At 49.6% G+C, this 122661-nt stretch overlaps 9 protein-coding genes, 1 non-coding gene and 2 pseudogenes across 21 annotated transcripts; 6 read left to right on the forward strand and 6 right to left on the reverse strand.

Annotated features, from left to right (window-relative positions):
• Positions 1-5920: 5920 nt before the first annotated feature.
• On the forward strand, positions 5921-17659 carry GLOD5 (glyoxalase domain containing 5). 2 transcript variants are annotated; one of them, XM_055337801.1, is made up of 4 exons: positions 5921-6037; positions 9774-9911; positions 16110-16265; positions 17150-17327. In XM_055337801.1, exons 1-4 carry the CDS (start codon positions 5975-5977, stop codon positions 17240-17242), a joined length of 450 nt encoding a protein of 149 aa, XP_055193776.1. In that variant the 5' UTR covers positions 5921-5974; the 3' UTR covers positions 17243-17327. The 2 variants fall into 2 exon arrangements, with proteins under 2 accessions (XP_055193776.1, XP_055193775.1); XM_055337800.1 differs by lacking the exon at positions 17150-17327 and adding an exon at positions 17336-17659 and having other exon boundaries at positions 5929-6037.
• Positions 17660-21576: 3917 nt separating this feature from the next.
• Positions 21577-28074, reverse strand: LOC129517904 (mammalian ependymin-related protein 1-like; annotated as a pseudogene).
• A 484-nt stretch (positions 28075-28558) lies between these two features.
• On the forward strand, positions 28559-36959 carry GATA1 (GATA binding protein 1). Of its 2 annotated transcripts, none has more exons than XM_055337797.1 (6): positions 28559-28751; positions 33621-33854; positions 34362-34739; positions 34861-35006; positions 35593-35718; positions 36444-36959. In XM_055337797.1, the coding sequence occupies exons 2-6, from the start codon at positions 33638-33640 to the stop codon at positions 36813-36815; spliced, it is 1239 nt and encodes a 412-aa protein (XP_055193772.1). In that variant the 5' UTR covers positions 28559-28751; positions 33621-33637; the 3' UTR covers positions 36816-36959. The 2 variants fall into 2 exon arrangements, with proteins under 2 accessions (XP_055193772.1, XP_055193774.1); XM_055337799.1 differs by lacking the exon at positions 28559-28751 and adding an exon at positions 30026-30119.
• Positions 36960-43302: 6343 nt separating this feature from the next.
• Positions 43303-63264, forward strand: HDAC6 (histone deacetylase 6). 4 transcript variants are annotated; one of them, XM_055338536.1, is made up of 29 exons: positions 43303-43433; positions 44518-44640; positions 44721-44849; positions 44986-45074; positions 46365-46449; positions 46546-46586; positions 47270-47381; positions 47513-47610; positions 48775-48879; positions 49005-49073; positions 55072-55198; positions 55305-55370; positions 55463-55522; positions 55622-55711; positions 56057-56163; positions 56261-56328; positions 56559-56724; positions 56832-56960; positions 57043-57211; positions 57496-57629; positions 58199-58267; positions 58356-58548; positions 59770-59919; positions 61206-61380; positions 61490-61947; positions 62029-62148; positions 62283-62429; positions 62525-62653; positions 62860-63264. In XM_055338536.1, the coding sequence occupies exons 2-29, from the start codon at positions 44548-44550 to the stop codon at positions 62926-62928; spliced, it is 3447 nt and encodes a 1148-aa protein (XP_055194511.1). In that variant the 5' UTR covers positions 43303-43433; positions 44518-44547; the 3' UTR covers positions 62929-63264. The 4 variants fall into 4 exon arrangements, with proteins under 4 accessions (XP_055194511.1, XP_055194509.1, XP_055194510.1 ...); XM_055338534.1 differs by lacking the exon at positions 43303-43433 and adding an exon at positions 43696-43794; XM_055338535.1 differs by lacking the exon at positions 43303-43433 and adding an exon at positions 43696-43794 and having other exon boundaries at positions 47270-47366.
• On the reverse strand, positions 48454-48565 carry LOC129518965 (U6 spliceosomal RNA). The gene has a single exon (XR_008666297.1). It is a non-coding gene; the product is annotated as a U6 spliceosomal RNA (small nuclear RNA).
• A 3947-nt stretch (positions 63265-67211) lies between the features above and the next one.
• ERAS (ES cell expressed Ras) lies at positions 67212-68055 on the forward strand. Its single transcript, XM_055338928.1, has one exon. The coding sequence runs from the start codon at positions 67237-67239 to the stop codon at positions 67936-67938; it is 702 nt and encodes a 233-aa protein (XP_055194903.1). The 5' UTR covers positions 67212-67236; the 3' UTR covers positions 67939-68055.
• A 1175-nt stretch (positions 68056-69230) lies between these two features.
• Positions 69231-74752, reverse strand: PCSK1N (proprotein convertase subtilisin/kexin type 1 inhibitor). Its single transcript, XM_055338556.1, has 3 exons — positions 74563-74752; positions 69953-70425; positions 69231-69601 (listed from the first exon to the last, which is right to left on the reverse strand). The coding sequence occupies exons 1-3, from the start codon at positions 74674-74676 to the stop codon at positions 69406-69408; spliced, it is 783 nt and encodes a 260-aa protein (XP_055194531.1). The 5' UTR covers positions 74677-74752; the 3' UTR covers positions 69231-69405.
• LOC129517905 (vesicle-associated membrane protein-associated protein A-like) lies at positions 74675-93789 on the forward strand (annotated as a pseudogene).
• A 1941-nt stretch (positions 93790-95730) lies between these two features.
• TIMM17B (translocase of inner mitochondrial membrane 17B) lies at positions 95731-99694 on the reverse strand. Of its 2 annotated transcripts, none has more exons than XM_055338753.1 (6): positions 99603-99694; positions 98636-98735; positions 97563-97626; positions 96401-96529; positions 96203-96313; positions 95731-96107 (listed from the first exon to the last, which is right to left on the reverse strand). In XM_055338753.1, exons 1-6 carry the CDS (start codon positions 99626-99628, stop codon positions 96019-96021), a joined length of 519 nt encoding a protein of 172 aa, XP_055194728.1. In that variant the 5' UTR covers positions 99629-99694; the 3' UTR covers positions 95731-96018. The 2 variants fall into 2 exon arrangements, with proteins under 2 accessions (XP_055194728.1, XP_055194729.1); XM_055338754.1 differs by lacking the exon at positions 99603-99694 and adding an exon at positions 99397-99563.
• A 108-nt stretch (positions 99695-99802) lies between these two features.
• PQBP1 (polyglutamine binding protein 1) lies at positions 99803-103619 on the forward strand. Of its 4 annotated transcripts, none has more exons than XM_055338752.1 (8): positions 99803-99959; positions 100226-100263; positions 100377-100461; positions 101933-102044; positions 102309-102421; positions 102629-102913; positions 103142-103205; positions 103401-103619. In XM_055338752.1, the coding sequence occupies exons 3-8, from the start codon at positions 100395-100397 to the stop codon at positions 103555-103557; spliced, it is 798 nt and encodes a 265-aa protein (XP_055194727.1). In that variant the 5' UTR covers positions 99803-99959; positions 100226-100263; positions 100377-100394; the 3' UTR covers positions 103558-103619. The 4 variants fall into 4 exon arrangements, with proteins under 4 accessions (XP_055194727.1, XP_055194726.1, XP_055194725.1 ...); XM_055338751.1 differs by having other exon boundaries at positions 100226-100259; XM_055338750.1 differs by having other exon boundaries at positions 100377-102044.
• A 58-nt stretch (positions 103620-103677) lies between these two features.
• SLC35A2 (solute carrier family 35 member A2) lies at positions 103678-114591 on the reverse strand. 3 transcript variants are annotated; one of them, XM_055339162.1, is made up of 5 exons: positions 114114-114590; positions 112506-112688; positions 107192-107343; positions 105366-106114; positions 103678-103985 (listed from the first exon to the last, which is right to left on the reverse strand). In XM_055339162.1, the coding sequence occupies exons 1-5, from the start codon at positions 114319-114321 to the stop codon at positions 103958-103960; spliced, it is 1320 nt and encodes a 439-aa protein (XP_055195137.1). In that variant the 5' UTR covers positions 114322-114590; the 3' UTR covers positions 103678-103957. The 3 variants fall into 3 exon arrangements, with proteins under 3 accessions (XP_055195137.1, XP_055195138.1, XP_055195139.1); XM_055339163.1 differs by having other exon boundaries at positions 114231-114589; XM_055339164.1 differs by lacking the exon at positions 103678-103985 and having other exon boundaries at positions 104151-105524; positions 114231-114591.
• Positions 114592-115808: 1217 nt separating this feature from the next.
• PIM2 (Pim-2 proto-oncogene, serine/threonine kinase) lies at positions 115809-121202 on the reverse strand. The gene is made up of 6 exons (XM_055337707.1): positions 120968-121202; positions 120724-120833; positions 119952-120002; positions 117646-118018; positions 117024-117200; positions 115809-116927 (listed from the first exon to the last, which is right to left on the reverse strand). Exons 1-6 carry the CDS (start codon positions 121026-121028, stop codon positions 116764-116766), a joined length of 936 nt encoding a protein of 311 aa, XP_055193682.1. The 5' UTR covers positions 121029-121202; the 3' UTR covers positions 115809-116763.
• Between the last annotated feature and the right edge of the window lie 1459 nt (positions 121203-122661).

The following is a 122661-nucleotide window of genomic DNA, read 5'->3' on the forward strand; positions in this document are numbered from 1 at the left end:
TCTTCCTTCAAGTCCTCACAAACTCTGGGTCTGGTGGAAAGGCAGGTGTTCGCTTTGGGGTAGAATATACTCTCAAACAAATGCTGTCCCAGTACATCGCATGGGCCTATGCTTGTAGGAACATCAAATGACCCTGAAAGTGGCCATGATTTGGGAAGCCCTACCTGCTGCCCACTGGTTCCTCTGGGACTTGTCCTGGGAGAGGTACTTGGGCCAGTGGTGAGCAGGAAGGGAGCATGTGAGGTTTCAGTCCCTCCATTCTAAGGAGGAAAAGAATTCTGCTGTTGGAGCTGTTTAGTGAAGCCAAAGTTATCTTTAATCCATCCGTGGAAAGGAGTAGCTGAATTATACCAACTCTTGATGCACCCTGAGACCCAGTATTAAAGCCTGGCCCAGCCACAGAGCACCAGAACCTCGTTCACCCGTAGATCTCTGAAGAACGGGGCTCCACATCCAGCCCCCACCCAGGCAATGGAGCCAGTGTCTGGCTTGGAAGTACAGATGCCCGCCCAGCCCCCTCCCCCTGGCCAGAGCTCTGCCTACCATAAAGGAAAGATGAATGGGCGCCTGGGTGGTTCAGTGGTCAAGCATCTGCCTTTGGCTCAGTCGTGATCCTGGGATCCTGGGATGGAGTCCTTCATTGGGCTCCCTGCAGGGAGCCTGCTTCTCCCTCTGCCTATGTGTCTGCCTCCCTCTCTGTGTCTCTCATGAATAAAGAAAATCTAAAAAAAAAAAAAAAAAGGCAGGACGAACAGCTCCTGGAAGCCAGGAAGCCCTCTTGGAGGAAGGGTCCACCCCATCCCCCTCCATGAGCTCCTCAGCTTTCAGAGCTCATTCCCACAGAGGATTCAATCCACGCAGCAACACTGTGTATTTGGGGATTCTGAAATGACAAACGAACCCCACAATGTCAGTGGTTTCACATAGGAATAATCATTTATTTCTTGCTCCCCTCACAGATGAATGTGGCTGTTCCTGGTGGATAGGTGTGCTCCAGTGTGGCAGCTGAGGACCTCAGGCTCTTTGTAGTGTGACTTTACTCTCTGCTGGGGCTCTAGCCCTCCAAAAGATGGACAAAGAGCAAATGGAGAAATCATCATTGCAGACCTCCCAAGCAACAGATTGCAGATGTTTTTCTTTGGGCATCCCCACTACTCCCGAAAAGCGTCAGTCTGTGCAGTCCAGTGCTCGCCTCGGCAGCACGTACACTAAAGGTGAGGCCCACATTTTAGAGCCTGTTCTGTGCTTGGCTCCGGGGTGTTAAAAGACAAACTGGGGGACGCCTGGGTGGCTCAGTGGTTGAGCGTCTGTTTTCGGCTCAGGTCCTGGGATCGAGTTCTACATCAGGCTCTCTGCAGAGAGCCTGCTTCTCTTTCTGCCTGTCTCTGCTTCTCTCTGTGTGTCTCTTATGAACAAATAAAATATTTTTTAAAAAGATAAATAGGCACATTTAAATCTTCAGGAGTTTGTTGGAGCTTAAGTCAATCGGACTGGGGAGTGCCAAACTGGAAGTGGTTAGGAGAACTTCCAACAGGAGCTGGGGACAGTCTTCCATGGGGCAGGCGGGAGCAAAGGGACGAGATTATTTGATCGGCTATGATTGAAACAGTTGCCTCACCTGGGAAAGCCCAGTTGGCTGTTTGTGATGGTTGTTCTTAAATTTTGGTGTCTTGGATGCAAGTGTATTGCTCTGGCTTAGGTTTCCATTCACTAACTGAGGCTACTAAGGCATCAGAGTCACCCCAGCCTAATGGCCTCCTTGTTGAATTACTTTTAGCAGGGAGTATTGGAATTTTCCCCTCTTATTCAGGGCCACCAGATGCACACCTCTGGCCTCATTCCCTCCTCATTCTGTGTGACAGCATGAATGGACACACCCCTGTGTGTGATGCCAGAAGCGTTCCCAGCCCTGTGCGTAACTTCAGGAGTGTCCAAAACCCAATCTGAGTGACCACAATTGTGTCCACATACCAGTATGTGTAACCTTGGGAGTGCCACTCCCCCAAGGCGTGTGACACCAACAGTGTCCACACCCTAACCTATGATAGTAAGTGTTCAAAGCCTTATGTGAGTGACCCCAGAGGTGTGTGACCAGCGTTTGTGACCCCATGACAGTCTGCTCTCCTTTCTATGTGACCCCATTAGTGTCCAAATACCCATTTGTGTGATGCCAGGGATGTCCACACCCAGTCTATGTGACCCAAAAGAATTTGCATCCTGGTTTGTTTGAGTCCAGGGCCACCCGCACCGCAGTCTGTGACTTCAGCAGTGTCCACTCCCAAGTCTATACCAGGGAGTGTCCCTCAATGTCTGTATGTGACCACAGGAGTGTCTATATCTATTTCTGAACTGAGAGGGGCCAATACATCATTTGTTTGATCAAAGAACTGTCCCCACCTCCGTCACTACGATCCTAGAAGTGTCTACTCCTCAGTCTGTATAACACCATAGATGTTCACCCCCTAATCTGCGTGACACAAGGGGAAACCCAATCCACAATGTGTGTGATTTCAGGAGTCTCCATGCCCCAGTGTGGTTAATGGCAAGAGTGTCCCAAACTCCTTCTGGGTGACCCCAGAGATTTCCACTCTCCAATGTATGTAATAGACATCTTGGAGTGTTCACAACTCTGAGTGACCCTATGTCTGTCCACACTCCAGCATGAGTGGACTCCAGGAATGTCCAAACCCCCATCTTTGTGACTCCATGTCTGTCCCCACCCACTGATTCTTGCCTCATAGCTGTCTACACCTTAGATTGTCTGAGCCCAGGAGTGCCCATATCCCTGAGTGACCCCCAAAGCTCCCCAATCCAACCTGCTATCTGACCCCTGGGATGTCCACACCCTGATATGTGTGACCCTGTGAATGTCTACTAGCCAGTCTGGGTGACTCCAGAATGTCTCCTCCTTAGCACGCGTGACTCCAGAAGTGTCACACACAAATCATTTTGACCCTAGGACCGTCCACATCTGTTTGTTTGACTATGTAGTGTCAACACACTGGTTGATCTGACTCCAGAAATGTCTCTGTGTGACCCCAAGAGTGTGTAGTCTCCAGTGTGTGCAATTCAAGGAGTATCCACTCCCTAGTGTGTGTGACTTCTGGATTGCCCAGACCCCCATCTGAGTAACCTAAGGCTGTCCACCCCCAGTTTATATACTACCTCATGTGGTGGCCACACCCCTGTCCATGTAGCCCTGGGAGTATTCACACCCCACTCTGTGTGACCCCAGGTTTAGTCACACCCAAAGGGTGTCCACAAAACAGTCTCACTATAGTATATTCCAAGACAGTACTGGATTCTTCAGTGCTGCTGCACCTGTGCATGTTCTGTGGGTGTGACCTGTGAGGGGCTGTTCACGCCTCATTCAGTGGACCATTGTCCCTAGCTCCCACCCACACCATTAAGTGGCCTCTTCTTCTTTTTTATTTATTTTTATTTATTTTTTAAAGATTTTATTTATTTATTCATGAGAGACACAGAGAGAGAGAGGCAGAGACACGGGCAGAGGGAGAAGCAGGCCCCATGCAGGGAGCCTGATGTGGGACTCGATCCCAGGACTCCAGGATCACACCCTGGGCCAAAGGCAGGCTCTAAACCGCTGTGCCACCCAGGGATCCCCTTCTTTTTTTTTTTTAAGATTTTATTTATTTATTCATGGCAGACATAGGCAGAGGGAGAAGCAGGCTCCCCGCAATGAGCCTGATGCGGGACTCAATCCCAGGACCCCGGGATCATACCCTGAGCCGAAGGCAGATGCTTAACCACTAGCCATCCAGGTGCCCCTAAGTGACCTCTTCTAATCCTATTTCCCCTCACCCTCTCCAGATGACCATTGAATTCCCTTATCCTCCTCCCCAGCCACACACACGTATGTCTACATCCCCAAACAGACCGTCCCAGCCCCAGACCTTGAACAAAGGCCAGAGCAGTCAGCCTCCTGCCACAGACCCCACCCCGCAGAGTGGTGGAGAGGGAGCCAATAAAGGCACTGCTGATGGGAATAAAGCCTTCCAGGATCTTGTGAAACATCTACAGAAATCAACTTTTTAACACCCTCTAGCATGTCAGCTCCACGTGGGCAAGGACTTTTGTCCGTCCAGTTCTTTGATGCCGCTCCAGTATTTAGAACAGCACTTGGTGCACAGAACACGCTCCTTCGGTTTGATGACTGAATGAACCCTCTGACCCAGCAATTCCACTTCTAACTCCATCTAGCACATACACACCTTCTCAGGGCCGTGTGCACAGGCTGGTAGGAGCAAACAATTGGGATCGACCTTGTAAATCTCCACATATGGCCAATGACGACTGCAGAGGGAAATGAATGCTGGGGGTTTGTGTTCTACCACAGAGCACACACGAGGCTGCACAGGTGGCAGGATGAGTGGGACCGTGTGTGCCTGTGGAAGCAGGGTGCCTTCCACAGGGACAGAATGTTAACAAGGAAGAGCAGGTAGGAGCTGGTTACCGTGGTTGTGTGTATGTGTGTGTGTGTGTGTGTGTGTGTGTGTGTGTGTGTGTGTGTGTAAACACCAGAAACTGACCTCAGTGGTAATGTTTGGAGCATGGAGGTGGGGATGACCCCGTAGTCCATATACTTAATGTACTGTTGAAACCTTTTATACAAACCTATATTCATGTATTATAAGGAAAAATCATATGCTAAAATCAATACGCATAGCACAAGAGAACTTGTGTGTGTGTTGGGGTGGGGTATCTGGGGTGTGCGGAGGAATAAGAATCTCAAACTCACATGCCCCTGGGGCTAGACCAGTAACCCCCAAGGGAAAGAGAACTCAGTGCAGGGTAAGGCAAGCAGCATTGGGACTAGTGAATGTTCCCTGACTCCCAGCAGTGGAGGGAGAGGGCTTGGTAAGTGATGGGGCAAACCTCAAAGCTCACACCCCAAAAGAATTCAGAAACATTGCACCCTGGGACACAGAACACTTAATAGCTTAAGAGATCTTGCCTCAGAAACAGACCCATAAGTCAGTGGTCATACCTAACTCAGACAACTTCTAACTTCACACCCTGGATACAAACTCTGAATCTCAAATGTATCAGAGATCTCAAACCCCAGGGACACAAGCTTAAACAGACCAGAGGCCTCACACCCTAGAATAAAGACTCCCCCCACCACACTTAGGATGGGTGAATTTTCTGCTATTACAAAGTAATCCCTTACACGTACACCGTGTAATGGGCTGAATGCTTGTGTTCCCCCCAAATTCATGTTTAAGTCCCAGCCCCCAAAGTGATGGTGTTAGGAGGTGAAGCCTTTGTGTGTGTGTGGGGGGGTGTTGATTAGGATTTAGATGATGTTATGAGGGTGGGGTGCTCATGATGGGATTAGTGCCCTTCCAAGAGGGGACCAGAGAGCCTGCTCTTTCTCTCCACTGTGTGAAGACACAGAGAGAAGGGGGACATCCTCAAGTCAGGAAGAGAGACCTGACCAGCACATGACCCTGCTGGCACTCAAAGCCAGCACATGACCCTGCTGGCATCTCAAACTTCCAGCATCCAGAACTGCGAGAAGATTAATTTCAGGCCACCCAGTTTGTGATACTTTGTTATGGCAGCCTGAGCCAACGTCAGACCTCAAGCTTTTACTTTCAAAGCCTTGATTTTTTTTTAAGATTTTATTTATTTATTCATGACAGACACAGAGAGAGAGAGGCAGGGACACAGGCAGAGGGAGAAGCAGGCTCCCCGTGGGGAGCTTGATGTGGGACTTAATCCCAGGACCTGGAGACCATGACCTGAGCTGAAGGCCGAAACCCAACCACTGAGCCACCCAGGTGCCCCTTAAGTCCCTGAGTTTTATTTCAGAATACTTGTACTTGCACCGCCTACCCCTGTCACCACCAGCATTCCTCAGCCCATGGCCCTCCCATTCCTGACCCTTGATCTCCAGGCGCTGAGCCAGAGGGTTATCTGGAGGCTTCAGGGGAAGGACACCTAGCCTGCCATGCTGCACCATCTGCCCTCCAGGCTGGCAGCCAGGATGTGGGGCGGAACTTGCCAGAAGCAGGTGAGTGGGGTGGTCCCAGGGCCCGGGGGGGGGCACAGGTATTCACACCAAGGCTGGGGATGCCCCAGCCCAGGCCCGGTAACCAGCTTCTCTTCTTTGTGGGCTGTCCTAGGGTGCTGACACCCATTTCCCCGTCCTCCTGTCTCTTCTGCTTTCAAAGACAAGCAGAGGGCAGCAGAGGGACACAGAAAGGCCCTGTTCTAATGTGGCCAGACAGCAACATGTCTTCAAGAATGGACCTGGGCTGAGGGCTGACCACTCTGCTCCCTTAGGGTGGCTCCAGGGAGCCAGTTGGGTGGGAGTGTCCTGATGGGGCAGTGTGGAGAGGGGCCAGGAAACCTGGTACTGACCTTGAGGTTGGCCAGAAGAATTCCAGGGGCCCCTGGCACCCTGAAGGAGACCTTGAAGACGATTCTGTAGAAAAATAGGAGGCAGGAGGGAGGGCAGGGTGTTCCAGGCACCCTACTATATAGAGATAGCTACTGTGAGGAATAAACTATACTTCCTGTCATGCTTAGAACAGGGCTTGGCACAGAGTAAGACTTATATGACTACTATGTCCTGATGATCCTTTTATAAACCACCTCCCTAAACTCACCTTAACAACCTGGAACTATCTGGCCCTGGCTTTCCCCATGTACTCATACCTCACTCACTCTTGGATTCTAAACCACACTAGCCTTTCTTCTGGTTCTTTAAGACTCATCCTTGAATTTGTGAGGCTGAAGCTCCTTGTCTGCAAAATGGTATCTGGGGAGTGAGTCTGAGCTGGTAGGGCATTGAAAAGTGAGAGGAGGGGCACCTGGATGGCTCAGTGATTGAGCATCTGCCTTTGGCTCAGGTCATGACCCCAGGGTCCTGGGATCAAGTCCCACATCGGGCTCCCCCCAGGGAACCTGCTTCTCCCTTTGCCTATGTCTCTGCCTCTCTCTGTGTGTCTCTCATGAATAAATAAACAAAATCTTTAAAAAAAAAAAAAAAGAAAAATGGGAGAAATGGGTTGAGTTGATTTCCAATAATACTATCAAAATTGGAGGAGGGTGTGTGTGTGGCTAAAGTGGCATGTAGGGGGAAATCTATAGTTCTAAATGCATAGATCAGGAAAGTTGAAAACCAGTGACCTGAGCTTCCATATCAAGAAGCTGGAAAAGGAACAGCAAATTGAACCTTTAGAAAGTGAAAGGAAGGGATCCCTGGGTGGCTTAGCGGTTGAGGGTCTGCCTTTGGCTCAGGGCATGATCCTGGAGACCCAGGATCGAATCCCACATCGGGCTCTCTGCAGGGAGCCTGCTTCTCCCTCTGCCTGTGTCTCTGCCTCTCTCTGTGTGTCTCTCATGAATAAATAAAATCTTTAAAAAATATATTAGTAATTTCTGTTTTCTCTCAGGCAATTTTTAAAAAGATTTTATTTATTTATTCATAGGGAGGCAGAGAGAGAGAGAGAGAGAGTCAGAGACACAGGCAGAGGGAGAAGCAGGCTCCATGCAGGGAGCCTGACATGGGACTCGATCCAGGGTCTCCAGGATCACACCCTGGGCTGCCCGCGGCACTGAACCGCTGCGCCACCGGCGCTACCCTTTTCTCAGGCAATTAAGGGAAAAATACAAAATACCAATATCAGGAATGAAAAGGGGTGCTATTACAGATCCTACAGACATTAAAAGGTTTTTAACATTAAACTTTATTTTCAATGGAGCCCAACGTACAACTTTCTTTTTAATGGAGTCCAAAGGTCAGTCAATTTCTCATTCTATTGCTTGTGTGTCCCTTTGGATCCTCTGTATCCATGAGGACAGCAGAGCTCAGCAACTTTACTATGCTTCCTCCACTCAGGAGAATAGAACACAGTATTTTTTTTTAAGCTGGGGCTCAGTGAAATCGGTTTAAAATGTAATGGTTTGAAAGGAATTGAAGACAGTGGAACAGAATGAATCAAATAGCATAGGGTGGAATGGAATAGTCAGACTTTGTGCTAGGCACTGGGCCCTAACTGTTGTAGATATCCACTAATTGAGCAAATATTATTGAATATCTACTAGCTGTTTGGGACACAGTGTGGAACAGAGAGAAATCTCCGCCCTAATGTAGCTTATCTTCTAGTCAGAGAGAGAGAGAGAGAGAGAGAGAGAGAGAGAGAGATCAGAATATGCATAAGGCCCTGAGGCCAAAGATACAAAGATTGCCCTTATGAGGAACAGGCAAAGAACAATGTAGCTTGAAATGGATGAGGCTGTAGAGACTAGGAACCACAGTAGGGAGTCTGAAATTTAACAAGATGATCATGACAACATCATCATCATCACCGTTAGCTCTTTTTTTTTTTCCATTTATTTATTCACGAGAGACACAGAGAGGCAGACATAGAAGAAGAAGGAAAAGCAGGCTCCCTGAGGGGAGCCAGATGCAGGACTCAATCCCAGGATGCCGGGATCACAACCTGAGCCAAAGGTAGATGCTCAACCACTGAGCCACCTGAGCCACCCAGGTGCCCCCATCACCGTTAACTCTTATAGCACTTGCTACATGCCAGGCATTGTTCTAAGCCCTTAAAAATCCAACTCTTTTTTTTAAATGTTCACAATAATCTTATATGTATAGGGACACCTGGGTGGCTCAGCAGTTGAGCGTCTGCCTTTGGCTCAGGGCGTGATCCCAGGGTCTGGGATTGAGTACCACATCGGGCTCCTTGTGGGGAGCCTGCTTCTACCTCTGCCTATGTTTCTGCCCCTCTCTGTGTGTGTCTCTTGTGAATAAATAAATAAAATCTTTTAAAAATCTTATATGTATAAAATCATGCACATTTTATGGAAGGGGAAACCACGGCACAGAGAGATTAATTAAACATCAGTCTGGCACCCAAAATCTGTTCTTTTATTTTTTTAAAGATTTTATTTTTTTTATTCATGAGAGACACAGGGAGAGAGAGGCAGAGACAGGCAGAGGGAGAAGCAGGCTCCATGCAGAGAGCCTGAAGTGGGACTGGAGCCTGAACTGGGACTCAATCCCAGGTCTCCAGGATCACACCCTGGGCCGAAGGTGGCGCTAAACCGCTGAGCCACCCGGGCTGCCCTGTTCTTTTAACTGCTATACTCTGCTATAGTGCCAGACCACAGACACTTTATAATCCTGTAGCAGATGTAAAGTAAATATATAAATTACTAAAGAATGCAAATCAAGAGAAAGAGCAGGTGGGAAGTGTGCAGATGGCAGGAAGTAAGAAGCAGGGAGGTATGCCCTCCCACTGGGTGTCAAGGTGGATCTGGAAACACATATGCAAAGAAATATTTATTCCGTCTGAGATGCTCCTTTCCTGTCCTAGCATAGCTAAGGAGTGAGAAAAAATGGGGACTGGGTTAAACCGGCCAACGGAGGGCTTGTACTCATAGGGTTAGGCCTCCTCTGGGTCTTATCATTCCTGGCAAAAGAGAAGAATTCCAGCTTGGGAACAAAAAGAGAGGGTTTGGTCTTGGTCTCCACTTCCCTTAACTTCATCTCTATCCCTCTACAAGGGGAAAGAGAACAAGAAAACAGAAAAGAGTGGTCATGGCAGACTCTTGAGAATCCACACAAGGGTGATAAGACTCTACACAAGTTTCCTCCCAGGACTTTCCCCTGGAAATGGAGTGGGGAGGAAATATACTACTTGTGGAGAGAGGAGAGGTGAAGAGAAGGAAACAGGAAACATGGGTGTGACCAGTGGCAATGTGATCTTTTTTGAATTTCTTTTTTTTTTAAGTCATGGAAGAACAGCAGTCAGACTCTTTCATCATGTCTTATCAGTAGACTTGACCACATCGTGATGACAGTAAAGAGTATCAAAGACACCACCATGTTTTATTCCAAGATCCTGGGCATGGAAGTCACAACTTTCAAGGTAATTGCTTTCCCAAGTACTAACTGTAAGTGAAGTAGAATTTGGTTATAATACTTTTAACCCCCCTCCCCTAAAAAAACCCACAGGAAATCTGTGAGAAAAATTTAAAGCATCCATGTAGGAGATTCCAAACTCTCAAGAGTGGAACTTCCAGAGAAAGAATAGAGAAAAGGGAGGGGAGGAAATTGCCATAAAAGTAATGCAAAATAACTTCCCAGTCTTTATACAGAAAGCACATTGACACTTAGATATGTTCTTATGGAATTACAGAACATCAAACTGGAAATGAATATCCTACGACTTTTCAAAAAGAGAGAGAGAGGCTTTTTCTTTAAAAAGAAAGATTTCTTCTAATCACCTGGATTAATAGTTTCGCTGGACATATAATTTTCCCCTTAGAATCTTGAAATTGTTCTATTGTCTTCTGGTCTCTGATGTGACTCTTGGGCAATCTGGTATCTGCATATTTCTTTTCCCTTTGTAGTTGAACTACTTTTCTTTTTTTTAAAAGTAGGCTCCATGCCCAACATGGGGCTCAAACTCATGACCCTGAAATCAAGGGTGGCATACTCTGCTGACTGAGCTTTTTCTTTTTTTTAAAATTTTTTTTAAGATTTTGTTTATTTATTCATAGACACACAGAGAGAGGCAGAGACACAGGCAGAGGGAGAGGGAGAAGCAGGCTCCATGCAGGGAGCCTGATGTAGGACTGGATTCTGGGTCTCCAGGATCACACCCCAGGCTGCAGGCGGCGCCAAACCGCAGCGCCACCTGGGCTGCCCGAGCTTTTTCTATTTATTTATTTATTTATTTATTTATTTATTTATTTATTTATTTATTTAATTTATTTTATTTATTTATTTTTTAAATATTTTAATTTATTTATGATAGTCACACACACACACACACACACACAGCGAGAGAGAGAGAGAGAGAGAGGCAGAGACACAGGCAGAGGGAGAAGCAGGCTCCATGCACCGGGAGCCCGATGTGGGATTCGATCCCCCGTCTCCAGGATCGCGCCCTGGGCCAAAGGCAGGCAGGCGCTAAACCGCTGCGCTACCCAGGGATCCCAGGAAATATGTCTTAAATTGAAAAAGTGCATGGGAGGTGGTGCCTGGGTGGCTCAGATGGTTAAGTGTGTGCCTTTGTTGGGTCATGATCCTCTGGGTTCTGGGATCCAGCCTGCCATCAGGCTCCATGCTCGGCACGGAGTCTGCTTCTCCCCCTGCCCCTACACCTGCCCCTGCTCATGTGAACTCTCTCTGTATCTCTGTTTCAAGTGAATAAATAAAATCTTAAAAAAGGGGGCCCATGGAATGGCAAACAGGGTAAACATTTAAAATTAACAGTGTGCCTGGATGGCTCAGTTGGTAGAGCATGCAACTCTTGATCTTGGAGTCGTGAGTTCAAGCCCTATGTTGGGTGTAGAGATTACTCAAAAATAAAATCCTTAAAAAATTAAATAAAACTAACATGGAATGCTATGCATAAAAGTAGAATTGTGCACCATCAGACCGGATGTATACACAGCATGACTGGACAGGTCTTTTTAAAAAAATATTTCATTTATTTACCCAGGTCTTTTTTAAAAAATATTTTATTTATTTACCCATAAGAGACACACAGAGAGAGGCAGAGACATAGGCAGAGGGAGAAGCAGGCCCCCTGCGGGGAGCCTGATGCAAGACTCAATCCCAGGACCCCGGGATCATGCACTGAGCTGAAGGCAGATGCTCAACCACTGAGCCACACAGGTGCCCCGACTGGACAGGTCTTAAAAAGATCACGCTGAGTGAATGATGAAGAAACAGAATCAGATCTACAGCATGGTACCATTTATAACACACACACATAAAATAATATAGTTTTTACAATATCCTATGAAAACCATGGGATGAACATCAAACACATTACAGTAGTTGCCTAGGGTGGGGACAGGAATGGAGAACGGAGATAAAATGAATAAATGCATAAATAAAACTAGAAAGGGGCCCTGCATGGGCCAGGGGTGGTAATGAGGCATGTGATGCCTGAATTCCCAGTACTTGGGCACATCCAAGTGAAATGTCAGCATATCTCAGATCCAAAAAAAAGTCTTAAAAACTACAGGAGTGGAGAGGGGATGTATCATCTAGGAAAGAATGAAAAATAGATTAACATCGGACTTTTTTTTTGAAGATTTATTTATTTATTCATGAGAGGCACAGACTGAGAGAGAGAGGCAGAGACACAGGCAGAGGGAGAAGCAGGCTCTTCACAGGGAGCCCGATGCAGGACTCAATCCGGGATCCCGGGATCATGACCTGAGGCGAAGGCAGGAGCCCAACAGCTGAGCCACCCGGGCGTCCCTAACATCGGACTTAATAGCAACACCAGCTTCAGGAAGACAACAAAGAAACATATTTAAAAGGCTGTGGGAGGGCAGCCTGGGTGGCTCAGTGGTTTAGCGCTGCCTTCAGCCCAGGGCGATCCTGGAGACCTGGAATAGAGTCCCAAGTCAGCCTCCCTGCATGGAGCCTGCTTCTCCCTCTGCCTCTCTCTCTGTGTCTCTCATAAATAAATAAAATATTTTAAAAGTATAAAATAAAAGGCTCTGGGAGGGGTGCCTGGGTGGCTCATTAGGTGCAGCATCCCCTTTTGGCTCAGGTCATGATCTTGGCCTGGTATCCAGCCTGTGTTGGACTCTCTGCTCAGCAGGGAGTCTGGTTCTCCCTCTCCAGCTTCCCCTGCTTGTGTGCACACTCTCTCTGTGTGTCAAATAAAGAAAATATATATTTTTTAAAAAGGCCGTGGGGGGAAAAAAAAGGCTGGGGGAAAATAACCTACAACCTTGAATTCTATGCTCAGCCAAACTGTAACTCATATGATATAAGATAATTTTCTGAAAAATGGATGTGGTATCCACCATGGTGATAGAAAAGAAAGAAATAGGAACATGATAAAAGAAATGGTAGAGGTGGAGAGGGAGGTGACATGAAGAGGACAGGAGGGCCAATGAGATACTAGCTGTCTGTAGTTCATCTATCAAAACATAAAGATGCAAGTGGGGTTTTAAAAAGTTATAAAGCAAAATAAATAAATAAATAAATAAGTTATAAAGCAACTAAAAGAGGAACTACAAATTATGATAGAATTCTATTAGGAGGGGTAGTAATGTAGATGGCTAACGTAGATGGGCTAAATTCTTACTTATCAGAGCAGGGAGAGGAGTGAAAATGTCTAAAGCTGCCCATTATCAGTCAGGTACTATCTGGAGTCACATAGGAGAAAACTCAACTAACAGTGGATTAAAGAAGATCGAGTTTTTTCTTTCATTTAACAACCTCTGTAGAAAGTTGAGGATGAAGCCTTGGCTGGGAAGAAGGAAATGAATGGGCGAGAAGCGCCAGCTCAGGGGGAGCAGGAGGTTCCCAGAAGCTCCACCCACAACCTTTGTGACATCTCCCTGTCCAGTCCATCTTAATGGCCGCCCCCAGCAAGGAATGCTGGGAAATGTAGGCTTTTTTAAAGGTGGGCAATTGACCCCTTTGAAATTGGGTTGTTTATAAGAAAAAAATGAGAGTTTGTTTCTTTGCTGTTGAGTTTCATAAGTTCTTTATAGATCTTGGATACTAGCCCTTTATCTGATAGGTCACTTGCAAATATCTTCTCCCATTCTGTAGGTTGTCTTTGAGTGTTGTTGACTGTTTCACTTGCTGTGCAGAAGCTTTTGATCTTGATCAAGTCCCAATAGTTCATTTTTGCTTGTTTCCCTTGCCTTCTTAGATGTATCTTGCAAGAAGTTGCTGTGGCCAAGTTCAAAAAGGGTGTTGCCTGTGTTCTCCCCTAGGATTTTGATGGATTGTCTCTCATTTAGAACTTTCAACCATTTTGAGTTTATCTTTGTGTCTGGTGTAAGAGAATGGTCTGGTTTCATTCTTCTGCACGTGGCTGTCCAATTTTCCCGGCACCATTTATTGAAGAGACTGTCCTTTTTCCAGTGGATAGTCTTTCCTGCTTTGTCAAATATTAGTTGGCCATAGGGTTGAGGGGCCATTTCTGGGTTCTCTATTCTGTTCCATTGATCTATGTGTCCGTTTTTGTGCCAGTGCCACACTGTCTTGATGACCACAGCTTTGTAGTACAACCTGAAATCTGGCATTGTGATGCCCCCAGCTATGGTTTTCTTTTTCAATATTCCCCTGGCTATTCGGGGTCTTTTCTGATTCCACACAAATCTTAAGATGATTTGTTCCAACTCTCTGAAGAAAGTCCATGGTATTTTCATAGGGATGCACTGAATGTGTAAATTGCCCTGGGTAGCATAGACATTTTCACAATATTAATTCTGCCAATCCATGAGCATGGAATATTTTTCCATCTCTTTGTGTCTTCCTCAATTTCTTTCAGAAGTGTTCTGTAGTTTTTAGGGTATAGATCCTTTACCTCTTTGGTTAGGTTTATTCCTAGGTATCTTATGCTTTTGGGTGCAATTGTAAATGGCATTGATTCCTTAATTTCTTTCTTCAGTCTCATTGTTAAGTGTATAGAAATGCCACTGATTTCTGGGCATTGATCTTGCATCTTGCCACATTGCCGAATTGCTGTATGAGTTTTAGCAATCTTGGGGTGGAGTCTTTTGGGTTTTCTTTTTTTTTTCTTTTGGGTTTTCTATGTACAGTATCATGTAATCTGCAAAGAGAGAGAGTTTGACTTCTTCGCCAATTTGAATGCCTTTTATTTCTTTTTGTTGCCTGATTGCTGAGGCTAGGACTTCTAGTACTATGTTGAATAGCAGTGGTGAGAGTGGACATCCCTGTCGTGTTCCTGATCTTAGGGGAAAGGCTCCCAGTGTTTCCCCATTGAGAATGATATTTGCAGTGGGCTTTACGTAGATGGCTTTTAAGATGTTGAGGAACGTTCCCTCTATCCCTACACTCTGAAGAGTAACAAGACAGGAAACAACAAATGTTGGAAAGGATGTAGAGAAAGGGGAACTCTCTTGCACTGTTGGTGGGATTGTGAACTGGTACAGCCACTCTGGTAAACTGTGTGGAGGTTCCTAGAAGAGTTAAAAATAGAGCTGCCCTACAACCCAGCAATTGCACTGCTGGGGATTTACCCCAAAGATACAGATGCAGTGAAAAACTGAAACACCTGCACCCCAGTGTTTATAGCAGCAATGTCCACAATAGCCAAACTGTGGAAGGAGCCTCAAGTGTCCATCGAAAGATGAATGGATAAAGCAGCTGTGGTCTATGTATACAATGGAATATTCCTCAGCCATTAGAAATGACAAATACCCACCATTTGCTTCGACGTGGATAGAACTGGAGGGGATTATGCTGAGTGAAGTAAGTCAATCGGAGAAAGACAAACATTATATAGTCTCATTCATTTGGGGAATATAAAAAATAATGAAAGGGAATAAAGGGGAAAGGAGAGAAAATGAGTGGGAATTATCAGAGAGGGTGACAGAACATGAGAGACTCCTAACTCTGGGAAACGAACAAGGAGTGGTGGAGGGGGAGGTGGGCAGGGTGATGGGGTGACTGGGTGACTGGCACTGAGTAGGGCACTTGATGGGATGAGCATTGGGTGGTATACTATATGTTAGCAAACTGAACGCCAATAAAAAAATATACCAAAAAAAGAAAGAAAAAAAGGAGAGATGTATATTATATTGTATACTAAGTAAATGTATATTAAGACAAATTGTTGTCTCTGCCATGGGCAGTATTTACATATCATTTGATGATAATGCAAATAATTTCCAGAAGAAATACATACATACACACACACACACACACACACACACACACACTGAAAGCAGTTGCCTTTAGGGAATGAGATGGCGGTGAAGCAAGGGGCTGTTGCTTTTAATTTTTTTTTAATTTTTTTAAAGATTTTATTTATTTATTCATGAGAGACACACACAGAGAGAGAGAGAGAGAGAGAGAGGCAGAGACACAGGCAGAGGGAGAAGCAGGCTCCATGCAGGAAGCCCGATGTGGGACTTGATCCAGGGTCCCCAGGATCACACCCTGGACCAAAGGCAGGTGCTAAACTGCTGAGCCACCCAGGGATCCCCGGGGCTGTTGCTTTTAATTAAAAGCCTCATTGGACCTTGTTTTAACCTTGCTGGGGTAGGGAGGGGGCTTTGCTTCACACTCATCTTGGGGGTTTAGTCCTCTATTGTTCTTCCTCCCCACATAGGGTGACCGGAAAGCATTGTGTTTTGGAGATCAGAAATTGAACCTCCACGAGGTGGGAAAGGAATTTGAACCCAAAGCTGCTCACCCAGTTCCTGGCTCCCTGGATATATGTCTGATCACAGAAGTACCTTTGGAGGAAATGGTCCAGCACCTCAAGGTAAGTTGGACAACATTTTTTCTGAGAAAGCTGCCGCTGATATGGCAAAAACAGAAGCAAGACTCAGGCAGGTCTTCCTCAAACTTCAGGTCTAACAGGTTTTGTCACTTCTAGAGAATGCCTGTACACAACTGTTTGCTCATTATTTCTGCTGACATCACTGTTTTAGGTAAACAAATCTATTTTAAAAGGAAAGAGCACATCATTCTTGTAAAAAAAAAAAAACCTAAATTCTTCTTACAGAAACGCATTTCTGTAAAAAGCATAAGTTCGACTGAGTATGTGAAACGCCCATTATATCTTGACACAAGGGAAGTTAACTTGTAAAAACAAATAGCTATAAAAACACCAGTCATTTAGATTCTACCCACTTCCTTTCTCTGAACGCTCTGGGCCTGACATTACAAAGGGAGATTTGGCAAATGGCTGAGGAGGTGCCCAGGACTTGTTGGCATCTACCAGAGGCTTTCTTCTTGGTATAACTAGGAGGATTGAAAGTCCTGGCTGGATTGGTCAGAGGATTATGCGACTGTTGTTCTTGGAGTTGTGAGTTCAAGTCCCACATTGGGTGTAGAGATTACTTAACAAGAGAAAAAAAAAAGGATTGAAATAGGATTGAAGAGGGAATATTAACTTGGCATCCCTCTAAAACCTAAAATGATTTCACGTAAAGGAAGCACTGCTTCTCCATCTGGGGAACACAGATTGGGTTTTGCCTATAATCTTTCTTTGGAAAGTATCAGCGAAAAAGGTTAGTTCGGAAGTAAAGTGGGGAAAGCAGAGGAGTTAAGAATATGGACTTTGGTCCAGACTACCTGGGTTTGAATCCTGGCTCTACCACTTACTAGATAATACTAGGTATCATTATCATTTCCACTCTACAGATGAGGAAACTGAGGCAGTTTGGTACAGTGGCGAGGCCCAGGCAGCTGATCTGTGGCTGGAGCAGAGTGAGAGGGAAGAATGGCCAGAGATGAAGTCAGGAAGAGTTCAGGGGCCTTCTCAGGATTCAATTTTGGTCTTATACATGGACTGTGATGAATGACTTTTGTCTTCTCCTCCTATTTCAGGCTTGTGAGGTCCCTATTGAGGAGGGTCCAGTCCCCAGAACAGGGGCCAAAGGACCTATTATGTCCATATATTTCCGAGACCCTGACAGAAACCTCATTGAGGTGTCCAACTATATCCCCTCATAATTGAGGCTGGCCCTTCTCTGTTCTGTTCCCCGCCATGTCTCCCTCTCCCTTCCTTCCTGCAAACTCTCACCCAAGCCCAGAGATCTCTAAGGACTGATGACTTCGGCACTTCACTCTTCCTACTGGGGTGGAACTGAGTTGGGTTTGGAACCAAAACTACCTGTCTGAATATCCTCCAAGTTTCCCCTAATAAATAATGCCTCAATTAACATGAGCTCTTTGTTATTACCATCTTGGTGTTATGTATGGATGTGTTCACCTAGGATGTGAGATCTCTGAACTGTTTGGGGGTTGGTGACCAGGGAACATCTCTGAAGACCAAATCCAGAGTCATCCCCTTGGGATTCAGGGCCCTGAAAGATTTCTCCTTGTTACTGAGCCCATAAATTTTTCATCTTCCTGGAATTCACCTCAACCCTTCCAAGTGCTGCCCGCTGTGTCCTCTACCCCAGATGCCTCACTGAGCCTCCAGACCTCTGTGAGTCCCACAGAGCCTTCAAGGACCACTCCAGATGATACTGCCTCTTCCTGGAGTGCCTTATCTTATCACACCTCCAGGGTTTGCAGTACCTTCTGCCTTTGGATTTGGTGGGTCCAGACTCATCTTTTTTTTTTTTTTGTAAAGATTTTATTTATCTATTCATGAGAGACACACAGAGAGGCAGAGACACAGGCAGAGGGAGAAGCAGGTTTCCTCCAAGGAGCCTGATGTGGGACTCGATCCCAGATCCCGGGATCACGCCCTGAGCCGAAGGCAGATGCTCAACTGCTGAGCCACCCAGGCATCCCAGACTCATCTTGAGGCTCAGCTCCTGACAGAGTAGATAGGACAGGGACAAATCTTACCTGTTTCTGTCCTCCCTTTCCCCAACACCATCCATTCAATCAGCTAGTGAACATATATTGAGCACCTACTGTGTGCTTGACCCTGTTCCAGACATGGGGGAGACCATGTTGAACAGAAGAAATAAGCCTATCTATGTTTTGGGAGCTGCCATTCTAGCGGGAGAGACAGAGAATAAATAAAATTAAGGAAAACATGAAGTATGTTAGAGGATGAGAAATGCTTTGGAGAAAAAGAAAACATGGGAAAGAGGGAATGCAGGTAAAATTTGACAGGGCAGTTTCTGGTGTATAACGGGGTGGTCAAGGGAATCTTCACTGAGGAACCATTTGAGCATATATCTGAGGAGAGGAGGGAGTTGCACCACCGACAGCTGGAGGAAGAGCAGAACAGGCAGAGAACAACCTGTGCAAAGGCCCTGAAGCAGGGATGGGTTGGGTATGTGAGGAACAGCGAGGAGCAGTAAGGAGGGCGGAGCAGCAAGAGGTGAAGTAAGACGGCAAGTGGGGGACAGATCACCTAGGGTCTTGCGGGCCTGGGAGAGAACTCTGGCTTTTACTCTGAGTAAAAGAGGAGCCACGGAAGGAAGGGTCAGTTGTGAACAGAGAAGGGCCATGATCTGACTTAGGATTTAACGGGCTCCCTCTGGCTGCTATGAGGAAAACAGGCAGTAGGGGAGAAGGCAGGAGCAGGGGGCCCTCGAGGTTCAGGCCAGTGATGCTGGTGCTGGCAGTGGAGATGATAAAAAGTGGTTAGATTGTGGAGATATTCCGAAGACAGACTGGACACGTCCACCAAGAGAGAAAATGTTGGGGTGCCTGGGTGGCTCAGTGGTTGAGCATTGGTCTTTGGCTCAGGTTGTGATCCTGGGGTCCTGGGATTGAGTCCTCCATCAGGCTTCCCACAGGGAGCCTGCTTCTTCCTCTGCCTATGTCTCTGCCTCTCTCTCTAAATAAAATCTTTAAAAGAGAGAGAGAGGGAGAGAGAGAGAGAGAAGGTCAACCAGAGAAGAGGTCTGAGGACATTCAGAGTTCAAAAACAAGGATGAACCAGGAAACGAGGCAGGCAGAGAGGAAAGGGAAGAGTAGGGCTTCCTGAATGAATGAATGATGGATGAAGGAGACTGACAGTCTCCTGGGGTGAGCAAGCCCCTAGTCTTGTGGACTCTGGTCTCAAAATACTCCCCAGCTGGTGGCTCAGCCAGACCCTATGAGTGAACCCCCATAAAGCCCCAATAATGCTGGGAAGAGAAGATGTGTAAGGATGTGAGTTTCAGCTGTGAAAGGCTCTGCCAAAAGCTCTAGCAGGTTTCCTGCCTATTTTATTTTTTTTATTATTTGCTTAGCTTCACAATTAAATGTTTATTAAAATAATATAAACTATGGGTAATACAGATTGTTTTCAGTGTGATATAGATACCACACATTTCTCCTAGTAATAGATGATAGATAGCCAGATGAAGCACAGTAGTACAAGAATCTACAATAACAAATTTTATTACTAGGCATCTTCCATAAAGTCAGCAAACCCAATCCACTCACCAACGAGGAAACTAATGACCAGAGATGCCTACATTCTCTACTCTAGAAATGTATAGGGCACTGACCATTGGCCAGGCACTTACTTGGCACTGGGCATATAAAAGTAAACAGAACGTGGTACCTGTACTCCAGGAGCCTGTAGCCAGGCTAGTGGGCGAAAGCGTCCAGTAAAGCAGGAAATTAATATACAGTTTAATAAGTATCATGAGAACAGCATGCTGAAGCTCCAGGGTGTACCCAATCCAGGCTTGGGAGCAGCTCTTCGAAGGTCACGTGTGAGACCTAACCTGGGAAGGATGAGCAAGAGTCACAGAGATAGGGGCACCTGGATGGCTCAGTGGTTGAGTGCCTGCCTTTGGCTCAGGCTGTGATCCCAGGGTCCTGGGATCGAATCCTGCATCAGGCTCTCTACAGGGAGCCTGCTTCTCCCTCTGTCTCTCTCTGTGTCTCTCATGAATTAATAAATAAAATCTTAAAAAAAGGAAAAAAGTCAAAGAGACAAAGAGCTTATGAAACATGGCTGGTGAAGGCCCAGGTGAGTGACAGCACAGTACACTTGGTTAATCAAAGGAGTTCAAGGACAAAGGAATTCCAGTCCTGGATTCTGGAGACAACAGTCTCCTGACAACTAGTTCGAGGCTATTTTTAGAATATTATCTGTCTTTCGGGTTTCCTGACCAATATGTGAGGATTCATAGGTATCAATACTCTGGCATAGAAGAAAAGGAAGCATACATGGCTCATGCTTAGAGACACTAAGAATTTCTTTTTGATGGCTGAGTAGTATTCCTATATGTGTATCTATATATCATATCTTCTTTTTTTAAAAAAAAAGGTTTTATTTATTCATTATAGACATAGAGAGAGAGAGAGAGGCAGAGACACAGGCAGAGGGAGAAGCAGGCTCCATGCAAGGAGCCTGATGCGGGACTTGATCCCAGGACTCCAGGATCGTGCCCTGGGCCAAAGGCATGGGCCAAACCGCTGAGCCACCGAGGGATCCCCTATCATATCTTCTTTATCCATTCATTAAGACATTAAGATTTTCAAACCCTTTTGTTTGAAACATCTCCTTGAGGAATGATTACATTATAGTCATTTGTTTTCTCTCAAAATTTACATCAATTAGGGCATGCCATAAGTCTGGAAGGGACTTTAAGGAATCACTTTGTCAGTGGCCAGGGGAACAGGAGGCAGGGCCGGGGGACCAGTGCAGGCAAAAAGGAGACACTACCTGTAGAGAACTTAAAAATTAATAGTAAAACTAAAAAAAAAAAATTTAATAGTAAAACTGACTAAAATTGTTCTGCATATTATTATCACCACGTGGCAGCAATCCAGCAACTGTCTGTAATGCCAGCAATGAAACCCTCCTCCCTGCCAAGGCAAGCTGCTCCTGCTGACCCTCACCTCATCTATACCTCTGAACTTAGATAATATCTCCACAGGCAGAAGGCCCCGCACCCACATGAGCTACATATGAACATCTGAAATTGCCATCTCAGCCATCTCTTCCATTCCTATTACCACACGTTCTCCATTCCATTCCATTCCATTCCATTCCCTTGTGCAAACATGGCTTGTGTACTCAAAATCATGTATACAAAAAACCCCACATCAATGTTTCTCTTCCAACAATTATAATATTTCTCTTCAATGAAGTTTCTTGTTTTTCAAGTCTCGAGTCCCTTTTGAGCTGGGGATGATGTCCAATGCTGCCACCTCTACATTCAGGGACAGTTCTCGCTCATTCTCCCTGGCTGGGCCAACTGGCAGGTGCTTGGTGGGGTAAACACCCAGGGGTCTCTAATGCCCAGCTATATACTGAAAAACTGCACAGACAATATCATACTGTAACTTTTGGTGAAGGTTTCTGGGCAGGATAATAATCTTCGACTGTATAAATGCCAATCCAGGGCAGCCCGGGTGGCTCAGCAGTTTAGCGCCACCTTCGGTCCGGGGCGTGATCCTGGAGACCCGAGATGGAGTCCCACGTCGGGCTCCCTGTGTGGAGCCTGCTTCTCCCTCTCCGTGTCTCTGCCCCCCCCCCCATGTGTCTCTCATGAGTAAATAAATAAAATCTTAAAAAAATAAATAAATAGATGTCAATCCAGGTTTCATATGATCTAGCTGGATTTCTTTCAGGCCACTCCTGGACAGTGATCTACTCCTGGGACCCCCTATGGAGTACTAGTCCTCAAAGGTGGCATTCTGAGGAATGTCTAGAAGGCCCAGGGGTCAGTCAGGGTGACCTTGGACCACTGCTTGGTGCCTTGTTCAATCTGAAACATCATTTCATCCTTATAGAACAAAATATATTCAAATAATCTTTTGCAGGGGATCATCACCTTTCACTCCTTCAGTACCAATATGTGCTGCTTGAGCCTGTCATAGGAGAGCAGGGCATGGCTGTTGCACCTACTGCTCTGTGGGTACAGAAACTGGTCAGCCTCTCACTCCTGTGGCACCTGGCAAAGGCACAGGATCCTGGGGCATCCCTGGTCCCTGCCCTCAGGGCTGCTGCCCCCAGGCCACAGAGGCCACCCAGCAGCCAGGCACCCAGGGCCCCCTGGGCCACGCTTCCTGTCTATTTTGGAAAGACAGTTTGCCTTGGACACAGAGTCATATGCCTGGAGATAGATGACTTATGAAAGGAAGGAGGAATGGGATGCCTGGGTGGCTCAGTGGTTGAGCATCTGCCTTTGGCTCAGGGCATAATTCCAGGGTCCCAGGATCGAGTCCCAAATCAAGCTTCCTGCATGGAGCCTGCTTCTCCCTCTGCCTTTGTCTCTGCTTCTCTCTCTTTCTGTGTCTCTCATGAATAAAATCTTTAAAAAAAAAAAGGAAGGAGGAAGGAAGTAGAGAAGAGAGAGAGAAGGAGGGAGGGGGGAAGAGGGAAGGGGGGAAGGAGGAAGGGAATGGAAGGGGAGAGGAGGAAGGGAGAGAGGGAGAAGGAGAGAGGGATAGGAGGGAGGGAGAGTTGGCAGCAGATGGGAAAACGAATAAATGGGTAGATAGGTGGGTGGATGGATAGATGGGTGAGCAGGTGAATTGATGGACTGATATCCTCTGGCCCTGGAGAAACTCTTTGGCATGTGTGTGCACAGAGAGAGGAGTATGCGTTTGTAAACTGCAGGTTTGCTGTAATATAGAAAACACTGGAAGTGACCCACATGTCCTTCAGGAGATGAATTGTTAAACAAACCATGGTATGTCCATTCCATGGAATACCACTCAGCCATAAAAGGGAATAAATCTACAAGGCCAACACTAACCTAATACCAAAATTAGACAGAAACATACCAAGAAAACTACAGACCAATATCTCTTATGAACATAGATGCAAAAATCATCAACAAAATACTAGTAAATAGAATTCAGCAATATATAAGAAGGATCATACACCACGACCAAGTGTGATTTATCCCAAGAATGCAAGATTTGTTCAACATAAGAAAATCAATGTAATATACCATATTAATAAAGGACAAAAACCACATGACCTTCTCAACAGATGCTGCAGAAAAAGCACTTGGCGAAACTCAATACCTTTTCATGATAAAAACACTTGACAAACTAGAAACAGATGAGAACTTCCCAATATGATAAAGTACATCTACAAAAAACTTATAACTAATATCATACTTAATGATGAAAGACTAAAAACTTTCTCCTGGAGATCAGGAACAAGATAAGGATGTCTCCTATCACCACTTCTATTCGACAATGTACTAGAGGTTCTAGCCAGGACAATTAGGTAAGAAAAAGAAAGAAAAAGCATCCACATTGGAAAAAAGAAGTAGAGGGATCCCTGGGTGGCGCAGCGGTTTGGCGCCTGCCTTTGGCCCAGAGCGCGATCCTGGAGACCCGGGATCAAATCCCACATCGGGCTCCCGGTGCATGGAGCCTGCTTCTCCCTCTGCCTATGTCTCTGCCTCTCTCTCTTTCTCTCTCTGTGACTATCATAAATAAATAAAAATTTAAAAAAAGAAAAAAAAAAGAAAAAAGAAGTAGAACTATCTGTATTTGCAGATGACATGATCTTATACAGAGAAAATCTTTTTTTAAGTATTTTATTTATTCATGAGAGACACACAGGGAGAGAAAAATAGAGACATAGGCAGAGGGAGAAGCAGGCTCCTTGCAGGGAGCCCGATATGGGACTCGATCTCAGATCCCGGGATCACACCATGAGACAAAGGCAGTCGCTCAACCGCTGAGCCACCCAGGTGTCCCTTACAGAGAAAATCTTAAGGGACCCACAACAAAACCATTACATACATAAGAGGTTTATATATATATATATATATCATCCAGGGGCCCCAACATCACATATTCTAATCATGGACTGAAGACTTCATGGTGTTAAGATGACAATATCCTGGGATCCCTGGGTGGCGCAGCGGTTTGGCGCCTGCCTTTGACCCAGGGCGCGATCCTGGAGACCCGGGATCGAATCCCACGTTGGGCTCCCGGTGCATGGAGCCTGCTTCTCCCTCTGCCTGTGTCTCTGCCCCTCTCTCTCTCTCTCTGTGTGTGTGTGTGACTATCATAAATAAATTTAAAAAAAAATAAAAAAAAGATGGCAATATCCTCAAACTAATCCACAGGTTTAACGCAATCCCTATCAGAATCCCAGCCTGCTTTGCAGAAATTGACAAACTGATCCTAAAATTCATATGAAAATGCTAGGGACCTAGAATGGCCACAACAATCTTGAAAAAGCAGAAAGTTGGAGAACTTATACTTTCTGATTTAAAAACATACTGCACGGCTATAGTAATCAAGCTGGGTGGTACTGGCATAGAAATAGATCTATAGATCAATGGAATAGAAGTGAGAGTCTAGAAATAAACTCAGACATTTATGGGCAACTGATTTTTGGCAAGCATGACTAGATAATTGAATAGGGGAAAGAACAGTATTTTCAACAAATGGTGCTGGGACAATTGGATATCCACATGCAAAAGAATGAAGCTGGATCCTTACTTCATACCATATACCAAAAGTAACTAAAAAACAAAAACAAAAAAAAAAACAAAAAACCCCACCAAACAAAACAGGGGCATCTGAGTGGTCAGTGGTTGAGCATCTGCCTTTGGCTCAGGTTGTGATCCCAGGGTCCTGGGATTGAGTCCCACAGCAGGCTCCCTGAAGGAGCCTTCCTCTGCCCTTGTCTCTACCTCTCTCTCTCTCTGTGTCTCTCATGAATAAATGAATAAAATATTTTTTAAAAAAATCAAAGACATGAATGTAAGAACTAAAACTATAAAACTTCTGGAAGAAAACATAGGCATAAATATTAATGACTTTAGATTAGGCAATGGTTTCTTAGATGGCAAGTAACTCATAAGCAATCAAAGAAAAAACAAATTGCACTTCATAAAAGCTAGAAGTTTTTGTGCTTCAAGGGACACAGGAAAGTGAAAGGACAACCGAAAAATAGAAGCACATATTTGCAAATCACATTATCTGAGAAAGGACTAAAACCCAGAATATGTAAATAACTCATAGGGACACTTGGGTGGCTTGGCGGTTAAAGTGCCTGCCTTTGGCTTAGGGCATGATCCTGGAGTCCTGGGATCAAGTCCTGCATCGGGCTCCCTGCATGGAGCCCGCTTCTCTCTCTGCCTATGTCTCTGCCTCTCTCTGTGTGTGTCTCTCATGAATAAATAAAATATTTAAAAAAAGAATTTGAAAATGATGATAGTTGTACAACATCATGAATACACTAACCACTGAAACATCCACTTAAAAGGGTGAATTTTGCAGTATGTGAATTCTACCTCAATAGAAAAAGAATTAACTATCAATACATACAACAACGTGGGTGAATGTCACAAACATTATGCCAAGCAGAAGAAACAAAAGCTATATGAGTCCATTTATATGAAGTTCAAAAACAAGCCGAAAACCTCCGGTATCATATGCTGTTTATGGATAACATAGATCTGTAGTAATGGAATGAAAACAGTCACGAAGAAGACAAATACCAAACTCAAGGCAGTGGAAGGAGAGCGCAAAATGGAATTTGTACAAGAACTTCAGCTGGATCTCTAATACCATATTTCTTTTATTTTTTTTATTTTTTTTATTTATCCATGATAGTCACACACACACACACACAGAGAGAGAGAGAGAGAGAGAGAGAGAGAGGCAGAGACACGGGCAGAGGGAGAAGCAGGCTCCATGTACCTAATACCATATTTCTTTTAAAAGTATCTGAAGCAGGGATCCCTGGGTGGCACAGCGGTTTGGCGCCTGCCTTTGGCCCAGGGCACGATCCTGGAGACCCGGGATCGAGTCCCGCGTCGGGCTCCCGGTGCATGGAGCCTGCTTCTCCCTCTGCCCGTGTCTCTGTCTCTCTCTCTCTCTGTGTGACTATCATAAATAAATAAAAGCTTAAAAAAATCCTCTTTAAAAAAAAGTATCTGAAGCAAATAGGCAAAATATTAACATGTAACAAAGATGAATGTTGTTACATTATCTTTCATACTTTTCTCTTAAAAAAATAAAAATAAAACAACTCGGTTCTAAGACAAACGTTTGAGTCCTTAGCCAGGCTCTGGTTGATGCTTCCTCTCTGCAGGATTGACACCAAGGAGAGTTAGGCTCGGCCCCTGGCCTGGTGGACTCCAGTCTGGAAGAGGCACAAATAGCCCACATGCCATGGGCTTGGACAAAGCTCTAGAACCTCAGAAGATGCCAGGAAGAGGGGAACCAGTTAGGGAAGCCTTCCAGGGAGAGAGGATGTTGGTGCTGAGCCTCAAATGGAGGCCTGACAGAGGGGACACTTGGCCCGGACACCCCACCCCCACCCCCACCCTTTGGGTCTCTCCCAAAGCCTGGCCTGGCCCTGCAGATTCCCTTATCTGCCCACTCCCAGCTGCCTCCCTGCTGGCTGAACTGTCGCCGCAGACTTCTGGGCCTGTGCCCCCTCCACAGAGATGGGGGAGGGAATGGGGTGAGCCTGGCCTCAGACTCAGAGCCTCAAGGTTTCTGGCTCTTGATGGAGCCAGGGCTCTAAGGTCCCCATCCTCCACCCCTTACTTCCCTTCCTAAGCCCTTTCTCTGCTCCAATTATGAAGAAATAGACTGAGTCCAGTGGCCGAATTCTTGTTTGAGACATGCCTCCAGCCTGACCTTCCTGAGGATGACAGATTTCCCTAACTTGCTCCCAATATTGTAACTGCCGTTTCTAATTTAAAAATAACAACAAAGAGAGTTATTATTACAGAGCTCATCATCTATGGTGTGCCGGGGAGGAACTGTATCGAGTGGCCTCTCAATAACATTCACTTTGGGTTCTAAAATGGTACCCATTATCCAGGCAAAGAAACTGAGGCTCAGAGGGTGGCCTGCCCAGGAATCATGTGGCCAATCAGGGTCAGAGCTGAGACAAGAGCACAGGCCCTGGGAGGAACATCTTCATTTCCCTGAGTCCACTCCCAGTCTGGAAGATGCGGGCAATTATACGCACTCACACCACAAGGACCTGGTGAGATAGGATAAAATTAGCCGAGGAGAGCCCTTAGCACAGTGCCTGGGGTGGCTCGACAAACACTGCTGCTGTTGTTATTACTATATTAGTGCTAAAGTATTTGTACCAGAATTAGCATTAGTATGGTTGTGGATAGAATGAAAATAATAATTATTAGATTTAGAATTAATATCAGTATTATTATCACTATTAAGATTAGTATTGATAGGGTGCCTGGGTGGCTCAGTTGGTTGAGTGTCTGCCTTCGGCTCACGTCATGATCCCAGGGTCCTGGGATTGGGTCCCATATCGGGCTCCCTGCTCAGTGGGGAACCTGCTTCTCCCTCTCCCTCTGTCTGCTGCTCCCTCTGTTTGTGTATGCATGCTTTCTAATAAATAAGTAAAACCTTTTTGAAAAGATTAGTATAAAAAAGATTAGTATCGATATTAGAATTAGGATTGTTAATTAAAATTGGTATCAGAGTCACATATTATTAGCATTATTACTGGAATTAGTAGTGCTAGTAAAAAAGGGTCAAGGACTAATCCTTGTATACATGAGGTACTCTATAAATAAGAGTACTTAACATTTATTGAGATTTCAGATTCAAGTGAGTTAAAATCACTTAACGGATTAAATCTCATTTAGCTGTCCCAATCACTCTATGGAGTAGCTGCTATTATTACCCCATCTCTACAGATGAGGAACTGAGGTCCAAAGAGGCTGCTAACTTACCCAAGGCCACATGGCCCCTTGGTGGTTAGGGCAGTCTATAAATGAGGGCAGGTTGGCTCTAGAGTGGAAGTCCTGAAAACCTTACCACCTAACTCATAGGGGTCCTCATCCTCCTTGTTTATGAAGGCTCAGCATGGGACACCTGGGTGGCTCAGCCGCTGAGCATCTGCCTTTGGCCCATTGCGTGATCCTGGGATCCGGGATCGAATCCCACATTGGGCTCCTTGCAGGGAGCCTGCTTCTCCCTCTGTCTGTGTCTCTGCCCCTCTCTCTCTCTCATGAATAAATTAATAAAGTCTTAAAAAAAATAAAGGCTCAGCATACCTCTCATTTTGCTTCTGAGGACAATGAGGCCCATGGAGGCAAGATGAGGACAGCAAGCTCCTACTGGGGCAGCCAGTGGGGGAGCAGGACCCACTGACCCAGGGCTCCATCATTGCCCCATGCCCTGGGAAGGTCTCAATCTCCCCGTCTGTAGAATGGGTGGTCAGGAGAGTGCTCTGTCCTGTGGCATCCTGGAGTCACCAGTGTGTGGTCTTACCCTCTCTACAGGGACCCAAGTTGGACACCTAGTGTCTGTATGTGCGTCCATTGATTTTACATGGAGAAAGTGCTCAGAGCAGCCCTGGCCTGGTTCTGTGTCAGCATGAAACACAGGCTGTCGTTTCTGGTGCTACTATTTGGGAGAGGTAAGGCAAGACAGAAAGGTGGGGACTGAGGAGCAAAAGTTCTGGAGGGCCCTCTCAGTAGGTTGAGGGCAGAGCCACAGATCCTATGAGTCCACATCACCCCACACGGCCCTGTCCCACCCACCCCAGCAACACCAGCCCAGAGCAGACCCCAGGCTGACATCTGGGGTCTTGTGGACTTCCTCTCAGACTCCGTCTCCCTCTACATCATCATCTTTGTCTCCCTTCTGGGGTTCTCCACTTGTGTCCTTGGCCTCCATCAATGTCAGGCTGTATCTTTCACCTGCTATGGCTCTCATTCTCTTTGCCCCTCTCTCTATGGATCTTTAACTGTTGCTGGCTCTCTTGGCATCTCTCCCTCCTTCCTGTGCCTTCTCTCTGCCTCCCTCCAGCTGTCTCACTTTTTCTCCCTAAGTCTCTCCATTCCCATCTCTCTGTCTCTTGCTCTCTTGCCTCTCTTCCTTCTCTAGCCCTGCAGTTCTTCCCTTCCCCCACTCTATCCCACTCTTCAGGGACCCACAGAGCCACCAACCCTGGGTCGCACCTGTTTCCCGCCTCCAAAGCAGCATGGTGGCAACAAGTTGAAGCCGCTGTCCCTGGGTGCCCCCCCAGCCCCGCCCCCCATCCCAAGACAGCCTGTTACCGCGGAGCCAACAGCCACAGTCTCCTCCATCTGATAAGACTTATCTGCTGCCCCAGGGCAGGCCGGAGCTGGCGTAAGCCCCAGTGGGGCACTGAGTAAGTGTGCCCCTGCCTCCCGCCAGCCCTGGTCTGGCCCAGCCTTCAGGCTGGGCCTGGGTCATCAAGATGTCCCATGGGCCCTGGTTCTAATCCCACTGAACCTCTGTGAGCCTCATTCTTCTCGCCTGCAAAATGGGTATAGTCACACCCCTCCTCTCCCTGGGGCCAGAAAGATTCATATAAGTAAGGGCCCAAGCCCAAATCTGACCCAGCACACAGTAGGGACTCTGGAAACACACGCTGAAAAGCCTTGCGGAGTCATAAAACCCTATCTGCTAGTTTCATTTTGTCTTGGCTTTGGCCCATTTTGTTTGGCTGGACACTGAAGTCTATGGGAGCCCAAGGTGAACAGGGTCTGAGAATCCATGGGGTGGGCAGGTGGGGCAGAGGGAGGCTCCCACTGCCCAAGAGGTGCCCCACCAGCAGGGAGCCCGCCCCCTCCCCTGGTCTGCCCCACCCACTGGGGCACCAGCCACTCCCTGGGGAGGAGGGAGGAGGGAGAGGGGAGGGAGGGAGGGAAGGAGAAAGGGAACCTCAAAGGCCAAGGCCAGCCAGGACACCCCCTGGGATCACACTGAACTCGCCACATCCCCAAAGCGGCCGAACCCTCTGCGCCAACAAGCCCAGGTCAGTCTCAGACCCCCAGAGCCCCCAGCAAGGCAAACCCCAGGCCTGCTGTCCCTTACCTCAAAGCTACTCCTCCAGCCTGCTCCAGGATCCCCAGCCTGCCGCTGGTCCCCGAAGTGTCTACCACCCCCAATACCCTTCACAGTTCCTCCAAACTACCTGTCTTTCCAACCTTCATCCCTACCCTGAAACTGCCCCCCAAGCCCAGCCTCTTTTCTGCCCTAACTCCCACCCTCTCTAAGATATCTATTCCTGGTGCCTTAACTCTGCTTCCTTTGCCCCATCTCTGCCCCCTACAACATGCCTCTCTCCCCCAAATCCTATCTCTGCCCCAAATCTGCTTTTCACTCACCTGGAGTTGTTTCTGAGTTTGCCCCCAAAGCTCACTTTGCTCCCCAAGCCCTTGCCTGCTCCCCATTATGGTTTCTGCTCCAAATTCTCTGGTCCCCTAAACCCCAGCTTCATCCCCTTATCCCCATCTGTGCCTCTTAAGCCTCATATTTTTCCCTGTGACTTCTCTCTGATCCCCTCCAAACCACTTCTCTCCCCGCAGCCCCTTGCCTGCACACCAAAATGTCTGTCACTCTAAACACCAAGTCTCCTACACCAAGTCTTGTCTGCCACATGAATCCTCATGCCTACCTTCCCTAAACCCCATCTCAGCCCCCAAATATGTCTCTGGTCCCCAGATCTCCTCTGGTCCCAAATCTTTCTCCATTCCAATTCCATCTCAGTTCTCAAACTCCTCCTCTGCTCTCATAACTTATCTCTATCAGATACATTCCTGCCTGTCCAAACCCAGCTCTGACCCCTAAACTCCATCTCTACTCCAGCGAAACCCATGGAACCTCCAAACTTTTCCATGATCCTCTGAATTCATCTCTGACTCCCTGAACTACATTCCCAACTTCTCAACTTTCTGGCTCTCAAACTTCACCTCACATCCCCAATCTTGTTTCTGCTTTTCCAGCCTATTTCTGATCCCTAAATGTGACCTTTCAAATGTCTCTGCTCCTCAAATACCATTATCTGCTTTCCCCAAACTAGAGCTATGCCCCCAACCTCTCCCTGAGTCCCCCACCCCTCTATCTGACCTCAAATTCCACATCAAAGCCTCCTGAGACTCATCTGCCCCCAGACCCTATCTCTGTTCCCTCCAGTCCAATGAGACCCTCCCTTGAGGGCTGGGACAGGGATGTTACCTGGGGTGAGGGGCTGGGCCGAGGGAGAGTTGAGGGTGCCAGCCTGCTGCTTGCTGCCCGTTGGGGCAGCACTTACTCTAGTGGGGCAGCTGATAAGGAGCTTTCATATCCCCCAGCTTCGAGATAAACTTTATCTCTGTCCGGAGAGTGATAACTGGGGGTGGGGGGGCTGGGCCCCTGCCATAGGACGGGTGGGCAGCCCTGGACCCACCAAGGTGCTAGGTGCAGGGATGTGGGGCCATGGGACTAGAGGGAGACCATGGGGAACAGGGGTGAGGTGAGGTGAGGATGAGGGGGGATAAAGGTACAATGGTGATGGAGACAGAAAGAACAAGAGACAGGCAGACAGAGAAGGAAGGGAGAGAGGAGGGGGGGAGGGGCAGAGAGCATGGGAGGGAGGGAGAGAAGGAGGGAGAAAAAGCTAGGGACAGACATGAAGAAAAAGAAAGGAGAAACAGAGGGAGACAGCGTGAAAGTGAAGGAGACCCAGGAACAGAAGGCAAGATCTTCACAGATAGAATTGTGGAGAGGCACAGAGGAAACAGCTGGAAACTGAGGAAGCGGGAAGACACCCACTCTGGGAACAGTCACTGGAGACCCCGGGGCCCAGAGATTGGTGGTGGACAGAGCTGCCGGCTCATCTCTTCCCCAGCACAACCCCCAACCCTGAGCCGACAGTGCTCACAGTGGGTCATGTAGGCTGGGGCTGTGAAGATGGCCTTCTACTCTGTCACTTCACCTCAAGGACAGGGAAACTGAGGCCTTCAGATTCATAGGGCAAGTCAGGGGCAGGAGTAGGTTTTTCTGGCTATCCCCACTCCCAGGCTATGTGAAGTGAGGTATGGGAGAGGACGTGGGACTAGTAAGGCAGACTAGAAATAAAGCCAGAGGGCAGGAAAAGAGTGAAAGTCAGAGAGAAGATAAGCAGAAAGAGATTGAGTGGGAGAGATGTAGAGACATTCAGAGACATGACTGGAGAGGGAAGGGAGAAGAGAAACAGAAAAAGACACAAGACATAGAGATAAAGATGGAGAGAGACAATCAGAGATAGAAACGTGGCAAAAAAAAAAAAAGAGAAAGGGGGTGGAATCAGGCATTCACAAAAGCAGAGAAAGAGAGAGGGTAAGACATAGAAAGAAGGGCAGAAATATCGAGGGCCGGGCTGGAGAAGAAAGTGTGTGAGGAGAGTAAGCCTTAGTGACACAGATACACACACAAGGAGGGACGGAGACAAAGGGGCAGAGACCAAGCCGCCATCTCACAGGTCTTAGCTGGGCCCCTGTAACCACCTCCTATCTGGCAGCTGGGGAAACTGAGGCCTGCGGATGGTTGGAAGTGAAGGAACCTGAAAGCAGAACTATGGTAGACCTCCCCAGGGCAGAGGGTATGGGTAGAGGGAACACCTCAGACCTGTCCCCCTCTTCAGAGGAAGCCAGTGGCCTTGGGGTGATTTCAAAAGTTGGGCGGGGATGGCAGAGATAAGCCGCGAGGGGTAATGACCCCCCCATCGAGCAGGGAGGAACTGAGGGGGCCCTCTGTCTGCAGACCCAACGGAGGTGGGGGGAGGGAGGAGTCAAGCCGGAAACCATGGTTTTCTGAGAAAGTTAGAAGATGCAACAGATAGGAATGAAGTTGGGGAGCACAGGAGGGTGAACCCCAAGGTCCCAGGGTTGACAAGTGGTTCCAGGGACTCTGGCTCTGCACCCCAGCCCAGCCCACCCAAACTCCTATTGGGGGAAAAGAGGCGGAGGACAGGAGAAAATGAGAAGAAAGAGATGAGTAGAAAGGGAGGGAGAGGAGGAAGATGAAGGAAAAGGAGGGGAGGAAGGGGACAGTCAGGAAGGAAAGAGAAAATGAGGAGGGGAGGAGATGCAGAAAGGGGAAAGGAGGATGAGTGGCTGAGAGAGGGGCAACAAATGAAGATAGAGAAGGGGAGGAGGGCCAGGGAGATAGAATAAAAGGTATGAGGGAAAGAGGGGAGAGGGAAGAAGAGAGGAGAGAGAAGGGAAGTGATGAGAGGAGGAAAAAGAAGAGGTGGAAGGAGGGAGAGAGAAGAAAGGAGGCAGAAGAGAAGAGGGAATGGAAGAGAGGGAGGGGAAGAAAGACAAGTGGGGTAGGAAGGGGAGGAGAAGGGGCAGTAGGAAGGAGGGGATGATGGAGGGGAGGACAGGAAAGATGGGGCGGAGGAAAAGAAGGCTATGAAGACAGGGAATGGAGCAGGGGAGGGAGAAAGGAGGGAGGAGGGGCGGTGTGGAAAGGGGAGAAGTTTGGAGTCTGAGGACCCCTCCCGTCCTCACAGGTCATACCTGAGGCTCCATGGAGTTCCCTGGCCTAGGGGCCCTGGGGACCTCGGAGCCCCTGCCCCAGTTTGTGGACCCGGCCTTGGTATCGTCACCACCGGAGTCGGGGGTCTTCTTCCCCTCTGGGCCAGAGGGCTTGGATGCAGCAGCCTCCTCCACAGCCCCCAGCACGGCCACGGCAGCAGCGGCTCTGGCCTACTACAGGGATGCCGAAGCCTACAGGCACTCCCCAGGTAACTCCTTTGGATGGCTGTCTTAGCACTGGCTCCGTGCTGTCTGGGCTGCCCTGGGGACCCTCAACTAGGGCAGAATCCCACTAAGAGTTCATCTTAAAAAAGGCCAGAAACCTTCAGATGACTGAGCTAGCCACTTGCCCCAGTTAAGCCCAGACCTGGGAATGCCCAATGCTCCTCCAATCTGTCTTGGGGTGACCAGACTGGAAAGCAGCGTTGAAAGTAGGCAGTGGTGGTCCTAACTGTCAAGTGATCCATAGGGCTCCGAATCCCAACGGTCACCCTCAAAGCCCCTTTGGAAACCGGCAGAGGTTCTGTAGTTGCCAAAGTGACAAGTGGGGCTCAGAATCCTGGAGTTACCCAGTGGCCAGCAGCTGTTCTGGTCACCTATGGGAAGACTAAAAACTTGGCTGCTCTGTCAGAACTGACCGGGCACCGCTGCACCCCAAAAGCAGGATAGCTTTATACTGATCCCTCCTTCTTTCCCATACCCACCCTCCATAATAGTCTTTCAGGTATACCCACTGCTCAACTGCATGGAGGGGATCCCAGGGGGCTCACCGTACACTGGCTGGACCTACGGCAAGACAGGGCTCTACCCTGCCTCGACTGTGTGCCCCACCCGCGAGGACTCCCCTCCCCAGGCCCCAGAAGACCCAGATGGGAAAGGCGGCAGCAGCTTCCTGGAGACCTTAAAGACAGAGCGGCTAAGTCCAGATCTCTTGACGCTGGGGCCTGCACTGCCTTCATCAATCCCTGTCCCCAGCAGTGCCTACGGGGGTCCTGACTTTTCCAGTACCTTCTTTTCTCCCACCGGGAGCCCCCTCAATCCAGCGGCCTATTCCTCCTCCAAGCTTCGTGGAACACTGCCCTTGCCCCCCTGCGGTGAGGTCCCCAAAAAGGGACAGGGAGGTTGAGGTATGTGTGTGTGTGTGTGGAGGGGGGGTGTCCAAGGCAGAATTGGGCTCAGCCTGGGCTCCCCCGTCCCCTCTGTCCACCCCATCAGAGGCCAGGGAATGTGTAAACTGCGGAGCAACAGCCACTCCACTGTGGCGGCGGGACAGGACGGGCCACTACCTATGCAATGCCTGTGGCCTCTATCACAAGATGAACGGGCAGAACAGGCCCCTCATCCGGCCCAAGAAGCGCCTGGTAAGACCCCAGGCCTGCCTCCCCTTACCCAGGACCTGCTGTTCTTGAACTGTGCAAGGATCCCTATCCTCACTCAGGCTCTTGCTCTTCGAGAACCCATGTCCCACCCCGCCCATCCCTTCCCCACCCATGCGGGAACCCAGCTGTGCACAGGAATGCCTATCCTCAACCTACCTTCATAAGTTACACGCAGGAACCCCATCCTCTCCCTGCACAGCAGGGTTTCCTCCTTGGCTTCACACGGGACTCACCTCAGGACACTTGGAACCACAGGCGCCTGGGTCCTCCTTTAGATGTGATTTCATTGATCTAGGGTGTCGCCTGGGCAGCAGGATTGTTCTCAACTCCCTGAGCGATTCCCACGTATGGCCAAAGTTGGGAATCACTGATGGAGTCTCACCCCCAATACCAAAATCCGCTAACCTGGCCAGGAGGCCTTGTCCTTGCCCTAAAGAGAACCCACAGTCATCGTCCTATAAGAACATCTGTTCTTACTCTACAGGGGAAGCCCTGCCTTCAACCTGACACTGACCCCTTGGGTTCTCCACCTCCTAGTAGGCTGACCCTCACATTCTCTCTCCCCCAGATTGTCAGCAAACGGGCAGGTACCCAGTGCACCAACTGCCAGACAACCACCACGACACTGTGGCGGAGAAATGCCAGCGGGGACCCTGTGTGTAATGCCTGTGGCCTCTACTACAAGCTACACCAGGTTTGCCCTGCCCTGTTCCTCTGGAGCCTCCCTCCTCCCTCCTCTCCTTCTGTCATCCCACTTCCCTCCTCCCTTGCTCCTGTTCCACTTCCACCTTTGCTTCCCTCCATTGCCCTCCCTCATCTCTCCTTTTCCCCTTCTGTCTACTCCTTTTCTGCCCCTTCCTTCCTTCTCTAGTCCCCTCCTCCTCCATCTTCCTTCCTCCCTCCTCCATTCATCTCCTCACACCCTTCCACTCCCTACTGCCCCTCCTCCCTCTGGCTCCTTCCTCCTCTCTAGCCATCAGCTAACTTCCATCCTCCTGCCCTAAACCAGAGGCAGCTCTCAGAGGCTTTCCCAACCCCAGGGCCTCATAACCTTGGAATTCCATAGGACAATCCCCGCACCGTACCAGGGTCATGCCCCCTAGTCCCTGAACCGATTCTTTGGGCTTGAAGATGGGGGATGGAGGTGGCTTCCCTAGTCAAGACACAGAGGCTGGGACGCCTGGGTGGCTCAGCAGCTGAGCATCTGCCTTTGGCTCAGGGCATGATCCTGGGGTCCAGGATTGAGTCCCCCATCGGGCTCCTTGTGGGGGGCCTGCTTTTCCCTCTGCCTATGCCTCTGCCTCTCTGTGTGTGTGTCTCTCATGAAGAAATAAATTAAATATTTCCAAAAAAAAAAAAAAAAAGACAGAGAGGCAAAGATGTGGAGTTGGGAAACACTCACAGCCTCCCTTTTGGCAGGTGAACCGGCCACTGACCATGCGGAAGGATGGTATACAGACTCGAAACCGCAAGGCATCTGGAAAAGGGAAAAAGAAACGAGGGTCAAGTCTGGGAGGTACAGGAGGAGCTGAAGGACCGGCTGGTGGCTTCATGGTGGTGGCTGGGAGCAGCGGGAGTGGGAATTGTGGCGAGGTGGCCTCAAGCTTGACATTGGGCCCGCCCAGTACTGCCCATCTCTATCAAGGCCTGGGCCCCGTGGTGCTGTCGGGGCCTGTTAGCCACCTCATGCCTTTCCCAGGACCCCTCTTGGGGTCCCCCGCCAGCTCCTTTCCCACAGGTCCTGTTCCTCCCACCACCACCACCACTGTGGTGGCTCCACTCAGCTCCTGAGGGCACAGAGCATGGCCTCGGGGCAGGAGGGTGGGGTCCCTCTCCTATGTAGCCAGCAGTCTGTACCACCCAACCCTCTGGGCCCCAGCGATCCCTTGGCCTGGACCTTCAAAGCTTTTTGTAAAATAAAACCACCAAAGTCCTGAAAGCAGAGGCATAAGTCTGTGTGAGACTGAATAAAGAGTGATAGTAGGCAGGATGTCAGAGTCTTTGATGACAGTGTATGGCTGCAATGTGTGGCCATGGGGAGCTGAGGCAGCATGTGTAACACTTCGTGATTGTGGCTTATGACGTGCCACTGTAAATGGTGTACATGAAACTACGTGTGACAGCTCCTGGGTTGTCTGAGACAGCATGTGTAGCCCCACATCACAGTGTGAGATCCAGTGTGTGACTGAGGGGGGTGAGGCTTTGCAAGATAGTATGTGTGACACCAGGCGACAGCAAGAGCCAGGGCATAGGTGATGGCGTTAGAGAATGTGGAAGTGTGTGTGCATAATGGCATGTGCGGAAGAATGTGTGGTGCTGTGTTGGTGTGACTGTGCACCATTTTGGGGTGATCTCTGAGAAAACGTGATGGCCTGTGTGGTGGGCACAGAAGCACTTTTGGCATGTGGATCCAACACTTTTGGCATGTGGAATAAAGCCTGTGTGTGGTGGTGTGTGGAGGCAGAACAGGGTGACCGCAGAGGTCTACACAGCAGTATTTCTATGCGAGTCTCTGTGTAAGTGCAGATCACATGGCATGTGCCATGTCACAGTGTCTATGAGTGGCTGATGACATGGGTAGCCCTACATGTACTCCCTCGTGGAAGGATCAACATATATAGTTTTGGTTGGTATAAATGAGGGTCCCTCTTCCAGAGGACAAAAGACATGTGCAAGACAGGAAATGGGAGGAAGAGGTAGGGGCCAGAATGGTAGCCATCACGAGAGTCAGAAGGCCAGCGCAGGACCATGGGGTTGCCTCTGGGCTTTCCCTGTCAGTCACCTCTTATCTCTCTCAGCCCAGATCGGCATGCAGCTCTGTGGGAAATGGTAGAGAAGGAGAGGGGAAGATGAGGAGAACAGAATAGCTTCTGGGGGTGATATTTAGATCCTGGAGGTGGTGGGAGCTCTCCGGAGTGCCACTCCTCTCGCCAATGCATCTAGTCACCTGGGCCAACTGCAGCCCTGCAGAGTGGAATGTGTTCTTCCAAAATGGAAAACCCTGACATAGGAGCCTGTGCTGAGTCAGGTGACATCCAAGCCAGAGGGATTGAGTGGCTTTCCTGAGACCACACAGCTGGTGACATGGGGCCGAGCCAGGCTCTGTGGCTTAGCCTCCATACTACCCACACTCCTGACAGCAAGCAGTACCATTTGCTGAGTGCTTGCTGTGGGTCAAGGAATGGCTAGGAAGCATCAGTTGCTTTAGCTCTGTGAACACCTGAAAAAAAACCCTCCAAGGAAAAGAAAATATACTCATTTTCCATTTTCATTTTATTAATGAAAAAGTAAGGTTCAGAACCAGCATAACTTGCCCTGACCACACTGAGTTTAAGGAGTGCATTTTGGATGCCACTTCCCCCCACGTGAGTCTTGCTCACACTTAACTTGGCTGCTTCTCTCTGTCTGTCTCTCTGTGCCTCTTGTCTCTCATCACTCACTCCTCAATCCACTCAAATCTGAATTTGCTTTTAGGCAGCTTCTCTTCATGGCTTTCCCCTAGGGCCCCAGAGATAAGGACTGCAGGCCTGCATATCCTGAACAGAGTAGGGGTAAGCAGATGTCCTCAGGACAGTACTCCTTCAGCTACCCACCATGCTACCCTGCTGCAGAATCACAGCAGTCTATGCTCATTACAGGGATTGTCCAGAACTGCCCTGGCCTTGCAAAAACCTCTTGCCTGCCTGGCCACCCCACAGAAACCCAGCAGCTCTCTCACTCTGTAGGAGCCCCTATCCACATCTTGAACAGAAACCTCTCTCAGAATCTGTGCTGGATATGTGCCTGGCCCCACCTTGTTCAGGAGCCCCAGCCCTCACTTCCTAGAAAAATGGCTAGCCTGACACTCTAAGGGAACCCTTTCTCTAACTAGCAACAGGAAACCCATCCTGACCCTAGACAGGAATATCAGCTTTACCTTGCATAGGAGGAAGCCCTGTCCTACCATGGCACAGGAACCTCTGACTTAGCCAAATTAGGCATCTCTGAGCTCACACTATAAGGAAACCCTTGTACCAATCCTTTAGAGACACCTTTTCACTAGTCTCAATCTCTCTACAAAAATCCTACCTTGACCTTGGACAGGACATCTCTGTCTTCACACTGTACTGGAGCCCAGCCCTCCAGATAGCATTTTTAGACACACTTCAGGGGCACCTAGTGGCTCAGTGGTTGAATGTCTGCCTTTGGCTCAGGTCGTGATCCCAGAGTCCTGGGATTGAGTCCCGCATGGGGGTCCCCATGGGGAGCCTGCTTCTCCCTCTGCCGATGTCTCTGCCTCTCTCTCTCTGTGTCTCTCATGAATAAATAAAATCTTCAAAAAAATAGAAACACTCCAACCACAATAAAAATCTAGTTCTGAACCACCGATCTGGCTCTCGGTAGAAACTCCATCCTCAACCTCTTGGGGAACTCCAATTGAATATAGCTCTTGCCTCCACTGTTGACAATGACCTCTGATGTCACTGTGCACAATCCCTGACCTCACACACACCCTAACCTGTAGAGTCCATAAGAACCCATGATCCAACTCTTCTTTAAAAAGATTTGAGAGAGGGATCCCTGGGTGGCGCAGCGGTTTAGCGCCTGCCTTTGGCCCAGGGCGTGATCCTGGAGACCCGGGATCGAGTCCTGTGTCGGGCTCCCGGTGCATGGAGCCTGCTTCTCCCTCTGCCTGTGTCTCTGCCTCTCTCTCTCACTGTGTGCCTATCATAAATAAATAAAAAAAATTAAAAAAAATAAAAAGATTTGAGAGAGAGAGAGAGAAAGAGCAAGCATGTGAGGGCATGGTGTGGGGAGGGGCAGAGGGAAAGGGAGAGAGAGAATCTTAAGCAATTCCACGATGAGCACAGAGCCCAACCCAGGGCTTGATCCCAGGATCCTGAGATCATGACCTGAGTCGAAACCAAGAGTCAGACTCAACCAACTGCACCAGCCAGGTGCCCACCCCCCACTACAATCCAACTCTCAACAGGAACCTGAGTCTTTTTTTTTAATTTTTATTTATTTATGATAGTCAGAGAGAGAGAGAGAGAGAGAGAGAGAGACATAGGCAGAGGGAGAAGCAGGTTCCATGCACCGGGAGCCCGACGTGGGATTCGATCCCGGGTCTCCAGGATCGCGCCCTGGGCCAAAGGCAGGCGCTAAACCACTGTGCCACCCAGGGATCCCTGGAACCTGAGTCTTAAACTTACAATGCTTTCTTTTTTAAATAAAAGGAAGAAGAGGGATCCCTGGGTGGCTCGGCGGTTGAGCGCCTGCCTTCAGCCCAGGGTGTAATCCTGGGGACCAGGGATCGAGTCCCATATCGGGCTCCCTGCATGGGGCCTGCTTCTCCCTCTGCCTGTGTCTCTGCTTCTCTCTCTCTGTGTGTGTCTCTCATGAATAAATAAAATCTTTTTAAAAAAAGGAAGAAGAAAATAAAACCCCTTCCTGACCCTGTGGCAGGGATGCCTGTCCTGACCCTCTACTTTAAGCCTAGATCTCACCTTACACAGGTACCTATGGCCTCATCTGGCACAGGATCCCTTTCCTAGGCACTGTACAAGGCTTCCTATCTTTACCATGCATTAGCTCCATAGCCTTTACCCTCTATAGGAAGCCTTGCCTACAACTGTACTACAACTCTCTGTAGAAAACATTTTCCTCTCAACAGAAATCCTTAACTCATGGGAATCTCTGGCCTGATCCTTTATAGGAACTCCTAACCTTGCTTTCTGGAAACACTCAACTCTGAATAGGTAGCCCTGGTGTGACTCTGACAGCCCTGGCTCTGGCCTTGTCCTGGAAACTCCACCTGCACCCTATACAGGAACCACTATCCTGCCTGTGGCTAGTGGCTGCCACATTGGACAGAAAAGTTCTGTGGGGTCTACAGAATCCTGTAGCAGGCACTGCTATAGGCTCTTCAAACCTGTCTTTCTGAGCTCACTTTCCCAATCTCTTTTACAATGAGATACAGACATGTGACAGAGTTCTGACCAATGGAGTATGGGCAAAGTGATGTTATACACCACTTTCAGGCCCAGCCCATAAAAATCTCTCACAGAATCCCTCACTCTCTCTTTTCCCATCTACCAGCTGAACAGTGAGAACTCCAAGGATTCAGAGGAGAGCAGAGACACAAAATGGAAGTTGCCTAGGCCCCTGAGTGATCAGTAATAAATATTCACATAGACTTATATGAGCAAGAAATAAACATTTATTCATTAATCCCCAATTCTGGGTTTGTTACAGCAGCTAGCATATTTTAGACCAATTAATAACAATTTCTTCATTGAATCTAGACACAAACACCTGTTCCTACTGTCTACATTAATACAGCTCTGAACCTGTATAGAAACACATGCGCTAACCCTGAACTGGACCACCTGATCTCTTTGTAGGAAACTCATAAGGCAGTATAAGAAGCCCCATCCTAAACTTGTATGGAACCCCTAGTCTGGAGCTCTCCAGAAACAACTGTCTTGTCCTGTATAGAAATCCCTGCTTGGGGGTAGCCCTGGTGGCCCAGCATTTTGGCGCCGCCTTCAGCCCAGGGTGTGATCCTGGGGACCCGGGATGGAGTCCCGCATTGGGCTCCCCACGGAGCCTGCTTCTCCCTCTACTTGTGTCTCTGCCTCTCTTTCTCGGTGTCTGTCATGAATAAATAAATAAATAAAATCTTAAAAAAAAGAAATCCCTGCTTGGTTCAGGAGAGGAACAAAACTATAGAAACTACAGGAATCCCTGTAATTGTTCTGTCCAGGAACACTAGTTAACCCAGTAGAACACCAGAAGTGACCTGACCCTGTCCATGAATTCCTGTCTTCACACAAAAGGAATACCTCTCTGCAGGAAGCATGGAAACTCTGCACTCATCCTGTAAAAAGAATCCCAGCCAGATAAAGGAAACCAAAGACTGAGAGTCTATAGCAGGATCAAAAAGCTATAGCCTGGGATCCCTGGGTGGCGCAGCAGTTTGGCGCCTGCCTTTGGCCCGGGGCGCGATCCTGGGGACCTGGGATCGAATCCCACGTCGGGCTCCCGGTGCATGGAGCCTGCTTCTCCCTCTGCCTGTGTCTCTGCCTCTCTGTCTCTCTCTGTGTGACTATCATGAATAAATAAATAAAATCTTTAAAAAAAAAGCTATAGCCTTTAGGCCAAAGCCAGACTTCAACCAGTCTCATTTTTAAAGGAAAAGAAAGAATATGCCACAGAGACCATTATGTGGCCTGCAATGCCTAAAATATTTACTATCTGGCTCTTTACAGAAAAGTTCACTGACCTCTGCTCTTCAGGAATCTGTCTTGTGACTATACAGAAAAATGGGCCGTGGGTCTTACCGGGTGCTCCCTACTCTACTGTTCTGAGGGCACTACAACCCCAGAATGTTCCTCAGTGTGTATCATGTTTTCTTTGGTGCATGTGGAGGTTTAAGGGTCTTAGGACTTGATCCTCTTCCACTGGGACAAAAAATAAAAAAAAAACCATGTTCTGGTAGCAAAAGAGTGAAAGAGAAGGGTGGAACTGGGGTTTTCTAAAGGGTCATAGGGCCAGGCTACTGGGTGGTGGGGCTGTCAATCTATTTGTTAGTCAGCATGCTGAACCCCAGACCGCTTATCTCTTCAGCCCCAGCCTACAGCCCGGTAGGAAATGGTGAAGAATGAGAGAGGGAGATTAGGAGGACAAACCGGCCTCCTGCGGGGCTGATATTTAGACATCTAGACAACGGGTGTGAGGGAGTTGGAGGGGCACACGGGTGCAACTCCCCCTATTTCCCAGGCACACGCTTTCACTACAGCTTGGGGGCAGAGGTTACCCAATGGAGAGGGCTGGAGGGAGAACTGCCGTCCAAGAAAAACTCTCCATGAGTCGATTCAAGCCCCGGGCATTATTATCACAATTTGCCAGATGAAGAAACCGAAGCACATAGATGTTCAGCAACTTGCTAAGGGTCACATGGCTAAGTCGTGTAACCTCAGTTTCCTTATCTCCAAAGCAGCCTTAATAATAGGAACTACCTCACAGAATTGTGGCTTACGACAGTGCCTGTCACATTATTACTTGCTATCATCACGACTGCACTCAGTAAACTTCCTTCCATCCTACCAACCATATTCCCAGCAGAATAGCAGCAGCTAACATTTAGTGAGTGCTTCCCGTGGGCCACCTTAGTGAATATTAACTCGGAAAAGCCTCACAGCATTTAACATCGTCACCACTCCCATTCTGGCCACCACCAGCCACCCTCCAATATCCACCGCGCTCCGGAGCCCTGCCGCCGGCCCGCCCGCGCTACGTCATCACAGCGCGCCGCGCAGGAAGTCACCGGGAGAAAAGAAACCGCCCGTTCCTAATTCCCTCGCTTGCTTGTTTGCTCTCTTGAGTCATCGTACAGGACAACTGGCGCGGGTCCGGAGGACTCCTAAGGTGACCGGACAAGGATCGAGAGACAGCGGCCACGGGAGCCAGGACGGCAGCGGCGGTGGTTGGGGGAGGGGCGGGCTAGAGCCTGAGCGCCACCTCGAACCGCCGGCGCACGCTTCACGCAGGCGCAGCACAGCCAGCGTTGCGCGCTGACGCACCCACGGCGTTTGTGAGCTCGCGGGAAGTATGGCCCGCCTAAAGGGCGCGGCCCTGAGCACCGACGCACAGTGTAGGCGGATCGGGGCGGGCAGTTAGAGAGACCGGCCCAATGGAAAAGAGGGCCTCAAGCACCCGCCGTCCCGCAGGTCGCCAGGAATTTGGCGGCGGGAGCCCTGGGCGGAGTTTGAAAAAAGGGCTGCGCTCAGTGAGTGGAGCCGAAGGGATTGGTCGGCGACGGCTGTGGGGTCGGGAAGGGGGAGGGGACTGGTGGGAGGCGGCCTGAAACTGGCTGAAGGGATTTGGTGGAGCTTGAGGGTAGGGTTTGAGCAGGGGGTGGGATCTGGTGGAAGGAAAGGGGCAGTTCCCCGAGGAGCGAGGCTCGTTGAAACGTTAGGGGCGGGATCTGGCCAAGTGGAAGGTGTCGGTCCAGCCTGATAAGGGGTGGAGCTAAGTGGATCGTTAAGGGTGGAGTCGGGGCCGGAGCGGGGTCTGGGTCTGGCTGAGTGAAAGGGTGGGTGATTATTCTGGGAGATTAGCTGGAGGGGGCAGATTTGTGAAGGGGTGGGGTCTTGGCGAGGCTTGGAGGAATGAAAGAGTCTGGGAATGTGATTTGGGGGAGCGGAAAGGGCGGTGATTAGCTGGAAAGGGCCGGCGCTAGGACGGACTGAGCCTGGGGGCTTATTGCTCCGCGAAAGGGCAAGACTTTTAAAGGGGAAAGAATAGTGTTAAGGGGGTGGAGCCTACTGGGATGGGCGGGACCAGGTGGAATGGACACCCCAGTGGAAGGAGAAGGCCTTGAAAGGGGTGGAGTTTAGAAGGCGGTGGGGAGTAGGATACCAGAAGGGATGGAGACTGTATAGGGGGCGGGGTCTGGGAGGCCCTCAGGGCACTCCAGCCTGTTCGTAGTCACCGCCGCCCCACCCCCCAGAGCCGCGTCAGGGGTGAAGTCTCCCCGACCATGACCTCCACCGGCCAGGATTCCACCACAACCAGGCAGCGAAGGAGTAGGCATAACCCCCATTCGCCCCCCCACGACTCCAGCGTCACCTCGGTGAGGCCCCAAACCTGCCTGATGGGGGGGAGGAGCAGTAGGCCTTGCCCTGGAATCTGACCCTTCTCTCTGTTTGGCAGAAGCGAGGTGTTAAGAAGGGTGCCTTACGCCACTCCAGCCCTAGTCTAGCAGAGGTAAAGAAGAAAGGCAGAATGAAGAAGCTCAGCCAAGCAGCAGAGCAAGACCTAATCGTGGGCCTGCAAGGGCTGGTGAGAGTGGCCTGGGCTCAATGGATTTAGCTTCCTGTGATAATCAGAATCCTGTGGTTCTCCCTCCTGGACAGTGTGTGTTCCTTCTGACTCGGGCCCAAAGTGGATCGGTTTCTCCCCTTTTTTCTCCCTGCAGGATCTGAACCTTGAGGCCAAGACACTTTGTGGCACTGGCTTGGTGTTTGATGAGCAACTAAATGAATTCCACTGCCTCTGGGATGACAGGTGAGGCTGGCTCCTCCAGACGGTACCCTAACCACAAAAATAAATGCCCTTAGAGCCCATTAGCAAGAACGAAGCCATTCTTATGCTAGCCTGGAGACTGGCAGCAGATGATTTCAAGTGGGGAGGCTTAGGCTTGAAAAGATTCTTTTCATTTGGCCAACACCTCCTGAGTATGCACTGTGTTCCAGGAGTTGGTGATACAGACATGTCAGACCAGACAGACAGGGCCCCTTCTCTAGGAGCTGTTAGTTGAGTAGGAGAGCAAATCATTAAACAGCCAACAGCAGTGTGAAGTATTTAACAAAGGATAACCCCAGACCAGGGGATTCAAGAGTGTTTGATAGAGGACCTTAGACTAACATTCCGGGGTTCGCAGAAGGCTTCCTTGAAGAAAGGATATTTCATGCAGAAATGCAAGAATTTATACCTCCCATTTGCTCACACATGTTGTAATTCTTTTGGCTCTGTGTTGGAAATGTATTCAGTACCTGACCTCTCCTTACCACCTCCACTGCCACCACCACCATTACTTACCTAGACTTGGCCGAGGCCTTCTCCTTGGCTGCCTGCTTTCACCCTCACCCTGCTGTCTGTTCTCCACATGGCAGCCAAAGAAAACCAAAATACGTATGAGATGATGTTGTCTCTCTCTTTTTAATTACTTTTTAACTGAAGTATAGTTGACATACTGCATTACATTAGTTAGAGTCCTGTTCTCTTTTTTAGAATCCTTCAAGGGTATATACCATTGCCCTCAAGGTAAAGTCCAGATTCTTCATTCTGGCCTATAACGTACCACGTGATCTGGCTCCACACCACTTCAGTGACCTCATCAGCCAGTCACTCGCAGCTTCATTTCACCCACACTGGTCCCCCTGCTGTTCCTCCAGCATCGCCAGGCACTCTGTCAGCTCGGGTCTTTACCCTGGCTGGCCCCCTCTTCCAGAAACTCATTTCCACCTTCTCCTTGCCCAGTTAACATTCCCATCTCAAGGAGACTTGCTCCAAGAGGTCTTTGTCTGCTCCCCTTCCCCCACACCTGCTGTTGGAGGCCTTCCTAGTCTATATAATTGTTTGCTCATTTATCACACTTATGTGTGTATGTCCCCTCTCCCAACAGAAGACTCATGATGGCAAAAGATTTCATTCTCGAATACATGTCTGCCATCTCCTGAGGAGCTAGGGATGCCGTGGTAGACAAAACAAACAGAACCCCTGCCTCCGGGAAGATTGCATTTTAGAGGGGGAAGAGAGAGTCTGTGTGTGTAACTGTATGTCTTGTCAACCCAGCTTTCCTGAGGGCCCTGAGCGGCTCCATGCCATCAAGGAACAACTGATCCAGGATGGCCTCCTGGACCGCTGTGTGTACTTCCAGGTGAGTCCCTCAGCTGACACCCTGGGTGGTGGGCAGGAGCTGGCAGAGCCTGGGTGCGGCCAATGCCTTAGCCCTTTATTCCTTGTGTCTCTCCAGGCTCGGTTTGCTGAAAAGGAGGAGCTGATGTTGGTTCACAGGTGAAGGCTTCAGGGCCTTGTAGCGGTGGGGAGGAGGCCACCCTGGGCCAAACAGGGCAGGCCTCATTCTCTGGAAAGGAATGTCCTAGGCCTTGTGGCCTTGGGCAAGTTGCTGAGTCTCTGAATCTGAGCATCCTCGCCTATCACACGGGAACTTGTAAACAGAAGTTCCCCAGGAGGCTCCGAGATGTGTTGAGTGCTTAGAGTGGTGTCTGCCATGTCATCAGCCCACAATAGGCTGTTGGTATTACAACCTAGTGTGTAAACAGAGGATGGACATGTGGAGAGTGATTGGAGGTTCCTCCATGGGCTGCAGGAACCCAGAGTGAGGGCCCTGGTGTGATGTGATTCAAGGAGAGCTAGCTTGGCAGAGGGGCTGTCTGAGCTGAGAAAGAGCAAGTCAGATGAAGAGGAAAGCTGAGGGAAGGGAGGTACAGACAGCTACAACAGTGTGGCCAATGGCCTGGGGGTAGGATTTATTCTGGCTAGAGCAGAGAGCAAGGGATATTACTGGAAATGAGGCTGGCTGGGGAAGAATCAGGAAACATGTCCTGTATCCCAGCTGATCCCTCAGATTGACAGTTGAGGGGGCCTGTCTTGACCAGGGCTCAGAAGGGACAGCCCTGACTCAGGCCCAGGAGGGAGGCAAATCCTTGAATCTCATCTCCTGTCTGTGTCCCCAGCCTAGAATACATTGATCTGATGGAGACGACCCAGTACATGAATGAGGGAGAGCTCCGCATCCTAGCTGACACCTATGACTCAGTTTATCTGCATCCGGTATGGATAAGAACTGTAAGAGCAGAGGGTGGTGGCAATCCTAGGGTTTCCCATCCCCATGCCCACCACATCCTGGGGAGGAGTAGTGGAGTGGACAGGGCTGCTCTCTTCCTTACTCCCTGTCTGGATCCCCACTGTCTCTTCAGAACTCCTATACTTGCGCCTGCCTGGCCTCAGGCTCTGTCCTTAGGCTGGTGGATGCAGTCCTGAGGAACGAGATCCGGAATGGCATGGCCATTGTCAGGTAGGACCCACCGGCATTTGGCCTTTTTATATTTTAAAAAATTCCTTCTCTCGAATGTAAAATGTATTGGTATGGGTGGTATATTCATATGGTTCAAGAGTCAAAAGATACAAGAGGGGATACCATAATATCTCCTACCCTCATCCCTCAGAGACCTGCTTTCTCTCCTGGAGGTAGCCATTGTAACCAATGACTCATGTGTGCACCAAGAAACATTCTGTGTTTATTCGTGGAGTAAATGCCATATTTTATCAATGCTGAAATCTGTATTTTACCATCTTGAAAACCAGACTCATCTTGCAAACAGTGGCGTCTTAGAATTCATTTAGCAGTGTTTTCTGTTTTGTTGTTGGCATGTGAAATCACTGTACATCTTCACATTGTTGGCATCCCAAAATTGATGAAATGCAGAAGATACAGCCTTTCTCCTCCCCCTTTTTTTAGCCACAAAAGGTGGTAGCACTCAACATGCTCCCTTCCGTACCATGCATTTTTCACTTCTATGTCTTGGAAAGCTTTTCTCGAACAGTGCATGCCTTAGATCTGCGTAGAATGCCACCGTGCAAATGCACAGGAAGTTAACCAGCCCCCTAGAAATGGGCATTTTGGTTCTCCCCAGTCATTTGCTGTTTCCAAAACATGTCACAGCAAATACCATTATCCATTTAGAAACATTGTTATTTCACCCTTTATATTTTGTGGGCTGTGGGCTAAGTCCCAGGGAACAGAATGGCTGTGAGGGTGTGTGCACGGATCACTTTTATTTTACTTATTTTAAAATTTTTAATTCCAGTATAGTTAACATGCAGTGTTATATTAGTTTCAGGTGTACAATATAGTGAAAAAAACATGGAACACTTTACAAATTTTTGCGTCACCCTTGCACAGTGGCCATGCTAATCCTCTCCCTCTCCCTCTGCCTACATTTTAGTATATGTGCTGCCAGAGGGAGCATTACACTTTGATAACTTTAACGAACATTATGCAATTTCCTTTGGGTAGAGAGCAGTAGATGGGGTGAAGGTCTGGGGGCCCCAGGTACTCAGTTCCTGACAGATTTGCAACCAGAGGAGTTGGTGGTCTAGAATTGGAACACAGGGGAGAGTCTGCCTCTGTAGAGGAGGACCCCCACCCCCAATCTGTGGCCTTCCTTGTCCTGCCCAGGCCTCCTGGACACCACGCCCAGCACAGCCTTATGGATGGGTATTGCATGTTCAACCATGTGGCCGTGGCTGCCCGCTACGCTCAACAGAAGCATAACATTGAGAGGTCAGCAGCAAGCAGGGGGGTGGAGGTGGTGGGGGTGGCACAGGGTAGGGTATCCTGGTCTGGGCCCTTCTGCCAGATGCACCTTGATCCTCTTACATAGTACCCCACCTCTGTCATCCTCACAGGGTCCTTATCGTGGATTGGGATGTACACCATGGTCAAGGAACACAGTTTACCTTTGACCAGGACCCCAGGTATGCCCTGAGTGCTGCCTTAGATGCTAGACTTCCAGCCACCCCCGCATCCTTACAGGCCCAGCCAGAAGGAGCCTAGGCAGGAATGGAAGGCAGTCACATTCATCAGGCCCACCTTAGAACCCAGTTCTGTGCAGCTCTCTGCATTGCCTTCTTTCTTGCTTAATTTCACTGTGAGGCAGGGTCCACTGGCTTCCCCATTTTACAGATGGGGGAACTGAGGCTTACAGCTCACATGGTCATACAGAGTAGTGGGAGAGATGAGATTCGAGCCCACAGATGTTTGAAGACCTTGTTCACAAGTTTCCCTAGGAGCTGGAGTGAACTTCAAATTACGGGTTTATTTTTCTGATTCTGACTACTGCAAAATATTTAATGAAATTGAACAACACTGGGGCACTTAAGTGGCTCAGTCGGTAAGGTGTCTGCCTTAGGCCCAGGTCATGATCCCAGGATCCTGGGATCAAGCCCCATGTCGGGCTCATTGCTCAGTGGGGAGCCTGCTTCTCCTTCTCCCTCTGCATACTACTATGCTTATACTTTTTTTTTTCTGTCAAATAAATAAAGTCTTTTTAAAAAATTCCAGCAAGATTTTAAAAAAAGAAAAGATAATTGAGCAATAAAGAAATGTCTAAAGCAGTGAGTCTCCTGGAATTCCTGCCACTTCCAAATAACTTACTGATAGTGTCAGTTATATTCTTACAGAATTTTTTCTTTAGATGGATGAATATTTAGAATGGTCATTAATGCACCCCCTAATGCGATGTTGCTTTCTGTGTTCTTCGGCAATTTGCTTTTTGCATTTAACAACGTGTCCTGGGCACCTCTCCACATTAGTGCCTCTAAAGAACACCTTGGTCTTTGCAAGGAGCGTTCAGTATCCCGTTGTATAGCTGTATCTCTGGTCATTTAACCCTCGGATATTTATGGTGCTTTCCAGTTTTTGCTATAACAGACAGTTCTAGAGTGAAAATATATCATTTTATATTATCTTAAAATCTGTAATTTAGAAAGATGTAACTTTGCATTCCTCCTTTGTACACGTATAGGATGAATTTCCAAGTGTGGATTGCTGGGTCAGAGGGTCAATGGGCTTTCAAATCTGGGGTCTCCTGCCAGACTATCCTCCTGAAATGTGGCACCAGCTTACCCTTCCTGTGGAAAGTGATTGAGCAAGTCCTCGTCAGTAGGGACACTAAGTGTTGTTTTATTCAGCCTTCTATCAAATCAACTGCATAGAATCCCCTTTTTCCCCCACAGATCCCAAGTTCCCATGCCCTATTATTTAATCTAGGTTGGCAGTTCTCTGAACATTGCTTTATTATTATGTAGCATTCAATGTTGCTGACAGGTGTCTGACTTTTATTTCTTTCTGAGTAATCCATTTCCCTCTCCAAAGATATCACTTTCTTCTTTCTATCCCTGTGTTCTGAACTTTCATCCCGACCCGCCCCTTCATTCCCCTTAGCAGGGAGTAGACATTTTACATCTGAAGACTCATGCCTTTCTTAAATCCTCAGATGCTTTTTTTTTTAAAGGACAGTCTTTTTTTAAAATTTTTTTTTAGATTTTATTTATTTATTCATGAGAGACACAGGCAGAGGGGAAGCAGACTCCCCACAAGGAGCCTGATGTGGGACTTGATCCCAGACCCTGGGATCCACGCCCTGAGCCGAAGACAGACAGTAAACCACTGAGCCACCCAGGTGTCCCTCTATCGTGTTTTCTTCTTCATTTTGCTCTGTGTCTTGGGAGATTTCCTCAACTATATTATATCTTGAAGCTCTTCCATTGAATTACATATTTAGACATTGTTTTCATCTTCTTTTTTTTAATTTTTTTTTAATTTTTATTTATTTATGATAGTCACACACACACACAGAGAGAGAGAGGCAGAGACACAGGCAGAGGGAGAAGCAGGCTCCATGCACCGGGAGCCCGATGTGGGATTCGATCCCGGGTCTCCAGGATCGCGCCCTGGGCCAAAGGCAGGCGCTAAACCGCTGCGCTACCCAGGGATCCTCTGTTTTCATCTTCAAAAGCACTTTCTTCCTCCCTGTTTCTGCATCCTCTCATTCCTCAGCTTGTTTTTAGAGAGGAGTAATTAGAAGTGCTCTAAGTTTTCCTCAGTTTGCCTCAAATGTCTAGCAGTTCTTATTTGGCATTCATATTGAAAAATGCTGCTGAAGGTGGCTGTCCTGGGGCTGTTTTTCTGGAGTGCATGCCAGTCTGTTTCCTCAAAATTGTTTCCCCATGGTGGGGGCAGGAAATGTCATGTCCACTGCAGATCTTAACCTTAGGGAGCATGGACAGGAAGCCATGCATCAGATGGGGTCCTGCCAAATGCCAGGAAAAGGGGGGGGGACTCTTCTTGTGATGGCATCTCTTTTTTTACCATCTGTTTTGCTGAACATTTGTCGGTTGTACTAATTTTTTCAAATCTAACTTTTGGCTTTTTTGGCCATCCACTGTTCTAGTGGGGTTTGGGTTTTTTTTTTAAGATTTTATTTATTTGAGAGAGAAAGTAAGTACAAGCAGGGGGAATGGCAGAGGGAGAGAGAGAAGCAGACTCCCCACTGAGCAGGGAGCCAGACATGGGACTTGATCCCAGGACCGTAGGATCATGACCTGAGCCAAAGGCAGATGCTAAACCAACTGAACCACCCAGGTACCCCATGTTTATTTTTTTTAATATTTATTTATGTTGAGAGAGAACAAGAGAAAGAGTGAGGGTAGGGGCAGAGGGAGAGAAACTCAAGCAGAATCAGCGCTGTGCAGAGTCCTATGCAGGGCTCTATCCCATGACCCTGAAATCATGACCTGAGCCAAAACAAGAGTCAGACACTCAACTAGCTGAGCCACTCAGGCACCCCTAGCATTTATTTTTTATACTTAATTATTTTTTCTGTTTTTATCTTTATTAATCTCTTTCTCCTGTGTTATTTTGTCTGTTTCTGGCTTCTTGAATGCTTCAACAATTATCAACTCAGTTGGCCAATCTGATTTCATCTGTACCTGCCATCACTGCCATTCTTCTTTTTTTTATTACTGCCATCCTTCTGTAATATTTTTAAGTTAATCCCAGATTACCATATCATTTTTTCTGTAAATATTCTAGAATATCTCTATAAAACATAGAGGATGTATTTTAAATTAAAAAAAAAATTTACCATCATATATCGTCTCTAAGCAAACAAGAATTCCCTAACTTCATTCATCATTCTTTTTGTTTTAATAAATGCATTGGAGGCTATAGCTGTGTTCTTTTGTGGATATGTTATTGACAATATGCACAGATATGAAGAATTGTAAATATATTCAATGCATTCTCATAAATAAGAATGTATAATTGGGGAAAAGCACACATTTATCCATGCCCTTCAATCTCCTAGCTCCCCATCCCTTGGGCTCTTAACTCCATCAGCAGGGTCCTGGGTGGAGACAAATTGATCAAGCCTTAAAGTACTACTATGAAAATGATAAAAAACAGGTAAACTAAGGCTAAGTAGTTAAGAGAACAAGAAAATCTAGTGAATTGGTCATTCAGTGATTTGGCTACTCAGAATTGATTTTGTGTACTTTGACCTGGATCTGTACTTGATTTCTCCAGAAGGGAAACCTCAGGTCATCTTGGGTTCCCTCTGTGATCTGCTCAGCATGAGAGAGGGCTCCGTGAGGCCCTTGGAGTCTCAAAGACTATTTCCCAGGCATTTTTGAAGTCTCTAATTGTCTCCATCTTTCTGAGATGATCCTTGTTTAAACTTCCTTTTACTGTCTTTTGTCTGGGATTGTGGGAGAGCAAGGAGGTAAACCTGTGCTATCAGTCCACCATTCTTTTATTAGAAATCAGTGGAACTTATTTTAAAACCTCCTGCTGGGGTGCCTGGGTGACTCAGTTAAGCATCCAACTCTTGGTTTCAGCTCAGGTCATGATGTCAGGTCCCGGGATAGAGCGCTGTGTTGGGCTCCATGCTGCTTGAGATTCTCTCTCTCTCTCCCTCTCCCCTGCCCCTCTCCCCACTCATACTCTTTCTCTCCCAAATTAAAATAAATAAATCTTTAAACAAACAAGCAAGCAAAAAAAAAAAAAACCAACCCTCCTGCTGTTTGCTTTGTTTCCTTGGGTGTTCATTCTGCTGGTTCTGGTGGCTGTCATGAGTTTGGCTTTCTTCGACTATTTTCTTTATTCTTCCCCTGATGATCATCTTTATATTCTACTGTGGTTTTCTCTTTCTCTACTGGTTAACTTACTTTTTAAAAAAAGTTTAGAACTGATATTTATCAGAGTCAAAAGTAAAACAGTCGGGCCCCTGGGAGGCTCAGTCAGCTAGGCAATCTGCCTTTGGCTCAGGTCATGATCCCAGGGTCCTGGGATGGAGCCCCCAAGTCAGGCTCCCTGCTTGGTGGGGAGTCTGCTTCTCCCTCTGCTGCTCCCCCTGCTTGTAATCTGTCTGTCTGTCTCTCTGTCAAATAAATAAAATCTTTTTAAAAAAGTAAAACAGTTATCTCCCACCTACTCAAGATCAGAACTTTTGCATGGGTTTCATTGCTCGATTCCAAGGTGTTTTCTTCGATTTCAAGAATCTATATCAGTTGCATCAATTTTCACTACATTATCAGCACTTTTTAAAATGTGACTAAGTTGGTTTAGATTCATTGCTTACTGCTATTCCTTGCATTTCTCTGAAGAAAGATAAAAACTGTTGCCTTAAATTCTTAAACAGGGGCAGCCCCGGTGGCCCAGCAGTTTAGCACTGCCTTCAGCCCAGGGCCTGATCCTGGAGACCCGGGATCCCACATCGGGCTCCCTGCATGGAGCCTGCTCCTCCCTCTGCCTGTGTCTCTGCCTCTCTGTGTGTCTGTCATGAATAAATAAATAAAATCTTTAAAAAGTTTTTTAAAAATTCTTAAACAAGACAGGGAGTGAACAGATGGATGGATGGAGGAAAGATTATTCATTTTGATTGCCCCCATCAGAATTAAGCCCTCCTACAGCCTCCTGCAGGGCTTTCTATCAGAACATAGACCTCCATGCCTTTTCAGGGTCTGTTCTGTGTCTCTCTGGTGTATCCTCTGTCCTCACTGCCCTGAGTGCTCAGTGTCTCACCTACAAGATACAAGTAGTAGAGGTGCCCTGTAAGGTACTGGAGAGAAGGAAGGGCCCCTTCACTGGCCTCAGGAAGCCTCAGCCACCACCCCCACTTCAGCTGAACCATGCATATACAGAAACAAACTCCATGCCCCCTAAGCCCTAGCCCTCAAGGTTCCTCACATCCTTCAGGGGAAGCACTAGGCTCTCCAGCCTTGCCTGCTCTTCTTTTCCACGTTAGCTGGCTCCTGCCAGCTAAGAGCTATATGCCTCCCTTGGGTCTCCAACATCACAGAATCTGTCCTGCTGTCACCACCTTGGTCACGGGGGCCCATGGGGCAGGCTGGTATGATTTTGAGTCCCCTGCTGGGTCAGGAGACCTTGGGGACTGGGCTAGATCCCATCACTGTCAGGGTCTCCCAAGCTAGCACTGAGGAGAGTACCAAGTGGGTTTTTTTTCCTTTTAAGATTTTATTTATTTATTCATGGGAGACAGAGAGGCAGAGACATACACAGAGGTAAAAGCAGGTTCCCTGCAGGGAGCTCTATGTGGGACTTGATCCCAGGACGCTGGGATCACCCCCTGAGGTCCTTTTTTTTAAAAAAATTATATTTATTTATTCATGAGAGACAGAGAAGGAAAGGCAGAGGATACCTGCGTTTTTGCCAGTGAGAGAGCAAGTGCACGAATGAGTGAAGTGTTGGAGAAACAGGAACATTCGTGAATGGGAGGGTGGATAAGTTGGCGACTAAATTGAATGAATGGATGTGAGAGTTAAGGAGTTAGTGGGGAAATGGATGAGAGAATGAATGAGTGGCCAAGTCAGCTGGGTGCTGTCGGTTGGGGTGTCTGGGGGCATTGACTCTCAACTGCCCCCCACCTCTTTTTTCCCCCCTCCCTGCCTCCAGCGTCCTCTATTTCTCCATCCACCGCTATGAGCAGGGTCGGTTCTGGCCCCACCTGAAGGCCTCTAACTGGTCCACCATAGGTTTTGGCCAAGGCCAGGGATATACCATCAATGTGCCTTGGAACCAGGTCAGCGTCTGCCCGCCCTACACCCCCAAAGTCAGGCCCCACCCTGCCCTTCAGCGGGTTTCGGGGCAGAGGGCAGAATGTCCCCATTGTACTGCTCTGTCTGCAGGTGGGGATGCGAGATGCTGACTACATTGCTGCTTTCCTGCGCCTCCTTCTGCCAGTCGCCCTTGAGGTCCTGGGGGTCTGGGGTGTGTTGGGACAGGAACAATGTTGAGGGATGGGCCGTGAGGGCAAGTGGCCTCATGTAGTCCCTTTCCCCCTCAGTTCCAGCCCCAGCTGGTCCTGGTGGCCGCTGGATTTGATGCCCTCCAAGGGGACCCCAAGGTAAGGTGGGCTGCCTGGGATGGTATGTGGGCAGAAGGGGGCTGCACCGAGCCAGGCTGATCCTCCACACACATCCCCCACCCCCCTACCCCCACCCAGGGTGAGATGGCCGCCACTCCGGCAGGGTTCGCTCAGCTAACCCACCTGCTCATGGGTCTGGCAGGAGGCAAGCTGATCCTATCTCTGGAGGTGAGTGACTCCCTTCAAGTCTCAGCCCGTCTATGGATCCATCCAGGAGGACATTAGAACAAAGCTTTCAGGTTCGGCAGGAGTCTGTCCCAGCCCTTCTGCTTACTAGCTGGACCACCTCATCTAAGTCACTGAACTTACTTTTACCCCCACTTGCCTTGTGCAAAATGGGCATCATAACTGTGGTGATTGCCTCCCTGCACTGTTTGATGAACGAAATGGAAGTCAGCCTTCATTTTCCTTGTTGCTTGCTGTGTAGTCAGCACCCTAGTAGCATTACTGCTGTTCTTCCTTCATAATGCGTGGCTCTTTCCTGATCCCCCCACACACACACTCCTTTCCCAGGGCGGCTACAACCTCCGCGCCCTGGCTGAGGGTGTCAGCGCCTCACTCCACACCCTTCTGGGAGACCCCTGCCCCATCCTGGAGTCTCCCAGTGCCCCCTGCCCAAGGTGAGCACCCTAGTGGAGGGTGGAGGAGGAGAAAAGTGGGACCTGTACTGCCCGCACACTGGCTATCTGATCACATTTCCCCTCCCCTGCCCTCTAGTGCCCAGGCGTCACTCTTCTGCACCCTGGAAGCCCTGGAGCCCTTCTGGGAGGTCCTTGTGAGATCAGGTAGGAGGCAGGGAGGGGGCTAGGTGGGGAGTCAAGCATGAAATGAGCCCTTGAGAGAGACTCTCCCAGACCCTGCATGACTTTTCCTGGTAGGGGAGCGTCAGGCCCTCTCTTGCCCTGGACCCTGGTTTCAGGCCTCTCACCTCTTTTATGTTTGGGTAAACTGAGTTCCAGAGCATTACAGGGATCTGAGGTCGGGGGAGTAGAGTAAACGTGGCCTCCCTTTACAGCTGAGACCCTGGAGGAGGACATCCTGGAGGAGGAAAAGGCGGAGAAGGAAGAGGAGAGACCGTGGCAGCCCTCAGTGCTCCCAGTTCTGACGTGGCCCATGCTGCAGGCTCGCACAGGGCTGGTCTATGACCAGCGGATGATGGGTCACTACAACTTGTGGGACAAGTATGCAGTTGGAGGGCCACTGGCTAAATGGACAGGGGCATTCCTCCCCCCTTTCTGAAGCACTAAGCCCTGTCTCTGTTCCTTGCCCACCCCCACCCCAAACCCAGCCATCACCCAGAGATGCCTCAGCGAGTCTTTCGGATCATGCGCCGTTTGGAAGAGCTGGGCCTTGCGGGGCGCTGCCTTACCTTGCCCACACGTCCTGCCACGGACGCTGAGCTGCTTACCTGCCACAGGTCAGACCTCCCTCCATCCCCCCACTACTGCCCTGGTGGAGGGGATGGAAGCACCCGACTGTCCCCCTGTCTGTGCCTCCAGTGCCGAGTATGTGGGCCGTCTGCGGGCAACCGAGAAGATGAAAACCCGGGAGCTGCACCGCGAGGGCTCCAACTTTGACTCTATCTACATCTGCCCCAGCACCTTTGCCTGTGCGCAGCTGGCCACTGGCTCTGTGTGCCGCCTGGTGGAGGCTGTACTAGCCAGAGAGGTACCTCCTCCACAGTGTGTGTGTGTGTGTGGGGGGGTCTTGGGAGGGGTAGGGGGGATGGAAAGAGGTGTGGGGCTGGGCCTGAGGCGCACAGGAAGGAAGACCCCTGCTCCCCAGAGGCCTTGCTTACTGGCAAGTGCAGTAGGGGGATGGGGATTACAGGCTGGGGGCGCCTAGCAGCTGGGGGTAGTAGCAGTGACGGAAGGAGAGAATAAAGGGAATAAAGGAGAGAGAAAGCAGCAAGGGCAGGTGGTCTAATCTTTGCTTCCTGCTCCTCCCCCCAGGTTTTGAATGGTGCTGCTGTGGTGCGTCCCCCAGGACACCACGCAGAGCGGGATGCCGCTTGTGGTTTCTGCTTTTTCAACTCTGTGGCTGTGGCTGCTCGCCATGCCCAGGCCATCAGTGGGCATGCGCTGCGGTGAGGGCTCCCTGGGCTCCATTACCCCCACCCCCGCCACCAGCCCAGTGCTTACTCACTGGGCCAGTGGTGTGGACTCCCACCAGGACTTACCCAGAAATACCCAAGTGTACTTTTGCCCAGTACTTCCCCAGAAAAGGACTAAGGTTCTAGCCTTGTAGTACTTAACCAGATAGGACCCCCAGATTGTGGCACCCAGTGTCTCCCTGCTCCGTCATTTCTGGCCCCTGATGGCCATCCTGACAGATTTCAAGGTCCAGGCCCCCAGTGCTTACTTCAGAAGACCCAGTATCCAGCTCCCCACATTTACCCATACAGGGGTTTTGGGGGGCGGTGGTTCCAGCCCCAAGCACTTGCTTGGGCTCATAGTGAAGACCTCAGGACCCAGTCTCTGGCCTTCATCCTTACTCTGATAGGACCCGCAAGCCTGCCACCCACTGCTTTCCCCTGGGACCCAGAGTTTTGCCGCCAGCAATAAATACCCCTGCAGACAGACCCTGGGGTTCAAGCCCCTATCCTCTCTCAGGGGGCCAGTGTCCCAGGTCACTAAGGAGCCCTTCCCTCCCCAGGATCCTGATAGTGGACTGGGATGTCCATCATGGTAATGGAACTCAGCACATATTTGAGGAAGACCCCAGGTGAGGGGCTGGGGCAGGGGCCGGGGCATGCCTCAGGGGTGCCGGGGGCCACTAACCAGCCATGGTCGCCCCCTTCCCACCCCGGCAGTGTGCTCTACATTTCCCTGCATCGGTATGATCACGGCACCTTCTTTCCCATGGGGGATGAGGGTGCCAGCAGCCAGGTAGGCCAGGCCGCAGGCACTGGCTTCACTGTCAACGTGGCCTGGAATGGGCCCCGCGTGGGTGACGCCGACTACCTGGCTGCCTGGCATCGTCTGGTGCTTCCTATTGCCTACGAGGTATAGTATGGGATGCATGTGGCAGTGACTGTGTGGGTGACAGTGGGCCTGCATGTGTCTGACTTCCAGATGACTGATCCTGTGGGACAGCTGTAGTGGGTGACTGATCCTGTGGGTGGCTGTAGAGATGGCTGTGGGGGGGAGGACGTGACTCTGCGATGGCCTTGGCATATTTCTGCCTCTGCAGAGTGGCTCTATGTGACCGCCTTCCCTGCAGTCCTGTAATCATAAGGGACTTCTGGGTATGTGGTGGTGGACTTCTTTGGATGCATATGAGGTGGCCCTGTGTGAGTGCCATCTCTGGAATTGCACATGCAAGGCAGGGAGGAGTTTGAGTATGTGTGTGTGTGTGTGTGTGTGTGTGAGGCTGCACAAATGGCTCTTGGCCACCACCGTTTTGCTCTCTGGTGGCTGTAACCCTGGATGTTACCGTGCACTGCTCTCTCTGTGACAGCTGGTGAGTGGCTTTCAGCATGTGTGAGAGTATGTATGACACTCCCCTCTGCCTGTCTGCCACAGCTGCTTGTGTGTCTGGCTGGCAGTAGCCTGTGTATCTTTGCCTGACACTGCGTGTGTGTGTGTGGGGGGGGTGATTTGGGTAATGGCACGTGTAGGACTGTGTCTGTGTAGGGGTGGATGTGGCTTACCATCCCCTCTGTGAGGTACTGTTGTGTATGTGTGTGTGATTAGCACAATGGCAGTTCAGTCTATGTGCTACCGTCTCATATGTGTGGGCATGTGACCATTTTCTGCCTGTGGCACTTGTCACTTTCTGTGATGGAAGTATATGTGCACCTCCCTTTGGCACTGTCTGTATAAATCCCTGTGTTGTGCATGTATATCCCATGTCACCATCTCCTGACGTCTGAATCTCCACATTTCATGTCTCTGCCTTATGACTCTGCTTTGTGTCCCCATCTGTCCATTTCCAGAACTGTCTCCCAGTCTCTGTTGCGTCATGTCTCTCAGTCTATGTTTGGTGTGTCCACATCCTTGTTGATCTGTCTCCATGTCTCTGTCTCTGTGACCCTGATTCTGCCTGCCCTGTGTCTCTACGTCCTCCCCCCGCCTTCCTATTTTCAGGGCTCTGGTCCTGTGTCCCCTAGTCTGCAGTCCTCCATCTCTCTCTGACTGGCATCTCTGTGTGTCTGGGTCATCCTCCCCTACTAGCTACCTAGGCCACCACACTCATGCCCCCATGTCTCTTCTCTCCTGGTTCAGTTTAACCCGGAACTGGTGCTGGTCTCAGCTGGCTTTGACGCTGCACGGGGGGACCCGCTGGGGGGCTGCCAGGTGTCACCAGAGGGCTATGCCCACCTCACCCACCTGCTGATGGGCCTCGCCAATGGCCGTGTTGTCCTAATCCTGGAGGTAATTCTCTTAGCCTCTCTTCCCACGGTAGGAGGACGGTTTGGAAGGCTTGAAGTCCTGCCCCTCTACTGGCTAGCTGTAACACTCGGGGGCAGCTTGACGAAATCTGCTTTGAGTGTCCCCACCTGGGATTGTTGGTAGACACCCGGTGTCAATAACACCAGCTTAATAGCTTTAACTGAGTGCTTGGCATTTGCCGTGCGCTCCTCCCAGCTCTTCATGTGTAATATTAACCCACTCACTTGCCAAAACAGCTTTCTGAGGTAGAGTCTGCTGACCTTGTCATCTTCCTCCCTCATGATCAGGAAAACTGAGGCACAGAGAGGTGTAGTGACTAGTCCACCTCCACACATCTGATGATGGCAGAGCCAGGGCTTGAACCCAAGCAGCCTTACTCACTCTGGCGTCTAAATCCTTTACCATTACTTGAGCTATCTCAAGAAATCTCCCGAGACAAAGTTAACTCACTGACCTTTTGTGAGTCACTCAGTGCACCTGCGCCACCCCCCCATGCCTCAGTTTCCTCAACTATAAGATGGGGCTGGCTACTCACGAAACCGTGCCTGGTGTGTGCTAAGTGCTGTATAAGTAGTTTCTAATTGTCGTGAGTTATCGTGTGCTAGTTGAACCCTCTCGGGCCACCTTACATGCTGCTATTTTTCACTACTGAGCAGATAAGAACAGTCACTCACAGAGATTAATTAGCTGCTCTAAGGTCCCACAGGGTGCCCAGGACCACTTGTGGCAGGGCAGGGAAGTGGTGAAGAACTTGGACTCTCCCATCAGGTAGCCCAGCTCCCGACCTGAGCAGTGCCTCTAACCCGCTGTGGGCCTCAGACACATTATCTTACCACACTGAGCCTCAGTTTCTTTGTAGAAAGAGCAGAGACTGGGATTCCTATAGGATGTTGAGCGAAGGGGGTTTCCCTACAGACTGGGCACATGTGGTGGTAAGGATTAAGTGATTTGATAACACATAAAATGCTCAAAATAGGGTCTGGCACCCGTAGAAGGCACTTGAGGAATATTTGCTGTTACTAACGTTACGCTCAGTGCTACTGTCATCATGATAATTATTATCTTGCACTTTACATCATAATTGATCTCCCTCGACAGCCACCTCACTTGGTGGATGCTGCCCATCTGACAGATGTGTGTTCTACTCATTTGTCTTCACCCTCCAGACTTGCAGGGCCCTGGAGGGGGATTGGGAGACAGAACATCTTGCCTCCCAGATTCCATGGGGACCCTCCATCATACTTTTCCTCCACTTTTTCTTAACAAAGGGTGGCTATAACCTGACATCCATCTCAGAGTCCATGGCTGCCTGCACCCGTTCCCTCCTTGGGGACCCACCACCACTGCTAACCCTGTCGCGGCCCCCACTATCGGGGGCCCTGGCCTCCATCACCGAGACCATCCAAATCCATCGCAGATACTGGCGCAGCTTGCGAGTCATGAGTGAGCAGACGTGGGGAACTGGGGGTGATGGGGCTCATGAGAGAGCAGGGATCAGGGGCAGGATAAGAGAGAGCACTCACACTCAAGGATCTCCCTCCTGTGGTTCCAGAGGTCGAAGACAAGGAGGGACCCTCTACTTCTGAGTTGATCACCAAGAAAGTGACCCAACCAGCCAACCCTGGGTCAGCTGAGAGGATGACCACACCAGAAGGGAACACTCTGGACATAGACACAGAGAAGGGTCCCTCAGCATCATCCGTGGAAGAGTCCACTCCTGGGCAAGCTAAGTCAGAGACTGCTGTGGTGGAGCTCAATCAGGACCAGTCCTTGGAGGCTACCACAGGGGAAACCACTCTGGACCAGACCATCCCAGAGGCAGCCACAGAAGGAACCACACCAGGCCAGACCACCTCAGAGGAAGCTGTGGGGGGAGCTGAAGTGATCCAAACCTCATGTACTGATAACCAGACTCCCCCAACCTCACCTGTGCAAGGAGCCACACCCCCGATATCCCCCAGTAAACTGATTGAGAATCTCAGGACCTTGGAACTAAACAGCGAGGCTGAGGTAAGACCCACCACACCCAGTTAGGGGGAAGAAGGGGCAAGAATCTGGCCTCTCAGATACATCTCTTGCCTCTGCATCCAGAAGGCACCAGAATCTCAGATCCCAGAAGAGGAGGGGCTACTAGGAGAGGCAGCTGGAGGTCAGGACGTGGATGATTCTGTGCTGAATGAGAGCTGTGGGGACCATGCTGACACTGACCAGGTGAGCTCAGGCACCAGGGAGAAGACTGTGGCTTCTGTCTCTTGCCTGTTCCAGCCTCCAGCTAGGAAAATGTGGTGGAGGGACATGGGATAGGGAGATGGAGTCCCTAGCTCACTCAGTTTCATCCACTCCAGGTCGTGCTTTATGCTGTGACACCACTGTCCTGGTGTCCCCATTTGGTGGCAGTGTGCCCCATCCCTGAGTCAGGCCTCGACGTGACCCAACCTTGTCAGGACTGTGGAGTGCTCCAGGAGAACTGGGTGTGTCTCTCTTGCTATCAGGTAGGCAGCAGAAGAAGGGGTTGGGGTGGAGGTTGGCTGGGAGCAGACTGCTGGTGGGTACTGATCCCCACTCAATCCTCACTTCCCAACTTCAGGTCTACTGCGGTCGTTACATCAGTGCTCATATGCTCCACCACCACGAAGACTCAGGACACCCGCTGGTCCTCAGCTACGTCGACCTATCCACCTGGTGTTACAACTGTGAGGCCTATGTCCACCACCAGGTGGGTCCTGGGCAGAGCCTCTAACACGCGCACACACACACCCTCACACAGACCTTCTGTGCTTGGGTAAAGGGAGAATGAGGACGCTTCTGCATGTGGGGACAGGACAGTCCAGGAGAAGGGTGATTGAGGACTGGTGTGGGGCAACCTCCTGGCTGAGGTAGAGGGGTCCTCACTCTCCTTCCCACCCTCTCTCGCCTCCTCAGGCTCTCCTAGATGTGAAGAACGTTGCTCACCAGAACAAGTTTGGGGAGGACATGCCCCACTCACACTAAATCCCAGAAAATGCTTCTCATCTCCACCTTCTGAGGATTCAGATGAGGCACAGCCCCACTCCATCCCATCCTGAAGACTTTTCAGCTCCCCTGGGATGCTGATTTAAGCATCAATACTTGTAAGAGGACTGTGATGATCAATTGTAAATCTCTCCCTGCCCACTGCCTGTTTGAGGGACTCCATCTAACCTGCCCTGGAAAGAAACGGGGGGCAGTTCAGTGGTCCCAAGAGGGGGCTGATATCCTGAACCTGATACTTTGGAGGGAGGGGGATCAACTGACAATATATAGCTGAGTTGCATTTGTAATAAAGGACAAGCTATTACAAAACCTGGAGAGAGCCTTTTAACCTTAAGTAAGTAAAGAACACTACACCCCTGGCCAACAGGTCCAAGGTGTAATGAAGGAATGAGGGCCTGGGTCTTTATCGGGTCAACCCCCTGCCCAACCAGAGTCCAAAAAACTAACTGGGAATAGGGCAAGCAGCTTGATTGGCTCTACTATAGATTAAATGGTGGAATCCCTGAGCAAATGAGTGCCTGCCCTAGAAATAGCCTCACTGCCAGTCTCAGCTTCACCCTGGGCTGAGAAGGGGGGGACAACTAACAGGAAGTGTCCTCACCAGGCCTCATTCTCCCCATCTCTGTTTTTGTCCTGATTTCAGTGTGGTTTAGGTTTAACATACTCAGATTTAGTGGTCATGGGTAACTTCCCCCAGAACAGAGTACCCATCATTGACCAGGCATGAGGAACTGGAGGATACTTTGGGGGTTTTATTTCTCCCATATACTGAGAATTTCTTTGGCAACTCAGAAGAGACCAGGTTAAGATTTATTAGACTTTTCTTCATGGCCACCTTATGAACCCAAGATACCCACAGAGCCCCATCATTCATCCATCTTTGAAAGAGCATTCTGGAGGCTTCCCCACTACCAACAACCTCAACTTATATCTCCTTGGTCAGAACTGTGCCACATGGCTGCCATAGCTGCAAGGGAGTCTGGGAAATGTTTGAGCTTGACACACATCCACTTCAAATCAGATTCCTAAGGCCCTGATACAATAACCCTCCCCTGCAACTCTTTCCCTCCAGAAGCAGGCCGAACCTTCTCCCCCAAGCTACTTTCCAAAAGCCTGCTTGAGGCAGCCCAGGCGCCACCGCTTGGGGCCCTCTTGAGACATATAACAAAGTCTGGCCATTCAGGTCAAACTTGACACCCTCCGCACGCCAAAAACACGAAATCCCATCCCAGATAGGGGCAAGGTAGGGGCAAGGTAAGGGAGAGATGCAGCAGGGGGTACAGGAACAGATCCGGCCGCTCCGTGCATCTCCAAGACCACCTCCTTGGTGCAAGGTGGCTGGCCAGAGGCTTGGACCCCATGCCTACCCCCAGGGCGGGGCTGGGTGGGGCGGGGAGGGGGCGTGCCATTGTAGGGGCCTGGGAGCAGCGTTGCTGCGCATGCGTTCTCCCTCCTGTCTCCCGCCCCCCACCACACACCTGCTGAGACAGGGTGGGAGCATCTTGTCCTCTGTCCTGTCAGAGCTGAGGCAGGCAGGTTCGGGTCGAGCACTCCGGCCTTTCCCAGGACCAAGGTGAGCCACTGCCTCTGGGCCTCCAGCCCCTGAGGCTTGAGCCAGGGGTCTTTTCCCACTGTGGGCTGAGGGAGCATGACGGAGGTGGGCATTGAGAGGGGACCCTTCCCCTACCTCCTCCCATTCCAAGTGGCCAGTGACCACTCCCAGCCCCTCGCTCAGCCACCTCTAAGAGACAGACCTGGGTGCGGGTCGCTGTACCACGCAGGAAGCCGGGCTACAGGCCCGAGGCTCGGGATTGGGGCGACCCCGGCCCTCTAGAAAGGAGAACTGGACGAGCTGGGCCGCCCGGAGCACAGGGGACAGCTTTAAGGGAAACTCGTGCGACCCTATCTGCACCTCCCCTGGCCGAGTCAGGGGAAGCGTTGGCCTGGCACCGGTTTCGGGTTTTGGCTCGTAAGGGTGCACGCTCGGGTGCCGCCGCCACCTTCCTCCCCCCACCAACATGCACCCCTGGATCCGGGCGAATCCACATGGCCCTGGGCCAGCCGGCTCCAAGTGGGGTCACAGGGTCTCAAGGGCCCCACGGTGACGCTCGTAAGCTCTCGACCCATAGAAAGTGGCACAGTGTCACCCAGGGAGGGCCAGACTCCCCTCTGCCTTTGGTCTGGTCTGATCTCGGGGCTGTGTGACCTCGGGCGGGTCACCGCCACCGCCACCTCGCTTGCCGGGGCCTCCCTGTTCCATGCTGACAGTGGCCTGGGTGGGTAGGGAAGGGTAGCCTCTCGAGGGTGGTGGGAAGAGTTGCGGGGGCCATCCATCGGGCGGCTCCTCTGCTGCAGGCCGAGCTTCCTGGAAAGAATTCCTGCGGCTCCTTACCGCTCCAGGTGTTGGTCGCCAAGGGAGACAGGGAGAGCCCTTTCACTTGTCCCCGGTCTCGGGTCAGGGCACCCTCCGATTCCCAACTGCCGAACCCCAAACTCGAGAATTAATCTTGATTCCACACCCTGCCCCCAACACCACCTTTTACTGTTGGAGCAAATCCTGTCAATTCCAATCTAGGAATATGCCAGGTTCTGACCTCACCATGGATGGCCTTGGACCAGGGCAGTGGCCTCCTCGCTGCTTTCCGCCCTCACTCTCTCCTCACCTGTCCTTGCTGCTACATCGTCCCCCTCTTTCTGTCTCCCAAGTGTTCGGGGACCCTCCCCCCAGAGTTCTGTCCACAGTTTACCGCTTTTCACCAGGGCCGCCCTTCTTTCTGGGCCAGTGCATCTAATAACTATTGCCCGGAGTCTCTCTGGGCCTGGGACCTCCCAGCTGGATCCCCATCTGGGACCTTCCCTGCCCCCAACCCTGACCTCCAGATTCCAAATTCAACTGAACTCTCTGTGGATACCTCGAACCCAAGGTCTGCCCCCAAACTGACATTCTCCCCGGGTTTCCAGAGAGACTCCAGGTAGCAGTCATTATGATGCATTTCTTGAGGCCACACACTGAACCAGGACCTGGATGTGTATTGAATAAGTTTAATGGTAATTTGCTATTAATAGCTAACGCTAATTGAGTACCTGCTGTGTGCCCATCCTCTCCAAACTGCATGATAATTTACTTGCTTAAGTTGTTGATTGTCTCCTCACTTCCAGAATCTAATCCTCCCAAGGGCAGGGATTTTAGTCTATTTTGTTCTTTCCCCTTCTCCACCCTCACACCTCCCCCCTCCCTTCCCCACACCCATCACAATGCCTGGCCTGCCGGAAAACACTGGAAATAATGCATGAAAATTAAATAATAATAAAGAGGCCTAACATTAACCAAGCATTTTCGGCGTGTTTATCACCTATTGTTTCCGTCTGTTTTTACTGATTTATCTTTCTCGGTGTCGAGTCTTCCTGACTAGTATGTCACGTTCCTGGGGGCCAAGGGTTTGTTAACTGCTTTAACTATTCTCCCCACTTGTTTGTCCTTGCCCCACAGTGGGTTCTCAATAGCCGCATGCTGCATACGTAAGAAAGACTAAATTCTAATGTTAATGGCTAACTGACCTCATAATTTACTGATTTGTTTGGTTTATTGTCTCCACCTTTTAGAATACAAACTCCCTGGGGACAGGAATGTTGCTTGGCATATAATATGTGACAAGCTTGGTGGTGGGCTGGAGACCAGCAGTGATAACAATCCAATAACAATCCAAAATCCAAACTAACCAAAACCCCCACCCTCCTTCTGGAACGAGGAGGGACTGCTAATGGGCAGGAACTTTCTTTTCCGGGTGATGAAAATGTTTTAAGATTAGATTATGAAGATGGTTGCACAACAGTATGAATATACTTTAAAAAGAACAACGAAACAAACATTGAACCTTGCACTTAAACGAGATTAACTTTGTGATATATAAATTATGTCTAAATCAAGCTGTTTTTAAAATCCTTGCCTTGGGGCACCTGGGTGGCTCAGGGTTGAGTGTCTGCCTTTGGCTCAGTGTGATCCCAGGGTCCCAGGATTCAGTCCCACATCCTGCTCCCCACAGGGAGCCTGATTCTCCCTCTGTCTATGTCTCTGTCTCTCAGAATAAATAAATAAGATCTTTAAAATAAAATAAAAATCCCTGCCTTCACATAGAAGGAATGAAACAAATTAAACAACATAATTAAGGTGTATATATGGCCTACTAGAAGGTGATTTGCACACACCTAGGCATCCTTGTCTTGTTTTTTCTCTTCCCTTCACAGGGCCTGCTGTCCACATTCCTCCTCCGAGCTGCCCACTAGGGGATGGCACTGCCAAGAAAGCCTAACATGTTTGATCTGGGCCTGGGCACGTGGAGCCTTAGCTCCCGAGAGGAGAACCAGAGGGCTCAGGCGCCCTCCAAGAGTGTCGGGAAGCAGTTGCCCGAGTACAAGGCAGTGGTGGTGGGCGCGAGTGGCGTGGGCAAGAGTGCGCTCACCATCCAGCTGAATCACCAGTGCTTTGTGGAAGACCACGACCCCACGATCCAGGATTCCTACTGGAAGGAGGTGGCCCTGGGCCACGGGGTCTGCATTCTGAATGTGCTGGACACGGCAGGGCAGGCCACTCACAGGGCCCTGCGTGACCAGTGCGTGGCTATTGGAGATGGTGTGCTGGGTGTCTTTGCCCTGGATGACCCCTCGTCTCTAGCCCAGTTGCAGCAGATGCGGGCCACCTGGGGCCCTCGCCACACCCAGCCCCTCGTCCTTGTGGGCAACAAGTGTGACCTTGTGACCACCACCGGAGATGCTCATGCTGCAGCTGCCGCCCTCGCAAAGAGCTGGGGAGCCCCCTTCGTGGAAACTTCAGCCAAGACACGGCAAGGTGTAGAAGAGGCCTTTACCCTGCTCATTCATGAGATTCAAAAGGTCCGGGAGGCCATGGCAAAGGAGGCCATGGCAGGGGCAAGTGGAGATAAGAGCCGACACCAGAAGGCCATGTGCCACTGTGGCTGTTCCGTGGCCTGAAGCTCTTGGTCAAGAAAAGTGGCCTTCCCCCAGGCCAGGGTGGTGGTTCCTAGGCATGAGATCCCCAGAGCAACTAGCTGTGTGGGACACTGTTGGTGTGTTGGGATATAAGAATCCCTCTATTGGGGAAGTTTTCATTTGGTGACGGGCATTTGGGAATGTGGGGCATAGTATTGGTTACTGGCAAGCTAAGAGATTTTGTGCAAAATTAAATAAATGGTGTTCTCAGGCTTCAAAGCTGCCTCTGTGCCAAGTGTTAAGTGGGTGGGAGTGAAACTGGGGAGACTGTTACTTGAATTGTGAGAATTCTTTCATTCAGGAAATGTTGGGGAGAGGCCACTGTATGCCAGGCCCTGCTCTGGGCGCAAAGGATGTAGAGGCAAACAAGACACTTAGAAATCCCTGCCCTCGGAGATATAACATAAGGCTATGTATTAAAAGTGAGTGTAGGAATAAAGAGCGACAGGTCAAGGAAAGCCCTACTGAGTAGGTGATACTTGAGTAAAAACTTTTGAAGGTGGGGCACCTCGGTGGCTCAGTGGTTGAGCCTCTGCCTTTGGCTCAGGGCCTGATCCAGGGTCCTAAGATCGAGTCCCTCATGGGATTCCCCACGGAGAGTCTGCTTCTCCCTCTGCCTACGTCTCTGCCTCTCTCTCTCTGTCATTAATAAATAATACAATCTTAAAAAAACTTTTGCAGGTAACTAGGGGCAGAGGGAATAGCCAGTGCAAAGGCTGTGAGCATAAATCAGCTGCCACCACAACTCCCAATACCTTCAGGCCAAGGGTAAGAGTACAACTACAGCGAGCCTCTACTCTATAAATAAATATTACAAATCAAGCTAACAAATGCAAGTAAAATACACCCTACTTTCCTGATTTGACAAAGACCCTCTCTTACGACCTGGAGTCCCATGCCTGAATGTGTCCGTTGGGAAGGCCTACCTCCTGCTGGCCTGCAGCAGGAAGCGCTCAGGTGTGCCTGTGGCCTCTGCAGCCAGCACAGCTCCAGCCACTCAGCCCTCACAGCCACCCCTTGGTCCTCAGAAGGATGGACCCCAGGAAAACGGTGCTGCAGGCTCTGATAGTGTCCTCAAAGCCTTCTGGAGTGGGGCACAGGATCTGGCCGGTTACTGCTATTGTCTTTATGGATGCCTCCCCCAGTGAGGAGAGGCAGAGTGGGGGCAGGGGACTCTAAGGTGCCACCAGGGGCCCCTCTGCCTTTGTCTGAGGGCAGTCATCACCGCTGGGCCCACCAGCCCCCCTAGAGACAGCCACTCGGACAAGCATGCGGCTGCTTCAGATCTCTTTATTGTGGAGCCAAAGGCAGGGATGTTGGGGGTCGAGGGCCGCAACTGCAGCTGATGCGGTAAGCCGGTAAGCCGCTCTCATCGTGCCGACAGGGAGCAGTCGGGGTGTAGGGGTGGAGCAGTCCTGGGACCCAAGGAGCGCAGGATTCGGCCGGGGCTCAGGGGGGCAGGAGGCGGCGCACCGGCGCCTGAGGCGAAGGGGTCTCCAGGCGCTTCACCCGAAGCAGGGCCCCCAGCACGCCCTCAGGGGGCACCTCGGGGCCCAGATCCTGGTCCGCGGCTCGGCGGAGACGGCGCGGGGCAGCCACAGCCTCGGGGTCCCCGCTTCCGGCGAGGATCCGCCCCAACAAGTACCTGCAGGAGAGCGGGAGTGGGCGGTAGTGAGAACGTGCCCGCGCAATAACGTCGCGGCCCTAGGACCCAGATGGCCCTGCTACCCCACACAGCCGGGGGACCAGGTCGTCCCCAGCCCACTGCTTTCCAGCAGTCCCGGCCTCCAATCCCAGACCCTCTGGTTTCCCTGCCTCCCAGTACCCCCTCCCAGAAACCGGACAGCGGAGCCCCCTCCCCAGGACCAAGAGTCCCGTTCCCCAGAGTCCCCCCGGCAAAGCACCTCTGCCCCAGCCCCTGGGTGCGGGTCCTCACTCCCTCCTAGGGGCCCCCGCCCCACTAAGGCGCCGCCCCCTGCCCCCCTCGCTGGGGCACCTCAGCAGCTCCGGGTCCACGTCGGGGGTGTCGTCGCTGGCGTCCTCGGCCTCTGGGCCCACGGGGCCGTCGTCGTAGACGGGGGGCCGAGGTCTGAGCGCCGCGGCCGGGGCCGGGGCGGGGACGAGCTGGGCGGCGAGGGCAGCGGGATCAAGGCGGGCTCGGAGCAGGGCGCGGGCTAGCTGCGCGGCGGGCGCCTCGGGGTCGTCCTCCAGGCCCGGCGCGGGGTCACTGGCGCGGGGTGCGCCCCAGGCGCGCAGCAGCTGCGCCAGGACGCGCGCCTGCTGGTCCTCGGCCTCCTGCGCCTCGGCCCGCGCCCGCTCCTGCCTCTCGGCCTCCAGCAGGTGCGCCAGCGCCCGCGCCAGCTCCTGCACGGCCCCCGCCGCCTCGCCCCGGGGCACCGCTCGCCGGAAGCGGCGGGGAGCGCCGGCCTCGGCCAAGGGCGACGAGGCTGCGCCCAGGCCGCGGGGCTCCTGCCGGAAGACGTGGGAAGAGGGAGATGTCAGCGGCGGTCAGGCCAGGGACACCACCGGGGGAGCCCGGTGGACCTCAGACATCCCCAGATGCCGCCAAAGGCACCATGGCCCCTCAAATATACCCGGACACCCCTAAGGCCACTGGGTCCCAAATATGTCCAGGCACACTGTAAGACAGCTGAAGGCCCCTAGATCCCTAACCTCCTCAACAATTTCCTAGTGATTCAGAATTTCCCCCAGAGCTGCTGGAGAACGGGTTTCTTTCTTTTTTTTTTTAAGATTTTATTTATTTATTCATAGAGACAGAGAGGCAGAGACACAGGCAGAGGGAGAAGCAGGCATCATACAGAGAGCCTGACGTGGGACTCGATCCAGGGTCTCCAGGATCACGCCCTGGGCTGCAGGCGGCGCTAAACCGCTGGGCCACCAGGGCTGCCCGAGAACGGGTTTCTTTATAGGTGGTGATGGATATACAGCCATAGATTTGTCTATATTGATGTTGTGGACTATAAGAACCATATTTGCATTTTATAGGTTCCTATCGTTCACTTGTTTTATGCAAAAGTTAGCGAACTGTTCCACACCTTGCATTTCTGAATCTATATCTAGATCAGTACTTTCAGTACATCTCTCTCTTCCTTTTCTTTCTCCTCCCTCCCTCCCTCTCCCTCTCTTGTTCCCTCCCTCCCCCCTTTCCTTCTCTCTCCTCCTCTTTGCCTTTTTTTCCTCTGCATTGAATCCCTTTTGTATGGATGTACATATTTAACTAGTCTTCGATTGATGGACATTTACAGTGTTTCCAATCTTTTGCTATTCCTTTTTTAAAATATTTTAATTTTTATAGATTTTATTTGTTTATTTTAGAGAGACAGAGAGAGAGCATGAGTGAGGTGAGGAGCCTGGGGGAGAAGTAGACTCCCCGCTGAGCAGGGTGCCCGATAGGGGGCTCTAAGGGGCTCAATCACAAGACTCCAGGACCATGACCTGAACCGAAGGCAGATACTTAACGGACTGAGCCACCCAAGCACCCCAAGATTTTATTTTTTAAGTAATCTCTATACTTAAATATACTCTATACTTCAGTCCCAATATGGGACTGAAACTCACAACCCCATTAAGAGCCTGGTGTTCTACCAACTGAGCCAGCCAGGTTCCCCCCCAATCTTTTGCTATTCTTGTAATGTTGGGATGAATAACCTTGTTCGTATATTTTTTGGCATATGTGTAAATCTTTCTGTAGGATAAATTACCCAGTAACTAATTTTCAATTTAGACGGTTTTGAGACAATTTCAAAAGCTTTAAAGAAATAAAAGACAGGGACGCCTGGGTGGCTCCGTGGTTGAGCGTCTGCCTTCCGCTCAGGGTGGGATCCTGCGGTCCCAGGGGTCCCGGGATCCAGTCCCACATTGGGCTCCCTGCGTGGAGCCTGCTTCTCCCTCTGCCTATGTCTCTACCTCTCTCTCTTTCTCTGTCTCTCATGAATGAATAAATAAAATCTTTTAAAAAAGAAATAAAAGACAGTATCAAAAGTATGAGTAAGGAACAAAAGACCATAAGACCATTAAAATGACCGTGAAGAATTGAAAAAGAAACACCTAGAACATCTAGAATTCTACCAAAAAAAAATGTGTAAAAAGCAAACAGAAAAACTAATACAAAAATAGGGAGGGGTGCCTGGCTGGCTCAGCAGGAAGAGCACGCGACTCTTGATTTGGGGGTCGTAAGTTCCAGTCCCACGTGGGGTACAGAGATTATTTAGATAAAAAATAAATTTAAAAAATAGGGAAAACTGATGATCAAGTATTCTATAAAAAAGGAAACATAAATAGGGGACGCCTGGGTGGCTCAGTGGTTGAGAGTCTGCCTTTGGCTCAGGGCGTGAGCCCGGGATCCAAGATCGAGTCCCATATCAGGCTCCTTGCATGGAGCCGGCTTCTCCCTCTGTCTAGGTCTCTGCCTCTCTTTCTCCCTCTTTCTGTGTCTCTCATGAATAAATAAATAAAATCTTTTTTAAAAAGGAAACAAAAATAGTTACTAAATATATGAAAAATTGTGAGCCTCATTAGTAATCAGGAAAATGTAAATTAAAGTGCCAGTGAGGTAGTATGCATAATTTGTCCAAAAGATTGCCAGAACTTAAACTGCCCAATGATGTCCAATGTTGACAGGGGGGTGGGAAAAACAGAAACTCTCATACATTGCTGGTGGGAATTCAATTGCCAAAATAACTTTAAAAAAACAATTTGGCAACGTCTAAAAAGATACACAAATCCTGTGACCCACTCCTGGGGTGCTATAGTTTTTGTACACATACTATACTGGACATGAGTTCATGAAAAATCACATAGGCACTATTTGTGACATCAAGAAGTGGGCAGAGTGGGGAAGAAAGCCTGGAAACCACCCAAATGTCTACTGATATATTGAGAATGCATTTGTCAACCATAATATACTCATTTATTGATGATATACTCAGAAAATAAAATATTGGGGATCCCTGGGTGGCTCAGTGGTTTAGCGCCTGCCTTCGGCCCAGGACGCGATCCTGGATTCCCGGGATTGAGTCCCACGTCGGGCTCCCTGCATGGAGCCTGCTTCTCCCTTTGCCTGTGTCTCCACCTCTCTCTCTATGTGTCTATCATGAATAAATAAATAAATCTTAAAAAAATAAAATAAAATATTATGCAATAAAGATAAATGAATTATAGCCACACACTTCAATGCAGAAATGTGGATGGTGCACGCATCTCACTATCAATGCAGAGCCAAAAAAAAAAAAAGCAAGTTATAGAATGCCACTGCAGGCAGCCTAAGACTACCAGCCACCCTGATGACTTCCTAGTGACCCCTAGTGACCACAAAGGGCCCAATGCCTGGTATGATTCCATTTCTATGAGGAAAGGCGAAATAACATATTATTTAGACATACATACATATGTGATAAGCTACAAACACAAGTAAGGAATTGATGAACAGAAAAGAGGATAATGATTATGGAGCAGGAGGGATGCTGTGTGCAGCGGCCCCCAGGGGCTTCTAACTATTGGTCACGCTCTATTTCTTCAACTGAGTGGTGGATACACACAGGGGTTATTAATTATCATCATTCCTTACATCATACGTGTATATTAACTATATTATGTCATATATCAAATATTTAATAATTTTTTAAAAATCCTCCATCCTTGACACAGACAGCCCTGATGAGTTGAAGGATGATACGTTCCAAGTGCCCTGGACACCCACCACCCCTTAGCCCCTAGAGAATCACACACTCAGCAATCATAGCCTCACATAAATTCTCGTGGACTAGCAGGCCTTGGGATGTCACACGTGCCGCATCCACACACAAGTAACTGCACACGTTCACATACAGGGCTGCTCCTGCGGTTACGATGCCCAAGCTACCCAGATGCAAGGACATGCACCACCCTTAAAGACACAATGCAGCAGAAACATCATGGCTCCTCTCCCCACGATGACACAGCTGCATAAAGAGACAGAAACAGCCTTGGGAACACGCGTACAAAATCCTAGTCCAACAGAACCAAAATGGGATGCACACATGTGGATGCAAAGACCACTCCCACCTAAAAAACGAAATCTCACACACACACTGACACGCCCATAGGCCAGCCATAACATAGGATTCACAAACACTCACACGGCGTCACTGAGACAAGTCAAACGCAGGAACACAGCCGGCATCACACACAGCACACACACACACACACACACTCACGATCGCACCTCTGTACCGGCGCTCGGAAGCGCTCACATCAAAAGACGCGCACTCACAGGGCCACCACATTCTCACGCCTGTCATCGCATCTTGCGCACGCAGATCCGTGCGCGCACCCCCTTCCTTAATGCGCACTAGTGCCCTGGACAGCGCCCCGGGCGAGGCCGGCCCGCGCCAGGTGCCAAGGGTGGCCAGGGCGTGGCTGCCAGCCGGTCCTCGCACACCCAGAGACCGAGCCCCGCGCGAGCACCCCGGGCCACCCTGGCCGATGTCCCCGCACGTCCAGGGGCAGGCACGGGCCAGCGAGGACGAGGGGCCAGCAGCCGAGCACACACCCTCGCCCGCAGCACCCTCCTGCCCACCCCCACCCCGCGCCCGACCGGTGTCGCACCTTTACCGGCCGCGCGCAGAACGCGGGAGGCGGCCGAAGTAAGCCCAACAGCAGCAGCACCAAAAGGCCGACGCCCCCGGCCCGCGGCCCGCCGAGCAGCGGCGACCACGCCATGCTGCCCCAGCGAGCCGGGCTCCGGACGGGCGGACTGGCTGGCAAATGCGCAGCGCCTGGGCGAGCGGGCAAGGCTGCGGTGCTTTGCGGCTGCGCACGCCGGGGGGCCCGGCCCTCCCCTGCCCACCCCCTCTCCCGCCACTCCACGCAGGCGCAGCCTGGGAGCTCCAGCAGCGCCTCCATCCTACCCGTCGCCATGGAGATGCCCGAGGGGCAAGGTGGTGAGCTGGAGCAGGCGCTGGCGGTTGCCATGGCAGTCGAAGGGCAGTTGCCGGGGCAACAGACCTCGGGGTCCCATAGCAGATAAGCAGGCAAAATTGACTCAATGGAGTGGAATGGGGTCTGGTCCCCACCCGCCCTCCCTGAGGAGGAGATAGAAGACTTTGTTCGCTGGATGAACAGTTACTCGCCACTGTGGGTGAGCATAGATACAGAATCGAATAGATTTTATCCATATATTGTTCCAGAAAGGATTTCAAGCCACTTAAAATGATGCATCAAAGGAAACAAAACTTTGGTGAAATTTGTCTATACGTTGGGCAAAAAAAACGTTGGGGAGGGAGTGTTAGTGATAATTTCTGGGTGGGGAGATAAATAATGGTTTGTCACTTTCTCCTTTACATTTCTCTCTTATCTGAAAAAGTGTTGCAATGAATATTATAATCAGATAAAAAATAAAGATATTTTCATTCAGAAATTAAAGTATGGTAATGGCACAAATTAAAAGTGAAGGAAAGAAAGATCCGTTTATGCTGCTGTGAGTATATCTCATCCATTGATTTTCTGTCTCCAGCTCTTCAGTGTTACAAACAACTTACAAAGAAAACCATCACACACATGCCTTTATGGACCTGAAAATGATGTACCCAGTGATGGTGTGATGGACACGTGTTTAAGGTGGTTCCCATGATCCTTGTCTCCTGGTGTCCACAATCTTGCGTAATCCCCTCCCCTTTGAAAATGTGCATGACCAAAGGTGACCAGATATATGTGATTACATGTACATAATTATGTTAGAAATGAGGTTGGAATTGTTGCAGGAGAGACTACATTGGGTGAATGGAGGTGTTGGTTCTTGGATTCCCCATAAGAGATTTACATGAGGATCCACACTGGAATAGAGACAGCCCCAGGGAAGGTAGCAAGCACAAAGCAGCATATTAAGGACAGTACACTCTCAAAAATGGAGAGTGGGCAGGCCGGAGGTGGCAACTGAACTGGGGTTAGGGATGCCTTTTCTTTTTATGGTCGTATAGGTTGTGGGTCATAGCTAGCGATCTCTGACTGAGGTTGTTTCCAACCATCTAAGGAATTCCTCCTACCACTTGAGAGGGAGAGTTTTGGGCCCTACAAGGTTCTTGCTGGAACTGTTATGGCTACAGTGGAGGGAGGCACATTGAAACTGGGCGCAGACTGGTGGCTGGACCCTGGGCCACTCTGGCCATTGTAATATATAATGTAAATATATTATGATGAAAGTATAGGTTACCCTAGGGCAGAGGTGGAAGAAGAGAGCACATATTCTGCACCTATGGCTCTTGGCCTGTCAGCCCCAGGGTATTAGAAGCTTTAAGGCCAGGATGTTAGAAGCCAGAAGTCAGAGTGTTGTCCCTTCAAGCTTCTAAAGTGTCACCTATTTATCACCACCTTTGCCTCCAGTTCATGTCTAGCTAACTGCCTACTTTATCAAAATGACCTTCTTGTCATGAGGTGACTCCCACTCCCTTACTAGCTTTGATGAAGCAAGGGGCCACTTTGGGAACTTCAGATGGCAAGAAAGAGAGGTTAGTCTCTAGGAATTGAAGGTGGCCTCCGGATGACAGCCTGCAAGAAATCAAAGCCCCCAGTCCTTCCCCTGCAAAGAACTCAATTCTGCTAATGACCAGAGTGAGCTTGGATCCTTCCCCAGTCAAGCCTTAGATGAGACTGCAGCCCTTGTCAGCACCTTCATTTCAGCCTTGTGCAACCCTAAGCAGATATCCCAGTTAAGCCACATCCTGAGTCCTGACCCACAGAAACTGAGAGTTAGTGTTGTTGTAAGCCTGTTGTTTTAAGCTGAGAAGTAACACATATCAACAAACTAGGAATAGAAGAGGACATCCTCAACCTGATAAAGGACAAAACCCCACAGGGGCGCCTGGGTGGCTCAGTGGTTGAGTGTCTGCCTTTGGCTCGAGGCATGATCCTGGGGTCCTGGGATTGAGTCTCACATCGGGCTCCCCATAGGAAGCCTACCTCTCCTTCTGCCTATGTATCTGCCTCTTTCTCTGTGTCTTTCATGAATAAATAAATAAAATCTTTAAAAAAAAACCCCACAGCTAACAACATACTTAACAATGAATGACTGAAAGCTTTTTCCCCAGGGATCAGGATCAAGACAAGGATGTTCCAAGGGTGACCTGGCTGGCTCAATCCATAGAACATATGACTCTTGATCTCATGGTGGTGAGTTCTAGCCTCACATTGGGTGTAGAGCTTACTTTAAAAAAATAATTAAAAATTAATTAATTAAAATTAATTAATTAAAAAAAAGAAAGAAAGATAAGGATATTCCCTCTCACTTCTATTTGACATTGTACTGAAGGTTCTAGCCAGGACACTTTGGCAAGAAAAAAAAGGCATCCAGAGTGGAAAGGCAGAAGTGAAATCATTTCCATTTGTAAATGGCCTGGCCTTTTACATGGATAATCTTAAGGAATCCACATCAAAATCATTAGAGTTAATAAATGAGACCAGCGAGGTTGCAGGATATAAGATCAATATTATAAAGCTCAGTTGTATTTCTACACACTGCAAATGAACAATCCAAAAACAAAAGGGAACAATTCCATTTGCAATACCATCAAAAAGAACGGGGACATCTGGGTGGCTCAGCAGTTGAGCGTCTGTTTTTGACTCAGGGCGTGATCCCGGGGTCCCTGGATCGGGTCCCACATCCGGCTCCCTGTGAGGAGTCTGCTTGTCACTCTGCCTGTGTCTCTGCCTCTCTCTCTCTCTGTGTCTCTCCTGAATAAATAAATTAAAAATCTTTTTAGGGCTCCCTGGGTGGCTCAGTGGTTTAGTGTCTGCCTTCGGCCCACGGCGTGATCCTGGAGCCCCGGGATCGGGTCCGCATCAGGCTCCCTGCGTGGAGCCTGCTTCTCCCTCTGCCTGTGTCTCTGCCTCTCTCTCTCTGTGCATCTCATGAATAAATAAATAAAATCTTTTTTTTTAAATAAAATAAAAATCTTTTTAAAAAATAATAAAAACACTTAGAAACAAATTTAACAAAATAAGTGCAAGACCCTACCCTGAAAACCACAAAAACCATCTAACATAGGCTCAAATCCCATAATCACTTACTTCCAACACCCCTTTTTCAGATACTCCATGGTTCCCCATGGTGTGCGGTCTCTCTCATTGCAAGGAGCTAATAAATTCAATTTTAAAAAAAGAAAATCTTACATGGAAGCAGTCTCAAATAGATTATTTGTACACACATGTTCGTAGCAGCATTATTCACCACAGGTAAACATGGAAGCAACCCAAGTACCCATTGGTGGATGAATGGATAAGCAAAATGTGATATATACCCACGATGGTATATTATTCAGCCTTTAAGGAAGGAAATTCTGACACACGCTACAACATGAATAAACGCTGAGGACATTATGCTAAGTGAGATAAGCCAGTCCCCAAAAGAATACTGAATGAGTCCACTTACATGAGGTACTTAGAATAGTCAAAATCATAGAGACAGAAAGTAGAATGATGGGTTACCAGGGGCTGGGGGGTGGGGAAAATAGGGAGTTAGTGTTTAATGAATAGAGTTTCAGGGTTTTTTTTTACTTTTTTTTTTAGATTTTATTAATTTATTTGAGAGAGAGATAGAGAGAGCACGAGCAGGGAGTGGGGGGCCAGGAGAGGGAGAGGGAGAAGCAGACTCCTCATTAAGCAGGGATCGTGAGGTGGGGTCCATCCCAGGACCCCAGGATCATAACCTAAGCCGAAGGCAGACGCTTAACCGACTCAGCCACTCAGGCACCCCCTAGTTGTTTTTTTTTTTTAAGATTTATTTATTTGAGAGAGAAAGAGAGCATGTGTGCTTGCTCCAGCACCAGTGTGGGGGGGGGGAGCAAAGGCGGCGGGGGGCGGGGGTGCAGAGAAACAAGCAGACTCCCTGCTGAGCAGGGAAGCCTACACAAGGCTTGATTCCAGGACCCTGGGATCATGACCCAAGTCAAAGGCAGATATGTAACCAACTGATTCACTAAAGCGCCCCTGAAGTTTCAGTTTTATAAGACGAAAAGTTACGGAGATGGATGGTGGTAATAGTTGCACAATATTATGACCATATTTAATACTCCTGAAATGTACACTTAAAGTGGTAAAGATGGTAAATTTTATGTTATGTGTATTTCACCACAATAAAACAAACAAAACTTACATGAATTTCTTCTTCAGTCTTGTCTTTGTGTCCCTGAGAATTGCTTTGTTTAGTTTCATCTGCTCAGTCAGGAGGGTTTTTGTTCCTGGCCCATGATCATGATGATTGGCCTTTAGCCAGAATCTGGAGATGCCAGTTACACAAGCACCACCCTGATGGAGCATTGCAATTCTCACAGGATCTTCTCAGGCCAAGCACCTGTGTCCTTCGTGTTTTTTCACCGAAACATCAATACATATGTTTAGTTAACTGGAACTGGCATAATTTCACCAGGGAAATTTTGAAATTGCAGTTACTACTTCAGGAAACTTCTGCCATGAACAAGATTCCTTGTTTGAGGGATGCCTTAGAACAAAAAGGGCAGCTGGGGCACCTGGGTGGTTCAGTTGGTTAAGTGTCCAGCTCTTGATCTCAGCTCACATCTTGATCTCAGGGTCATGAGTTCAAGCCCTGCATTGACCTCTACAGTGAGCATGGAGCTTACTTAAAAACAAAATTTATAAAATTAAAAAAAGAACAAAAAGGGCACAAATCCACATGAAGAGATGGCTTGTTTGATCTATCTAAGAGAGAGATCATTTTATTTAACAAAGGAGACACCCTTCTTTTCATTTCTGTATTTGGAGACTAATCAGTGCTGACTTTTTTTTAAGATTTTATTTATTCATAGAGATGCAGAGAGAGAGAGAGAGAGACAGAGACACAGGCAGAGGGAGAAGCAGGCTCCATGCAGGGAGCCCAACATGGGACTCGATCCAGGGTCTCCAGGATCACACTCTGGGTTGCAGGCTGCACTAAACCGCTGCGCCACCGGGGCTGCTGAGTGTTGACTTTTTAAAAAAAGATTTTATCTATCTATTTATCTATCTAAGAGAGAGCGAGCGAGCTCAAGCAGGGGGAGGAGCAGAGTAGGAGGGAGAGAGGAAGAAAGAATCTCAAGCAGACTCTGAGCTGAGGGCAGAGCCTCCTCTAGGGGGAGAGGGTCCATCCCACATCCCTGAGTTCATGACCCTAGCCAAAATCAATAGTTGGATGCTTAACCAACTGAACCACCCAAGGTTTTGTTAAAAGATTTATTTATTTATTTATTTATTTATTTATTTATTTATTTATTTATTTAAGAGAGCACACCACTGGGGCGGGGAGGGGCAGAGGGAGAAGAGAGAATCCTCAAGCAGATTCTCCAATGAGCACAGAGCACAGTGCAGGGCTCAAAACTAGGACCTCAAGACCAATGTTGGACCTGCAACCAAGAGCCTGCCACCCAACTAATTGAGCCACCCAGGCGTCCCATCTCTTTTAAAATTTGTTATTATTTTGTATTTTTTTTAATATAGAGAGTGTTCACTCTTGCACCAGCAAGAGAATCCCCAAGCAGACCATCCCCCACCTCCACCCCACACACACTGAGTGCAGAGCCCCATTTGGGGCTTGATCCCAAGACCATAAGATCATGATCTGAGCTGAAATCAAGAGTCAGATGCTTTAATCTTTAACCAACTGAGCTGTCCAGGTGCCTCTGTAATAATTCTTTTGAGTATGTTCATATCAGATTGTATTTTCCTGCAGCAAAAATCTTCCCCTCTACTTTTGGAGGGAACATAACTAGCTTTTTACAGAGATAATTTCATGTTCATCTGAAGCCACTTCAGGAACCCTTATCAAAATGGACAACAAATGAAGGAAATTCTATATAGCTTGCCATTATTCTATACAGCTTGAGATAGCCATAGAAAGAATGGAAAGTGGCAAAAATGCTTTGTGACATTAGCCACAATAGCAGAGATAAATTGGCCTTGATAATGAAACATTGATGGGGTAACTTTAAGGCTTTTGTTGAGATGGTCCCTTTGAATGTCATATCTCTAATGACACAATCATGGCAAAAACCATAAAGGTAGGACATGGATAGGAACCCAAGACTTAAGGCCCCTTTGAACACCTCCAAATGGGTTATGAGCATATTCTGGCTGTGGTTTATTTCCTAGGCGAACTGAGCTTTTCATGGCCAGAGAGCTTTTCCTGTAAAGATAGGGGAAATTGCTTGCTTTTGTATTTGACATGGGGAATCTCAACTTCTCTCTCCAGTAACAGGGACACACATTGCACTCATTTAAATAATTCTGTTATTTAAAAAAAAAAACTCTGTGAAGGGCAGTCCTGGTGGCCTAGCGGTTTAGTGCCACTTTCAGCCCGGGGTGTGATCCTGGAGACTTGGGATCGGGTCCCACGTTGGGCTCCCTGCATGGAGCCTGCTTCTCCCTCTGCCTGTGTCTCTGCCTCTCTCCCTCTCTCTGTCTCTCATGAATAAATAAATAAAATCTTAAAAAAAAACCTGTGAAGTTTTAATTTACAAACTCTATAGCCATTATCATCCATAATTTCAGAAAAAGTAGAGAGACTTAATGGAATTCTAATAGCAAAAGGTAACAGAAAACAAGCTGATGGTTGCCAGAGGGGAAGAGATGGGGGGAACAGGCAAAAAGGAGTGGAGGGGAGTGGGACATACAGGCTTCCAGTTATGAAGTGAATACGTCACAGGGTTGAAAGGCACAGCATAGGGAATATTAGTCAACAGTATTGTAATGGCCTTGTATGGTGATACAGGTAGCTATACTTGTCAGCATAGCATCACACATAGATGTTGAATCACTATGTACACCCGGAACTAATGTGATAGTGTATGTCAACTAAACTTCAATTATTTTTTAAAGATTTTATTTATTTATTCATGAGAGACACACAGAGAGGGGCAGAGACATGGGCAGAGGGAGAAGCAGGCTCCCCGTAGGGAGCCCCATGGGTGACTCCATCCCAGGATCCTGGCGTCAAGCCCTGAGCTGAAAGCAGAAGAAGCTCAACCGTCCCAACTAAACTTCAATTTAAAAAAAAAATCAACACACTTCTGGGGTGCCTGGGTGGTTCAGTTGGTTAAGGGTCTGACTTCGGCTCAGGTCATGGTCTCGGGATCCTGAGATTGAGCCCCTTGTCTGGTTCTGTGCTCAGCGGGGTGTTTGCTTGTCCCTCTCCCTCTGCCTCTCCCTCTACTTGTGCTCTCTCTTGCTCTCAAATAAATAAATACAATCTTTAAAAATATATCAACAGGGACGCCTGGGTGGCTCAGCGGTTTAGTGCCTAACTTTGGCCCAGGGCATGATCTGGGATCGAGATCGAGATCCCAGAGACCCGGGATCGAGTCCTGCGTTGCGCTCCCCGCAGGGAACCTGCTTCTCCGTCTGCCTGTGTCTCTGCCTCTCTCTCTCTCTCTCAAGAATAAATAAATAAAATCTTATAATCTCGGTCAGCGGCGGTGGGAGGCCTGGTGAGGCAGCTGTGCTGCAGCGGGGACGCGGGTCCGGGGCAGGGCCCGGGTGGAGCCGCCCCGGCACAGGGCTGCCGCCCACCGTGTCACTGGTTGGGCCTGGGGCTGTCAGGTTCGAGGCGCTCCAGGGAGGTGGAGAAGCCCAAGAAGGCCTCCAGTTAGGACCGACGGGCGGTGCTGGCGGAGACCCAAGCGCGTGCAGGCAGGAGAGCTGTGTGTCAGCCCGGGGACGGGTAGTAGCAGGCCCCTTCACAGATGTAGTCCCCACAAATCTTAAGTTGCGAAATCCATCTGATAGGAAAGTGTGTTTCAAGGTGAAGGCTAACAGCGGGATCATTGACCCTAGGTCGACTGTGACTGTTTCAGTAATGCTACAAGCCTTTTTGACTATGATCCCAATGAGAAGAGTAAACACAAGTTTATGGTAGAATTTTTGCTCCACCAAATGTGGGACCCAGGAAATTTAACAAAAATCCCCTGCCCCTGGACAAGCAGAGCAGGACTAACTCCATTTTGTGCTACACCCGCCACCTCCTGTATCACCCCCACATGACCTGCTTATTACTTAAGGCGCTGCCCCACCCTAGTCAAGCCGCTGAGCACACCCTGATCGGAAACCGGCTCATAACAATGTAACTCTGCCTTGTGCCTGCCAAAACCGCGCGCCAATTCTGACCAAAGTAATAGGCCAGCTCAAATGGATACTATAGGGTAAAATGTAATTCAATCAGCCACCTGCGTGTGGACCGACATGACTGCAACTTTCTGCGTATGTTACAATCCCATTGGCCACTGGCCCCTATAAAGCTGCTACGCCTCTTAGTCTTGGGGTCCAAGTCCCTGCTCCGCTGTGTTGGGTATACTTGGACCCAGGCTGGAACTTGTAAATAAACCCTCGTGTGTTTGCACCGGTGTCGGCTCCTTGGTGGTTTCTCGGATTCGCGATCTTGGGCACAACACAAACACTTCAGATATGGAAGCTGTGTGGAAAGAGGCAAAACCTGATGAATTAGTGGATTCTAAATTGAGATGTGAAAAAAAAATAAATTGAGATGTGTATTTGAAATACCCAATGAAAATGATAAATTGAATGATCTGGAACCTAGCAAAACTGTTCCACTGAATGCCTCTAAACAAGATGGACCCATTCCAAAACCACATAGTGTTTCACTCAACTATACTGAAACAAGGAAACTCATGGAAGAATGTAAAAGACTTCAAGAAGAAATGATGAAACTATCAGAAGAAAACTGACATCTGAGAGATGAAGGTTTAAGGCTCAGAAAGGTAGCACATTCGGATAAACATGGATCAACCTCAGCTGCATCCTTCAGAGATAATGTCTCCAGTCCTCCTCCTTCCCTTCTTGTCGTAATTGCAGCCATTTTCATCGGGTTCTTTCTAGGAAGTTCATCTTGTAGAGTGAAGCATGCAGAGTACTATTTTTTTTCTCTTGACCAGAAAAAGATTTGTTTACCTACCTTTTCATTGGTAGTATGGCCCACGGTGACCTGTGTGTGTGTGTGTGTGTGTGTGTGTGTGTACAGTGTCACATAGGCTTTGCCTTTAATGATCTCTTACGGTTAGAAAACACAATAAAACAAACTGTTCGGCTCCTGGACAAATTCTATATTACCAGATCATCACTAGCAGATGTCAGTTGCACGTTCAGTCCTTTATGAAATTCATAAATAAAGAATTGTTCTTTCTTTGTGGTTTTAATAAGAGTTCAAGAATTGTTCAGGGTCTTGTAAATGTTATTTTAATAATCCCTTTAAATTTTATCTGTTGCTGTTACCTCTTGAAATATGATTTATTTAGATTGCTAATCCCACTCATTCAGGAAATGCCAAGAGGTATTCTGTGGGGAAATGGTGCCTCTTACAGTGTAGATTTTCTCCTTTACTTTTGCTAATATGGCAGAATTTTTCTTATCCCTTGTGAGGCAGTTGTTGACTGAGTTTTTCATCCTTACAATCCTGTCCCATGGTATTTAACATAAAAAAACTGTTAACATATATATATATATATATGTCAACACACTTCTGAGAAACCCTCAAACTTCCAGGGACTAAAGTATTGCTATTAGCCTTGATGGCAATAAGATCTAACCCCTCTGGGGACCACCTCTGGTTAGTTACTTCTGTGTTAATAACAGACCATCTCATTTTTTTTTTTTTGTAATTTCACTTTGAATCCTAGATTCAACCCTATTACAGGCCAATGTAACTTCATACTACCACAGACTCATATGATGCCTCTAGATGTCTCCCTAACAGGTTCAAGTTGCATTTAAAAAATATCCACCTAGGGGCCCCTGACTGGCTCAGTAAGAGACTCAATTTCCTGAGTTGGAGGCCCACATTGAGTGTAGAGATTACTTAAAAAAAAACAAATTTCAAAATATCCACCTAAACAAAACCTGCATGAACAAAGGGAAAACCGCCCTCGAACTTCTTGAAAAGATCTATTAATAGGCATCAAACAGTATTCTTAGGAATTCTCTGGAAGCTGATGACGACAGAGGTGCAGAGCTTCTCCCCAAGATGACAAGACGAGATTTTCTTTTTTTTTTAAGATTTTGTTTTTTATTTATTCATGAGAGACACAGGCAGAGGGATAAGCAGGCCCCATGCAGGGAACCCGATGTGGGACTCCATCCTGGGTCTCCAGGATCACACCCCGGCCTGCAGACAGCACTAAACTGCTGTGCCACCAGGGCTGCCAGAGATTAATTTTCTGATTTTACAGCATCCCTTTTTTCTTTTTATCCCACTATGAGTCTTGACTATTAGTGTGTCTTGACACCCTCTAGTACCCAATTAAGATATCTCTCAGTACGATATCCCTTACTTTCTTTTTTAAAATTTAAATTCAATTTAATTAACATATAGTATACTGTTGGTTTCGGAGGGCTAATTTATTTATTTATTAAAGGCTTTATTTGTTTATTCATGGGAGACACAGAGAGAGAGGCAGAGACATAGGCAGAGGGAGAAGCGGGCTCCCTGTTGGGAGGCTGATGTGGGACTCCATCCCAGGACCCCGGGATCATGCCCTGAGTCAAAAGCAGATGCTCAACCACGGAGCCACCCAGGTGCCCCTCAGAAGGAGAATTTGGGGATTTATCAGTTGCATATAACACCCAATGCTCATTCCATCATGTGCCCTCCTTAATGCCCATCACCCAGTTACCCCATCCCCCACTCCCCTCCCCTGATCTCCCTTATTTTCACCCTGTTACTTTTCTTCTTTTTTTTTAATTTTTATTTATTTATGATAGTCACACAGAGAGAGAGAGAGAGGCAGAGACACAGGCAGAGGGAGAAGCAGGCTCCATGCACCGGGAGCCCGACGTGGGATTCGATCCCGGGTCTCCAGGATTGCGCCCTGGGCCAAAGGCAGGCGCCAAACCGCTGCGCCACCCAGGGATCCCTCACCCTGTCACTTTTGATCTCCTATGGTCTCCCTGTCACTTAAGGAAAATACCTCTTGGGTATTTTCTCAGACCATGGCTACTATTCTCAGTTTGATTTCACTCGTCCACCTGCCAAAAGTTTCATAGTTGTTGGGGATCCCTGGGTGGCTCAGTGGTTTGGCACCTGCCTTTGGCCCAGGGCGCGATCCTGGAGTCCTGGGATCGAGTCCCACGTATGGAACCTGCTTCTCCCTCCGCCTGTGTCTCTGCCTCTTTCTCTCTATGTCTATCATAAATAAATAAATAAATATTTTAAAAAATATTTTTAAAAAATTCATAGTTGTTAAGTACCTCTGAAGGTAGCTTTCTTTTTTATTTTATTTTATTTTTTATTTTTTTTAGCTTTCTTTTTTTTAATAGGCCCCTTCTGGCACTAACATTTCCCTCAAAAAACCCCAAACTTTGCTTTTGTCAAAATTGGACACTGGCCTCACAGAATTCTTCTGCCAAGGTCATTACAACCCTAACAGCAAGATCTAGAACCTTGAGTACTGGGGACTTGCATTGGGGTATTTTTGTTCTTAGAGATACCCTAGCCTGTTTCCCTGCTACTGTTTAACCCCACTCAAGAAGCCTTCCCCTTTTGAGGGACACACATTGCCTTTTCCCTGCTGTAATGAATGATGAGTACACTCTCAATACAGTCTGTGCTCCACTAGGATATTTACCTTTTCCTGAAGCAGACATCCGGCTTACACCCACCCACCGCAGCACTACCTTATCCTGTGTATTTATGAGAATTGTTCCAGACATTCAGATATTTAAAACTACCTCCTGGGGCACCTGAGTGGCTCACTGGTTGAATGTGTGCCTTTGGCTCAGGACGTGATCCTGGGGTCCTGGGATCGAGTCCTGCATTGGGCTCCCAGAGGAAGCCTGCTTCTCCCTCTGCCTGTGTCTCTGCCTCTCTCTCTCTCTCTCTCTCTCTCTCTCTCGAATAAATAAACTTTAAAAATTAAAAATAAATGTAAATTCAGTAGCCAGAGTGGTCACTGAGCAATCTCATAACCATGAATTTCTTTTGGCTACTAGCCAAAGGAAGGGGGAGTTTTTGACTCGGTGAATACCTGTTGCAGCACTTATAGACATGCTACTGGTCAAGTAGAACAATTTCTTCTGAGACTAAAAGAAAAAGGCACCTGGCTCTCTAGAGACCAGCTGGACTTTGGGATGTGTTTCCATGGCCCGAGTTTGGTCATCTAGGGCCCGGTCTCCAAGGCTTATTATGAAGACTAATCACCATCTTGTTTTGGGTGACTATCTGTGGTACATTTGGTGTGTATATCCTGTCTGGAGTCTTTTTTTTTTCCTGTCTGGAGTCTTAAACAGCCACTGTGCAGCCCTTGTCATGGCAGGGGATTCGACACAAACCCATCTAACACAAACCCAAATCCTGTAACATCTTTCCTGACACCTTTTTTTTTTAAAGATTTAATTTATTTATTTATGAGAGAGAGAGAGAGAGAGAGGCAGAGACACAGGCAGAGGGAGAAGCAGGCTCCATGCAGGGAGCCAGACGTGGGACTCGATCCTTGGACTCCAGGATCACGCCCTGGGCTGAAGGTGGCGCCAAACCACTGAGCCACCAGGGCTGCCCCTTTCCTGACACCTTTAACTGAGATGTTCCATGGTTCTCCATGATGTATATTTTCCCTCGCTGCAAATAGCTAACACACTTGACTTTGTTTCATCACTCGTGTATTCCTGGTCTGGTCGTCTTTGGCTGAAGTCCAGGGACATTATTTACTTAAAAAATCCAAGAGAACTGGGGCGCCTGGGTGGTTCAGTCCGTTGAGTGTCTGCCTTCGGCTCAGGTCATGATCCCGGGGTCCTGGGATTGAGCCCCACATTGGGCTGCCTGCTCAGCCTGCTTCTGCCTCTCCCTCTGCCTCTGCCTCCTGCTCCCCTGCTTGTGCTCTCTCTGTCAAATAAATAAATATTTATCTATTTATTTTTAAATTTACTTTTAAAAAAAGATTTTCTTTATTTATTCACGAGAGACACACAGAGAGAGGCAGAGACATAGGCAGAGGGAGAAGCAGGGAGCCTGATGTGGGACTCGATCCCAGGACCCTGGGAACACAATCTGACCCAAAGGCAAATGCCCAACCACTGTGCCACCCAGGTGCCCCCAAAAATCTGTAAAAAATAAAATTTTAGGGCAGCCCGGGTGACTCAGCGGTTTAGCGACCCCTTCAGCCCAGGGCATGATCCTGGAGTCCCGGAATCGAGTCCCACGTCAGGCTCCCTGCATGAAGCCTGCTTCTCCCGCTGCCTGTGTCTCTGCCTCTCTCTCTCTCCTCTGTGTCTTTCATGAATAAATAAATAAAATCTTTTTAAAAAATAAAATAAAATAAAATTTTATTTTTTTTTATTTTTTTTTTTGAATATCTACAACAGTTTTATTTATAATGTCCCAGAACAGAAAACAATCCAAATGTCCATCAACAGAAAAATGGACGGACAAATTGTATATCCATGCAATAGAATACTGCTAAGTTGTAAAAATGAATAAATTGTTGATATACACACACAAATGAATAAATCTAAAAAGAATTGTGCTAAGTGAAAGAAACCAGGCAAAAAAGAGAGACTATCCCGCTTGATTCCATTGACATAACATTCTAGAAAATGTAAGTTAACTTGTAGTGACAGAAAGCAGATCCGTGGTTGCCTGGGGAGAGGGGAGAGGCTTTCGAGGGACATGACAAAGAAGCAGGAGGGAAGTTTGGGGGATGATGGATATCTTCATTATCTTGATTGTAGTGATGGTTTCCTGAATGTATACATATGTCAAAACTTATCAAATTAGCACTTTAATTATGTCTTTAAATATGTCACTTTAAATATGTTCAGTTTATCGTATGTCAACTATATCTCCACAAAGCTGTTAAAAATAGCCACTGGGATTGACAGGGTTGGCAGGGGCAAGAGAGGTCTCCCGGCCAGGGAACGCTGGCCTGAGCCCTGAGGGCCAGGGGGGGAGGGTTCAGCGAGGGAGATTGAGGCAGGCGAGCCAGGCAGATGGGACAGAGTTTCAGTGACGGAGTGACAGTGTTTCCAGAAGGAGGGGCATGGGCCCCCGTGACACGTACCTCCCAGCAGAGACTCCGTCTTAAGAGGCTGCACATGGAGGTTACTGGTGACCTTGACAAGTCAGGATGCGGTGCAGGTGCAGCATGAAAGGCGCCAGGTCAGGAGGTGGAGAAAGCAGCAGCGCCTTCAACTCGCTCAAGGCAGGGGGAGGAGGGCACACTACAGGGTCCTGGGGGCGCTGGGGTGAGCGGAGGGCTTCCAGTTCCTTTGCTTTGTTTTTCATGCAGAGGTTGGAGGTCGGAGCTCACTGTGTAAATATGCTGAGGATGACAGCGTGGGGGGAGCAGGAGGGGACGCAGGGCAGCAGAGGATGGAATCCCAGGGGGGCAACAGGAGGCTTGACATGTGATGAGGCAGGAGCAGGACTTCTGGAGGTTTAGGGCGAGGGCAAGCAGGGAGCTGTGACTGCCAAGGTCAGGAGAACCAGGTGCCAGCTGGGGTGCCCTGGGGAGAACCGAGTATGACTGGTCCGGGACAGTCTGTGGCCACTGGTAGTCCTGAGTCCCAGGACACCTGCATTTGGGCTCCTCGTCTACCCTGCTGGGGCTTTTTCAATTCTGCGTTATTTCAAGCGCAAAGCCCAGCTCCATCATTGGTTTCTTTCTTTTTTTTTTTTTTTTTGGATTTGTATAGTACTTTATTTTTTTTTTTATAAATTAATTTTTATTGGTGTTCAATTTACCAACATACAGAATAACACCCAGTGCTCATCCCGTCAAGTGTCCCCCTCCGTGCCCGTCACCCATTCACCCCCACCCCCCGCCAAAATAAAATTTTAATTAAAAAAAGAATCAACACTGGAGAAATGGGTCCCCAAATTTATATATTCAACTCAAGTAGGATTCTTTTTTCATCGCCTAAATTATGAAATATTTTCAAATAGACAATAATCTGTAGAAGATAGTAATATAATGGACACCTGTGAACTCTCAACATTTTCTCATTTGCCTCAATTTTTTTTTCTTTAAGAAACAGAATATTTGGGTAGCCCGGGTGGTTCAGCGGTTTAACGCTGCCTTCAGCCCAGGGAGTGATCCTGGAGACCCAGGATCAAGTCCCATGTCAGGCTCCCTGCATGGAGCTTGCTTCTCCCTCTGTCTGTGTCTCTGCCTCTCTGCCTCTCTCTCTCTCTCTGTCTCTAATAAATAAAATCTTTTTTAAAAAGTTAAAAAAAAAGAAACAGAATATTTCAAGTGTGCCTGGGTGGCTCAGTCAGTTAAGCATCTGCCTTCGACTCAGGTCAGGGTCCCAGGATCCTGGGATTGAGGCCGGCAGGGGGGAGCCCGCTTCTCCCTTTCCCTCTGACCCTACCCCCTACCTATGCTCTTTCTCCCTCTCTCTCATAATTTTTTTAATTTTAAAAATAATTTAAAATTGTTAAAGTATTTAAAAAATTTTTTTAAGTATTTTATGAGAGCGAGCACATGCAGGGAGAAGGGCAGAAGGAGAAAGAGAACCAGACTCCCTTCTGAGCCTGATGCAGGGCTCAATTCCTGGATTCTGGCATCATGACCTGAGCCAAAGGCAGATGCTTAAGCAAATGAGCCACCCAGGTGCCCCAAATAAAATCTTAAAAAAAGAGAAAATATTTCAGCTCTAGCTGAAACCTACTAGGTTATGTCTTTCTACTCAATTCTACCCTCTGTTCGTCCTTTGACATAAATGCAATACTGAGTTTATTATTGACCATTCCCTTTCATTTTTTATTCTTTCATCATGTAATTAGCAATCCATGAACTGCATATACTGTTTGCAAGTGTTTACAAACAGATATTATACACTACATAGTAGTTTTCAACTTTCCTTCTTCTGTCTCATACTGCAGGTTCGAGAATGATCCATGTTGATACATGTAGTTCTAGTTCATATTTAACTCTTTAAGGAGACATACCTACAAAAAAGTGCACATTAGAATGGTCCAATCTGATGATTTTTTTTGTTTTTGGAAAGATTTTATTTATTTATTTGACAGAGAGAGAGAGAGAGTGAGCACAAGCAGGGGGAGCATCAGGCAGAGTGAGAGGGAGAAGCAGACTCTCCACAGAGCACAGAGCCCGATGTGGGACTCGATCTCAGGACCCTGGGATCATGACCTGAGCTGAAGGCAGACGCTTCACTGACTGAGCCACCCAGGCAGCCCTGATGAACATTATTAAACTGAATGCACATGATCATCTCAGAAGATGCCTGTGTGAATGTCCAAGATCGCTGCCAACCTGACCTCCATGAAGTCAGTCCTTGAGATTATTACTTTAACAAAGGGAGCTCAGAAATTGTTGTCATGGCCTGTGAAACCCTGCAGTGACACCTGCGATGATGATTGATAATGTGTTGGAAATTATGGTGCAAAACACATCTCTCGAACTCTAAGCACTATAAATAAGGACATTAATACCAGCTTTGGGACGCCTGGGTGGCTCAGTGGTTGAGTGTCTGCCTTTGGCTCAGGGTGTGATCCTGGAGTCCCAGGATCGAGTCCCACGTTTGGCTCCTTGCATGGAGCCTGCTTCTCCCTCTGCCTGTGTTTCTGCCTCTCTCTCTGTGTCTCTCCTGGATAAATAAATTTTTTTTAAATGCCAGCTTTGCCACTTTCAGGCAGTAGAACCGTGGGCAGGGGGCTTTACCCCTTGGTGCCTCCGTTTCCTCATATGTATATGAGGGTAACAAAAGGAAGGTTTCTTTGTCCCCTCAGAAGGGATCATTGGCACATCCTTCCTCTTCCACCCATGCTTGTGGATAATCTGGGGACACTGCAGATTCCCCAGAAGATGGCTCCCATTGGTCAGCTGCAGAGGTTGGCCCAAAATGGGCTCCGTGACACCATCCTCGACAACATCAGAGCATTGCTCTTATAAGGTGCACCCCTGGGGGAGGCTGCCCTCCCACCCCCTTCGATGACCTGGGGGGCTGGGGCTGCTGGAGCTGCCCTGCCCAGTCAGGCCTGGGTCTCCAACTGCCACAAAGAAAACAAATAAAATAAGAATACTCAGACCAGCAACTCCCAGATGCAGTGTAAGGTGTGTGTGTCCAACTCTCATGTCTCTTCTTGCTTTCTCTCTCCCTCTCTCTGCTCTTTCTTTCTCTCACTTATTTTGTTCTCTCTGTGTCCATTTCTCCCCGCCCCCACTGTCTGTCTGACTCTCCCAATCTTTTTTTTAAAGATTTATTTATTTGAGAGAAAGAGAAGGAGCATGGTGAGAGGCAGAGGGAGAAGCAGACCCCCTGCTGAGCAGGAAGCCCAGCGTGGGGCTCCATTCCAGGATTCCAAGATCATGATCTGCACCGAAGGCAGATGATGAACCGACTGAGCCACCCAGGGGCCCTGACTCTCCCAAACTTCGTCTGTCTCCCTTCTTAACATTTTCTCTTTCCTCATCTTTTTCACTTGGCCTACCGTTTTTTCCTCTTTCTTGGCATCTCTCTCTCCTTTGATATCTCCATCAACCCTGGCTTCACTTTGTCTTGGTCCCTTTCTTGAGCTCTGTCCCTATTCTTTCTACTCTGTGTCTGATTTCCCCATGTCTCTCTCTCCAACCTCACAAGGTCTCTGCCTGAGGCAGTGATTCCCCACCCCACTGTCAGGGCCGGCACCACGTATTTACTTCCCTGATTGTGTCCACCTCACTAACCATCCTGGTCTACCAGATCCTGTCCCTGCCCTCCCACCCCACGCTTGTCGGTGGATGGCAAACCCAGGGGCCACAGGGAGTATGAGAGCCACCAGCCTGGGAGATCCGAGTAGAGAAATGGGGAAGAAGGGCTGGGAGATGGACCAAGACAGATGGAGGCCAACTTGGGGCTCAGGGGTGAGGGAGGCTGGGAAGAAGACTGGAAGAAGAACCTGAGGGAGAGGCATGAAATCCTTGTGGGAAGCAGATGGGATTAAATCAGAGAGATGAGTGAGAAAGGATGCAGGTGGGGCTCCTCTGTGCTTCTCTTAGGCCCTTCAGCCAGAGGGTAATGGAAGGGGGGCCCTTCAGCCCAGCCCACAACTACCCCGCCACCTGGCCTTCTTCCCTGTGTTTGCCTCCATCTGATGCTGAGGGTATTCCCACGCCCCCACCTGCATTTCATTTTTTTCTTTTTTAAAGATTTTATTTATTTGAGATACAGCACAAGAGCAAAGAGTTAGCAAGCACAAGAAGGGGGTGGGGCAGAGGGAGCGGGAGAAGAACACTTCCCCGAGTGGGGAACCCCACATGGGCCTCAATCCCAGAACCCTGAGATCACAACCTGGGCCAAAGGCAGATGCTTAACTGACTGAGCCACCTAGGCTCCCCCCTTGCACCCCGAATGCATTTCTAACCCTCACACAGCTTCTTCTTGCCTCTATCTCCTTTTGGGTTAGGGTCTCAGCTTCTATTTCTGTTCAGCTCTCTCTGCCGGTTTCTCACTCTCGCCTTCTCCGTAGTCCCTCCCGATAGAAACTGCCTGGGGTCTGACACATCTCCTTCCTTGGGAAAGAGACGCTGCCTGTGGGCCCAGACTTCTCCTGACCGCTCCTCTGGGCCCAGCTCCAGCTCCGGGGACCTGGGCGACTCCAGGCGTCCCAGGCCCAGCTAGAAGCACAGGGACTCAGCAGGCGCCGGCCTCCCCGCTCCCGCCCCACGGAGGTCTGACACCTCTCACTCGAAACTGCAAGCCTTGGTGGCTAAGCCGAGTCCCGCGCACCGCCCACAGCCCAGCCAGCAGCCCAAGGAGCCAGAACAGAAGGGCCTGAATGTGGCCACGAACCACGCCAAGGCCCCGCAAGTCGCAGGGCTTCGCTGCCCCGGGCGCCCGCGTGTTTGAGCGCACCTGCAGGAGCTGGAGGTTCAGAAGCAGGAGGGGGCGGGGCCTGAGGCAGGGCAAAGGTTCCCTCTAGGAGCTGGGGAGGACGGAGAAGCTGCAGCTAGTTCCTGCAGGAGCCCAACCCATTTTTTGATTATTTATTTATTTACTTATGATAGTCACAGAGAGAGAGAGAGAGAGAGAGGCGCAGAGACATAGGCAGAGGAAGAAGCAGGCTCCATGCACCGGGAGCCCGATGTGGGATTCGATCCTGGGTCTCCAGGATCGCGCCCTGGGCCAAAGGCAGGCGCCAAACCGCTGCGCCACCCAGGGATCCCCCCAACCCATTTTTTTTATAAGTTTTATTTATTTATTATTTTTTAAAGATTTTATTTATTCATGAGAGACACAGGGAGAGGCAGAGACATAGGCAGAGGGAGAAGCAGGCTCCCTGTGGGGAGCCCAATGTGGGATTTGATCCTGGGACTCCAGGATCATGCCCTGGGCCAAAGGCAGGTGCTCAACTGCTGAGCCACCCAGGCATCCCTAGCCCAACCCATTTGGAGGGGACACTGAGGAGATACAGTAGGGATGGGGCCTCAGAGGATCCAGAGTTGATACGTAAGAGAGATAGGGCCTGCAGGATCCTTAGAGGACAGGGAGGAAAGACCGGGTAGGGCTGGGGCCTGGACATATAGGTCTGTGGCTACCACAGCCACGTGAGTGGAGTGGGGCCGGCAGACTCATGGATGGGAAAGGCTGGGAAGAGCCAGGGGGGCAGTGTTTGATAGCAGGATGGGGTCTGAAAATATAAGGGGTGGGGCACAGGGGAATGGGTCCTGGTGGTGAAGGGTCTTGCACGTAAGTGGCAAGAGAGAAGGGGACCCATCTGTACACAGCCTGGGATACCCCAGGCATGCCTGGCCCTGGGCCCTAAACCAGTGTTCTGAATGATTGCTGCTGTTGTGCGCCTGGAGCTTCAGCTCAAAGCCAGGGCCCTGTTGAGTGCTGTGTGCACACTGCTCAAAGCCCACCCCCACATTTTGCTTCCCTGGAGTCTTCAGTCTGGGAGCTGCAAACTGCCTGGCACCAAGGCACTCCAGCAGGCTCGGTTGCAGTTCTGCTACTACTTCGAGGCTGTTGGGAGGTCAGGAACTCTGGTATTTTTACCCACAGGAAGCTATTTTAAGGACATTCCACCTCTTTGTAACAGCTTGCACAGAGTTCCTGGGTCTCCCATGGGGCCATTTGCACCCCAGTGGTGACAGTGTTTGCCCCATACACGTGGAGGTTTGTGTGGAAGAGACAGCAGTTTTGGGTTAATGTCCATCCAGAAAAATGTTCTTTCCCGAAACTCCCCCACCTCAATGTGAAACCTCATTTCTGGTTATTTTATGGTTGCCCTTAAAAAAACCTGCAACACTGAGCATCACGGAGCAGAAGCGTATCTGTGATACAGAAGAGATGAGACTGGCACAGAGCACCTTCCTCAAGAAAGCTGGATCCTTCTGACCCTTACTTCTATCCTGGGTCTATGGTGAGGTCACACAGAGGGAAGTTACCTTCACAAATGAGGTGACTGGTATAGAGAAAGCTGAATTCATTGTGAGGTCAGGTTTCCCAGCCTTGGCAATGGGGGCAATGGGAGGGAGGGGTCTGCTGCAAGGTGCAGAACTACCTGGCCCCTACCAACCCCAGTAATCCTTTCTGTTCTCTCACTTCTTTCCCAAACCTGTTCCTCTGTCTCCCTACGATTCATCACTTGGCCCCCACACATCGTTATTCATGTACCTATTTAAACCTTGATTCATTCCCCCCTCCCGCTCATTTATCCCACGAACATTTACTAGAGTTCGCTCTCTGCGGGACTCCCAAATCCTAGGGCTTCTGGGTCCCCGAAAAGGGCTCTGACCCTTGTCCTAAGGAGGGGCTCCTATGGGTGGCTCAGTAAGTACATACACAGGCATTTCAAAATTGGCTTTAAATACTCATCAAGGCGCCAGGAAAGGGGACTGGGATGAGAACTTGTTACATGTGAATTTGGGGTTGGGGTGCCCTGAGAGAGAAGGGGACCCATCCGTCAGAGCAGCTGGGGTGCCCCACCCCCCACCCTGGGACAAGGGAACAGAGTAGAGGCCCTCTCTGGAGGGTCCCAGGGCCAACTGGGAGCCAGCCCTCCCTTCGAGGTAGATCATCGGGGAGGGAACGGAGGAGGAGCTCCCACGGTGGTGATGACAGACAGTCACATCCTTAGTGGTACTGCTGATAGCTGGGATAGCCTGGGGCTGGGGTACCCTCCTTAGGGGGCAGCTGGCTGGGGTCCTCCAAGAACGGGGGTGCTGGAGAGGAAAGAATCAGGTAAGAGTGAGATGCAGTGTACAGTCAGAACATTTTGCACCTTTCCCCAACTAGTGTCCGTCTCCCAGGTACTCACCATTGCGGAACTGCTGGGCAGTATAGCGAGTAAGGAGGATGCCAACACCCTCTATGAGAGCCAAGAGGATGCCCCCCATCATTGCTGAGCCCACCATGGCCAATGGGCCACCTAGGAGAGTGAAACGGCAGGGAGAAAGAGGTGAAGGCAAGGAGAACAGGGCAGAAGGGGCTGGGGCCGAGGGTCGGGGGCACTCACTGCGGGCAGCCAGAACAGCCCCAGTCAATGCTCCGCTGGTAATGGAATTCCAGGGATCTTCTTTGCCCCGCAGGCGCACCAGGCCACAGTCGATGGTGGAGAACAGCCCCCCCCACACTGCAAAGCTACCTGCAGAGAGCAAGGCCTAATCAGTGTTCCTGAGGAATCCCAAGAATCCACAGGTCATGGTCTGGGGACTTCTAAGGCCTGCATGCTCTGGCAATGAATGGGGAGAAAAACCCAGACACAAAGGCAGATAGTTAAACTCCTAGGGGATATTCCCCATCTGCCCCAGGGATGGCTCCTTCTTCAAGCAATCTCTAATTGCCATCGGCATTCCCCTCACCTTTGTTTGACAAATGTTTACAAGCAGATTTATCTTTTATGTGGCTTTTAACAGAGCAACACTGTTCTTCCTAACCATCACATAGAGGTAGAATTCTGATACTGGTTTAAGGGAGACAAAAACAGGTTACAAAAACCAGTTAATGGTATGATAGTTAAAGTGTTTATCGAGGCTTTACTGTGTGCCAGGACCTGTTTTCAGCACTGCATGTCATTTGACTTCTGAAGTCTTAAATTTGTTAATATTATTAAAGTACTTAGCAGGGCAGCCAGCACTTAGTGAGTACTATGTAAGTTACATAAACATAAATAACAAATTACAAAACAATTTCGGTGGTTATGGCTATCATCATCTCCATATTACTGATGAGGTTTGGGCAAAGGAAGCCACAAACCCAAAATCATGCATCAGGGAAGATCCAGGGCCCAGATTTAAACTCCAGAATCCACATTCTTGCCCCCCCCCCATATTAAATTATTGGGAAACATCACTGTCCCAGGCAGAGTTGGGGCTGGAATGTGGGCCCCACTTTGCAGTCTAGAACCAGGGATCCCTGGGTGGCACAGCGGTTTAGCGCCTGCCTTTGGCCCAGGGCGCGATCCTGGAGAGCCGGGATCGAATCCCACATCGGGCTCCCGGTGCATGGAGCCTGCTTCTCCCTCTGCCTATGTCTCTGTCTCTCTCTCTGTGTGTGTGTGACTATCAATCATAAATAAATAAAAATTAAAAAAAATAAGTTAAAAAAAAACCTTTTAGAACCAAAGGAGCAGCTACCCCCAACTTTGCAGATCTCCTAGGTCTCTCCAAGCCTCTTACCTCCAATCTGCGGGGCTCTGATCCTCACAGCGTTGATACTACCTCTCAATCGGTGCCGAAATCCCTGGGAAAAGTGAGGAGGCGGGGAGTCAGAATAGGGCTGAGGCCCCTGGCAGGCAGGGTTTCTAGCTTTTAAGACAGGGAACACGACGGGTCACGGATTGTCAGAAGTAGAGATGTGGAGCAGTGGCTGAGAACTAGGAGGCTGTGGAGCACCCTAACTTGGGCGTTCTCAGCTGTGGGTTGAGAAATTCGCATTCATCCAATGTTACTACTAGCACCTATCCCAGGCACCTGGCTGTATGCAGGGGTGGTGAATGAGACGGACCTAGCTTTTGCCCTCTCAAAGCTCACATAACAGTGGGAGAGACAGATCCCTAGCAGAGGTACAGATAAACAAGGCAGCTTTACACAGCCATACAGACCATAGAGGAAATAGAATAGAGAGACATGATAATAACTGGGGGGTTGGGAAAGGACTCTAAAGGAGGGGGCATTTGTGTTGAGGCCTTGAGGATGAGAACAGAAAATGTGGGTAAAGATCTGGGAAAGAGTTCCAGGAGTTGAGGGGAGAGACAGGACTAGGTATATAAATTACAGAGACCTTAGTAAATGGATAGCACTTAAAGCCAGGACGTTTGGTTAAGATCTTGGAAGAGGGTGGTCAGAAAGAGAAATGATTAGGTCACATTAAAAGCATTTTCTTGACTTTAAGGCTGTCTGCTTTCTGCCAGTTAAACTCTTGTCACTTCCCTGTATCCAGGTTTCTGACCCAGAATCTGCCTCTGGGGAAAATCTCTCTGGCTTTGCGCATACATTTAGAGTTTGGTAATGACCGTTTTCACGGCACAGCATTTCCACAGAGGAGCTCCAGCTGGGTGGCGCGGGGAGAGGGACAGAGAGCCGTGTTTGCAGTTCACCCCAAACCACAGATCCTGGAGCCAGGCCTGGCACATAGTAGGCTAGCCGGCACTGTAATGAGCAAGTTTTGGCAGCCCCACGCAGTGTTCATAGCAGTATCCCATGTGGGCATGGCAGGACCCCCACACTACCCAGGGAAGGCCACGACTCACAACAGGGGCATTGCGGAAGCCCTTGATGGCCTGGAAGACTCCACCGCCGATGACACCCATAGTGAAGGCTCCACCGCAATCGTCCACAATTCGCCATGGGCTGCAAGCCAAAAGGGAAGGGTGGGTTAAGTGAGCCCCTCTTCCCCCGCCATGGTGCACGGACTCTTTCCAATTGGGAGAGACCAAGTCACCCGAATGGGAAGCAGCACTTCAAATGAGATTATTTTCCCCCTCGTTTGAGCAAGAAATGGTGCAAAAGGGGAAAAGCATTAGTCTTTGCTCGCCCGCCCCTCCCCTCGAGGCCAAGCAAGGAATTCGCCAACTGCTTTACCACTACTAAAGACTAAATGAACTGATGAGACACGCAGAGTCAGCACCTTTAAGTCAGCGCTGTGAAAGTGTTAATTTGCTAGTACTGTTATTAAAGCAGGACGGGGTCGCACCTCCGTCCCCGACGATGAGCACGTCCAACCAAATCCCGTCTTCCCTCTCTTTTAACCGATCACAACTGGGAAAAACCAAGCGCAGGCCGTGGGGAGGATCCAGTCCGTCCGCCACAGGTTCACCCAGCCCCGCCCCCATCCACTAAAGCGACCTGGGAAAAGCCACGCGTGGTAACCCTGGGGATTTCCGCTCGACCCCGCACCACCCCCCAAGCTGGAATGGATTCGACCAGCGTGTCTCTTTTCCTTAACAAAGAGGGACGGGGGAGGGGATGCGGAGTCTGAGGAAAGGTTGAGTGGTTGGTCCCTGCACCGCACCTTCTCCGGGCTCACAGCTGCGGCCTCTCTTAACGGAGCCCGAGTGAGAGGAACGAAGCGGAGGGGAGCGGAAGGAGACCACAAACGTCTAAGAGTCTCCCGAGTCTGGGACGTGGCGCGGTGTGGCCAGCGCCTCCCCCGCCCGCCTCCCACAGCTGGCGGTGGCGCCGCAGCAACAATCCCGAGGCCTGTGCCCATCGCCGTACCAAGGCTCCCGAGCGTACTCCTCCATGGCGCCGGCGTCTGGCCGCGCAGTCCGGCTAAAGCCCGGCTAGGCCACGCCCCCACTGTAAACGCACACTGGCGCCGAGCTGTCCACCCATTCCAGGCCAGCGATTGGGTCGTTTTGCTGCTCATCAGGGCAGGCACACGCTCTCATTGGCCACCGAGTTTGCGTCATCTCCACTGCAGCCTGTGCGTCGCCCAGATACCTCAAGCGTCGGGGAGAGAGGACCTCGTTTGGTGTTTTGGGAGAAGGCCGTCGTGTGGTCCTCGTGATCCTAGCGGGGACGAGAGAGAGGTGGCCGACCTGTCAGCTTTCCACTGCTCGCGTGATTGCATTGGTAATGTCAGGGTGGGCGCATTTTTTGCAGCCGGAAGAGGTGCTTCATTCTGCTCCCCCGTCCCAGCGCTTTGGTTCCTCCCACCCAGCAGTCTTTGGGGGACGTTGGGTGAGCTCATTCCGGGAGCGCGGGGGAACTGAGCTTGGCCCCTTCGGCGGTGGGCGGAGCCGGGGCCTGGGCGAGGAACAGGGTCTTGGAACACCCAGCCTCGAGGGGAGGGTTGGTGAGAGTTTGGGTGTTATCGCCACTTATATTCCATCTTTTAGCCTGTAGGTTCCGTCTACCCAGCTATTGGTGCAGGTGGGTAAGTGAGGGATATATGCCGGGAGGAGGCGCTCGGTTTTAGGTCGGGTTTTGAATCCTCACTTGAGCTGGGTTGTTTTTTGTGAGCGTGTCTGTTCATCTGTCTGTCCCTAGGTCTGCCTGTTATCCGCTATGCCGCTGCCTGTTGCATTGCAGACCCGCTTGGCCAAGAGAGGCATCCTCAAACATCTGGAGCCCGGTGAGTGAGCTAAAAGCGGTTGGGCCTACAATGTGCCTGGCTTGACAGGCACTTCGTTGTTGATACCGCCACTCGATACCTAGCGTGGGCCTACCGCGCATCAGTCAGTGGCGTGGCGTGTATTGTTAACGGTATGGATTTCTGATATCCATTCCTACCGCGGGCTGGGGTGGGGGTGGGGAATACATGTTTCATCCTTAATATTGACGGTTAATGCCTTTTTGGGGCCTGTTGTATGCCACGCGCAATCCATCAGACGATCCACGGAAGTAAGGAGAGCTGACATTTTCCCTAGACGGTAGGGGGGTGCGGATACTGGGTTCTTTATGCTACTGATCACATTATTTTAGACGTGTTGTGAGGCCAGGCACTATGTTGGTGATCTATACCTTAGTGATCACCATATCAATTGCTGACATGTATTTTGGGTCTAGGTGCTTGGCATACACATAGTGGTAGAAAATGATGGTAGGATCTATCATTTCTACCTGCTGTGCTGTTCCTGCTAATATTTACACCTTATTATCGATCATAGTAAAAACTGGCATCTGTTTTGGGCTGCAGTGTGCTAGGCACTAGATTACATCTTATTTTCACCTTATTAATAAATGACATCTGTTACAAGCTACTCTGTGCCAGGCATATAGATCTTGTGGTTAATAATACTGGTAACAGTCGTTGCTAATTTTAAGCCTGTTGAGTACCAGGCTCTGTGCTGATGGTATATATCTCTTACTAACAATTCTGATGATTATAGCTAATACTCGCTTTGGGCCTATTGTGTGACAGGCACTATGCTGTTGCTGACATACACATTTCATTGTTAGTTATATCCACAGCCAAAATCTGTCATAGGTCTACTGAGGGTCATGTACCAAGCTGACAACATACATATTTTTTATTCTACTGATAGTAACTGACAGCTGTTGTAGTCCTGCTGTGTGTCAGGCCTCGGAACTGAATGGATGCGGAGCAGTGTTTGGATATATCCTTTCCTATCCAGACTTGCTACTCAATATACAGAATCAGAAACCCCATATTTACCAAGCTTGGGAGCTGAATAGATTTGGGCATTTTGTTTTTCAGATAAACTGCTTACTGTTCAAACTCATTTTATCCAAATAGATTGGGATAGCGTGGTGTCACATGCTTCCTGAACTCAGGAACTGGAGGATACATTTGTTTTGATGAATCCTTGTCTAAAATCTGAAACCAGATAGGTTTCAGTAACAGGATATCAAATCTCAAATCTTATCTGAACCCAGAAACAGAACAGATTTAGGTAAGTTTTTTGGCAAATCCCCTGATCTTCAGACACTTGGATTTGGAATGTGATATTTGCCATAGAAGGTGAGACCTGGCACACGCACACACATGGTCCATGTGAGTCTGAGCATGTCTCCAGGCTCTGACTGCAGGATAAGAATTCCTCTGGTCCTTACTGCTTTCCTCCACCCTGCTATCCTGCCAGAACCAGAGGAAGAGATTATTGCTGAGGACTACGATGATGACCCTGTGGACTATGAGGCCACCCGGTTGGAGGGCCTGCCACCAAGCTGGTACAAAGTGTTTGACCCATCCTGGTGAGCCTGGGGAACTGGGGCGGGGGGGCGGGGAGTCTGACATCTGACTTGACCTTTCCTGTGCTGGCTCTGGGCCTGGCTTTAGGGTAAATGGGGAACACAGGAAAGAGGTCTGGGGGTCCTCCTTCTGGGCTTCTGACATGGGGCAGGCATAAATAGAGACTGGGGAGACAGGAGTGGAGGCTACAAGGAGAGGACGTCTGTGTTGACACCCCTCCCCTTCCTCCTTCCCTGTGTCCATACTTCCATCCCACTGCCCCACAGCGGGCTCCCTTACTACTGGAATGTGGACACCGACCTCGTGTCCTGGCTTTCCCCGCATGACCCCAACTCCGTCGTTACCAAATCTGCCAAGAAACTCAGGAGCAATAATGCAGGTGAGTTGGCAGACCCAAGGGCAGATAAGGGTGCCCAAGTGCTTCTGGAGTCCTCAGAGAGGGGTCAGATACATGATAGTGGAGCAGGCATGGGGCTGGGGAGATGGGAAGGCCCCACCCCAGGCAAGGGAGGTGGTCGATGGCAGAGGCTGCTGGGTCCTGAGAGATGGAAGGAGGAAGGTCACTTCAAGGCTTTTGTGTCCCCAGATGCTGAGGAGAAGCTGGAGCGTGGCCACGAGAAATCAGACCGGAACCATGAGAAGCCAGACCGGAGCCACGAGAAGTCAGACCGGAGCCATGAGAAGTCGGACCGGAGCCATGATAAGTCTGACAGAGATCGAGAACGTGGTTATGACAAAGTGGACAGAGAGAGAGACCGGGACCGGGACAGGGACCGGGACCGCGGGTATGACAAGTCAGACAGGGAAGAGAGCAAGGAGCGGCGCCATCATCGCAGAGAGGAGCTGGCTCCCTACCCCAAGAGCAAGAAGGGTAAGCTGAGCAGCAGGGCAGGACTCAAGTACGATGGGTGAGGCATCACGGGCGAGCCATGTAAGGGAAGCCCTCGCTCTGCCCACGCAATTGCCTGAACCTGGGGCCTGGGACAAGGTGTTGTGCGCCATGGCACCCAGGCACCCCATTTCTTCATGGGATGGGGGAGTTTGTGATCAGGGGCTCCTTGTCCCTCCACTGGAGACCTCACTGTGCCACCTTCCCCAGCGGCAAGCCGGAAGGATGAAGAGTTAGACCCCATGGACCCCAGCTCCTACTCGGACGCGCCTCGGTAGGAGAACCCCTCATGAGCCCTTCTCTTTTCTCTGGACTCCCTTGTGCTGATGATCATTCCTTTTTTTCCTATCTCCTTCCCCCCGTTTGTCAGTTGTTGGGGTTGGCGGGGGGAGTGGGGAGTGCAGAGTGCCTCACATTTCATATTCCCAACCTCTAACCCACCATATTCCCTAATCCCTGTCACCCCCAGGGGCACATGGTCAACAGGACTCCCCAAGCGGAATGAAGCCAAGACGGGCGCAGACACCACAGCAGCGGGGCCACTCTTCCAGCAGCGTCCCTACCCGTCTCCAGGAGCTGTGCTCCGGGCCAATGCTGAGGCCTCCCGAACCAAGCAACAGGACTGAGCCTCCCCGTCACCCCACCGCCATCCCCGGGGTTTTTAATAAAAGCTTTTCAATGGATCGTGCCCATGGGGCCTGAGTGCTTTCTTTCCATGCGCTTTTGAGGCTTCCCAACCCAAGCCGGCAAGATGCGAAACACATTTTATTTGCAAAAACTCACCTAAGAAAGTGCGGGAGTGGCAGGGCTATGGGGGTAATGGGCTGGAGGCCAACGTGGGTCCTGTCCCACCCTCATTACCAGAGTTTGCTTGTGTCACCCCTGCATGGGAGCAGGAGGTGGTGAGGCCAAGTTGGAGTTCAGTGTCTACCTCCCCCCACCCCTAGTACTGATCAGAGTTTGGTCCCAGCTGGGCCAGGGCAAGAAGGGAGAACGAGGCCAAGCCAGCGTCTTCAATCCCAGCAGCTACGAACCCTTCACCTTGGTGAGCAACCTGTGGTGGGAATGGGGAGGAAAAGAAAAACACAGAGAGCTGGGGTGGGCTGGCAGGTGGGTGTCCTGAGCAAGCGAGGGCGACAGTGGTGAGGCTGGTAGTCCTGGGGTTAGTAATAGCCCACGCAGAGAGTCCCCTGGGTCAGAAAGCTACACGTGGACTAAATAAATACAACATCTTTATTTGGCATTGGGTCTCCTGATATTTGTTCATTACAGTTCCTTAGAAAACAAACCAGAAAAATCAGAACAAATTAATTAAAAATAAAGATCCAACGACCCTATGTACATAGAGCAAAGACAGCCCAGGCATCTCTTGCGCGTGCGTAGATATAGATGCACACATGCACACGCACACGTACACACACATCCTGGGAGACGGTTAAGGGGTTAATAAGCTTTGGGGAGTGCAGGGGACAGGTTCCACATTTCAGCATTTGAAGACACCCTCACCCTGTGACAGGGTGCCTCATACAGCTAGCTAGTGTGTATCAACAGTGTGATTGGCAGCTTTATTTTCCCTCTTGGGCTGTCTCAGACAAGAACCCTGCATCCGGCAACTGACAGTGTCTTAGATTCAATGAGATTCAGCCACTCCAAGGACCTCCCCCACCGGCTTTTCCCACACCCTGGATCATTCATTATCTGATTATACCACAAATTCCCAAACCATTAAAAAACAGATGCCCCTACCGCACCCTCCCCTGGACCAGGCTGATGCAGAACATCTTAATTCCCACCCCTTCCTTCCTCTTCCTCTCCACCCGCCCCCCTCCCCCAACTCCGGGGTGCTCACAGGCCCATTTTCAGGGGTCTCCCATCAGGAAAGCTGCCCCAAGGCCACATACAAAAAAGACCGGGCTGCTAATAGGGTCTGGTCCCTTGTGGTTGTGAGGGAGGCAAAAAGGCCTCAAGCTACAGGAAGCGGAACCCCACAGGTAGGCATCCATTGCTAAAGAGCTGTAGAATTTTTGTCCAATTTGTCCTTACAAAGGGGGAGGAGGGACCGCTGGGAGGGGCTCTCCCGAGAGAGCGTGGAAGACAGGACACCTCCAGCTGAGGGCAGGCAGGCAAAGAAAGGCCTTGAACGACAATACTGCCAACCCAGTCCCCAAAGCAGTTCACTGGGGCCGAGGAGGCAGCTCTCATGATCCCCCTCCAGGGGAAGGGGGCTCAGTCTACAAGGAAGGGTTTGTGTGATGCCCCACACCTGCTCCAAAGCCCCTGCAGAAGTCTCCATGACCTGGGAGAAAACACTTCCAATTCCAGAGGAGCCAGGCCCAGTGGCAGCTTAAGTCCCTCTGGATGCCCAACACCCTCCACCCAGTCCCCCTCCCTGTGGCCCCCCACCACCACCAACCCTCACTTCACCAGCACTGACTTCGGCAGAAAGGGCTCCGTGCTGAGGTCTGCGCGATGGGAAGACAGCTTGGGTGGCGGCGGCTGCCCGGGAGGCTGCTGGTGAGTGCAGGGCCCAGAGGTGGAGGCCGAGGCTGAGGCGGAGGTGGAGGCTATGGCTTTGGCGGTGCCTCGGGGAAGGCTGTAGAGGTAGACCGCACCGATGACCAGCCCCGCGCCCAGGGCAAACAATGGGTCCACGTGGAAGCCAAAGAGGCGGATGGAGGCAACAGTGGACAGCACAATGGACAGGGAGGTGGCAAAGCCCTTGAGGATGTTGTCGGCGTACTTGACGACAACAGCCACCAGCAGCCCGCCAAAGGCCTGATTGAATACCACGCCCCAGACGGCAGGTGTGTACCCAAAAAAGAAGCCGCGGCGGGCTACGGCTGTGCCCTCAGCCCACCAAAGCCCTACCAGGCCCAGTGCCGTGCCAAAGAGGCCCAGTTGCAGGTTGCGGAGCCACACCGAGCCCGAGCTGCCCTTGAGGATCTTCTCAAAGTAGACGCCCGCGAAGCCTGAGGACAGACACGAGGCCACGACGGCTGCAAGGCCTGCCCCGGGGTTCTGATCCAGTGGCCGAGGGCCCCCACCACCAGCTTGCTGTGCCTGGACAATGGCAACTCCAGTGAAGAGGAGCAACAGGGAGGCCCACTGCAGCCGGGAGAGGCTGCGGTTCAGCATGAGCACGGAGAACAGCGCCGTGGTCAGGATCTTCAGCTGGTACGTCACCTGCAGGGGGGCGGGCCACCAATGCGGAAGGCACTTAGGGGCTGTTCCCCACCTCCCCACCCCACGTGCCCAGGGGGAGGGATGGGGCAGGGCAGGTGACAAGAACAGCCAGCCAGGGGTGCCTGGGTGGCTCAGGCAAGTGGGCATCTGCCTTTGGCTTGGTTCATGATCCTGGAGTCCTGGTATCAAGCCCCAAGTTGGGCTCCCTGCTCGTGCTCTCACTCTTTCTCTCAAATAAATAAAATCTTAAAAAAAAAAAAAAAAGATCCAGCCATTGGCCACTGACTGACAGGCCAGTGACACTAAACAGCTCTGAGCTGCCTCCCAGAAAGTCCACAGCTAGGCAAGGAAGTCCTGGGCCACACCTGAGTCCACCCCTCCAAATTTTCTGGCTGTGTGATAAGGAATGAAGCACTTGGACCATGTCGGCCCAGACATTATCATCTGTAAAATACAGCTGTTGTGTGTGAACCAGCTTATGCAGTAGGTTAATGACGGAGTGACTGGCTCCTTGATGAGGCACACGCACGCATGTGTGCGTGTCTTGATAAATATGTACTAATGGAAACAAATCAGCCACAACGATAATGTTGGCACACATTTACACAGTGCTTGCTTTTGTGCCAGTGTGGGTCTGAGCACTTCATATGAATCCTTTCATTTAGTGCTCTCACTTATGAAGCAGATACTATTGTAACATGCAATGGAAGAATGAGAAGCCACAGAGGGGTTATGCAACTTGCCCAAAGAGCACACAGCTGGAAAGTAGCAGAGGTGGGATTTGAACCCAGAGAGCCTGGCTCCAGAGTATAGACTCTTTAACCGTGTTCCAGGGCCACCTGCAAACAGCCAAAAGCTCACCAATGCCAACCAAGGGTTCTTCCCGGGGATTATTTCTTTCAGCTGTCCCAGCATCCTGGTATGGAGGCATTCCCATTCCCAGTTCTCATGGATGAAGACACCGAGAGTGTGGCAAAGGTGACACAGATCATGCCCTCTGCAACCCTCCCTCACCAGCATCACATCTCCCCCATCCCAGCCAGTTCTGCCAAAGGCTGTGCTGGGCCTGGGGCTCACCTGGAACGTGGCAGCTGGCAGGTTGGAGATGGCCACGTACTGGAGGTTATTCTGCAGGGTGTAGATGAGGGAGGGCACTGCGAGCTTGAGTGTATCCACATACTGCACCAGGACAGCCTCATGCAGGAAGAGTGCCAGGTGCTTCACGTTACCTACGTGGGGGGAAGGACAGCCTCCCTTTAGTGCTGCAGATCCTCTGAGGGCCAGGACCGGGCCTACTCCTGTGTCTCCTCACCCCTGCCCTGACCTCCCAGGGACTCAGAGGAGGTCTGCACTCTCAGTTTCCCTGCAGTACAACTGCAGCTCTGGGAGACCTTTCAGCTCTCAGTTTAACGGATACCAATCGTCCTTAACTCTGTGTCTGAGAATCACGGACTGTATTCACACAGCATACAGCCCACCTCCCTGGCAGTGTCCCATTCGGGGCAAGCACTCAATACATGTGTATGTCCAGTGAAATAGTCAGCATTAGCTAGCTCGTGAGGTAGAAGCCTTAGCAAGCCTGCTGACCAGATGGGAGGTTTGAGACTCAACTTTTACACTTATCCTAGCTCTTTAACTGGCCTAAGAGCTTCCTGAGGGCAGGGACCATATCCCATTCGGATGCACATCCCTGTCAGCCCTACAAACAAGTGAAATGTCTGTCCTTGCCATATGGAAGAGTGGAAGCTTGACTATTTTTTTTAAATATTTTATTTATTCATGAGAGATACAGTGAGTCAGACACAGGCAGAGGGAGAAGCAGGCTCCCTGCAGGGAGCCCAAGGTGAGACTCAATCCTAGGACCCTGGGATCACGACCTGAGCCAAAGGCACTCAACTACTGAGCCACTCAGGTGTCCCTGGAAGCTTGACTATATTAAGCAGAAAAGTCTGGCTGGGACCTGCTCCCACCAACACATGAGAACACCCTCCTGAGGAGTAAGGCCTCTGCAAATCTCAACCCACTTCTTTGCAGTTCATCTTTTAAGTCTCAGTGAGTGTTGTTCCTCTGTGAAAACCCCACAACCACTGCACAAGGTTATCACAGGAACTCATGCTGAGGGCTCGTTCACAAAACCCTGTCCTTACCTTTCATAGCATTAATCCCAGGAGTAATTACCACTCTCGAACCCCTTACCCAAATCCTCTGGGCCCAGGGATTTGGGTGTTTGACATTTTCTAAGTGTTAGGAAGGTAACATGGTGTATCTAGCATGCACTTCACATTAACACATGCCACACGCATAGGGCTGTGCACCATAATCACACACATTCCTATTTCTGTGGCAACCTGGGTAAATGTTCACACCAAATGAGAAAAATTAAAAACCACCTATATACAAATAGCCCTACGTTAGGTCAGGCCAAGTTTTACCACAAAACTAAATCAGGAAAAAAAAAACATGGGGGAGGGGTTGAAATTGTAGATTAGAGGCAAAGGCCTGCGATTAAGTCTGTGCTTATTTGTTTCTCCTCACGTAAAATATCAGCCCTCTGTGGGCAGGATGCAGCCTCTATGGCCGGAGCAGGGCCTGCCACAGTGGGCACTGGAAAGTGTCTCAGAATCAATTGATAGCAGAGAAGATTTAAAAAAAGATAGGGGGCACCTGGGTGGCTCAATGGTTATCATCTGCCTTCAGCTCAAGTGATCCCGGGGTCCTGGGATGGAGTCCCACATTGGGCTCCACAGGGAGCTTGCTTCTCCTTCTGCCTTTGTCTCTGCCTCTCATGAATAAATAAATAAAATCTTAAAAAAAAACACAGAGCAGATGATGGACCTTGAGGGCATTACGCTAAGTGAAAGAAGTCAGACCCAAAAAGGCAAATGATTTCACTGACTTGTGGAATCTAAAAAACAAAGCAAACAGGGATGCCTGGGTGGCTTAGCGGTTGAGCGTCTGCCTTCGGCCCAAGGCATGATCCTGGAGTTCCAGGATCAAGTCCCATATCGGGCTCCCTGCATAGAGCCTGCTTCTCCTCCCTCTGCCTATGTCTCTGCCTCTTTCTCTCTGTGTGTCTCTTGTGAATAAATAAATAAAATCTAAATAAAATAAATTTAAAAACAAAACAAACAACAAAAATAGACTCCTAGAGAACTGTGCTTGCCAGTTGGGAGATGGGTGAAATAGGTGAAGGGGGTGAAAAGGTACAAACTTCTAGTTATAAAAACAAGTTAGTCACAGAGATGGAAAGTACAGCATAGGGAACACAGCCAGTAATATGGTAACAACTTTGTATGAGGACTACGCTGATCGTGGTGAGCACTGTGTAATGTAAAGAATTGTTCCAGCACGATGTTGTATACTTGAAACTAATATTATAGGTGACCCTTGAACAAGAGTTAGGGCACTGACTCCCCCACACAGTTAAAAATCCACATAGAACTTTTGATACCCCTCACTCCCAGACTTAACTCCTAATAGCCTCCTAGTGACTGAAAGCCTTACTGATAATATAAACAGTTCATTAATATGTATTTTGTATATGTATTATATGCTGTGTTCCTATAATAAAGTACACCAGAGAAAAAGAAAAGCATGAGGAAAATACATTTTTAGTACTGTACTGTATTTATTAGAAAAAAACCTGCATCTTGGGATCCCTGGGTGGCTCAGCAGTTTGGCGCCTGCCTTTGGCCCAGGGCGTGATCCTGGAGTCCCGGGATCGAATCCCACATCGGGCTCCCTGCATGGGGCCTGCTTCTCCCTCTGCTTGTGTCTCTGCCTCTCTCTCTCTCTCTCTCTCTCTCTCTCATGAATAAATAAAATCTTAAAAAAAAAACCTGCATCTAAGTGGACCTGCACAGTTTAACCCATGTTGTTCAAGGGTTAACTGTATATGTCAACTATACTTCAATTAAAAAAGAAAGGGGGGGATCCCTGGGTGGCACAGCGGTTTGGCACCTGCCTTTGGCCCAGGGCACGATCCTGAAGACACGGGATCGAGTCCCACATCGGGCTCCCAGTGCATGGAGCCTGCTTCTCCCTCTGCCTGTGTCTCTGCCTCTCTCTCTCTCTCTCTCTCTCTCTCTCTCTGTGACTATCATAAATAAATAAAAATTAAAAAAAAAGAACAGGTGAATTTCCAAACTGCTGCCTCCCAGGGCCACATGGAGCTAATGAATGGGAAAGAATGTTTTCTTCAGAGATACCTGGTGGCTCAGTTGGTTAAGCATCTGCCTTCAGCTCACATCATGATCCTGGGGTCCTGGGATCGAGCCCCACACTGGGCTTCCTGCCTGGCGGGAAACCTGCTTCTCCGTCTCCCTCTGCCTGCCACTCCTCCTGCTTGTGCTGTTAAATAAAGTCTTAAAAAAAGGTTTCTTAGGGTGCCTGGGTGGCTCAGTTGGTTGGGTGCCCCTTAAGCTTGGGTCCTGATCCCGGGTTCCTAGGATCGAGCCCTGTGTCGAGCTCCCTGTTTTGCAGGGAGCCTGTTTTCTCTCTCTCCCTCCCTGTTTGTGCTCTCCTTCTCTCTCAAATAAATAAATAAAATCTTTTAAAAATTAAAGAAAATGTTTTCTTCAGTGTAAATACTGACAGCAGAGCTAGAATGTACACCTGCAATCTCTACACAGGCAAGGCCTTTATTTTTTGAAGATTTCTTTATTATTTTTTTAAAGATTTTATTTATTTATTCATGAGAGACACAGACAGAGAGGCAGAGACACAGGCAGAGAGAGAAGCAGGCTCCATGCAGGAAGCCTGATGTGGGACTCGATCCTGGGACTCCAGGACCATGCCTTGGGCCAAAGGCAGGCACTAAACCACTGAGCCATCCAGGGATCCCAAAGGTTTCTTTATTAGAGAGGGAGTGTGCAAGCGCAAGTGGAGGGCAGGGGCAGAGGGAGAGGATCTCTAGCAGACTCCCTGCTGCTGAGTAAAGAGCCAACATGGAGCTCGATCCCACAGCCCTGAAATCATGACCTGAGCTGAAATCAAGAGTCTGATGCTTAACCAAATGAACCACCCAGGCGCCTTTATAGAGAAACAACTGGCAACATTTTAAAGCTGGCCTTTAGGAAGGTGTTTAAACTAGTAGATAAAATCAAACTTATAGGAAATACAGGGGGTAGAAGAACATGTTAAATGATACCACAGGGAGGCAGCCAGCAAAATCCAAGCTACCCAAAATATACAAGACAAACGACCTGCTCTCTTCAACAAATTTACTACAGATAAAAAAGAGTTAGAGAAGGGGTGCCTGGGTGGCTCAGTGGTTGAGCATCTGCCTTTGGCTCAAGGTGTGATCCTGGGGGGAGCCTGCTTCTCCCTCTGCCTGTGTGTCTCTCATGAACAAACAAATAAAATCTTAAAAAAAAAGAGCTGGGTGGGAACCCCTGAGGTTAACAGACCTAGAAGCCATAATGAATTACAAGACACTGACCTTATATAAACCTGATTGAAACAAACTCTTAAAAATTCTTTTTTTATTCATGCGAGACACAGAAAGGCAGAGACATAGGCAGAGGGAGAGGCAGGCTCCATGTAGGAAGCCCAATGTGAGACTCGATCCCGGCACTCCAGGATCACACCCTGTGCCAAAGGCAGATGCACTCAACTGCTGAGCCACCCAGGCGTCCCCAAAATTCTTAAAAATTCTTATGATATTTGAGAAAGCATTGTAAATCTGATTAAATGACTGGATATTTGAATATTTTGTTAATTTTAAGAATTACTGTTAATTTTTTGATGTATGATTTTTAGATATTGTGGTTATTTTTTAATGTACCAAAATATTTTGATAGTAAGAGGGTGGGGGATTTACTTCAAAATAATACTTACTACATGTGGGACATACTGCAGTGTAATAAGGCAAGGGGTGGATAGGTAGGCAGACATGTAGATTGAGTGTACATCTACTCAGTGTAGAGGAGTGGATAATCACTGATGCTGTTAATGGCAGAGTGGCCATGAGTTGACAATTGATGAATCTGGGTGATGGGTACATGAACATTTTAATATTTTATTATTCTCTCCGAGTTTGTGTATATTTAAAGTTATCCAAAATGCAAAGTTAAAGGGAAATAAATGAACCTAAGTATCCCCTACTACCTTATGGACACAAATTGTCTCACTCCTACAGTCCACAGAGGCCAGCTCCCAGATGTTAGGAGTACAATAAAAGTGTGGATGCAGCTACTCATAGCTGGAGTGATAAGGCAGATGAGCTGCACTTACACACTCCCCAGGTGGTTTCAGAGACACAGTGATATAGTGATATTCCCCCAGCAAATCCTCCATATGGGCATGGGTACACACACACACACACACACACACACACACACAGTCCCACCCACTGACTCCAGTGCAGCCCTCTCCCCTTGCTGTCTCATACCCCTCTTTTGTGCGAAGAGCAGCAGCAGGCAGGTGAGACCTTTGAGCACTTCGGCCATGACCACAGCAGTGGTGGCAAAGAAGCGGTCCCCAGGCAGTGTGCGGGCGTAGCGGATGCTGAGGATGAGGGAGGCATTCTGGACCACCAGCACAGCTAGGGATATGTATTTGAGGCGCCGGTGAGCTGTGGGAAATGGAATGAGCAAGGAGGAAGAAGGGGTCAGAAGATGCTGGGGCACAGCCACACCACCACCTTCCCCTTCACTCTTTTCTCAACCAGGATCCTCCTAGCCATTGCCACTTCCTCACTCTGCCTCCCTATCCTGACCCAATGGGGTCTGAATCCCATCTACTTCCACTGCTTCAACAGGCAGAAGAGCCACAAAGGGGGAAGTAGGCCTCACCCTGTCCAGCCCATACCCGGAATCCTTGCTGAGCTATCAGGAAATGGCTGGAGCAGGTGCTGGACACACTTGGCCCCCTCTCTCCCTCCTCTGTGTGAGAAGCAACTCACAGAATACCAATAATATTCTCAACATTTATTGAGTGCTGACCATCTGTCTATCACTGGGGTAAAGGATTTATATGGATTACCTCAGTAGACCCCTACACTGCTCTGATCTCTGAGTGGGCTACAAGGATTCCATTCTGTGGGTGAACAAACTGAAAGTTTATATGAGATGATGCTTCTTTTTAATGAGGGGTTGTCCTATGTAAAGAATAATACCTGAATACAGGGAATGAGACCATGGTATAAGGCATGTCCAGCCCCTAAAGAATGGTCTTTCTCCCATCTAAGATACTATTCCATTCCCTCACACTAAGAGTTATCTCTCCAACCCCTACCTTCTATGACCACCAGAGTCCTCCTGACCCAGAATGGTTTCACAAACATAAGAAATAATTCCTCCACAGTCTCTAGGATTGAACTCCATATAATAAATGGTTACTGCACCAAGCACGGTCTGGTTCCCTCGAGGACATAAGGAAATATTCCCCTGTACTCCACATGGTCCTGTCATCCTCCCACCACCACACCGCTCCTACCTCCAGCCAAGGAATCATTCCTTGTTCAACTCACACTCACAACAAACTCTCCCTGCTATAAAGAAGGGCTCCACACCCTTAGAATGTCTTTTCTCTGCCATATAAGGAAGGATCCTCCCACTCCAATATACAAGGAACTCTTACTGGATGAGGAAGGAACCCCCCAGAATGGTCTTCTCTCCTTATAATGGACATCCCAATCCTCAAAATGGACCTCTAAGTCAGGTAAGGAAGGACCTGCCCCACACTAATTCACAATAGCCCCTATCCCTTTATAAGAAGAAACCACCACCCTCAGAATAGCCTCTCTCTTCTAGAAGGAACAACGTTCCCAACCTCAAAATGCTCTCTCCCTGCTCTAAGGACGGACCCCCTACACACTCAGAATGGTCTTAGTGGTCTTAGCCTCCCCCAAAGGCTAAAACCCCCCAGACTCAGAATGATCTCTACTGTCCATATGCAAAAGGGACCCTCCCATCACCCTCAGAAAGGTCTCTTCTCCGCTTTCCAACACACTCACAATAGCCATTCCGTCCTCCCTCCCCAACCCCCCGCTACATACACACATAGGTCGGTCCATACGGGATGCTCCCTCTCGCTTCAGTGAGGAACCTTCCTGACCCCTCAGCGATCCTGACCCTCGCCCCGCCGCCGCCGGGTCGACCACAGCCTGTCTCACCCGCACTAGCGGTTCCAGGCTCCAACGCCCCCGCGGAAACCGCCCCTGGCCCAGCCGCCGCGGTGGAACCGCCGGACCCCACCGCTGCCATGTTGGCATCTGCCTGGTCCGTCCCCTCGGCAACAGCAGGGCACTTCCGTGTCCGTCACTTCCACTTCCGGCCTCCGTGATGGAGATGGGGAGAGTGAAGGGCTGGCCAGAGCAGTAGCTCTCCTCGTCCGCTCCCCAACAGTGAGTCTAAGACCGCAGCCTTGGGATTTCCAGATTTCGTTGGGATGGGGAAACCCGACTAGTGACCGCCTCGGCCTCCTGCCGTCTCTACCGAGCCTCATTGGTTCCTTCCAGTTACTAGACCCGCCTTCGTCTTCATTGATTCCGCTTTCCAGATTGCCCGCCCATCGTGTGTCCTTGTCTCATTGGTTCAGCGAATTCTCATCTATCTCGGCTCCTCATTGGCACCTTCTACAGATGATCCCGCCCTTTCCGCACCCAAACTCCTGGGTACCTTTGTGATTGGACCGAAGTTCCTCTTTCCCCCACCTCCCAGTGAAGCCCCACCCCTTAGAGAGCCCGCGGGCGTCTGGGAGGAAACAGACTGAGGGGGCGGGGCAGGTGAGGGTCTGGCAGTTAAGGGAGCCTAAGCCAGCAGAGCCTTTGGGGCCGCACAGGTGAGAAGGCATAGAAGTGAGACTGAGACGGAGAGTAGGGAGGATAAGCGAGTTCCCACTGTGGAGGGAAACTGCGAAGGGGACAGTAAGCCACCAGGTGAGGGGCTTTCAGCTTAGCTTTTGAAAGCGGGGCAAGAGGGACGCCTGCGGGGCTCAGCGGTTGAGCGTCTGTTTTTGGCTCAGGGCGTGATCCTGGGAGTCCCAGAATCTAGTCCCACCCCGCATGGAGCCTGCTTCTCCCTCTACCTCTCTCATGAATAGGTAAATAAAATCTTAAAGCGGGGAAAGAGAGGGTACAGCTGATGTCAGGGCAGGTATGTGGAGAAGCGAGGAAGGAGATGAGAGGGATGAACAAGACCAGGGAGAGGTGAAAAGGTAGGGGCAAAACGCATGGCTTACACTCAGGATGTTATTGGGAAACGAGGAAGGGCAGGGAAGGCTTTTGTCAGTGTCCAACCCCGCCCCCCCCCCGTGACCCTAAAGGTCTTTTTTTCCCTGTGGGAGAGGGCTTTATTTTCCTCCCCTGGAATGGAGGGGGGCAGTTTTCTCTGTCCAGACAAGCCATCTTTGACTGGGGACAGGTCTCCAACATCTTCAGTGTCTATAGTATCTCCACGGTGCCCTTCTGCACATCCTGGGAGCTACGTAAGAGCTGGAATGGGGGAAATCAAGGTTTTCTTTGTGGTCATGCTTAACTGAACCCATAAAAGAGCTTTAGGACAGTACCACAAGGCTAAGGCTTCCCAAGGGCAGAGGAGAGATCCAGCCCACCTTGCTCATGGCTCAGCACACAGTAGATGCTCCATAATTGCCTCACTCCATCTACAAATGGCCATTTGCTTCTGGTTCTATTACATCTATCAAATAGTGGGTTTCATTGCTTAATTTACAAATGGCCAGTCACTCTGATTCTATAACATTTATTAAATAGTGGGTTTCCACACATGGCTTTTTAAATAATCCAGGCAGGGGGAGAAGGAAGAGGAGGACACAGTTGGAGCTCCCTTCCCACCAATACATAAGTATTTACATTTCAGCAACTGGATAATCCAGGCTCAGAAGGAGGCAGCAAGAATCCGAAAAAGATGGAGAGGGGGAGCCCCAGGAGAACAAACGACAAGACTTATTTCCCCCACCCCATCCCCCAAAAAACCATCTACCCCATCCTAGCGGACTCTGGTGGTGTCCATCTCCCATTCCTTCCCAAATCATGGAAGTAGGGTTCTCCTCACCAGAATAAGAGCACTTGGGATAACAGAGTAGGGTCCCCTCACCAAAAAATAAAAATAAAAAATAATAAAAATAATAAAAAATAATTAAAAAAAATCCTGGAAAAACAATAGGGCATTACCTCTCCCAGAATAAGCAACCCTGGGCTGAGGTAGGCAAGCAGCTTGACTGAATATAGGACCCTGGGCTAGGGGGAATGGGTCCCTTTGCTAAAGTAAGAGCTGCTGGGGCATTGGAAGGAAAGCACCCTTGCCCAAGTGAGAGCATTTGAACTAAGTGTGTGTGGTGGTAGCAGGAGGTGCCAGTGTAGGGGTTACAACTCATCAGAATAGGAGTCCTGGGGCTCAGAATGGAAGGAACTTCAACCAAATAAACACCCTTAGCAAAATGAGAAACAAGGAAGCCCCGCCCCCTCCAGAATAAGAGACCATAAATTCTGGGAGGAAGGCTCCTTAGCAGGATTGGGATGGGGAGTGGGCAGACTTGGCTTATGTCTCCTGACCCCTGATCCCCAATCTTTGACCCTAGTAACACTGGATTTTTAATGACCTGTATAACCAGGTCAACAGATGTCCATCTATCCCTGTGGCATGCCATGGGACGGCTGTTCCAACTAGTGGGGGGCCTGGCTAGGACTAGGGCAGCAGGGACCAGGCCAAAGGGGTGGGACCCCCCTTGGGGGTATTGAGGGGTGCATCCTCAGCTGGGGTCTGCATCCAGGGGTCCAGCAGTATCTCCTCCAGTGAGGGTCGGGCAGAGGGTTTGGGGGCCAGGCACCGGCGGATTAGGGCACAGCAGTCTGCAGATCAGAAGCATAGGAGATTAGCAGTCAGTTGGGGGCACTAGACCCTGGGAAGAATGGCATCTACTGAGCTAGGACTGGTGAAGGCCTCACCTGGGGAGACATGGGCAGGGAAGTGGAGCTCAGCCTCCAGAATCTCCTGGTCCCTCTCAAACGGAATGTCCCCACACACCATGTCATAGAGGAGGATACCCAGTGACCAGACAGTAGCTGGGAGTGCATGGTACTGATGACGAGAGATCCACTCTGGGGGGCTGTACACCCTTGTCCCTGCACACAAGACAGAGATTAGACCACTCTCTGCTAATGCCCTTCTCCCACCCCACCCTCCCCAGGAAGCATGATCCCCTTGCCTGAATTAAGAGAACTCACTATCTAAGCAGGGTCCCCTCACCAGAATAGGAGTTCTTTAACTATAACAACAGAGTCCCCTCAACAGAAAAAAAAAGCCCTTACAAGTAACAAAGGATCCCTTTACCAGACAGAAAAGGAACATTCTGGATAATAACACACCCCCTTCACCAGGTCTGGGCACTGTCAGAAGATGGACAAGGCTTGAGAGTCCCCAGTATTAAAACTCATAAAACACAAGAAATTTATAAAGGTGCAATATAGATCAAGGAGCACAGGCCACCCCAGCACTAGATGTTAAAGATCCAGAGACCATAAAGATAAAAGGTAACCCCCCCACACTTGAGATTTAGGGAAGACTTACCATCAAAATCAGTATAGGGTTCATCATGAAGCAGGGCACCGGAACCAAAATCAATCAGTTTGGCACAGCCCCGGCGGAGGTCCATCAGGATGTTCTCATCCTTGATATCACGATGGACAACTCCACGAGCATGGCAGTGGCGAACAGCTGCCACTACCTGAGCAAACAGGCAGCGGCTTCGGCCTTCACCTAATGGGCCCTGCTCTGTGATGTAGTCAAAGAGATCCTGGGCAGGCAAGGGCCGTTCGAGGACTAGCATAAAGCCTTCTGGTGTCTCAAACCAGTCAAGCAGGCGGATCACGCCAGGGTGCCCACCACCTGCACCCACCTTCCATAGCAAAGCCACTTCCAGGGGGCATGTAACTGAGTCTGACTGTGGGGGGAGGGGGGGAGAAAAGAGAACACAGACATCAGGCCAGCAACTCTGAGGCTGACTTCTTGCCTGAACTTACATCAAAGCCCATCATGCTCCTGTGTGGCCTTCAGCAACCCACTTCCCTTACCTGAGCCTCTCAGTTTCTTCGTCTGAAGGGCTCAAACATAGCCCCTGGAAAGGTGCTTTGAGCCAAAGCCTATGCATATCTGGCATATTATAGATAGGAGCTCAGTAAATGTTTGAGTAAATGAAAGTAGTTCTTTTAAAAAGGCCTTCTTGGGGCACCTGGGTGGCTCCCTGTTGAGCATCCAGCTCTTGGTTTCAGCTCAGGTGGTAATCTCATGGGTCCTGGGATCAAGCCCCACACTGGGCTCTGTGCTCAGCTCCACAGGAGTCTGCTTGAGATGTTCTCTCCCTCTGCCTCTGCCCCTCCCCCCACTCTCGCATGCATGTGCTCTCTCTGAAATGAATAAATCTGTTTTTGGTTAATAAAAGGCCTTCTGGGGGATCCTTGGGTGGCGCAGCGGTTTAGCGCCTGCCTTTGGCCCAGGGCACGATCCTGGAGACCCGGGATCGAATCCCACGTCGGGCTCCCGGTGCATGGAGCCTGCTTCTCCCTCTGCCTGTGTCTCTGCCTCTCTCTCTCTCTCTCTCTCTCTCTCTGTGACTATCATAAATAAATAAAAAAATTTAAAAAATATATTAAAAAAAATAAATAAAAGGCCTTCTGCTGAAGATGCAACTGATGAACACTATTATGTAATAATGTATCTTTTGTTCACTGGCATCTTAGAAGAGATTAGAACAGTGCTTTACATATAGTAGGTGCTCAATAAATGTTAAACAGTTGAAAGCACTTTATAGCACGGTCTGGCACAGAGTTAGCAAGCAGTAAATACTATTGTATAATGGTTTGTGTTTTGTCACTGACTATAACACTGCGTGGTAACAGGGTCGGGCTTCATACATATTATTAAATAGGTAAAAGCAATGAATAGAAAAGGACTTGGCACAAAATGAGCTCTCAATAAATGTAATATTTTGCCAAATGCCTAAAATTGTGCCTGGCACATAGTAGGTGCTCAATATACATTTCTTAAATATCTGAAAGTGATTAATTGCAAAGGAACAAAGAACTCAATAATACTATCATGTGTTTTGTCACTGTCACTAAACTAGAAAACTGTCACTGTCATCTAGAACTGTGTTGAATGCAAGCACTTAGTGGGACATGGAACACAGTAACCTTTGATGATGAAGCAAAACTGGAGACACACAGTGCTCAAAAAAGGCAGAAATGCTAGGCCACAAAAGCCACCCCATGCTAGAAGTGGGCCCACGGACAAGCCAGAATTAGCTTTCCTGACTGAGGTGGGGCCCTCTCCTGGCCAGTTCTCTGACATGCATAGCTGCAGACAGGTTTTCTCACGGTGATGAAAATTCCGCTACTGCGCAGGCGAACCTTCTCCCTTCGGGTCCCACAGCCTGCGCAGGCGCATTCTCCCGCAGAGTCCGCCAGGGGGCGCTCCCGCCCCTACAACTTGCCCAGACCCGCCCTGTTGTCCGTTAGCGTTCTAACGGCCGAAAAGAAGCAGCCACCGTCACCATGGCAACCAGTGACCTCTGCCCCTCTTCCCCCACCAGCATGCCCTGCGGGCAGCCCCTGAAGCAGTGTTTGGACGGAAGAGGAGAAAGGAGGGTTGGAGGGGGAGAATCCAAGGGCCCTAGGGGAGCTGGGGTGAGTCAGAACTGTATGGAGGTGTGGATGTCACTACAGGGGAGTAAACACAGGCTGGTAGGAGTGTTCTCCACACCGTTACAGGGCCCACGGAATCATACAAGCCCTAGAAAGGCAAGTGGTGGTGGTGGTGGGGGGTGAGTCCATCTTCAGGGATGGCGTCGCCAGGTCAGGGACTCCAAAGACACTCACCAAGGGGGACCAGCCCAACACACGATTCCGGGGGATCACTTTGATGGCCACCTGGAGAAAAGGGCTGAGGTGAGGGGGCCAGCAGACGACCCCCAGGCCCCTCCCAGTCTTGACCCTCACCCTAGGCTTTCTGGTCCCAACCTCCCCACACCGCAACCCAAAATGAGCTGGAGCTTCTTCCCTGGCCTCCAAGTCCCCAGAACCAAGTTCACCTCTCCCATCATCCTTGGCCCTGAGTTCTCCCTTTTCAGGATTCAGAACCCCTCACTCCAGGTCCTGAGTTCTGAATTTCCTAATACTCGAAGCCCTTGATCTTCCCATCCAGCTCCAAGACCCCCCCCAACTCTGTACCGGGGTCCTGGTCCTCAGGACTCCACGCTGGACACCTGCCCTTGAAATCCGCCAAATCTCAGCTCTAGGCCTCCACCTTCCCACACAGATACACATCCCCTGGATCCCAGGGTCTAGAGTCCTTACGACCCCCACTCCTCAGTCTCACTTCCTGGACTTTTAGAATCCCTGCCCTGAACCCCCCGCCCCATATACCCACCTGGATCGCCACACAAACAAGCGCGCGCACGTGCGCGTGCTCGGGCACCCCCATCAACCCGGATCCCGGTCCTCATGACCCTACCACGCACACATTGTCGGCTCATCCCCTGGTCAATCAGCATCCCAGCCCGGGACTCCCGCCCCCGCCACACACACGCACACACAAGGACGCACAGACACACAACACCCCTGACCCTCCCAAGACTCTCGTGGTTGATACCTGGAGTCGATCTGTGACGCGATGTCCTGCGAAGACGGTACCAAAGCCCCCCTTACCAAGAAGGGGGCCGAGTCGGTACTCAGCCTCGAACGCTTCGCGATCCTTGCCTCCTACGCAGGCGGAGGCGAGGAAGTCAGGGTGGCTGCATGCAGAGCCCGGCCGCGACCCTCTCCCCCCTCCCCCCCCGCCGCCCTCAACCAATTCAGCCTGCCTGGCCTAGTCGCGGTAGGGGAGCCTTGCTCACCTGGCGGCGGCGTGGGGGTCACGGGGGCCACGGGGAGCCCTTGCAGAGGCTTAGTCAACATGGAGGTGGTGCTGCGCAGATTGAGCCCGCTGAGCCCGCAGGGCGTGGACGCCCGGGGTAGCGAGGCTGGGGAGCCAGGACTTGGGGGCGCCAGGGTGGAAGGCAAAGAAGCTGATGGCCCAAAAGCGCCCGCAAACAGCACAACGTTAAGATTCGACGCGCGCGCCAGCCCCAAAGCTACTGAGCCGGGGCACGCGCCTCCCGAGAGAGTCGCCCCGGGCGACAGCCCCGCCCACTTGGCTTTGATCAATCCGGACGCGGCACCTGCTGTACCGCAGCCAATCGGAGCCAGTCCTTATTTGCATACCACCCTCAACGTTTCAAGTACCCCCCCTTATGCAAATACGTGCCCGGATCTTCCACGGGGGCCGGGCCCGCATGCAAATGTGGGGGGCGCACCCGAAGAGGAAACTGGTTCTGGGAATCCCTTTCCAGCAACCGCATTTGTTTTGGTTGTTGTGCGGGGTTGTTTTTATATATGTGTGTGTATGTGTATATATAGATATAAACTTAAAAAAATAACTGCACCGCCTCCTTTCCTAAGAAGTTGGTTTGCAGCCACTGCTTCGAGATTAGCACAGAGTTATCTCCAGGCTTCTAAGAATCCGGGCCTGTAGCCACTCAAGACCCTGTCTCCAAAAAGGAGACCAGCAGCCTTGCCCCAAAACTGAAGCCAGGGATCCTGGAAGAACCTGTCCAGCTTTCAGGGAGGGGGAGCCCCCCTACCACCGCGGGAGACGCTGGCCAAAGACAACATTCCTACGCCCTGAGGCGGAGGCTTATGGGGTGTTTTGGGGCCCTTAACCTGGGCAGACCTGGCCACGTCTAGCCAGGAGCCTAATCCCCCAGCACGGCCAGAACCTGGAATGGCAGAGGGAAGTGGACCTTAGGTGGGGGTGGGATGCTAGCAAGTCAGAGTGATAGTAACTTGGGGGTATGCTTCCAAATGACAAGAGATGGGGACAGAACGAGCTCAGGCAGGTGGTAAAATACCCTTAGTCACAAATTTGGGAAAAACAGTTGAGCCTCACCCCGCAGGAAGATAAGAGATGCACTCAAGACTCGCACAAAAGTACCATGTGATATACATGGAACCTACAGACACATTCGTGTAAACTTGTCCTAGATACACATGCAGCAGACATGTACTGTCAGAGACTGACGTCCACTGTTGGGCAGCCATGCTGCCACTTATGTCCCAGAATGTCACCCAGAGAAACACTGTTACAGACAGGCACTCCAGAGAGATACACACGGACCTATGTTGCCATGTGATGACACAGAAATATCTTGTCAGGCACACCACCAGAACTTGGTCACGAAGATACTGGCACCATCAGACATGCACTGTCACAGGAAGATTTGTACTGTCCCAGAAATGAGAGACCTTGAGTCTGTCACAGGACACACACAGATGCTCCAGAGACACACAAGTACTGCTCCAAAGGCAGACATAAGTAATTATGCGACAGAGCCATAGATAGGCACTGTCACAAAAACAGACATGGATAGACCCAGACACACACATACACCAGCAAACATGCAGTGTTGTCACTGAAACTGTCCAGAAATAGCTACCCAGAATCTGTCACAGGAATACAAACGGACATTCACCCTATCAGAAAGAAACCACA

The sequence above is a fragment of the Nyctereutes procyonoides genome, unplaced genomic scaffold (genome assembly GCF_905146905.1).
Source record: "Nyctereutes procyonoides isolate TBG_1078 unplaced genomic scaffold, NYPRO_anot_genome, whole genome shotgun sequence".
Lineage (NCBI taxonomy): Eukaryota > Metazoa > Chordata > Mammalia > Carnivora > Canidae > Nyctereutes > Nyctereutes procyonoides.

Bases quoted from the DNA above. Each gene is read 5' to 3' on its own strand.
- GLOD5 (XM_055337800.1), top strand. From the start codon at position 5,975: ATGCTGCACCATCTGCCCTCCAGGCTGGCAGCCAGGATGTGGGGCGGA. The intron at 6,038-9,773 runs GTGAGTGGGGTG...TTTTTTTTTAAG, and splicing joins GCGGAACTTGCCAGAAGCAG to TCATGGAAGAACAGCAGTCA. The intron at 16,266-17,335 runs GTAAGTTGGACA...CTCCTATTTCAG, and splicing joins AAATGGTCCAGCACCTCAAG to GCTTGTGAGGTCCCTATTGA.
- GATA1 (XM_055337797.1), top strand. From the start codon at position 33,638: ATGGAGTTCCCTGGCCTAGGGGCCCTGGGGACCTCGGAGCCCCTGCCC. The intron at 33,855-34,361 runs GTAACTCCTTTG...CCTCCATAATAG, and splicing joins AGCCTACAGGCACTCCCCAG to TCTTTCAGGTATACCCACTG. The intron at 35,719-36,443 runs GTTTGCCCTGCC...CCCTTTTGGCAG, and splicing joins TCTACTACAAGCTACACCAG to GTGAACCGGCCACTGACCAT.
- HDAC6 (XM_055338534.1), top strand. From the start codon at position 43,699: ATGGAAAAGAGGGCCTCAAGCACCCGCCGTCCCGCAGGTCGCCAGGAA. The intron at 46,587-47,269 runs GTGAAGGCTTCA...CTGTGTCCCCAG, and splicing joins GAGCTGATGTTGGTTCACAG to CCTAGAATACATTGATCTGA. The intron at 55,199-55,304 runs GTCAGCGTCTGC...CTCTGTCTGCAG, and splicing joins TCAATGTGCCTTGGAACCAG to GTGGGGATGCGAGATGCTGA.
- ERAS (XM_055338928.1), top strand. From the start codon at position 67,237: ATGGCACTGCCAAGAAAGCCTAACATGTTTGATCTGGGCCTGGGCACG.
- PCSK1N (XM_055338556.1), bottom strand. From the start codon at position 74,676: ATGGCGTGGTCGCCGCTGCTCGGCGGGCCGCGGGCCGGGGGCGTCGGC. The intron at 70,426-74,562 runs GTGCGACACCGG...GTCTTCCGGCAG, and splicing joins TCTGCGCGCGGCCGGTAAAG to GAGCCCCGCGGCCTGGGCGC. The intron at 69,602-69,952 runs GTGCCCCAGCGA...GCTCTCCTGCAG, and splicing joins GTGGACCCGGAGCTGCTGAG to GTACTTGTTGGGGCGGATCC.
- TIMM17B (XM_055338753.1), bottom strand. From the start codon at position 99,628: ATGGAGGAGTACGCTCGGGAGCCTTG. The intron at 98,736-99,602 runs GTACGGCGATGG...TTTGGCTTGCAG, and splicing joins GAGTACGCTCGGGAGCCTTG to CCCATGGCGAATTGTGGACG. The intron at 96,314-96,400 runs GTGAGTGCCCCC...TCACTCTCCTAG, and splicing joins GGCTGTTCTGGCTGCCCGCA to GTGGCCCATTGGCCATGGTG.
- PQBP1 (XM_055338750.1), top strand. From the start codon at position 101,836: ATGGTCCATGTGAGTCTGAGCATGTCTCCAGGCTCTGACTGCAGGATA. The intron at 102,422-102,628 runs GTGAGTTGGCAG...TTGTGTCCCCAG, and splicing joins ACTCAGGAGCAATAATGCAG to ATGCTGAGGAGAAGCTGGAG. The intron at 102,914-103,141 runs GTAAGCTGAGCA...CACCTTCCCCAG, and splicing joins CTACCCCAAGAGCAAGAAGG to CGGCAAGCCGGAAGGATGAA.
- SLC35A2 (XM_055339162.1), bottom strand. From the start codon at position 114,321: ATGGCAGCGGTGGGGTCCGGCGGTTCCACCGCGGCGGCTGGGCCAGGG. The intron at 112,689-114,113 runs GTATGTAGCGGG...CATTTCCCACAG, and splicing joins GTATGGACCGACCTATGTGT to CTCACCGGCGCCTCAAATAC. The intron at 106,115-107,191 runs GTGAGCCCCAGG...GCCCCCCTGCAG, and splicing joins TGCCAGCTGCCACGTTCCAG to GTGACGTACCAGCTGAAGAT.
- PIM2 (XM_055337707.1), bottom strand. From the start codon at position 121,028: ATGTTGACTAAGCCTCTGCAAGGGCTCCCCGTGGCCCCCGTGACCCCC. The intron at 120,003-120,723 runs GTATCAACCACG...CCTTTTCTCCAG, and splicing joins GCGTCACAGATCGACTCCAG to GTGGCCATCAAAGTGATCCC. The intron at 116,928-117,023 runs GTGAGGCCTTCA...TCTGATCTGCAG, and splicing joins CCCTGCCCATGTCTCCCCAG to ACTGCTGTGCCCTAATCCGC.